This window comes from Gigantopelta aegis, chromosome 4 (genome assembly GCF_016097555.1).
Source record: "Gigantopelta aegis isolate Gae_Host chromosome 4, Gae_host_genome, whole genome shotgun sequence".
Classification (NCBI taxonomy): Eukaryota; Metazoa; Mollusca; class Gastropoda; order Neomphalida; family Peltospiridae; genus Gigantopelta; species Gigantopelta aegis.
Window position 1 is genome coordinate 30551254 of NC_054702.1, and position 122531 is coordinate 30673784.

At 36.7% G+C, this 122531-nt stretch overlaps 3 protein-coding genes across 4 annotated transcripts in view; 1 reads left to right on the top strand and 2 right to left on the bottom strand.

The window, feature by feature from the left end:
* LOC121370359 (protein enabled-like) overlaps positions 1 to 2263 on the top strand; it is a 57944-nt gene extending 55681 nt beyond the window's left edge. For both annotated transcript variants that reach the window (XM_041495523.1, XM_041495524.1), the window contains one exon: positions 1 to 2263. This exon is cut by the window's left edge and continues 9373 nt beyond it. The gene's annotated coding sequence lies outside the window, so the exon portion shown is untranslated.
* Positions 2264 to 4344: 2081 nt separating this feature from the next.
* LOC121370360 (cdc42 homolog) lies at positions 4345 to 15334 on the bottom strand. Its single transcript, XM_041495525.1, has 3 exons — positions 15068 to 15334; positions 8064 to 8122; positions 4345 to 5770 (listed from the first exon to the last, which is right to left on the bottom strand). Exons 1-3 carry the CDS (start codon positions 15222 to 15224, stop codon positions 5375 to 5377), a joined length of 612 nt encoding a protein of 203 aa, XP_041351459.1. The 5' UTR covers positions 15225 to 15334; the 3' UTR covers positions 4345 to 5374.
* Positions 15335 to 32543: 17209 nt separating this feature from the next.
* Positions 32544 to 104842, bottom strand: LOC121370362. Its single transcript, XM_041495526.1, has 21 exons — positions 104707 to 104842; positions 99074 to 99303; positions 96969 to 96995; positions 54642 to 54799; positions 53558 to 53690; positions 52294 to 52449; positions 51331 to 51515; positions 48941 to 49032; positions 45602 to 47983; positions 42762 to 42828; positions 41430 to 41532; positions 40335 to 40424; positions 39680 to 39795; positions 39112 to 39187; positions 38405 to 38536; positions 37534 to 37588; positions 36372 to 36571; positions 34921 to 35048; positions 34650 to 34720; positions 33677 to 33811; positions 32544 to 32663 (listed from the first exon to the last, which is right to left on the bottom strand). The coding sequence occupies exons 2-21, from the start codon at positions 99152 to 99154 to the stop codon at positions 32656 to 32658; spliced, it is 4395 nt and encodes a 1464-aa protein (XP_041351460.1). The 5' UTR covers positions 99155 to 99303; positions 104707 to 104842; the 3' UTR covers positions 32544 to 32655.
* Between the last annotated feature and the right edge of the window lie 17689 nt (positions 104843 to 122531).

Sequence of the window (122531 nt, forward strand, 5' to 3'; positions counted from 1 at the left end):
GAAACTTACTAAACCACCAATACACATGTATTACGTACTTCATTGAAATGGAATTTTATTTTAATGACATAATACCACACTGTTTAATTAACAGATTTTAAATGTTAGTCATGTGACAACTGCAGTGTTGTTGTTATTTTTGGTTTTTTATTTCTTTCACAAGACAACATTTAAGTCTTCAAGGTGTCAGCTTGAGAAAAATGGTGTTTCCGTTCAATTTGAGAGTTTAATAATTTTGTAAAACCCTTCAAGTGTGATCTCAAGTAAAATAGAAAAAACTAATACATCCGTCAAGTATGGTTATATTTAAATTCCTGCATACAGGACAGTACATACCATGGCCTTTGATACACTAGTACCACTTGTATATAACGTTCTTTCAACAGGTCTGTAGAAATTTGGGTGGATGCAACAGCATGCTTCATAACCAACTTGATTTAGTGGGGGGGTGCGTGCGTGCGTGCATGTGTGTTAATCTTTAAAACAGCCAAAAAAATGTTGCCTAAAACATTACTATTTTGTTCTGCAGCTTCTTGGAAATTACCTTTGAGACAATCTAAAAATAAAAGTTTTGGGGGTTTTGTTTTGCAGTTTTACATATTAACATTCCATTTCTTTGTGGAAGTAACATTTTTTTATAGCTATATCTGGATATGTAAGTTGTTCAAACTTCAAACATTGTCAGTGATGTGCTATTGAAGATCAATAGAAGAGATTTAGAGATTTTTATAGAACCAACTTTGTAAAAAGAATTCTAGATATCATTGTATTGGGTGTGGGTAGGAGGTCGTAACCTTACAGCATCAAGTCAAATTGTGTGCAGCCATGCACACCCAGTATGCCGTAATTACTAGTTGGCTGGATTTTGTGTGTAGTATCAAAGGGTGTGGTATGTGCAGCCATGCACACCCAGTATGCCGTAATTACTAGTTGGCTGGATTTCGTGTGTAGTATCAAAGGGTGTGGTATGTGCAGCCATGCACACCCAGTATGCCGTAATTACTAGTTGGCTGGATTTCGTGTGTAGTATCAAAGGGTGTGGTATGTTTTTCTGTCGGTGGAAAAGTGAATATAAAAGATCCTTTGCTGCTAATAGAAAACATTTGGCGGGTTTTCTCTTAAGAGTCTATCATAATTCTAAAAATGTTTGACATCCAATAGCCAATGATTAATTAATCAATATACTTTAATGGTGTCATTAAACAACATTAATTTATTACTTCTATGCTTGAGAGAATCAAAACAACCACGTTATAACAGTAATCTGCATTGAGCCAAATGAGCATGGTGTACATTGCCCTCAGTCTAGCCAATCAGGTGATTGTTCAGTTTTGACAATTACTTGACCAAACATAATGGTGTGTGTGTTATTATTATGTAGTTATTTTTACCATCTCAGATGTACATAAATCCGCACTGGATTAGTGATCTATCTCCACCACAACCACCTCATTCCTCTACAACAAAATATTCTATTACCAGAGCTTGCATAAAATACAACTGGTTCACCTGTCCACTTCCTCTATTCATTCAGGTGAGAATTACATACACATCAAACATACACAACACGGGCGTAGGAAGGTGCCAAAAAGTGTATAAATATATGTATAAACTATCGCTGCTGCCACAAAGTGGGCGGCATGTACCCCCTTGCCCTCCCCCTTCCTACGCCAGTGCATGCACACATTATTTCCTTTCTGTGTTCCTCTCATACCCATGTAATAATTAATGTCTGCAATAGCCCTGGACATTGATATAGTTCTTTGATACATACACCTTAATTTTGAAGCTTTGTTTTAGTGATCAAACAGATGATGAACATCCTAGAAATTGTTTCAAATAAACAACTTTGTGATTAATTTTTTAATATTTGTTGTTGGGGTGGGGCGTATGATTATGGTGATGTAAACATGTCGTACTCTTAGTTGTGTATGTACATATAGAAATGGATTGTGCAAATTACTTCACAAACGACTTGGTCATATGCATTACAATTAGTGCAGTTGGTTGTCTATGTTTTCAAGTAACTGGAAGATATGATTATCTCTGAACAGTGTATTGGTACATTGTGCAAAGAAAAAGACAGTTGACTATAATAGAATTTTTGTTTAGATTTTAACCCGATTGTGTTTACAATAACAGCTGATAATACTACTGAATATGGTGCCAGCACACCATTATAAAGTTTACGTTTTTCCACATGTACTAGGTGGTATTGTACACCGAGAAGCGTCATAAATATGAAATAAAATGTAGCCTTATTTTTCTTTGTCTTGTTTTCTTTTGTAAAACAATAAAACAATGATAGATATAAACTTTAATAATTGTATTGTTTAATTTAAGGTGCAGAATTTAGCCCAGTCGGTCGAGTGCTCGCTTAAGGTACTTGCATCGCAGGATCGAACCACATCAGTGGATCAATTCAACTGATTGGGTTTTGCTTTTTCCAACTAGTGCACCACAACTGGTCAAAGGCCATGGTATGTGCTTTTCTGTCAGTGGGAAAGTGCGTATAAAAGATTCCTTGCTGCATTAGGAAAAATGTAGTGGGTTTCCTCTGATGACTACGAGTCAGAATTACCAATGTTTGACATCCAATAGCCGATGATTAATTAATCGGTGTGCTTCAGTGGTGTCGTTAAACAAAACAAACTTCTGGGTTTGGGTGGGGTTTTTTAAATTATTGGTCTGTATTTGGATGTTAACGTTCCCAGTACCACCCCTGTGCCTTTAAAATGACTGAAACTAACGAGAGACAGAGAGAGAGAGAGAGTGTGATAGAGAAAAAGAGTGAGTTTGAGAGTGTGTGAGACAGACGGATAGACACACAGATAGAGAAATGTGTGTTTGTTTTTTAAACACCATTTCATATCGCATTCTTTTCCGATTCGTCTTTTGCCTGTACGTGAGTGTCAAAAATGTCTCGTTTTGGATGCCAAGATACCATTCTGTATTGTACATACTGCATTGTGAAATGCAATATACTGTACGGAATGGTACCGTGGCTTGCCAGGATTGGATACGGTATGAGCCAGTACTGTACGCATCATATGTTTCATGACACAAAAACACCAGTAATCGGTGATGCCTGAAAAAAAATGAGGGGGGGGGGGGGGGGGGGGTAAAGTAATTGGCCACCATAAAATAAATATTCTCTTTAGTTCCGTTTGATATGCGCCAAAAATATATTTCATACGATTACTTAAATGTGGGGGAGGGAAATCAGTTTCAATTAAAAGTTATAGACTGACGCCGTGGCGCCGCAGCCACATCAAAGAGTAGTCGCCATTATTTTCACGACCTGACACAGTTAATCTACACCGCCGAATCCGCCACTGGTAAATTAAAAAAAAGAAGCTAAGAACTCTCATACCCATATGAAGGTCATGTACATTACCCTCTCATTTGTAAAGGGTGTATTTTCAAGAGTAACTCTTCAGATCCCCATCCGCACTCATCTAACACCAGCCAAAACAATTGCGCTCGTTTGTGTAGTTTGAGAGAAAATATGTGAAAATAAACCTGCTTACATCTCGATAGTCAACATGTACTAGTAAACTAATATCTCACCACAATCGGAGACACTATTCAACGCACCCCTCCCACATAGTCTGCCGAGGTCCGTCCGTGGATTTGTAAAAAAAAAAAAAAATAGTCCGACGATGTGAACTGAGGCAAAGAAACATTTCAAATTTACTTCCCTGAATGTAGGAAAATGCATCTCCTGCATTCTAGATTTTAAAAATTGTCGGGGGTGCATGCCCCCGGACCCCCCTAGCAACCCTTTGGGCCGTCGATTACGCACACACACACCCCTCCCCCATGTAAATTTCTGCGTACGAGCCTGTCCTCGCATGCCACTGATGCAAAGTAAAAAGTAGTTTGTTTTATTTAACGACGCCACTAGAGCACATTGATTTTTTATCTTATCATCGGCTACTGGACGTCAAACATATGGTCATTCTGACACTGTTTTTTAAAGGAAACCCGCTGTCGCCACATAGGCTACTCTTTTACGACAGGCAGCAAGGGATCTTTTATTTGCGCTTCCCACAGGCAGGATAGCACAAACCATGGCCTTTGTTAAACCAGTTGTGGATCACTGGTCGGTGCAAGTGGTTTACACCTACCCATTAAGCCTTCGGAGCACTCACTCAGGGTTTGGAGTCGGTATCTGGATTAAAAATCCCATGCTTCGACTGGGATCCGAACCCAGTACCTACCAGCCTGTAGACCGATGTCATAACCACGACGCCACCATGGCCGGTGCCACTGATGCGACATCGATGTCAATTGAATCATTTTTGTAAACATTTTGATAGCAATTCAATAACAACAATAACCTTTTAGTTTTCATTAGTATTTATTTCTATGAAATTGTGGTGAAAAAAAGTATGAACATAATTGTACAAAAATAAATTAAACAAAAATATATATATAACACCACCAGCCATTCAACACTAGTTGATGATCGTGACTGAACTGGAGCATCCATACGTCATTCCTGGCTACGTAAGGCACATGAGTTGGATATCTTAACCACACCGGATGCGGTGATAACTGTCGCACTCCATACACAAACATCACGTCAATCGTTTTTGCCTACAGTACTTATTTCAAGAGGTGACGTGGTTTAATACTGACAGTACAAAATATTATCACAGATATCACATCCTGTTAAAGATGTGGCATAAGTTATCTATCACAGTATACACGTGGTTTTTAATCAACAAAAACAGATCATTTCCAGTGACTAGAAATCAAGGGTTTTTTTTTAAATATACATAAAAAAAAAAAAAAAAAAAAACATTTAAAAAAAAAAAAAAATTCTTTCGTGACAAAACCACGGCAAGCTGATGTATAAACTTTACCTCACACATGAACGTGGGTATATTAATTAAATTGTACACTTCCCTCTTCAAACATCTTTGTACATACATGTTACAAAACCGACTCTGACAAAACTATGCCGGCGCTATCATAGTGTTTATGTGGAATGATTAAAATTGGTTTAAAATTTGTGCTTCAAAGGAGTTGCCCTCCTTACACACGCAATAAACGCTAAGCACCATAGTAAACGTACTTTTGTTACTGTCAGTGTCATTCATTCATTCATCAATCAAACATGTCAGATCTGTCATCAGATATGTGTTTGATCTCGACAAAAACCGGAGGATAAAATGGACGTCTGAAAGTTCGAATGATCGTCATCAAACCATGAAGAATCCAACACTCTCGGTAGTGAACTTGAATATACCTTTCAGAATTTGCTCCAAGGCAAATCTACTTCGGTAATTAAAAACGTTTAAGCCTTTTCTTCTCAAGACGATTCTTGAACAAAATACTGTCTTCTCTCTCTCTCTCTCTCTCTCTCTCAGACGATGGCACACGATCCGCAACAAGACTGGTCTGTTGGTTTGTGTGAGTTCAGACCTGCATGCACTGCTGCTTCCTTGAGTCGACTGATGCCAGCTTCAGTGAGCGAAGAACACTCTACATAGTCAGCTCCGATCTTCGTCGCTAGATTGAGCCCTTCCTTGGTGGACACGAAGTCGTGCCTCACGACGCTGGATGACGTCGACTCGTCCTCGTCCCGACGATCTATCTGCGTGCCGACGAGGATGATTTCAGAATCCGGGGAGTATTGGGTCACTTCTGGGATCCACGTGGACAAAACGTTTTGCGCGGACTCGGGTCTGGCGACGGAGAAGCAGACGAAAAACACATCACATTTCAAGTAGGCCATTGCTCTAAGACGATCAAATTCTTCCTGAAATAATAATATAAAAAAATAATAAGATGATGAAGACGAAGAAACGATCAGCTTTATGTATATCATCTCTCTGGAATTTTCCTGGCATAATAAAAATGCAAACAATCAATTTCTGAAAGTTCAAGGTAAAGCGCACATAAATTATAAAACAGCATTATTAGTGTCATTCAAATCCGTTTAATGACGCATGGCACAAAAATATCACAATCGCAATCAATTTTGTTTTTTAATATGTGTCGGTGCCTTTGGAAGATTATAAAAGTTGCAAGTCTGTAACAACGAACAGCTAATAAGATAACAAGAAGGCTCAATATAGTGTGGACTGTGTATGTGTGTGTGTGTGTGTTCGTGTGTGCAGACGTGTATGTACGTTTGTTACGAGTATATCTGTAAAGTTTGATCACGCCCATACAGACGATTTTTATGCGAAGAGCTAATTTGTGTGCAGTCATACTGCCTTTCGAAATATTGTTTGGTGGTTTTTTTTGCAGGTTTGGGTGGGTGTTAATGGCTTCAAACACGATTTCTTGTAACATCTGGAGAACAAATTAGCAATGCTTTGCAGGTTATTTTTGTGCATATATGTAGGGCAAAAAGGTTAAAATCAAGTTTGTGTGTGTTTGTGTGTGTGTGTGTGTGTATGGGGGTGGAGTTGGGTACAAGTCCAATTACTGTGGGCCTGTTGATATTTGCCGAGTGCAACAGATAGCTTTACTACGATTGCACGAGACGAAACTAGATTATACACGCTCCTGTAGAAGATACACGTGTCGCATACTCATAGATGTTTTAGTATGCATGCTGGAGTAATTTAAAACATCTTCTTTATCTACCTAAACATTTCCACAGAACTCTAGTACCCGTACAAGGTGGAATATAGTGATCAACTATAATATAATGGACACTGTAGGACGGTAATTTCAGCAGTAAATAATCAACAATATCAGTTACACAATAATTATATGATCGTGCGCTAGTTTCTCTTTTAAATTGGCCGTTTATCCGTCAACACTGAACATATCAGCCGGTTTCTAAATGCAATACAATGGCACTGTTTGGCATCCATGTCCAGCGCTGGAATTAAGATGCATAATTCTATTTCACTTTATTCCTTAATCTCAGCATCATCTACCTGTGTAAGTGTCGGGTACTCGGGTCCGGGTCGAGTTTGTCCCTCGAGTGCTCGTGGAGACCCTACCCCCCCCCCCCCCCCCACACACACACACACACAAGTTCCGTCAGTCCCGGGAATAAAAAAAGAAAGTCCCCCAATTATATAGATTTCAGACCTACACTTGTCACATTCAATTTATTGCACAACAGCAAACAATCTGGTGTCAGCAAACAAAGATATGAATTATATAACATCAATGACAACAAGAAATAATAATAATACTAATATCAATATGAGTGTACAGGCTAGACGGAGACAGAATTTGTATTTCTGTTTATTGCAAAGGGTCTGTTTTCAGGAAATCGCAACTGTTTGCCCTTCCCCTACAACCTAGCGGCAGCCACGAAGACTGTGGGAAAAAATCGACGTACACGGACCCCGTATAGCTCTCGGATGCTACTGGAAAACAAAGTAGTCATAATGTCGGCGCTTGAACTTAAGAACTTCCCGAATGAGGCACTGTTTGACTGGGTATAACCGGTCTTGACAACACACTCGAGGAAGTAGGTTCTGCGGTATCTACGGTTTCATCTTTATTTATTACGCCGGCGTAACGCCGTCAGGAAACATCATGAGCCGTCTGGTTAAGCGTTGCAGCAGTCGGGCTGCGCAGACGGCAAAATAAGAAAAAGAGAGAAAAAAAAAGAGCCAAGGGTTGGAGTTATTGGAGTATTAAATGTTAAAAAGACGTGTGAACGAGAGTCTCATGTTTAGGAGATGGAGCTCGAGATTACAGGGGAAGTTGAGAGATATCTGCTTTGTACGGGATTTGGCACAATTCATCGAGTGTACAATTGTCAGTGTGTGTATGAATCATTCCCGACACAATTTCTACCCATCAATAGGCAACGGTTACAGGAAGCGGGTTCTCATTTTTTGGCGTTCGAGTTTATTTCGATTTTTCTGGAGCAGATTGCCCAGTTTGAAAAAAAAGAAAATTGCAATAGTTTCTTTACAAATTATTCAAATGATTATGTGACTCATTTATTTTTTAAAGTGTATTGTCGAATATTTTTTTTTTTTGTGGAATTAATATTTGTCTCTGTACATCACATTTTAAATATTTAAAAAAAAAAAAAAAAAAAAAAAAAAATACTTAAGACTTTATATACTTACTTGGCCAGACGTGTCGAAAATGCTCAGAATGTACGGTTTTCCATCCACAGTTGTAGTTGCTAAAAAAATAAAATTAAAAACAAATAAATACAAATAAAAACAACGACACACACTCACACATGCACGCACGCGCAACGCATACACATATTATTTATTCATGCCCCACAGAACGAGCTGTTTTAGGGGTTGTTGTTGAGGGTTTTTGTGTATTTGTTTGGGGTTTTGTTGTTGTTGTTGAGGGGTTTTGTGTATTTGTTTGGGTTTTGTTGTTGTTGTTGAGGGTTTTTGTGTATTTGTTTGGGGTTTTGTTGTTGTTGTTGAGGGTTTTTGTGTATTTGTCTGTTGTTGTTGTTTTTCTTTTAGCGGGGCGGGATTTAGCTCAGCCGGTTGAGCACTTGCCTAAGATGGTTGCGTCGCAGGATCGAACCACCTCGGTACATCATTCAACTGATTGTTTTGTTTCTCTCGTTCCAACCAGTGCACCACAACTGATCAAAGGCCGTGATATGCGTTTTCTAGTCTGAGAGTGCATATAAAACACCCCAAGCTGCATTAGAAAAAAAAATGAAGCGGGTTTCCTAGAGCTGATGACTACGAGTCAGAATTACCAAATGTTTGGCATCCATTCGCCGTTGATTAATTAATCAATGTGCTCTAGTGGTGTCGTTAAACCAAACAAACTTTAAACTCTGTTGTTGTTTTAATTGTTCTCTTTGCACTTTTTTTCTATAAACTATGATATCTAAACATTATAATAGTTATTATTGATTGAATGACGTTCACAGTTTCAAGCTGTTGGTAGTGCAAACAAACATTCTATATTTGGTATTTTATATCAATAAAAGCTATTAAGTTCTATAAAGACGATACAATATTTTTCAATCACACACTCTACAAAATTAACTATAGGCTAAAATACCAGTTAGTTAAAGCTATAACTGGTATATATTTATAATAATTATTCAAATGGAATTACTAAACATAAAAGAGCCAGTGTCGCAACGGTCAGCATCAGCTGGAACTGTGAATGTGTCTAAACGCATTTAATCAACAACCATAAAGAGCGCAAAACAGCGTGCAAAACAGCATGCAACACAACATGCATATAACGATTACGAGAAAAAACAAAGGCACGCACACACGGAAGCCAATTACTAGAATCATCGCTTGGCGTGTAGTTGTCGAATAATGGTCGCTTTGTGATTCAACGAGGGGAAAAAATCAACTCAAAAGAGATTTTGTGTTAGGATCAGGATATGGGTTTAACGTGCTTTATTTTCAATCTGGGTTCAAACACGCCCAGTCGTGTCAGTGCGGCCAGGGTTATACGGCGAGATTAGCACTGATTACCGGAGTTACAGCTGCCGAGAAAAAGAAAAAAACCCCCACTAATGCCAATCGCCGTTCACTCGGTAAAGTGAGGTCCACCATACAACCAAAGGATTTGTGTGGCATTTAGGAACAAACTAATCTGTTCTGGTAGAGTAGTTCCAGTAATATTTCACTAAGTCTGCTTGGTGTATTTTTTTGTTAATGAAGCAGAAACAGGGTGCTAAAGTGTGCACCCTTCCCTCCAAATTCAAAGTACTCCCAAAACTCGACAGACATGCTTTAAACCTTGGTGGTATATGAGCATGTTAAAAATACTCACTCACTCATTCTCTCACTCAAAACGCCAGTGTTTAACATATAAATATAATAAACTTCTTTTTTCTGTAGTAGAGATGATGTAACAACCGAAATTCGGGTATAAAGGATATAAATATTCGAGCAAATTGTGCTAACTTAAGTCCTTTTCACCATGTATTTCCATCATTCTACCATCAAACTTTGTTGTAATCCATGTAAAAATGCGTAGTTGATAGCTCTTTGGTAATAATGCTAATATGAATAAATGTTGTTATCCAGATTCGGGCATTTTCGTTTAATTCTTGCAAAAGCCAGCTTGCCTCCCTACAAAAACAGGAGTCCGTACGCCTATGGTCCTAAGGAGACGCACGGATTAAAAAGGCAGTTATCTTTTGGTTCTTTTATGTGGAATTAGCAAGTTCTTTTGAAATACATGTCCAGAGAATTTGGCGTTAATTTCAAGAGAATGGTTCACAAATTAATCTTCACACCAACGTAACGATATTAGCACTGCAATAATTATCAGTGCTTTGTTATTGACAATTTAACACCTGTGATTAGGCTATTCAGGTTATAAGCAGACTACGCAGTGATGTTGCGACTGTGCACGATAAAAAACACACAAAAAAACAACACAAAAAAACTAGCAACTGACAGACAATGCTGTAATATTTTTTAAAATAAGTTTGTTTTGTTTAATGACACCACTAGACCACATTGATTTATTAATCATAGGCTATTGGATGTCAAACATTTGGTAATTTTGACAGTCTTAGAGAAGAAACCCGCTACCTTTTTTCCATTAGTAGCTAGGGATCTTTTATATGCACCATCGCACATACAGGAGAGCACATACTACGACCTTTGATATACCAGTTGTGGAGCACTGGCTGGAATGAGAAATAGCCCAATGGGCCCACCGACGGGGATCGATCCCAGACCGACCGCACATCAAGACAAACGCTTTACTACTGGGCTATAAGCAGCCCTGTTGTATTATAAGATTAAAATAATATCATCGTGGACAAAATTAGGGATCCCCAGAGGAACAATTCGAGGAAACGATATAAATTGTTTTTCGATAGATTTTTATGATGATTTCTTTGGTTTGTTTTGAGCATATCATGATATTATACTAACAGAAATAGCGGCCTATGTTTGTTTTATTTGGCAAATAGTAAATGCCAGCCAGTTAGCACGCTGGTGGGGAAATCAAGACGTATCAGGGATATAAACACGTTTGTGTATGTCTCGGTCTGTCCGAAAGGGTACGTGAGCGTCTGTCTGAGTGTATGTCTGTGTTTGACAGTGCACAAGAACCAGTGGGGAGACCAAAATGGTCCCGGGGTCCACCTTCATCTTTTCTGAACCAAAAAATATCGCTTCTATTCTTGTGAAAAATACTTGACGTGAAAAATTTGCCATGTCTTTCAAACAATTAATATACCTTATGTAAAACCTGAACAAAAATTATGACGAGTCCAAAACTTCTTTGTCAGTTGTCACCGGTAAACACTAGGATGGACATAACCCTCCATCCCTTTTAAGACCATCGTAACATTTTTTTAAATTATTATTTTAGCCGAATCTTGTATAGACTTTTTTAATACCCCCCCCCCTCCAAAAAAAAAAAGAAAAAAAAAAAAAAAAAGAATAAAAAAAAAAGAAGTTAACTTGCTTAGATAGTAAACTGCTATTATAAAGCACACTCGACTTTTAACACACCTAGCTATCAGCTCGAGTGGGAAAAAGGGGTGTGGGGGTAAGACATGATTTACGCAGTGTTGTAGCAAAGCACAAACGTTGAAAGAATACTGAGATGGCCACTCCGAGATCCGGAAATACGACGGGTGGGAACAGTTCACACTAATTGAAAATATATCTCACATTTTTTTCATCATAATTTGATTCAGTGGATTGTGACGAAGAATGGGTTGGGTAACTGTGTGTGTGTGGTGTGTGTGTGTGGTGTTTATATACTGGATGGATAGAACCATCCCTGCGTTCAACTGCTCCCTAGAAATGTACGAACAAAATGCCCTTTTAGTATGGCTATTAACCGTTGAATTATCTCGTTCGGTTGTGTAACACCTTAATTAACATCTTAAGCGGGGATCATAAACTGAATCTCAATACATCATTAAAATGTCAACACTAATCGTGTTTCCGTGCCCGACTTGATTCCAGCCAGTTCAGTTACTAGCAAACCACAGTTCCAGGTGCCTATTTAAATATTAATCATTACTTTTAACACAAACCACAGTCTGATTTAAGTGGCCGTAAACCCAGTGGTAAACGTGGAATCCGATTACTGCTGTAGAAACGATGAAGTCCAGCAAAGTACTTTAATATTCTATTACGCAAGCCGGCCGGCCAAGTAGCCGCTATGACGTCAAGCCCACTTGGACATGCATGAAACCGGACCAGGAAACGAGAGTCGTTAACATGCTTGACACCCAGACGCGCAAATTGGGGTCGCAAATAGCAGCTGGGTTAATCTGATGTTTCAAGTTGCTGAAGGAATGCCGAAGCAAACAAACGACAAAGGCATTTTTTTTTTTTTTTTTTTTGCGAGTGCAGACGATCGTTAGATTCCTTCACGCGCAGCGGAACGATGCTGTCACTGACACCGCGGTTGGTGTAGAATGGATGTCCCTGTAACGACTGATGGGCGTTCCCTTCTCGAGTTTGAAAATGAGAAAAGACACTCGAGTCTTGATGTTGTCAGCTAGACTAGTTCTGAAAACAAAGATAGATGTCTTCCGCTGGATGGCTACAGTTTTACGTATGTGTGTCTCCCCCTATTCCACCACCCACCAACTACCCCACGTCCAGCACCATCAGTGATCCAGACATTCTTTTTGAAGTGGTGAAAGTCATAGTTTAGTATCAGCACCCCACCCGCATCTCACGCTCTAAAAGAGCAGACGGATATTATAGACATAGGACCTATGACGAACATAACTGTGATACGTTTGCCGTCAAATTTATATCAAATTAGTCAGCTTGCTTGATGACAAACGCATCGGACTATGACATACACATCTAAAGACATAAGCGTACGAGGCAGGGCGGGCACCTACCCCTTAGTGATGGAGCAAAATCTCAAATTCGGGCAAAAATCATAGAAGTATTCGGGAAACGAGCTAACCTGAGACCTTTTTACCATGTATTTCCATCATTTTATCCGCGAATTAGTTGTACCTAATCCATGTAAAAATGCGTAGTGAATTGTTTGCAACCATATATGGATGTTTAGTAGTAATGCTAATATCAATAAATGTTGTTATGCAGATTCGCGTATTTTCTTTTAATTCGGGCAAAAAAAAATAGGAGCCCGTACGCCTATTCCTAATCTAATTAAAATTAGCTCCACTATTACATGTAATAGTGGAGATAATTTTAATTAGATTGGCCTATTTCTAAAGTTAGTGAAAAATCATTTTCAGAACAATTTTCCCGTTTTCCGCACAATTGGAAAATCATCGGGAATCCCGTGTTATGTATTTCCGTATCTTCTAAAACATAATGGGGATTTTGTGATCGCGTAACATCAATAATTTTTAAACAAATTAAACAAGTATAGTAATAGCTAAACGGCGTGTACACCAATGGTAACAGTTAACCAATGATTACGTCTATAGTCTGTTAAAATTATGTGAAACGCGTTTCACTTTTACAACATATCTGTAACGCAAAATTTTGGCCTACTTCCTTCTTTTGAATAAGAATACATTATCAAAACATTACCACGATTTATTACACGGAAGCTATTTCGATCTGTGTAAAAACCCAATGTCGTGTTTAATCACGCGCCAGTTATTAAAATTAGAACGCATATAAATATTATTTTTATACAATACATCTAAGCAAGCCTATTGATAAACTCCTGTATATCAGGCCCGTAGCCAGGATTTTGAGAGGGGGGAGGGGGGTGTCATTTAGGCTTATGGTGAGGGGGGTCTGGGCGCATATTGAAAAAACAAAGCCACCGGTAAAAGGAATGTTGTTAATTAGTCTCACGCAGATTAAAAAGATGTATTCATCATGGATGTAAACTGATATTAATTAGTGGTGTCCCGATACACTGATATATCACGATACTACTGCCGACGATATGATACACGACACATTTGTTTGTCTATCAAGTTATAGTTTGACCGTGTATCGATTTTAATTTCGTACCGATTTACCAACACTAATTTGGACTAAGATGTACTTACTGATAGGTTACTTCCTTCCAAGAAAAGACAGTGAAGCGGACAGAGAATATGTGCCTGCTTATGTCAATATTTCTATAATATGGAGTTTTCACATTAAAACTGTTTAATCAGTGTTTCACTTTGATCGTGTTTAGTTCTTATTTTAAAACGACTTCCCCCAAGCTTTGAACAACTTCTTGTTTTACTGAGAAAACTCAGTGAATCGGGTATCGTGATACGTATCGTATCGCGAGTTATATATCGTGATGCTTATCGTATTGTGAGGTAGGTGTATCGTGACACCCATACTATTAATTATAATATACTTACAGTATTCTATTTATATTATACTGTGTAACATGTATATATTATATTGTGTAACATGTATAATAATAATTATTAGTGTAAAACTGTGTATTGTATCACCTTTTTTCTTCAATTTATTACGCAACACTAAAACATAATATATAACATTAATACTACTTAGTATTACATTTATTAGCGATGGCAACTTGCTTATTACTATATATTTATAAGCAGAAATATCAGAGTACAAAGAACATTGTTTGACCCTAAGGATCAGAGGAGAAGAAAATAGTATTACACACTATAAAGAACACTGTTAAACAACAGAAATACATGTGTATTTATATTTCAAAGACACCGAAATGATACATCTTAATTCAGATTGTCGGTAGATGTATCAGCTAGACTAATATTAAAAGATTCTTATTAAATTTAACATAACGCTTGATAATATACGAGAGTGAGAGAAAAAACAACAACACACACAGACAGAGAGAGAGAGAGAGAGAGAGAGAGAGAGAGAGAGAGGGGGGGGGAGAGAGAGAGAGCGCTAGAGTTAATTCCGTTTGACGGCTGATTATTAGACTAATAATAATTGTTAGACCAGTACTAAATTGAATATGATAGTACTATACCAGAGAGAGAGAGAGAGAGAGAGAGAGAGAGAGAGAGAGAGAGAGAGAGAGAGAGAGATTGACTTGTTTACGTGTCTGACATTCTATGGATATTATTAGAATTCTGCCTGGTAGCAGGCTACAGAAAAAAATAATGCTAGCAAAACAGCAGAAGGCATCGATGTGCCAGCTGTTATGTGAAAACGATTATCAAAATAACAGAAGCATCCCAGCGCGTGTCTGTTAAACTCACCAGCATAGTTGTCGAACATCGTCGGCGTATATTCCTCCGTGAATCCGTGTGTAGCTAACCTGTGAGCCAGACAAGACTTTCCTACGGTAGCATCCCCAACCAACACGCATTTGATGTTACTTTTGTCGAAAGATCGGTAAACCTTACTTTTTCCCATTGTGTGTGTGTGATACGAAGATAACTCGACAATGCGTACGACAGACTTGAATGAAATGAGTGACTGGTCTCGAATCGCGTGGCTAATCAACACGATGGGACACACCTCCTGTCTGACGTCAGAGCACGTGACTTGTTTCTAGCCAATTAAAGCGCGCGAAAGTGGGACAGTCACTTCATGAAAGGAATTTTAACGTGAAAAAAGAATGCGGATGTCATTTTTTCATTTTCACAATGACATTGTTTTGAATTATACTCCTACGTCCGTTGACTTTACGCAATACATTTACATATTTGAAGTTCTTCGTTTCATTCTTTCTTAACAATCCTTAAAGCTTCATGTATGATTAACGAGAGGGGGGAAAACAAAAACAAAAAGTTCATAAAGTTTATGCTGTGTAAAAGCCAAGGAAATGTTCGGGTCAGTGGGACGGATGCTAAATGGGAAATACAATATCTTATCTCCATTTACCACGCGCCTGTTAATCCAGCCCGGAAATAAACTTACAGTCACTGATTTGAAAAACATGTCATGATGCAGCGCTGGAATAAATAAAATTGTAAACTATTTTCCAGGGCGGTTACCGGCGGGGTGGGTGTGGGGGTGGGGTGGGGATGTTTCTATTTTGTTTCCAGGTCGCCCTGACTGTCACAAATATGAAAGAAAATTATCAAATATAGTTCCTTATAAATGGCTAGAATTATTCTTTAATTTTTGTTTTAACATTTTAAGATGTTACTATGGCTATAAAACATAACTTGAAACCAAATTATCATCATTCCATTTAGCCCTACTCACAGGCATAGCCAGGATTTTTTTATTTTTTTTTGTGGGGGGGTGGGGGGGAATAACCTACACTATGTATATATGTATGTGTGTGTGTGTGTGTATGTATATGTGTGTGTATGTATGTGTGTGTGTATATATGTATGTATGTAAAATTTGATTGGGGGGCATGCCCCCTCTCCCTACGCCACTGGTCCTACCAGAATGCTATACCATATTATTTTATTGTGAAATCTTTAGAGGGTGGCCATCACAGATATTGCGTATCGGATAGATATTTTCCACTCTTGATTCTTTGAAGGAAAAAGTTGTTGTTTTGATAGCTAGCCTGTTCTGATTACTTTCTGGTTTGTTTGTTTGTTGTTGGGTGTGTGGGGGGCAGGGTTTTGGGTTTTTTTTCCTTTTTCTTGTTTTGTAAACTCAGAATTCTCGAGTCAGCACATTCTGGGGTTAATTATTCAAAGATTAAGGATAGACAAATTCAGTGTAGTTATTTCTCAAATAAATATAGAAATGAGGAAATGTTGCTCTGGCAACTCTATCATTGCACCTTTAATACGTTATATTACAAAAATAACCCAAAACAAAATAAGAAACAAACCACAAAGAAACAGAAACAAAATAAAACAAAAAAACAACTTGAGAACGAAAATGTTCGGGTTTTTGTTGTTGTTGTTGTTTTTTCTTTGTCCTACTAGCTCTATATAGAGATATTAAACATCTGGCTTGTGCCTCTCCCCATCTACTACAGATAGCTTTTATAAACCATTCAACTCTAAGAAAGCTCGTGTCCTTAGAACACTTTATATAGTTCTAATTATGAATACTTTCAAATCCTCTGGCTGATATTCGGTGTATTTAGTTTTGTATTTATTTATTGTACATTTATGTACATCCACCATCTTGTTACAATTATATTGACTGCTGTATATATATATATATATATATATATATATATATATATATATATATATATATATATATATATATATATATGAAAGGAAAGATATCTGATGTGTGACAATAACTCTAGAAGGGGGAGGGTAGGGGGTGGCACTACTGAACTGAACTGAACTTTATTTACACTCAGGTCGTATTCTACGGCATATGAGGTTATATATATATATATATATATATATACCCTCCCCCTTCTAGAGATATTGCCACACTTCAGATATCTTTCCTTTGGGCAGTCAGTACTCCATGTAAACACTGTCAACAAGATTATCGGACACACGTCTCTAAAACGGAAGGTTGTTTCAAGCAGTCACGCGTGTACGGTAGGGTCCGTGGATTATACTGTAACAAAACGTGGTGTGACTGTGAGCTGTACGGGCGAATTGAGAATGATTAAGACATGATTGTCACCCGGATCACGCCACCTGGCTTACCTGTAAGCCTAATTTAAAACGTAAATCATCGTCATGGTGTATGAATAGAAGTTTAACGTCACCTCAGCACGAACAATAGGCCTATATATATCAATTATATAGAGTGTCAAACAAAAGGTAAATATATACAAAACCCCTAATGTTAATTAAAACTGGTTTAAATACCCGCGAAGAGTGATATCTGTGGAAGGTGACGCATACTTATGTACACCTGGAAGTTAATTAAGCACCACCTAATTTTGATCAGATGACAAATAAATGTGACCATTTGGTGAATACAAAATACTGCAATTAATATCACTGGCGTAGGAAGCGGGGGGGGGGGGGGGGGGGGGACAAGGGGCGTTTGCCCCCTCTCCCACTCTAGCAGCAGCTATGGTATAATATATAGTCCTGGATATACAGTGGATATTGAAAAAGATTGACAGCAAGTGACACTGTCGTTATACTCCCGTTATATCAATATTTAATATATTCTAGAGAAAAAGACAGACTCCGTAAATAGCCAATAAAATGTATTGTAATTACCTATGGAGCTGGAATCACACCGATGTGCTTCTCATAAGTAATTAATTCATGCCATCTCTGTAAATACCCAGTAGATACAGAATGTGTAAAAACTCTCAATATCCACAATATCAGGTTCAATCTTCGTCGGCACGGTGTCAACTTCTAGGCGCGTTTTTTGGCTGCAATACAATTCAGATGGTGTTTAATTAATTTTCAGATGTACATAAAACGAAACGTTATGGTCCGAGAAACAAAACAGTGTAGTGAGCTGTGGTATACAAAACAAATGATTAAACTCAGGGTCGTACCCTGATCAAAATCCTAGGGGAGGGGCACTACTTTTTATAAACAAATGACACACTATACAAATTAAACCCTGAGATGTGTATGCTATTTTCTGGAGTAAAAAAAAGAAGACAAAAGTGAGATTCTCGGGGGGGGGGGGGGGGGGGGCAACTACCCCCGGAGGGTACGGCCCTGAAACTACTACACAATAAAACAGCATAGCACTGAATTATCATCACAATTTAGTATAAACAAAATATTTATGAAAAAACCCACGAAAAATATATGAAATTTAAAAGTAATATATCATATTATAGGACTGTTACAAATATGTGTAGGTGTAACCAGTAGAATTAAATTGATGCTTAATATTTTTGGCGTGGACATTGACATCATCCTTTCGTTATTGCTACTGAATACTTCTGGGGGTGGTTATTCATATTGAAGGTGTTTTGGGTGCGCACCATCCTCTGATTATTAATGCTGAATGTTTTGGGTGCGCACCATCCTCTGATTATTGATGTTGAATGTTTTGGGTGTATACCATCCTCTGATTATTGATGTTGAATGTTTTGGGTGTATACCATCCTCTGATTATTGATGTTGAATGTTTTGGGTGTATACCATCCTCTGATTATTGATGTTGAATGTTTTGGGTGCGCACCATCCTCTGATTATTGATGTTGAATGTTTTGGGTGTATACCATCCTCTGATTATTGATGTTGAATGTTTTGGGTGTATACCATCCTCTGATTATTGATGTTGAATGTTTTGGGTGTATACCATCCTCTGATTATTGATGTTGAATGTTTTGGGTGTATACCATCCTCTGATTATTGATGTTGAATGTTTTGGGTGTATACCATCCTCTGATTATTGATGTTGAATGTTTTGGGTGCGCACCATCCTCTGATTATTGATGTTGAATGTTTTGGGTGTATACCATCCTCTGATTATTGATGTTGAATGTTTTGGGTGTATACCATCCTCTGATTATTGATGTTGAATGTTTTGGGTGTATACCATCCTCTGATTATTGATGTTGAATGTTTTGGGTGTATACCATTCTCTGATTATTGATGTTGAATGTTTTGGGTGTATACCATCCTCTGATTATTGATGTTGAATGTTTTGGGTGTATACCATCCTCTGATTATTGATGTTGAATGTTTTGGGTGCGCACCATTCTCTGATTATTGATGTTGAATGTTTTGGGTGTATACCATCCTCTGATTATTGATGTTGAATGTTTTGGGTGTATACCATCCTCTGATTATTGATGTTGAATGTTTTGGGTGTATACCATCCTCCGATTATTGATGTTGAATGTTTTGGGTGTATACCATCCTCCGATTATTGATGTTGAATGTTTTGGGTGCGCACCATCCTCTGATTATTGATGTTGAATGTTTTGGGTGTATACCCTCCTCTGATTATTGATGTTGAATGTTTTGGGTGTATACCATCCTCCGATTATTGATGTTGAATGTTTTGGGTGTATACCCTCCTCTGATTATTGATGTTGAATGTTTTGGGTGCGCACCATCCTCTGATTATTGATGTTGAATGTTTTGGGTGCGCACCATCCTCTGATTATTGATGTTGAATGTTTTGGGTGCGCACCATCCTCTGATTATTGATGTTGAATGTTTTGGGTGTATACCATCCTCCGATTATTGATGTTGAATGTTTTGGGTGTATACCATCCTCCGATTATTGATGTTGAATGTTTTGGGTGCGCACCATCCTCTGATTATTGATGTTGAATGTTTTGGGTGTATACCATCCTCTGATTATTAATGTTGAATGTTTTGGGTGTATACCCTCCTCTGATTATTAATGTTGAATGTTTTGGGTGTATACCCTCCTCTGATTATTAATGTTGAATGTTTTGGGTGTATACCATCCTCTGATTATTGATGTTGAATGTTTTGGGTGTATACCATCCTCCGATTATTGATGTTGAATGTTTTGGGTGTATACCATCCTCCGATTATTGATGTTGAATGTTTTGGGTGTATACCCTCCTCTGATTATTGATGTTGAATAGATGAAGGTGGTCTTTTTAGAGGATCCACTGTACACGATTTACCGTGATGGTGATTCTATTCAACAACTAATTTTTAGTGTAATATCTATTTGATACCACAGATTCAGACCACTAAGTTGGTGTTAATAGTCGAACTTTTTAGGTAAGGTTAGATTGGGGATTGATCCTGCGATCCTGTTCAACAAAGGAGACTATTTTTGATCTATGGGTATCCATCCAGAAGGACAAACAAACAAAACAAAAAACAAAACAAAACAAAACAAACATAAAAAAAGAAGAAGAGGAAAATTACTAAAAGACGTCAATGTTTGTCATGGTGACATTTGCGGCAATTAGCGATGCGACATTTGTGGTTGAAACTTTTGTGACATTTGTCGTCGATCGTGTGACATTTGTCGATGATTAAGGCATGTGGCAGTGAAATTGCGACATTTGTCTTGAAAATGACATTTTGTCGATTTTGCGACATCTGTGGGCACTACACGCGCCATCCGTTAATTTTGTTTATGTTGAATGCCATTGGTCTTTTGATTATCGATACTGAATATTTCTGTGTGCGTACCCTACATTGAGTATTAATGATGAAATGTTTTGGGTGCGCACCATTATTTTATTATTAATGATTAACTGTTTTTGGGAGCACACCATCCTTTGATTATTGATGTTAAATGGTTTTTGGGTGCTCGTCATTCTTTGATTTTTAATAATGAAATATTTTTGGTGCACCCCATCCTTTGATTAGTGATGTTCAGTGTTTTGGGGTGCGCTCCATTCATTGATATTTGATAATAAATAGTTTTTGGCGCACACCATCCGTTGATTTCATCAAAACGTTTTCTTGTTTCTTAAACACATAAAATATTTTGAACCGTAATTTGAATGAAAATAAAGAAAGAAAGAGTTTTTAGTTGTATGTATTAAATAATAAAAAAACAACAACAACAACAACATTAAGAACGATAATGACTAATACTGACAAACTAACCCTATTGCGTCTTTTTTCTGTTTCTTTTATTTTTTTTCTTGTCTCTTTTTTAATAATATTTATTTTTGTTCATATTTAAATTACAAAAATATAATACTGTCGTAACATGTATGTGTTATGGAGAAGGCTTAATAAGTTGTATAACTTGTGCCTAATCCATTTGTTCTTTAAAAATCAATAAAATATGTTTCAATCAATTAACTAACCCTCACAATGCGCTAATGGGCATACGACATGTGGGACTACTCCAGTTTGTAGCCATTTTAAAACGTTTTTGGCAAATAAAATATCTTTACATTATTAAGTTACAATTTACTTACATTTTGTTGCTTAAAATATAAATATATATGTATATAACCAAAATATCTCTGGTAATCGTAATGTTTTGTTGTATCAAGTTCGATTTTTGTTCAAAAATAATTTCGTTCATGTAAATTACAATTTACTTACATTGTGTTGCTTAGAATCTATCAATCTATCTATCTATCTATCTATCTATCTATCTATCTATCTATATATGTATCTCTGGTTATCGTAATGTTTTGTAGGATCCTAATATCGATTTTTGTCCAAAAATAATTTCGTACGTATGAAGTCTTTCAAACGAAAATTAAAATAATTCGGCAAAAAAGTCATTCTAAATTTATTTATCTGTAACAATATTTAAGGTAAGGTACGATAGTGTTAAACAATAAAATACACGAAAAAGGCGAATGTGTGTATAATTTTGTTGGGGAGAAGGGGTTGGGGACACCCAGGATAGTACCTATAGATAAGCATTTATAACAGACCTGTATAATATATTAAATTATATAAGTATTAAGCAAGTATATAAACTGTTTATATTTACAGCATGCAAGTTCTGCTTAAATAACTAAAACTATATTAGTATAATTATGTGGAATGCATCTCTCAAATCTATGCGTGACATTTTGAAACATGGGTGATTATTTCTGAGTTTCACCAACCCTCATTTTGTCACTTGTCCTGTTTACACATAATATCAAAATACCAACACCGATTATTGTCCAAGTAGACAAATAATATGTGACAACAGACATGTTTGTTCAGAAAAACCGAACTCAGAATCCAGTCTGTATGTTATCGTTACGGACAGTTACTTAGAGGCAGGGCAATTATCAACGCAAATACGAGACATTTGTCAACGTTGAACACTAATTAGCTTAAAATATTTGCTAAGCTAGAGGGTTATACACGAAATAGGGCTAAAATATTTGCTCTGTTTTAAGGATATTTACACGTTTTACGATACAATTAAAGCATGCACGGAAGAAGGAAGTAAATCGTAGGAAAAGAGATTCCTTTGTAAACGTTACATGGTTGTTATTTTTTTGTTTTGTTTAACGATGCCACGAAACAGAGACATTGGTGGTGTGTTTTGCGTTAAGTTTTCTCGAGGGTCCTTCAGCTGTATTCTGTTCATACTTGAGAATACGACCAGATACCAATTAATGTTAAAAACTGTCAATTTTGAAATGTCCGACATCCAAAGTAGGCCCTCTCGTTCAGGGCCGTATCTAGCGGGTAGGGTGGGGGGCAGTTGTAGAAACTTAAAGAAAATTGTTTTCTTAACTGTTTAAGGAGTTTTAAACTATTAACTACTCAGTGCCACCCCCCCCCCCCCCGCACCACCACCACCACCACCACCAACAACAACAAAGAATTCTAGCTACGACCCTGTTATTACGTATCAGCACGTCTGAGTTTATACAGAGAAGGGTGTGTGGACTGTGGGGAGAGGAGTGTATAGGTGGAATTCAGGTCATGCTCCTTTGGAGAATATATTTTATTTTAATTTAAATGCGTATACTATGTCTAAAATACAGTTTCTAATGCTACAAACCTTTAGTTTGATTGTTTTGGAGTCTAGTTATAACATTAAACTTACATGTTTTTGACTACTATAGATACTGTGAGAAAAAACCCCGACACCCCTATTCGAAACACAACGGGCCGGTTTCGGATAGGGCTGTCGGGTTTCTTCTCATAGCATTTGTGCTAATCACTAACATATTAGTTTAATATTATGACTGAGTAACTCGAAAGGGATGAAACTAAACGTCTGTACCGTCCGAATTAGGACTATATATATTATTTTAGATACAGTAAGTACATGTACTAGCTTACCGTTTGGTTATCGAACATTGACAATCTGTTACACAGAGTACACTCTAGCCGTATTCTCGCATATAAACAGAATACAGTTAGAAGTCACCCGAAATCACAAACAGCAGGGTTAAAGTTTATTTTGTTTAACACCACCACTAGGGCATATTGATGAATTAATCATAGGCTATTGGATGTCAGATATTTGTTATTTCTGAGACACAGTCTTCTAAGAAAGGCACTGCATTATTCCATTAGGCATAAGCGTACGAGACAGGGATGGAGCAAATCCTCAAATTCGGGCAAAAAAGATAGAGATACTAGTATTCGGGCAAATGAGCTTGCCATGTATTTCCATTAATCTGCCCACAAGATTAATTAGATGAAACCTATAAAATAAAAAAATAATAAAAATGCATAAAATTATTTGTTTGTTACCAGATATAGCCGTTTGGAAGTAATATTAATAGGAATAAATGTTGTGATCCAGATTCGGGCATTTTTGTTTAATTCGCGCAAAAATCAGACTGACCACCCCCCCTCCCCCCCCCCCCCTTAAAAATAGGAGCGCATACGCCTATGTCATATTAGAACAATATATCTTTCTCGTGTACTTTCCCACAGACATGACGGCATATACCACTAGAGAACTGGTTGGGATGGGGGGGGGGGGCGGGGGGGGGGGGGGGGGGGGTCCGATAATGCTTCCACCAATGAGGTTTGACCTATTTTTGTATCCAATTTAGAAAAGAATCGGCTCAGAGATAAATAACTTGTAGTAAATTCCACAGCATGAAAAAAAGGAATTCCGTGTGGGACGGGCTACAATTACCCGAGGCGACCGCTATACCGACTGAGCTAAATTCCGCCTAGCACAGGGGCCAATTTCACAAAACATCGTAAGTTTACGTCTGCGATTAGCAGTTATACCGGGCATGTATTTACAAGTGTTCGGCAGCTATTTCACGTAGAAAATTACATCATTACGGAAGATGGAGCATTTTAAAGACGAAATGAAATGAAATATGTGTACTTCTAACTATATATACCTGTTGTACTATAACAATGAATGAATGAAAGAAGAAAGAAAGAAAGAAAGAAATGTTTTATTTAACGACGCACTCAACACATTTTATTTTCAGTTATATGGCGTCAGACATATGGTTAAGGACCACATAGATATATAGAGGATACCCGCTGTCGCCACTACATGGGCTACTTTTTCCGATTAGCAGCAAGGGATCTTTTATTTGCGCTTCCCACAGGCAGGATAGCACAAACCATGGCCTTTGTTGAACCAGTTATGGATCACTGGTCGGTGCAAGTGTTTTACACCTACCCATTAAGCCTTGCGGAGCACTCACTCAGGGTTTGGAGTCGGTATCGGGATTAAAAATCCCATGCCTCGACTGGGATCCGAACCCAGTACCTACCAGCCTGTAGACCGATGGCCTAACCACGACGCCACAGAGGCCGGTATGAATGAATGAATGAATGTTTAACGACACCCCAGCACGAAAAATACATCGGCTATTGGGTGTCAAACTATGGTAATGCAAACAAATAAAGTGATGATCAACATAGATATAAACACTCAAGATTTAAACAAAAACACAATGTAAAGAGCTGTGCAAAAATACAAATATCAGATAGATACTGACTTTTATTATGCGTTTTAGTCGTAGATTTACGTTTACGTGCAAAACTAGGCTTACGATGTTTAGTGAAATTGGGCCCAGGACTGGAATCATAAAAGGCAGGGTCGTTCCTTGGTTACAATTATTAGGAGAGGCAGTACAAATAACTTAGAGCAAATAGAATGTTTTCTCCAGATCAGCAAAAACGGCACTTTAAAATAGTTTTCGAGGAAGGACAACGACCCCGAAAAGATGGATGGTATGAATAGAAATTGTTTCCAACATCGGTGAAAAGCAAGAAAATAAAATTTAATTCTAATAATTATCAACTCAAAATAATACTAGATGTATTTAAATTATTTGTTTTGACAGACATTTTTGTTGCTGCTGTTGTACTCTCTGCGTGTCTGCGTGCGTGCTTGCAAGTGGTGTGTATATATATATATATATATTATATATAATATACAATAATGTCTTCGTGTTTGTGAGCTTATTCTTGTTTGTGACACATCTTTACAACGGTAAAATGATATCAGCCGAATAGCCAACTTCTGTATCATGTTTTAAGGGTAATGCTTGTACATGAACATAATATATAGACTATGGGTTTAATTTACGAAACCTATTTTTCTTAAACGCAGTATATGTACATGTCTTTTACTTGTGTATAAAGGTCACCTGTTCCTAACGGAATTGCAATGCGTGACATCCATCAACATATGATACATACACTTGCATGGGTTTATAAAAAGATAATTATCTATATTTGTTTAAATAATACAATAATATGTGCAAACTATCCGTAGTGTTTGTTCACGCGTTTAAGTTAACCACAGTTAAATCTGACAATAGCAATATACAAACACCAGATAGAACGCGCCTAAGTTGCCTTTAGATATAATATATCATCCAAGGAAAATAATAGAAAGTTATTCCGAGTTGGCGCTTCTAATACTCGGGTATAAGTATTTCTGGTCGTAGACTCATTTTAGACCGTCTACCTTATGTTGAGGTGACAGTATAATAGCATTCTCGGGGGCATGGGAATTGTTTTTCTGGCAGTCTGCAACATTTGTAGCACATGTGTGACAGCCAAAATAAGCCGCACACCTACAGTGCCAGACATTTTTGCGCCGATACAACCACCACGGTAAATATCACCACAAAGAAAATAACCTAAAGAAAACGTCCTTTATTAAGCGCCTGTGCAGAGAGGGCTTTAGGGGTTGACCCCCCTCCCCCCATACACACACACACCCCCACACACACACACACACACTACTGCTCAGAGCGATTTTGTTTTTCAATGTTTGTTTTTTGTGGGGTTTTTTTTTGGGGGGGGGGGGGGGAGCATGACATGTACTCCCTGGAAATGTTGTTCGCCAGTCAAGAACCCCCTTCGCATAATTCCTTGCACAAGTGCCTTTCTTTGTAGTAAACACAGAATTACCTTAATTCTAATAGCATTGATTATAACTGCCCCTTATCACAGTGCTTGAGCAAATCCTGGAATTGGGGCAAAACCGACAGAGATATTCGGTCACAATGAGCTGGCCTAAAAACTATTCACCATGTATTTCCATCATTCTACCCACAATATTAGCTGTAATTCATGTAAAAAATGTGTGCAACCTTTTATAGCTGCTTGGTAATAATGCTAGTATGAAAGTAGGAAAGGAAATGTTTTATTTAACGACACACTCAACACATTTTATTTACGGTTATATGGCGTCAGACACATGGTTAAGGACCACACAGATATTGAGAGAGAAAACCCGCAGTCGCCACTTCATGGGCTACTCTTTTCGATTAGCAGCAAGAGATCTTTTATATGCACCATCCCACAGAAAGGATAGTACATGCCACGGCCTTTGTTACACCAGTTGTGGAGCACTGGCTGGAACATAGTATGAATCAATGTTGTTATTCAGATTCGGGCATTTTCGTGTAATTCAGTTAAAAATTAGCATGCCCCCTGCAAAAAGTAGAAGGCCATAGCCTATGATGAAGCACATTGGTTATAGTCCTCACTTGGATGTATTTATAATCGCATAGATCCATTAGGTCATTTCCTATAAGTGTCACATTCATTGTTCCATGGCGGGTATAAAAGTTTGTTTTGTTTAACGACACCACTAAAGCACATTGATTAATTAATCAACGGCTATTGGATGTCAAACATATGCTTATTTTGACAGTCAGAGAGAAAACTCGCTACATTAGTAGAAAGGGATTTTTGATATGCACCATCCCACAGACATGATAGCCTTTGATATACCAGTCGTGGTGCACTAGCTGTGACGAGAAATAGCCCAATGGGCCCCAATGACGGAGATCGATCCCAGACCGACAGCGCATCAAGCGAGCGCTTTACCACTGGACTACGTCCCGCCCCAATGGCGGGTATAACCTCACTGAATATGAAATTATATAAAAACATGTATGGGGTTTGTAACTTTGATATTTCAATTACTATCGGGATATTTGCCACCTTCAGTAAACAATTTAGGCCATAGGTCAAATATTGCTAAAATAGCAACAGATTCAAAATTTTAAGTAAAACAAATGCAACGTATATTGCACTTGCTGCCTTCCAGTCTGGCGTCACATTTTTTTTAACTTGTCGATGTTCAACAGTATTTGTATTATGTAAATAGTGATTATTGTCCATATGGTTTGAACAAAGTTCACTTAGGACTAGAATGACGTACCATTTTACTACTTAATAAATCGAGAGTAGAACAACCTCAAATATTTCCAATGCAATACATTCTTAAGACTTTAAGATATAGACACGTATAAATAGATCCATGACAAGATAAACAAATTATGCAGGCCCATCGGAGTGTTCTTTAAGTGAGGGTATAATATACGAGGCATGTAATATATATCACACACCCGCATAATCTAAAATGGCGATCGCCGATGTCCATAACAGGGTAAAGAGGCCCCTCCCCGTAAGTGTACGAGACGTGGGAAGGGGGTTAACTGACTCCTCAATCATGGAGACAATAATCAAATTCGGGCAAAAATGATGGAGAAATTTTGGGCAAAATGAGTTGGCCTAAAATCTGTTGACCATGTATTTCCATCATTCTCCTTACACTATTAATTGTATCCATGAGGAAAATGCATAGTTTTTCATTTAGAATTTTGGTTTAATTCGGGCTAAAATCAGCCTGACCTCCCACCCTTATAAAAATGGGAGCCGGTATGCCTATGTCCCTTTCTCAGAAAAGGTTGACCCCTATGCCACAATTCTGGTGCATTTTTCTACTGCCAATGAAGGTTTTACAATCTAATTAAAATTAGCTCCACTATGCTAATTTTAATCAGATTGGAGTTTTTATACAAATAACCTTTATTTTGATATGAACAAGTTTACAAAACATATCAAAATTATGTTGCAGAATAACTTATATAGATCAAAAGAGCTGAAGAATCTCAGTTTGTTTTTGTTTAACGACACTACTAGAGCATATTGATTTATTAATCATCGGCTATTGGATGTCAAACATTTGGTCATTCTGACTCGTAGTCATCAGAGAAAACCTGCAATATTGTTCCTAATGCAGCAAGGAATCTTTTATATTCACTTTCCCACAGACAAGAAAGCACATACCATAGCCTTTGACCAGTTGTGGTGCACTGGTTGGAATGAGAAAAAAACCCAATCAGTTGAATGAATCCACTGGGCTGGTTCGATCCTGCGATGCAAGCACCTCAAGTGAGCACTCAACCAACTGAGCTAAATCCTGTCACTAGAATCTCATGAATGCAACTGGTTGAAAAATTAAGTTGTTATAGTAGAACAGTACTTTTTATACATATACCATAAGGGAGACGACTGTGCAAGGGAGGTTATAGAAAAGGTATAAAAAAAAAAAAAAAGGATGGGAAGAGATAGAACGCAGGTCTTGTAGAATTTTTATAACATCCACTAGCCATGGGATCAGTGATTTAACAAATTTATTAGCAAAATCACTAGCCCTACTTTATGTTAAGTTAATACAATTTTACTAAATAATAGTAATAATAGTAATTGGATAGGTCACCTAAAGAGGGAGATAGAGCTTAAAAACACTAACATTACGGGGTGGCGCAGGATAGTCATATTTAAATAAACAAAATTAACTGCAATATTTGACAGTCGGGCATGGCAATAGTAGTTATTTACTAGCCAAACATTGAATATCACTAGCCATTGGAGTGGGGCTACCATAATCTAGAAGCCCTGGAACGGTTAACTTTTGGAAACAGTTCTACTTGCACTGCAGCCAAGATGACCACAATTTGTATACGGATACATGTCACAATACATGTACGATGTACTTACCAGCAAATGTGTATGTGTAGTTAGGAACTGCAATCTCTCTAATATAAAAACTTCAACACAAAAAGTCATATCATTTTATATTCACCATTGCAGTTAACAAACAAAAGAGAACAAATATAATGCCTTGATTAACAAAAAAATGATATTATGATAGACAAAACAAGCTTGAAATGTCAGTAATCAAAAAATAATAATTTTTACTTCCCCTTTAATACAATCATTATACCACACACAGTATCACAATATTGTTACATTCAGCACTTTCAGCATGTACATGTACATTTATATATATTGTACAGATATCACAAGTCTATCACAAGTAAAGTTTAATACATGTTATTTATAACAAAGGGATCTTTATTGTTAATTTGATGTCTATCACAGGTAAAATTTAAATCATGTTGTTTATAGTAATCTAAATTAAGAGATCTTTAAATCATGTTGTTTATAGTAATCTAAATTAAGGGATCTTTAATACATGTTGTTTATAGTAAAGGGATCATTTTTAATTTGATGCCTTATCACAAGTAAAGTTTAAATCATCTTGTTTATAGTAAAATAATTAAATTTTCGTTACATTAATTACAATATAACGTCATCACATTGGTCCAGATGTTGCAATGGGAGTTCGTTCATTTCACAATTATGTCGTCAGGAAACGTCATATCTGATGATGTCATATTATATGGGAAAGTTGTCTCATTGAGCGTTATTGTTCATGGACCAAAAATAATTCAAAATAAAGTATGAAGTTTTAGTGTTATTATTAGATAGTATGATTCAAATTTAATAAAAAGTATTGTCCGTTATTTCTTTTACGTTCATCGGGGTATGAAAAAAAAAAAATCATCCGCAAATTTATGTGAGAACGGCTTTGCTGATTCACAGTTTGCAGATGATTATTTTTGTTCACACCCTTTTGAACGTAAAAGAAATAACAGATAATCCTTAAATAATCTTTTTTAAATTTGATGTTCATGACTAGTAAAATTTAAATCATCTTGTTTATTGTAAAGATATCTTTTTTTACTTTGATGTTTATCACAAGTAAAGTTTAATAAATGTTATTTATAGTAAAGGGATCTTTTTTTAAATTTGATATAACACATTTCTTGTTTACAGAGGATTCAGTCTGAATGAAATCATCTCAAATGATCTAAACCAGTAGTTATATATAGACATTGATTTCAATCAGATTGCAGTGGACTTTCTTAGTTTTGGTTTTGTTATTTTGATTTTTGATGTTATCAACACCATAATATAAACTTGGTCAAAATATATGTACATGTAATTGCATATGGTATGATAAAAAGAAAGAGATAATCTTAATAATAATGTATAAAAATATTACCACTAACATTTTGTAATGGCAAAACAAGTTCCTTCAGATTTATATAATGCTGAAGTCCCTGGTGTTTAATGAATATTCAGTATGGTATTTTAAGGGTTTTCAATGTAAACGCTTTTTTAAAAATAACACTTTACGTTATAACAAAGATTTGACTACAGCATTGTAGAGGTGGGACGTGACCCATTGGTAAGCAACTGCCTGATGCGTGGTCGGTCTAGGATCGATCCCTATCAGAGGCCCATTGGGCTATTTTTTGTTCCAGCCAGTGCACCACAACTGGTATATCAAAGGCCGTGTCTGTGATGTCTGTGGGATGGAACATATAAAAAGATCCCTTGCTACTAATGGAAAAATGTAGCAGGTTTTGTTTTCAAGACTATATGTAAAAATTACCAAATGTTTGACATCCATTTGCTGATGATTAATAAAATCAATGTGCTCTAGTGGTGTCATTTAACAAAACAAACTTTAATATTTGATTAAGTTAGCTTTAAAGTAATTTTGACATCATTAATTTTCTTACACAACAGCTGAAGAGTACACTATATGATATTTTTGATATCATATATATGGAATAACAATTTAAAGACAGTGGTTGCTCCAGTGATAGCCTGGACACAAAGCCACAATACAAAGGCCAATGAAATTAACATTACCAAAAGTGACAGCTCAAGCAACAGCACCGTAAATAATTTTTAGTTTCAAGTTTCTTTTAAAGCTGATTTTTGAGGTATAACAAATTACAAATACAATATTACAGTTGTATCCGTTAGGTACCATTTATCTTGTTGTATAAAAATGTAATCAACTCGCTTTCACTCATTAAATATGTTTTCAAACAACTCTAGAGATAAATGGGACCTAATCCTATTTGTGCAGCATTCTCTATTTATAAACTCATTTTAAGTATTTCAAATCCAAGAACATGGAAACACTTATAAATAAATGCACATTGCATTTGTTTGCTTTCAAATGTCAAAAATATCAATTTGATTTCTTTTTCAATACAGGCTGGACACAAACTGTATTCTATGTTAGGATGGCAGTACATGTTAGATTGTCTAAATTCAAGACAGAAAAAAAAGCAGAGGTAGATACTCGACAGTGTATTAGAAAAAAATATTATGCTTGTGTAACTCTAATTTATTTTGTGGCAATATCAAATTCAACAATAAAAGAAGCTAAATAATTCATATCAATTACAACTGTGTATCTGCTGTACACCTACTCAAACATCTGTCACTGTTAGAGTCTCTCTGGTATGAAGTAAACTCTTCTAGACTTGATCAAATCAACATCCTCATGTACTGTACTCAAACCACTTTCATAAGCTTAAAAAGAATATTTCTCTAAAACGAAATATCACTGATATGTCACATATGTGTATGTCTAAACTACAATATATGTAAAAACTTGTGGAACATTTGCACAAAATTTCTTCCATGGCTTTGGAGATGAAAAACAAAACAAAATATAACAAGTGATGGTTGTCTTCAACTGTTTGGTATCACATTACATGTAAAAATATTCCAAAAGTAAACGCACATACATGCAATGGGATAAATCCATACTGTTTCTGCACCTATAAATTACACTGGCTGTACTGACATCAGTCTAATTAAAACAATCCTCCTTGAACCAGACTGATTTCAGTCCAGTAATAAAGCGTACCTAAAAACACTACTAAAAATAGAAAAAACTTAGGGCCGAATATCTGAAGCCTGTTTTTGTTAAAAGCAGGTGTTTAGACATTGTAGATGCACAGAGTTAGATGCGTGTAAGACAGGCTTTGTAAATTCGGCCCTTTTTGTTAGCACTTTAGCCAAAAGTAGAATAATTTGTCAGTATCACATGGGTTTGTCAACAGAGTCCACTTTATATCATAATGGTCAGTTTATTTACACTTTGCTGATATGATGTAGAAAGACGTTTGTTTGCAGAAGGTCTTCACACAAATTTCTTTTCCATGCTGCTACCTGTCTGAAAGAGAAAAACAATGAAATAAATAACCACTCAGGATAGACAATTATTTGACACAATCCGTGACTACAGTAACACAAAACTACTTGGGTAAGAGTTACCTATTAATTCATTGTATTGTGTGACATATACTGTTGAACAAGAATAATTCTTAAAACTACTTTTTGCACTTCACAATAAATGATGGCTAGACTTTTAATTGATCATTTGTAAATATTTTTTAAAACTACCTTAATTTATGAAACTGATGCATTCCATGATTTATTTTTATAAAACAGACAACCCTAGATTCTACACCAGCAGAGATTCCTACAGCAGTTATTCAGTTAAAAATCTGCTTACTGATATCAAATTTTGCCAATCCGAACTGCTGTATTTGATTTGAAGAAATAAATATTGTTTAAACCTTGTGTAATACAAGAATACCAAAGTGAAGAATACTCGGCAAAGCTGCATTCCTAACTTGAAATGCAGGGATGTCATTACATAAATATTCCTTTCCTTTTAAACTAACAAATTAAGGCAATAAAATATCTGAATATTAAGTCATGAAGAATTATCTCCCTTTAACAAAATACAATTTAATATGACTACTTTTCATAATGACAATTTCTACCATGTTATTACTCATTTACGCTCTGATTCATAATGACAATCCCAAATAAAGCAAACTAGATCCACCCTTGTTAGCACACCCTTGTTAGCACACCCAGTAAGCAAAACCTAATGTCACAAGCCTTTGTTGAAAATAAAGAAAGACATGTTTTATTTAACGACGCACTGAACACATTTTATTTATGGTTATATGGTGTCAGACATATGGCTAAGGACCACACAGATATTGAGAGAGGAAACCCGCTGTCGCCACTTTGTGGGCTACTCTTTCCGATTAGCAGCAAGGGATCTTTTATATGCACCATCCCACAGACAGGGTAGTACATACCACGGCCTTTGATATACCAGTCGTGGTGCACTGGCTGGAACGATTGTTGAGAATAAATACATGACTATACCAGAAGACTGTGACATGTTTGTTGGCCATGCAATGTTGGCAGCCATTCTCTTGTAGGCAAAAACGACATCAGCACCAGATGCGATGTATTCCCCTTTGATCATCTGTGGACATAAACCATCAGCTAGCTGGGTCTCTGAAACAACACCAGTATTATCAGTTAAAAGAAATATTTACTTACTAGTTGAATGGGTAATGAAGGATTCATAAAGTAAATGTAATCACTTTTTTATTTATTCTATTCTGATAATTTTTCAGTAGAATCAGTATAGAAATCAAATGGTATTAATTATAAAACTAGCTTGTCATATTAATGCATTTTTCATTTTCAAAAATATTTAAGGATTGTCTTTTATTTCTTTTATGTTCATCAGGGTATGAACGAAAAAAATTCATCCACATACTATGTCAATCGGTAAAGCCGCTCTGACATAAGTTTGCGGATTATTTCTTCTGTTAAATGTAAAAGAAATGACAGACAATACTTATAATTAAATCTGATCCATACTTGCTAATAATAACGCTAAACTTCATACTTTATTTTGAATTACTTTTGGTCCATAAACAATAATGCTCAACAAGATAACTTGCCCATATAAAATGACGTCATCAGATATGACGTTCCCTGACGACGTACTTTTTACGTTCATCAAGAATTGAACAAACTCCCATTGCTAGTACTGGACCAATGGGATGACGTTATGTTGTGATGAATGTATAATATCAGTAAAACTAAACAAGTCAAGTTCATTATTTTTTTCTGTTATAATAGTGATGGAGATAAATTGTAACAAAAGCAACAATCACACTCTTTTCAGTTATATATGATTAAAACCCAAAAGCTTAACTTTAGAACTTTAACAACATTTATCAGCTTATACTGATATTCATCCAAACTGAGGTCATGTGTATACTAGACAAAAAAGAAAAGAAAGAAAAAAAAAAGAAAAAAAAAGAAAACAAAAGACAAATACCTTCACCATTTACAAGGAGGAACAAACTATAGTCTTGTGAAGTTGTGATCTTGAACTTGTGAGCAATAATTTAAATATTCCATAACATTTCTTTTTGTAATAAAATGTTTTCCATGGGTGCAACAAAGACATTTGTAATACCTGTTCCATTAAAAAAAAGTTTTAAAGAAAGTATTCATATACATTTAAATGTAGTTTTTTCTTCTAAAAATATTTTAAAAATAAATAATAAAATGCACTTAAGCATTTTAAGAGTTTTTTAAAAAGTCTCTTACAGACATCTTTTGTTGTCATGTTTGGACGAACAGGAAGTGTTTTCCAAATGATACTGTCTCGCACTTCATCGGGGATGGCGATTTTCAAGAAACCTTGCATGTCACTCACTGAAGGAAGACGACCCTGAAGAAAGAAAACATTAAACAAATATTAAAACAAATGAATTTAGGATCTTAAATGAACTGATGGCTTTTATTTGGTGAATTGTAGTAGTAAAGCCCAAACACTCAAGCATAATGAATTTTAGACTTTATAAAATGAATTGTTTTGTTTGATAGTTTCGGTAATAATCATGGACTTCTTCATCAACCTTGGTTTGCTTTTTTTTTAACATAAATACCATTAATAATTATATCTATTGTTTCAAGCATTTTCAGTGTAGCATATTATTGATATTTTAAAAAAACCCAGTAATAATAAAAATAAAACTTTTCGATCTATTAAAATATTTGGCTTTAACATAACCTTTTTCTGGGATTAATGACTCTATTGCTATTTTACAGGATATTTATTGCTCTAATAATTAATAATAATTCAAACAGTCTGGGATAATCATGACAACATAGGGATATACAGCATGATGTCAATGCGACATTTACTGCTCGCTCTCATATATCAAAGGAACAGCACCTCAGCACATTTTCAATCTGGTGTCTAACAAATGGGTACAACAAATTACAACAATCATATACAAGTGAAATAAGTTTTATCTTGCAAGATTTTACTAATAAAAATAAAAATTTATGTAATCAGCAACAACTTATTTTCTATTCTTTATTAAAACTAGAGTAAAACATCACTGGTGATGTATGAAGCATTATTATTAATTTTAGACCAGCCCACCTAAATTTGCACCGAAATTATATTATATTAATATTAATATTATATTAATAATTAATATAGATTAGGAGTGTTAATTTTTCTCTTTAAGAGTGCAGTCAAAATTTATTAACCCCAATTTTCCCCTCTTTTATACTTTTGGTGTTAATATTCAAAATTTCAAAATTGACCATATTTGATAGGTTATCCCTATCCCGAGTCAGACCCCCAATTCTATCAGAGGCCGGACTCGGGATAGGCGTGTTCGAAACCCTAGTGGTATACGGACACGTTAAACCAGTTATTAAGCTAAGCTGAAGCACATCCACACAACCGGCCTCGGTGGCGCAGTGGTTAAGCCATCGGACTACAGGCTGGTAGGTACAGGGTTCGCAGCCCGGTACCGGCTCCATCCCAGAGCAAGTTCCTAAGGGCTCAGTGGGTAGGTGTAAGGCCACTACACCCTCTTCTCTCTCACTAACCACTAACAAACTAACAACTAACCCATTGTCCTGGACAGGCAGCCCAGATAGCTGAGGTGTGTGACCAGGACAGCGTGCTTGAACCTTAATTGGATATAAGCATGAAAATAAGTTGAAATCAATCAATCAATCAATCCACACAAACCTTGTGCTGGGAGAGCTTGGTTTGTTGTGTCTCCTGAAAGTGTTTCAACACAAGCACGGCACTGCTGAGTGTGGTCAGGTAGTAGCCTCCCTCTCCAGTCAGCAGTGTTGGGTGGAGCAGACCCCACATGTAATCAGCTTCAATCTCGGCTGACACAATGCCACAGTGCACCAACACATAGATTAACATCGGCAGAAAATCTAGTAAAAATAAAAAGACATAAATTAAAGTAAATATTAATAATGTTAGATCTGGTACTGAAGTAAATATTAATAATGTTAGATCTGGTACTGAAGTAAATATTAATAATGTTAGATCTGGTACTGAAGTAAATATTAATAATGTTAGATCTGGTACTGAAGTAAATATTAATAATGTTAGATCTGGTACTGAAGTAAATATTAATAATGTTAGATCTGGTACTGAAGTAAATATTAATAATGTTAGATCTGGTACTGAAGTAAATATTAATAATGTTAGATCTGGTACTGATTAGAAGAACAAAATTATGTTTATTGGTAGTTAATAAAATAAATATATCTGTAATACTATTTAGTCAAATATAGTCTCAAAAATGTTTTTAATATTTTATTTATGGTCTCCACTTAAGTAGTGATAGAAGGCAATTAGAAAATACCCAACCATTCCCTAATAATTTAATTACATTTCGAATGTTCTATCAAGTAATAATTTTAATATAATTTCACAACTGTTACTGAAATAATTCAGCTTATGGTAGTTCTTTCTATGTCCAACAAGAATACAAAAAATGATGACACAAAAATTAAATCCATCCCAAAGAAAGTTGTTTAGTGGAATGGACAGCAAGTGAGTTTTATAAACCTGTAATCCATCCCAAAGAAAGTTGTTTAGTGGAATGGACAGCAGGTGAGTTTTATAAACCTGTAATCCATCCCAAAGAAAGTTGTTTAGTGGAATGGACAGCAGGTGAGTTTTATAAACCTGTAATCCATCCCAAAGAAAGTTGTTTAGTGGAATGGACAGCAGGTGAGTTTTATAAACCTGTAATCCATCCCAAAGAAAGTTGTTTAGTGGAATGGACAGCAGGTGAGTTTTATAAACCTGTAATCCATCCCAAAGAAAGTTGTTTAGTGGAATGGACAGCAAGTGAGTTTTATAAACCTGTATTAAAAAATCATACCATCAGCTCCTAATGATGCTGGACCTCTGTTGAGACCTTGGTGTTTATTCTGTCCCTGTAATAGCAACACAATGGAACATTTCAAACTGATTGTACTGCTACTATACAGATTTGAAAATAGCATTCAGCATGTAAACAAATGTAATGTTAAATTCTAAAATAAATACAATGGAGGGACTAAACCTATTGAATATTAAAAAAAAAGGTAATAATAATAGTAATAAAAAACATATTAAGTACAATGGAAGGACTAAGACTTTTAAATATTAAGTGAGATAAAGTAGGATGGAGAGTTCATTATTCAAGGTGATGAATTACAAGGGAGACATTTAAAAACAAAAACAACCCATAACCCAGACTGACTGCAACAACTGAATACCAATGAGATGAACCAGGAAGAAGCGTTCACTCCCTGAGGTGACAAATTCCTTTTGAGTCAGTCTGACATTGTTATAGTCATATTTGAAAACTGCTTAAACAATGTTGCACCTAATGTATACCAAGTTACACTTAATTAATTCAGTGACTGGTTATATTTATAATTCAAAATAATTAAAATAAGCATTCTGAGAGTACTGGGAAAGCAATACATGTCCCCTACTGGGCCCAACAAATGTTTGCCTCTCCTATGTTCAAGGCCCATAACTCTGTGAAAAACTGGACAATCGCCATGATCTGTAACATGACATATAATAAAGCTATCTGGAGCATTGTAAAAAAACACATCTGGAAAACTATATGTGAGACAGATGGATGGACAGACAGACAGACAGACAGATTGAAGGACAGATATGAAAACAATAATGCACTCTGGTTGGACCGGTGTAGGGGACTAATAATGCTATACAGATTTATATGAATGTTTACTGACACATCGATAAATAATTGCTGTTGCTGCCAGAAGGTTTTCCAGTTTCTTAAGGGGAGAGTATGCCCTCTGCATTTTATCCAGACAGTGCTTGATCAACTCCAGGTCAGACCCATGTGGAGGTACCACATCCTCCTGAAAAATAGAAGTTGGTTAAAACTATAATCACAATAAATGCCTTTTATTTTAGAAATAATAAACAATGATATCTACAAAATTCACCATGTGTAGATTAATAAAAATTGAAGCACCAGAGATGTGTATAGCTGAGCAAAACGAGCACTTTCAGCTCACAATTCATTATTATTTTCTTTGGCATATTTGGTAGCTAAAATCACCACCATTTTCCCCCGCGATCACCACCATTTTTCCCCCCATGTTTGAAACGCAAGTTCCATATTCAAATGACTAAGCCAATTCTAGTTGACAGGGCCGTACATAGTAGAACACAGAATGTGCCCTCTTTAGTTTAAAAGTACCTTTTTTTGTTCTCCAGTTCCGTCCACCATTTTAAACTTGGTAAAGCCTTAGCTGATTGGTTTCAAACTGCTCTTTAGGCAAGACAGTGCCCATTTTACTTAAAACAGTCAATTGGAATTAAAAGTAAGAAATTATGACTGTCATACTGTTGCAATAAATATTGCATAAATTAGTCAGTAAACTTCAGGGTTTCCTTATTCTAGCTTATAGCAAAACTACATCATTCTCACCTTTATTCCAATGTCTTGAGGAGTTTTTGATCGTGCATACTTTATGTTTCTCACCATTAATTGCAAGTTGCCATTTCTGTAAAACATGCATAATAATATAACCAACAGTAGTGGTAATTCATATTTATAGAATGCTATTCATAGTATCTGCTTGTACAACAGTAAACTGAAGGCATATAAATAGACTGTTAATCAACCAAAAAAACCAACAGATGATCTGGACAAGCAGCAGTTATTTAATCATTCTGCCAACATCCAAAAACAATAATCATGCTAATTATGTCAATATTAAAAATTCACTTGATGTGACTGAATCACTCATAGATTACTTAACATTCAGGGTTGAAAATTGGCAGTCACCCAATCAAAACATGACAATTTTTACTGATTAAGGGTTACTAAGAAGTTTACAAACTTTAAGGTAGTCTGTTAAGTGGCTATCAATTCTGAAATCACTTCTGGATGAGAGTTCATAAATCATGGCCCACTATAGTTCCTAACTGTGACATATTATTCACTTCTAGCAAATGTATAATCTATATAAATATAATTAAACTGCTGAACTTACTTGTTGTGATCTTCAACAAAAAGCCGGTAGATGTGATGTTTGACTGGGCGAATGACACACACATGTAGAGCTCCTTCTATGAGTGCATCGATGTTCAGGATCTCGCTAGCACCAAGCTGGAAACATACATTTTATGCTAGACATCCAATCCAATGTAAAAGTTCTGCAGTATTCTATTCACTATATGGGCGTGCTTGAAACCTTTGTGGTACATGAGCACGTAAATACAGTTCAAGCTCAAGCTCTAATATAGCTTCACCAAGCCACCAATTTCAAGGCTGGTCCAGTCATACATGTGCACATGTTAATCATATACCTGTATATATCTGGAGATAAGATACGATGGATTGAATGACTTGATACAAATTATATTCCCTTCTCAAATCAAGACAATGTAGCCATTCACAGACTTTATTCTTCCTACCCCAATACTTGTCAAATACAAATATAGTGATAGCATTTACATTCAAATGTTTGTTATGTAAATCATGATGGATTGTAGAAAACTGTTATAAACAGAACCTTGTATAACAACCACCTGTCTGAAAAGGACTTCAGAAACACTGATGTATGGCAAAGGTCACCGGTCCTTTTAATGGCTAAGTCTACAGATTTGTTAGTGTACAAAAACAGCAGCTGTATCCAAAATACGTACATTTTTTCTTTCTCTTTCAATTAAGTCCTCCAACTGTCCTTCTCCATGCTTCACTAGGTAGTTCTTAATTCCAGTCATGAACTGCCGTACCTGGAACGAAACAATGTTTTTTTGTAAAATTGTACCGATGACAGTTATCATAGTGAACCTGTTATTCTTTCAGTGTATGAAGTTTATTATTTTTAAGAAAGATGTTAGGGGATGTTCAGAAGTAAATTGAGGGAGTGGGTTAATGGCAGTGTATGCTTCTTAAATTAACAATTAAACACATTTTTAATTACATTTATGACAAGGGTTAAACATATGTCATGGCCTAGTGGCTCAGTCTTTGTTCTACTGGAATTGCTCTGGATAGGACCAGTACCAGGCTGCGAACCCAGTACCTACCAGCCTTATGTCTGATGGCTTAACCATAACACCATCAAGGCTGGTTGGAATTGCTAATGGATGGACCTAAAGTTCACTGATTGGTGGAACTGTAACTATAGTTTATGAAGAGTTGCTGATTGGGCAGTGGACTGAAAAGTGTCAGTTTTGTCAAGAAACTCTGTGACTAAGGTATGACAGCTTTGTTGGGCTTTAATTAATATTCCTTACAAACTTAATGTTTCACTATTAGATCCATTTTTGTAACTGGAATCAGACATTACTTGCATATTGTTGTTTAGATTATCCATTTCCATACATCTGAAGTGTTTCTAGTCATCCTGGTGTTTGTAAAACTGCAAAATGCATTTTCCATAATTCTAAAAACACACTGTACCTCTTATAAATGTAACCGTTATAGAGATGAGCATTAGTCCATTTTTAACACCACAGACTCTCGTTTCACTTTATTGTAACTTTATACAGATGTGTCACAGGTTTATAGATTAATATTTTTTACAGGCTGAATCTAGGGTCTGCACCTTTAACACATTCGCTTTTAGAAGAGTGGAAGGTGTACATAGCCCCCCCCCCCCCCCCCCAACCCAGTATGGTAAACTTGTACCTTCAAGAAAATGTTAAAAACTGAACAGCCCATATCAATGAAAGACTTATGTAAATAAACTGAATCGTTTAAATTTGCTTGACAAGGCACACTGGGGTACTTACATTTCTCATAACAGTATGTGGGTTTGTTTCCTGACTGTCCAAGGTACACTGGATGAAGTTCTCAATTGTACTGCCAAATGTTGTGCTGCGGTCTTGTGACAACCTTTTAATTAAAGCGAAATTCTTAGCATAAAGAACACCACAAATCCTGTTACAATTCAAAATTATGTAAGAAAGCTACCAGGGCCCTGTTACACTAAGCGATCTTAGCCCTAAGATTACCGTAAGCGCATAGCTACCCTATGTACTTAAGTTGATCTTATGGCTCATATCGCTTCATGGAACGGGGCCTTGAGCAGTGTTTAGTAAATAGGTATGGTTGCATGCACCATCTGGTAATTTGACTGGTCGTCCTCACCCCACCCATGAGTGTTTCTCCAAGTCACAGAATGCTTGTGTCACCAAGGCTGTTTAAGTTTGTTTATTCTTATTTGTATTCCTTCTCCCGACAAGCTAAATTAAACCAGTAAAATAATAATCAACACTTATAAAAATATATATAATTCTCATTCTTTGCACAACTCTTGTACTGGATAGAGAAACTAAGGTTCCTTTGAAAAATTATTAACAAATACATTTTAGATTTTTCTTGAATTATATATCGAAGGCACAAAAATAAAATCATAAAATATATTTTAGCTATTGTTTTGTTTATGGATTTTCCTTGTCTTTTTTTTTTTTAAGCAAGAGAAAATTTATGGCATTTAAAGGCATACTGTCACATATTTAAGGACCTTATTTCTCTAAAATTGAATAATAAATCAAAATTACATTAATGTTTACAGACCAAATCTAGCTATTGCATCACTTTAACTACACCATTGTGGAGTGAAATCCATGCCAACCCTCTCAGTAATGTTAGTTTTTTAATTATAGACCATTGCCATAATTCAATTATTTTTACAAAATATCATTAATAAGTTGAGTATGGTGGTTACGTAGATGGTTGAATAAAGTACATTTAGGGACAAATCAAATATATATATTTTTAAGTGATACTTTGTTGTCTATGTAATAGGTCAGTGGTCTGTGACAATATGCCTTTGAAGCTTTATAATGAAGAATTTCTATACATCAGTACATGTGTAATCGGCACACAATATTTCACTCTACCATTTTGTTTGTGTATTTGTTACAAAGATGCAAATTTTAGATGATAACTAATTTCAATGCAAATTTTTTAGATAATTAATTGGATCAAGCAAATATAATTTGACAACACTAACTCAACAATCTTTTATCTAGGTAAACATCACGTAAACCAACTTTGGTTACCTACAGTTTTAAAATATTATCCCATGTAATTACCAGGTATAGCCTTTTTAGTTTTACCTGCAAATATAGTCCTTAATTTTGGCGCCAGGACTGTTACTGGAGTGGGGCAGTGTTGACGAGTGAGCTGAAATGGAAAACAATTATTAAAAAAAACATATTTTGATATATGAACAAATAACAATAATTTTGTAAGTATTCTTGAAATAGTTAAATAACTACAGGACATTGTGATGCTGTTTCCTACAGAACATATATTTGTAAGCATTTGTTTCTTTGGGGGGGGGGGGGGGGGGGCAGGACTTAGCTCAGTCGATTGAGTGCTCACTTAAGGTGCTTGCATCGCACGATCGAACCACCTCAGTGGATCCATTCAACTGATTGTTGTTTTTTCTCATTCCAGCCAGTGCACCATGACTGGTCAAAAACCATGGTATGTGTGCTTTCCTGTTTGTGGGAAAGTGCAAATAAAAGATTCCTTGCTGCATTAGAGTTTCCTTTAATGACTACGAGCCAGAATTACCAAATGTTTTACATCCAATAGCCGATGAATAATTAATTAATGTGCTCTAGTAGTGTCGTTAAACAAAATAAACTTTTTTTGTTTCCTAAGATTTTTCTCATTCGAGCTAAGCATGTCTTATGCACTTATGAGAACTATGAGGTCTTTTCTAAAAAAAGAAGTTTGTTTTGTTTAACAACACCACTAGAGCACATTGATTTATTAATAACTGACTACTGGATGTCAAACATTTGGTAATTCTGACATATTGTCTCAGAGAGGAAACCCACTACATTTGTCCATTAATAGCTAGTGATCTTTTATATGCACCATCCCACAGACAATATAGCACATACCACAGCCTTTAATATATCAGTCATGGTGCACTGCTGGGATGACAAATAGTCCAATGGGCTCACTGACAAGGATCGATCCTACACCGACCATGCATCAGGCTACTACTGGGCTAAGTCCCACCCCTAAAGAGTTCTTTTCTAAGTACAATAATATGGATAACACTTGTGCTTATAGAGAGCTGACTAGGCCCTTATTAGTTAAGTGTATTTATATTTAGAAATGCATCTGAAGTCTGCTTAAGCTATTTAGAGTTTAATATTTCATTTATTTTACTGTTAATTGGTTTAGTTAATTTTTTGTGACCTAAACCATGTATTTTAAGCATGCTTATTTTGGTGATGATGATAACTAGTTTAACGTGCCCATATACCACTAGGGTTTCGAACACGCCCATCCCGAGTCCGACCTCCGATAAGATCGGTGGCCTGACTCGGGATGGAAGGGGGGAAGGGGTGGGGGAGGGGTTGAAAATCGGCAGAAGTTTGAAAATAGCAATTAGTTAAAAAGTTAATAGAATAAATAAAAAAAATAAAAAGGTTACAAACCAAAAATAAAAAGAATATTTATATAATTTGGAGCATTTTAGAAGGACAGTCCAAAATTAAATAAGAGAAAGAAGAGAGGATCGGACAATTTAATAATATTTTTAAAAAAAGAAGTAATTTCGATATAAAATTTTGAACGCAGATCTAAAAGTTTAAAGTCCGATTGATATGTCCACACGAGTGGCCTCGTTAAGGCCGTTTGGGTGCACAGCTTAAAGGGACGAGATGGGTTGCATCCCGTCAAGAAAACCCCTAGATTGACAGTCGATAGACGTTGAAGGTGTAGTGCTGTGCTGAAATACAGATCTTGAGAAGCCGGATCCGTCTGAACGAGAGAGAGAGTATCAGACTAGGGTATAGTCCAGTCGTCATGGTTTGGTATAGTGGTGCGGACGGGCCCGACTTCGGAGGATACGAGATGGTATCACTATAAAGCAAGGTAAAGTCTAGAAAAAGAGTAGTAGGGGCCGACCCCGCTTCCTATTTCTTCTTAGAGTGGGGCGGTCAATCTTCCAGTGCTGCTATGACAGGCTCGGACATGTAGAGACTAAACGTGAACAACCGTGACGTTCTGCAGAATTGCCGTCATACGAGTCACGAAAAAAAACAAGTCGACAGTCAGACGGAGAAATGACGTGGAGGCAAGGAATCTCGCTAAAAAAGAATCCAACCTGGTGGTGCAGGCTGTCGAAACGAGAAGCGCTCCAGCGTTCAATCAGTTCCAATGGCCGCATACATCCCAGTACAAAACTTCATTTCGCTGACAAAAACAACGAAATGAAGTCGAGCACACGAAAGCACGTGCAGTGTGCACACGCGAAACAAATACGTCTTACCGCGTGGAGCTCCAGACTGGGAATCCTTATTTTGGATATAGAATTTATTGCTATGATTTTGATTCAATCTAAAGACATGGCATTGTAGCTAACAAATTATGTTTTTTGATGGTTTTCATCCAATTCATTAAAAGTCTAAATGAAGGCTACAAATCCAATGTCAATGTATTACAGATTTTCAAACAAATGAGGGCAAAGCAATTTTTAACAGCACCCCATCACATTATTCAACCAACCAACCATCTGTCACATGCCTACATCTACGGAAGGTTCAACCATATCTGTCCTGGACACCTAGGTTTTTTAGGAAATGTGTCCAAAACAGGGTATTGTGAAGCACTGAGACAAACCATCCTCAGATTTACTGCATCTCAGGTGAGCGAGTGCAATATATTTTTACATGCTCTTATACCACTGAGGTTTCGAGCATGTCTGTCCCAGATCCCGTCTCTGAATAGCCAGAGGCACAATCTGGGACCTCAGGTAAGCAAATTATCACTGAGCTACATCCTGCTCTGTAAACAATGGGATGCTATTAAAATACAAATAGACTTCAACAGGAAAATATCTGTTGTATTTGCAGTATCTGGTCGTTTAATATAATATATTTTTTTAGCAAATAAATTTTTTGTTATTATAAATATTTTAAGTAATACTCACAAACAATAGGTCTCATTCGATCCTTCAGTTCAGCATTCAGAATCAAACTATTGTCATCACTAAACACTGCTTCTTCATCCAAGAACTGATGATTTTGTGTATCATCATTTAATCTATCATCTAAGCAATTGAAACCCGTGGTGGAATCACTGCTTCGTACGTTATAAAACCGAGATCCACCAACAGAACGAAAACTGTCTGTCTGCTCAGCAGACTTGTGATTTAATTGACAAGACTGAGTATTATCTCTGGAATGATGTTCTGAAAGATCATGAGCTGATTCTACGTTATGATTGGTAATATTATGAAAAACAGGAGCACCATCAGATTCATCAATAATGGAAGATGTTCGTACTGCTTCTACATCAGTGTCTGAAGCAGCTAAAGACTGTCCGTCGTGAGGGTCTGTATTTGCTGTCTGCCACAACTTTACCCTGTCGTTAGCACTCATATCTTTTTGTAGCTCTGTATCGCCTGCAGGCAGCAGTTTTGCCCACGGTTGGTTATCCCATGGCTTGCAGAACACAGTCCCTACACTACTAGCGGCAGAAGGTGGGGCATAAAGGTTTAACAAATTGTCATACTCCGACACCCGCTTCACGTTAGCCAATGTTTGAGGGATCATAGGTCTGATGGTCAGGTCTGGTAAAGCACATGAAATCATATCCTGCACTGTGGACGACTCGGAAAAGCATGATGCTCTATTTCCTGTGTCTGTTGGAAGTTTCTTTTTATAAACAGGAAATTTACTCAGTGTTGGACTCTGAATATCATCACCGTTTTTTTCCAGATCCTCAAGAGAAAACAATGCATCGTCTAGTTTACAAAGTTCTTGGGCATTTAGATCTTCAATAGTCTTAAGGCGATTACCATCACCACCCACAGCATTCTGAGCACCATCTAACTTAAGTTTTGAAAACCTTTCACGCCAACTTTTTTGTCGAGAAAGTTTGGTTTTTCTCTCAACTGCCACTTTCAGACTCTGACTTCTCTGCACAACTTTCCTATGAGCAAACGTCTCAGCTAAAGGGGGACGATTTCGAAGTCTTCCTTCAAACGAGAACACTGTATCACCATGCTGGCTTACTTCAACATGCTCCTGCAGCATTCGTGGTGAGAAAATGGTGTCCAGTCTGGTCTTCTTGGCTATCTGACACTCTGACGGCTTTGACTTCTGACAGTCCATCTGCTTCCACTGTTCTTGGAGTTTAACAGGGGCAGATGGTGCTGAGCACCTCCTGATCCTCACACTAATGGCCTGACCCTTTGATCCTTTAAAATCAACTGCATCAGCCGGTTCAGCGTAAACCGGAGATGCTGTTGTCGATAATGATGATGTTGAGGATGATTTTATCCTCGACAACCTTGGCAATGGTGGCGGTTTGGTTTTTGGAGCAGAGTTTAAGTTCTGTGAAAGAGGAATGGAAGTGGAAGCTGTTTGTGGATTTATTTGCATTGTTGAAGTGTATTCCTGGCTTTGAAGGACTCTGTGCTCACTTGTTGCTGTCACCGAGGCCGAGCTTTGATCATGATGTGCTCTCACTGTCTCTACAGCCAGTGCATACTTTTCACTCTGCTTTGTTCTGAAATTCTCTTCAGACAGAGCATGTTTTTGATCGTTTTGTGTAGTAACTGTTCCCATGGCTATTGCTTTGTGAATATTGCATTTTGGAAGGTGTTCTTCTTCCAGAGGAGATAGAACAGAGTGTCGTATATCATTATGCACTGTTGGAATAAATGGCCCAGGACTGTTCGTCGTCTGGGTTGATATATTGCACGTGACATTATTTTTATTATTGCTTTCTGTTTCGCTCAAATTATTTTTCCAAATATCCTCATAATCACTCATCTTGTCCGACAGATCACTTCGAAAATAACTCTGTTCCGGGATGTGTAACAAATCCAAAGATGTTGTATAATGAAGAGAAGATTTGCCTCTTTCCGACACTCTCGGGTGAGTCTGAGACCTTAAATCCACTTGTTCTTTGTATCCCTTCAATGTGTGTCGAGACACGACTTCCCCCGGCTCTGGAACTTGCTGATCTCCATTGACAAGACCCATAGCATGTCTCCTGTGATCCGATTCATCAAATTTATGTGAAACTACTTTAGCATTGTCACTCTGCACAAGTTTAATCTGAGTGTGAGTCCTAGGAGGTAGCTCGGGGCCCTCCAGTGATCGCTGTGTGGTGATACGCTTTTTCATGAATTTCGAGAAATCATTGAGAGACTGAGAAGTGACGGAGTTGACCCTGTCAAGCGGTGGTTGTTTGTCAAGTGATGGAACGGTGATGTTTATTGGCTCGCTGGATGACTTCTGAAGACGAGCTCCACAAGACACGTCTGACATTTTACAGTGAGATACTTTTGACAACCAGAAATCTGGAATAATATAAAAAATAAAAATAAAAATAAATATGCTGTAATGACAGTGTTAAAGTTTTTACGGAAAAAACTTAATATTTCCATAACACATCTTAATTATCTAAATAGGTTAATGATAATTAAATCAAATATTAAATTAATGCTAGTGTGCATGTTGGAGACTACATATAGATACAAATAGATGACCACATATAAACAGGAAAAAGAAGAAGTTTGTTTTATTTAATGACGCCACTAGAGCACATTGATTTTTTATCTTATCATCGGCTATTGGACGTCAAACATATGGTCATTCTGACACTGTTTTTTAGAGGAAACCCACTGTCACCAAATAGGCTACTCTTTTACGACAGGCAGCAAGGGATCTTTTATTTGCACTTCCAACAGGCAGGATAGCACAAACCATGGCCTTTGTTGAACCAGTTATGGATCACTAGTCAGTGCAAGTGGTTTACACCTACCCATTGAGCCTTGCAGAGCACTCACTCAGGGTTTGGAGTCGGTATCTGGATTAAAAATCCCATGCCTCAACTGGGATCCAAACCCAGTACCACGACGCCACCAAGGCCGGTCATATAAACAGGAAGCCAAGAACTAAATGACTGGAACAAAGCCTGTCACAGAGGAAGTAAACTGGTACATGTAATAAAAGTAAGTCAATGAAAATTGTCACTTTTAACAGATGGAATGAAAGACTGACAAACAGGACTAAAAAAATTAACACTGAACAGCTCAGGAATATTAGTGACTATTTTTGTGGTTTAAAGTAATGTTTCATGTATAACTTTAGTTAGTTATTAATGAAGTTATGTTTGTATTTTCAATTCTTTTCAATAATTTCTAATTCCAATCCATTCCAAAATTTTAAACAGATTTACACAATGAATAAAGTGCAAACAGAGTACATGTGTTTAAATTTTCCATTAAAACAGATTCATTAACAGGTTAATTTACCTTGTCCTAGCATAGAAAGGGCAGACAACTCTTGTGAAGTCTTTGCATTCAATATGGCAACTGGCAGCATCAACAAGCTAGGCAGCTCATCTCTAAAACAACAACATCATGGTTTAATATTACTCCTCACACCTGTTATTCACATTATCTCCAACTGCATACACACAACTAAGAGTTGAAAAAAACTGGAAAATAATGATTTTATTCAAACTTTAAACTACCAGTATTTTACTAGCTATATAATGCAATTTATTCATTTATTTTTATATATATATAGACCATTCAAAAACTCATACATAGAATGACATATGAAAATTACTTGCCAGCACTCAGGGGAGGCAGTTATATTTTCTGCATGTCTTAATTGCAGGGTTGTTAATTTGAATGAGGGATATATACTCTTCAAAAAAAGAAACGCAAAAGGGTTCAAATGGGTTATAACTCCGATTTTATGTTTCCTACCGGTTCATGCTTTGTGAATATAAGGTCATTGCATGTCCCAAACACATTCCCACGGTTACATTCGATAAAACGCAGCTACTGTACAATAAAGTTCCAAAATGTAAATATTCGCAAAAACGAAGCCACGTGCAAACCATGTCACCACTGCACGTGCGTTGTCTGCACGTGCAACATGAACACCGACAATATAAAAGTGCAGGGTGTTCGCTTGCCTGGCCTCTGTATCTGGCCGACAGTTGACAATCCAGGACATGCCACGTCTCAGTGAACCGCAGAGAAACAATGCCATCGGCCGACTAGACGCAGGCGAATCCAGAACGGCCGTTGCCAGGGCATTCCATGTGTCCCCAAGCACCATCTCCAGACTGTGGGACCGTTACCAGCAACATGGATCAACACGTGACCTCCCTAGATCCGGTCGACCACGGGTCACTACCCCCGGGCAGGACCGCTACATCCGGGTACGCCACCTTCGGGAACGATTGACTACTGCCACCTCCACAGCCGCAGCAATACCAGGTTTGCGCAGGATATCCGACCAGACCGTACGGAACTGCCTACGTGAGGTAGGAATTCGTGCCAGTCGTCCAGTTCGAGGTGTCATCTTAACACCACAACACCGTCGACTCCGACTGCAGTGGTGCCAGATTCATCGACAATGGCCTCAACTGCGATGGAGACAGGTGTGGTTCAGTGACGAGTCCCGATTTCTGCTCCGACGTCATGATGGAAGATGTCGCGTGTATAGGCGTCGTGGTGAACGTTATGCGGCAAACTGCGTGCAGGAAGTGAACAGATTCGGCGGGGGTAGTGTCATGGTGTGGGCAGCCATCTCACACACTGGCAGAACTGACCTGGTCCACGTGCAGGGCAACCTGAATGCACAGGGCTACATTGACCAGATCCTCCGGCCACACATCGTTCCAGTTATGGCCAACGCCAACGCAGTGTTCCAACATGACAACGCCAGGCCTCACACAGCACGTCTCACAACGGCTTTCCTACAGAACAACAACATTAATGTCCTTCCTTGGCCATCGATATCACCGGATTTGAACCCAATTGAGCATCTATGGGACGAGTTGGACCGACGCCTCCGACAGCGACAACCACAGCCCCAGACCCTGCCCGAGCTGGCAGCAGCCTTGCAGGCCGAGTGGGCCACCATCCCCCGGGACGTCATCCGTACTCTGGTTGCTTCAATGGGCAGGCGGTGCCAGGCAGTTGTCAACACACGCGGAGGCCACACCCGGTATTGACTCCAGATGACCTTGACCTTGGTGGTGTGTCCTATCACTTACTCACAATGGACTAGAGTGAATTGTGAACAATCCTGCAACATTTGGTAATTATTGGACTCACCATTCAATAATTAAATCAATTCTCCAAATGTTACGACAATGTGGTTTTGCGTTTCTTCTTTTGAAGAGTATATATATATGTGTGTGTGTGTGTGTGTGTTTGTGTATATGTGTATGCATGCACGTGCATGTGTGAATGCACAATCTTTAAACTTTGGGGTACCAATGCCCTCCTAGCCCCAACCCTGTTTTACTAATACCTATATGTTTTACATAATTCTGTCAATGTCCACAATACTCAGTATTTAATTGCAATGAAGGAAGGAAATGTTTTATTTTATGGTTAAGGACTACACAGATATTGAGAGAGGAAACCCGCTGTTGCCACTTCATGGGCTACTTTTTTCAATTAGCAGCAAGGGATCTTTTGTATGCACCATCCCATAGACAGGATAAAACATACTACGGCCTTTGATGTACCAGTCGTGGTGCACTGGCTGGAATGAGAAATAGCCCAATGGGCCCAATGACAGGGATTCATCCCAAACCGACTGTGCATCAAGGCGAGCGCTTTACCACTGGGCTAAATCTCGCCCCTTAATTGCAATGAATATAAACTGAACTCACTGGTGTAGAACGTAGTATACAATAAGATGTGGGATGGACTTGAAGACGTGGTTGGAACCCTGTAAGGTCATGCCATATTCCGAGTTCTCGATGAGATAGTGGTCCACCGTAGACTTATCTGCATGGCGATGTTGAACAGACAATGCCAGAGAATGTTTTTGGCTTGATTTACGTACGATAAATGTCTGAAAAATATTAGACAGGGTTTAAGCTGTAGGTTGCTAAATTCAAATTAAAGTTGAATCTGGTGAATATATTTCATTGTTAATTCACCAAAATACAAATTTGAAAATCACATACATGTACCTTTTGTATATCTAACGTCGTTTTGGCCGTTTGGCTAATTGAAACTTGAATTTGGCTGCAGATTTTATGACTAAATTCTCCAAATTGCTAATAATATTTTGAATCAGCTTAAACTCAGTTTAGGGTTTTTCAAATTTAATTTTCTACAATTTCATAGTTCTGAAATATTAAGCTGCAATAAATCAAATATGATTTTAATCCACCCCATTATTTATTATAACATTTTTTTTTTCATTTGTCACTCTAAAATTATTATAAATTGGTTGACTGAAGATTAATTTTTTTATTAAAACCCTAATGCCACGTATGTATGTTTCTATATTTATTACCATACATATTTTAGTATTAGTATTTGGTTTCAAGACAACATAGTAACACTTAGTGATAATCAATCATCAACTAACCAGGGCCCATATTTTCGAGTTATCTTAGCGCTTCGAAAACATAGAACCATTTTAAGCTATGAGTTCACTGTGGCATGTTGCTACAGTGACATCATTTCGTAGCGCTAAAATAACTTTGAAAATCCCTAGCCATGATTCCTATTACTCCATGATGAGAGTCATGTATAAGAATGTGTAACTGATGTTTGTATCGAGCAGTGTAGTAACATTTAATGAGTATGTAATGAAATAAATTAGTGTATTATTATCATACCCCAGTATCTCTGTCTTTCAGAAGATGAACAGCACCAGTCCGACCAATTTCGGGCAACAGCCATATTGAATGAGTCTTGGAGATTCTTTCTAACAAAGTGATTGGACGGAGGCTGGGGTCAGTACTTTCAGATGTAGCACTGGTTGTTTGGTGACACTGACAAAAGTACAATATATACATAAAAATGAAATGAGAAGTTATCAACATTTTCATGAACAAAGTAATGTTATTTTGCTACCCCCACCCCCAACACACAAACACACACACACACACACACACACACACACACACACACACACACACACACACACACACACACACACACACACACACACACACACACACACACACTTCCCCTAATAAAATAGGTCTACTATTAAACTTAGATATTAAATATATTTTCTCGTTTAGAATATCAGTGTCTATATATTCAATGTGTTTCTGGTCATTTTAATATTTGTAAGAAGTCCAAACTGGATTTTGTCTTCAAATAATTTTGTACGTACAAAAATGTTTTTTAAAAAAATAAAATGAAATTTAACCTAGTACAAATATTAGAATGATCAGAAACACGATCAGAAACACATTTAATATACATCAGTAATATTTTATGCAGAAATTAAAATATATTTGATATGTAATTACAATTGTTAAAAAGTCTCTGTTAGTCGATAACATCTTAAAAATTGCAGCAACCTCTGAAATGTCCCTTTAAGATACACAGGGTTCAGATCTAGAGAGAGATTAAGAATAAAGGCCACTAACTCCAATGATCCTGATGCTCATCCTGGCATGGTACTTAATTGTAGAACTTCACAACCATTACAGGGAAACCGGGAGAGGGATAACACATGGTTAAGATAAGATGAACAGAAGAATGGGAGAGACAAAGAAAGTGCTGCTTGAATATAGGAAGGAAGGAAAGGAAATGTTTTATTTAACAACACACTCACCACATTTTTATTTACAGTTATATGGCGTCAGACATATGGTTAAGGACCACACAGATATTGAGAGAGGAAACCTGCTGTCGCCACTTCATGGGCTACTCTTTTCGATTAGCAGCAAGAGATCTTTTATATGCACCATCCCATAGACAGGATAGCACATACCACGGCCTTTGATATACCAGTCATGGTGAACTGGTTAGAGCGAGAAATAGCCCAATGGGTCCACCGACAGGGATCAATCCTAGACTGACTGCGCATCAAGCGAACACTTTACCACTGGGCTACGTCCCGCCTTCTGCTGGAATATAGAGTACCTGGGTAATATCTTCAATATGGTACAGGGTTGTCTCTGGTGAGAAACTGTCATGTGTCTTTTCGTCATGGCCGCTGTCCGATGTCAAAGTCTGGTCACTGCTGCTTTCACTTCCAATACTGGACTTGCTATTTCTAGAACATCAAACAAAAATGTTCTGCCTAAAACTAACTTTAAAAATCTTCATAATTAATATGACACTGGCTATAAAACTAAATGAATGTGAATGAGGGTAAGAAAGAATTATGAAATCTTCTCCATCCATCAATGGCATTCAGTTCTAATTCCTGTCTCCCAATGCATACATCCTTTGAACCTATTTGACCATATTACTACATACATGTAGTTTCATATATCATTGTTCACTTCAGATCCATATTTTTAATATTTTCTAACAAGGCACCAAATACAAATACTTAATTAACTACAACATTTAAACCTTCAATACTGACAATATAAATCATTTGTAGAAAAGTACACATATACAATATGGAAACATTAAAACATTTGTTTTTACATATAACTATGATTATACATGTAGTTACTGTGTCATAATGTAATGTAAAGTTAAAGATTGTTTTTGCAAAATTTGTGAAGTTCAAAATACTGTGCAAGGTTATTATTCCATGCCCATAGTATCTATCATGTCTGTGCCATCCCTCCACTGAAGGAATTAAATATATTGTTGTTTTTGTCCTACTCTTATATAAATAAAGATAAAAATGTGGCTTATGCCCCCACACTAGAGAATGTGTCCCACCCCACTCCTGATGTCGTTCGTATTGGCCTGTATTCCAAAATGGATTAAATCCCTTTAAATATATGGCTGATATCAATTAAAAACCGGCCACGGTGGTGTCGTGGTTAAGCCATCGGACATAATGCTGGTAGGTACAGGGTTCACAGCCCGGTACTGGCTCCCACCCAGAGCGAGTTTTAACGACTGAATGGGTAGGTGTAAGACCACAAGTAAATAAGTTGAAATGAATGAAAATTAAATACATGTATATATTTTTTAAAACTGACTTCTTGTGGACTTTGTAAAAATGCTCTTCATCGTAATTTAAGTAATTTATCTACTTTACCCTAAAGTATTTTTCTCTCTGGTGTTATTTGTCAGGTTGTCTGTGTCTTGAGGGGGCTGAAAGCTGGACTTCATGGGTGAGTTGGCCCCTGGGAAGGGGTACAGCTGGCACAGGTCAGTCAGGAGCAGATCTAGGTCATTGGCGATGTTGCTCAGCATCTAAAGAAGATAAAGTATACATATGTAAAACAATGTTTGAAAATAGTCCAGAAACACTTGTGAAACTTGGCATGTGTCCATTACTATCTCAATTATCAAATTAGCTTTTCAAATAAATAATAATAATAATAATAATAATATTCCAGAAACACTTGTGAAACTTGGTGTGTGTCCATTACCGGCTGAATGATCAAATTAGGTTTTAAAATAAATAAATAATAAAGTGGTGGTTCCAAAACAAAGATGGGTTAATATCACTGCAGGCACATGTGCAGGGATATTAGCAGGGATATTAGCAGGGATATTAGCAGGCAGGGGTTTAGACTTTGGGGAACAAAGTTTATAGGGGTGTTGAGTCATGTTACCCTGGAAAATATATTGAAAAAAAAGAGGAGAAAATTTGCATGAGCGGAAGGAGGGTTTTTCTGACCCATGAAACCCACCCATACACTGTATAATTCACATTATATCTGTAATGTGAATTTAACAGGATTCCCCAAATCCTAGAATTTGGGTCGGAAGCATAAGATTATGAAAATGGAATGCCAAAATATCTGTATTAATCATTTTTACAATTCCAGTAGAATCCTAAAACCAGGGGTATTATGTTTTAGGCTAAAACATAATACCCAAATTCAGTACCCGATACCTAATACTTGTATACTGGAAAACATTTACACCCAAACTTCGTGTAAGCCATGACTCTCTAAAGCTATATTGCATCTGCATGGTTTCCAAGTTGGTCACAGATTTCTGAGTCAGAGTGAACTCATCAGGTCAGTGTCTCTGAATGTCCACTGATTCATACATAAGAATAATTAATAGCAAAATGTCTCATCACCCCCCAAAAAAACAAAACAACAACAACAAAACAACCCAACAAACAAAATAAACAAAAAACCCAACAAAAAAATCCCCAAAAAAACAACCACAGCAAAAACTCAGCAGCAAAACAAAGACAATGAAAATCCAAACCAAAACAAAATTCAAAACATATAGTCCAAACTGATATTATCACTGAAGATAAAGATCGTTTGTCAAAATGTGGTAATAATAATAAAGACAATGTTAATACGATACCGATAACAATAAACAATAATAAATGGAGACATGTACTGCATCATGAAAAATGAGAAGACTGATGGATCGTTCATAAACAGTAATTTTTAAAATAAATAATTTTCATTGCTGTCAACACCAATATAGTTACATAATACTAACATCTGACAGATATATCATTATAAATGTGCATCATGTTGGGTGGGGAGGGTGATACATTTATTACAAGTACATTTAGTTCACAACTGAAACTGGCAACAAAGCAAATATAATAATATAGAAATAAAAACATGGTTCACATGAAGTACAGTTGAATGATTTGTTCAACTTTGTGTCATAGGTTGTAAATGTCCTAATTAATCAGCATACATTGTGAATTGTAAGCAAAAATGTGAAAAATATATAGCAGCCTACAAGTTATATTCACTGAACACTACAGAACCGAGTTTAGTTCACTGAACAATATACCACTGCAAACAGACCATCCTGTTTGCTTTCCCCGACTTAGAGCACACCTAATATGTAGTTGAAATAGAAAGATGCTAGTTAACAATGGGGGAGATGGGAATACCACCTGTCAAGCCCACTTTGTGCAGAACAACTCCTGAATACATCATAGCTGCAGCTGCTGTCTGCATGCGTGCATGAGCATGCATCTTGAACATATCTCAAACATGACAGGTTTCCACCAAACTCTTACAACACACCAATATCACTTTTCCACCAATGTGTACAACCAACAGTTTTCATTGGTCGTCAGGGCTCACCCTGTCCATTGCCAAATTAGCCATTTGCTAATACATTTTTGTAAAATTAGCCACTTTTGAATAATTTTCAAGCAAATAATCTATACATCTGAAAATTGGTTAAAAGCAAATAATCTAAACATCTGAAAATTGGCTGAAACAAAAAAAATTCCAATGTGGGTCCTGGTAGTTTTGTGTTTAACAAGGAAACAAAAAAAGAGAAAAAAGGTACACACAAAAGATAAAATACTAAAATATATGTTTGATTAATTCCAATTGCAATATTTATTTACTTGCTTATATACCACTAGGGTTTGATTAAATCAATGACTACATGTATAAGGTGTTTTTGCTTCATTTTTAAATAACAGTTGATATAATTCTGTCGTATAGTTTAATACTGGTATGTACCCAATTTGTGTTCCAGTATAACTTCCAACACAGACATTGGCGGAATGAGTATATTCCAGTGCAAACCTCCAACCCAAAATGAAAGGAAGGAAGGAAATGTTTTATTTAACGACGCACTCAACACATTTTATTTACGGTTATATGGCATCAGACATATGGTTAAGGACCACACAGATATTGAGAGAGAAAACCCGCTGTCACCACTTCATGGGCTACTCTTTTTGATTAGCAGCAAGTGATCTTTTATATTCACCATCCCACAGACAGGATAATACATACCATGGTCTTTGTTATACCAGTTGTGGAATACAGGCTGGAACGAGAAATAGCCTAATGGGCCAACCCAAAATGAGTGCAATACCACTATCACATCCAACCCAAAATCAGTTTAATTCCAGTACAACCTCCCTCCCAAAATCAGTATTATTCCAGTATCACCTCCAACCCAGAATGAATATACAGCTAGGCTGAGAGAAGGTGAAGAAGAAGTTTGTTTTGTTTAACGACACCACTAGAGCACATTGATTTATTAATCATCGGCTACTGGATGTCAGACATGTGGTAATTTTGACATAGTCTGAGAGAGAAAACCCACTAAATTTTTCCATTAGTAGCAAAGGATCATTTATACGTACCATCCCACAGACAGGATAGCACATACTACAGCCTTTATAATACCAGTTGTGGTGCACTGGCTGGAATGGGAAATAGCCCAAAGTGCACACATGAGATCCTTTACTGCTTAAGACTTTTCCAGAATGGATCATGCTGGGATGCAGGAGGCAATTTTAGTTTATATGCCCATCATCCACAGGGTTTTGGTTTTTGTTTTTGTAAAATCATGCATGGATAGTGGAAAAGATGTGGCAGATTCCTCAGACATAAAATAAAGATGATGCCTCTCCCCCACCCCACCCCCCCACCCCACCCCACTCCTGGAACAGACTAATTGGTAGGAATAAACATTTGTGGCACAGATTTCTTCCTCCACACCAACCTATCTGTTACGAGCCCAGAATAGCATACTTGAACCTTAATTGAATTTAAGCACATAATGAATTATATCATCACCACTGACAGATTCGAGGTTTACACTGCATACAGTATTACACTGCCAAGTAACACAGTTATAATGAGTACTGTAAAACCAATAAACAGCACACAAGTACCCCAACAAACATTACACCTTGGTGCAAACAATGGTGTGATAATGTGTTTACGGAGCTCTGGTCTAATTACAAATGCATATAAACAGGATGAACGGTATGTGAAAACAAACACCCAAGTCATGATGCCATTACACAGAAATAAAAAAACCCAACAAACAAGTACCATATACATGTAGTTGTTCATAGATATAGTGGATGAGGAACAAAACATAGCCACACAAATATATTCCAGTATATTCCAGTAACTTCCAGTAACTATACATGTAATGCAATGTGAAGAAGTTTTATTAATGTAATATTTGAATAACTACTGTCCCCTGCCCCGCGTTTTGTTCAACCCATACACCATCGGTGTTTTTTTGGGGTGGAGGTATTTCAATTCCACACTATCAACAAACAGCACACTTAATAAAAAAAAGAGTTAAAGATTAGAGATTGAAACTGAATTATAAGCAGTTATACCATAATGCATAATTGGTTTACAAAAATAATACTTCCAAGTTGTCTATCAATTGTATAATTATTACAAGTAAGGCGTAAACCAAAAAAATATGTGTGTTTCAGGTTTCATCCTTGAATAAAATAGGGTAGGTAGGTAGGATTTTTGTTTAAAAATTGAATCAAACTGAGAAATCGTAATTGGCTGAGGTGTTCCAAATATAGATTGACAATTGCAAAAAATCAGGGATCATGTAAAAAAATAAACAAAAAACATTAAAAAAATTATTTGTTTTTGCTTCAAAACATTTCAGGGTCACTACATAAAATTAGAGTAGGTCGGGAAACAGAAAACACACATATTTTTAGGCTTAAATATTATTGTCATAATCATCAAGAATGACTTACCAAGTTTCTTTTTAATAATAACAAAAACGGATATATCTTAAAATTGTCTTTACCTTTGTTAATTTGACACACAATTAGCCAATTTTGGGTTTTGTGCTGAGGTGTTCTTACACATTCATTCATTCATTACATACATTACATACATTACATACAATACATACATACATACATACATACATTACATACATTACATACAATACATACATACATACATACATACATACAATACATACATACATACATACATACATACATACATACATTCATTCATTCATCCATCCATTCATTCATTGACCCTTCAACCTTACCAACAGTCAGGTAAGTCTGGGCACTTTGACATTCATTTGCTCATTGTCTAAATAGCACCTCGTACTCCTGGGAGGTGCAGTCTGTGTCAGTTCATTTTTACAAGGGGTATCCTGTTAACAACTGACAGATCTGATAATCCAAGATGACGCTCCAGTCCCTGTGTAAACACAGAGGCCAATTCAGAGGCCAATTCGCCAGGGACATAAAAACATGTGCAACAAAAGGTGGGGGTAAGGGCTGAAGTAGGGAAGGTGGAAGGAAATGTTCATGTACTAAAGAATAGGTTATTAAATCAACTCACGTTCCATTAACTAAGAGGAGTGCTTTAGTAAAATTAAGTAAATATAACCTATTGTTAATTCAGTGCAGACAAAGAAAACAAGACAATATTAGCCACACAGTATTGATCTCTGAATAGCAAATTGCTTTCAATAGCTATGGGGAGTGTTTCAAATAAATTTAGTCAATATCACCTATGGTTAACTTAATGGGATGTAAAGAAAACAGAAATACAAGTTGATTCTTGACCGTCAGCATTATTTATATGCAAATGTAAGCAATGTTCTTTTACCCATGGGGAATATACTAGTATTATGAAGCTTGGCAAGGATTGCCAATCCTTTGATTAATCAAGTTGCTGCAGCTCAAAACATTAACCTCCAATTTAAACCAATTGAGAAACAGTAGTATTTTTCACTTGTGCGTTTCTGCTCATGAACTATCATTTGGTACTGTGAATAAAAACAATCACAGTTACCATCAGAAACATAATTATTATCTATGCAATATCAAATTTTCAGTATTTTTTTAAAACTAATAACAAATATTAAAGATACATTCATAAACTGTCTTTTAAATGCTGTAAACAAAAAGTTTGTTTTATTTAACAACGCCACTAGAGCACATTGATTTTTTTATCTTATCATTGGCTATTGGTGCTGTAACAAGACAAATTATGATACAAAATTATTTAATTCTGCTTACAAATTTTTGTTTGTTTTTGCTAATGTTTTTTTTTGTTGTTTTTTTGATGACATGTGATTGCCTAAGAACAAAAATGGCATATTAAAAGTACAAAATCTTTATTGACAGAATCATCACTAAAAAGTATTTTTAACTAAATATTTAATCAATATTAAAAATCTGAATATTTACCTTTTGCGCCATTTAAAAAAAAAAAATCCTCCTTTTTATCCTACTACATCCAAAGGGAACGCTATAGCTGTAAATGTTTGTGCCATTTATTTTGTAATGAAGTCCAGCCAACTGAGGGACAGGAAATATGTAATGAAGTGGGCGGCAGAATGACCACACATATTGACAGTTAGTGACCAGCAGTCAACTGAGTCCCTGAGATCATGTCAAAAGTGGTTTGGAATTTTCCAGCAATTATCACAGCACAACACCACACCGGATAGTATAGCTATTTATGTTTTGTCATGTTGGCTAAAAGTCAGTTTCTTACTACACTGTAGTAGTTGGCATGTTTGTGTAAAGCTGACCTCATCTCTAAAAAAAGGGATACCTGTTCCTCTATATATATATATATAGTTAGAAGACGGTATGAATGAACTAAATGAAATGAAATGAATCAATAAATGAATGAATGAAGAAATGAATGAAATGGATGGATGGATGGATGGATGAATGGATGGATGAGTGGATGAATGGATGGGTGGGTGGGTGGATGGATGGATGGATGGATGGATGGATGGATGGATGGATGGATGGATGGATGGATGGATGGATGGGTGGATGGATGGATGAATGGATGGATGGATGAATGGATGGATGAGTGGATGAATGGATGGGTAGGTGGATGGATGGATGGATGGATGGATGGATGGACGAATAAATAAAAAAGATATCTTTCAGATAAATATACAGAAATGAACTAATGAACCAACTAGAACTGTAAATAAAAGGTAGAAAGGAAAGGAATGCTTGTATAGCAACACATCGGCAATTTTCAAATTTATGACCATTAGACGTCTAACATGTTGTACCTGCAAACCTTTGGACTAGTATATTAGAGAAACCTTCTGAAACACCATCGGGGAAAATTAATTGGAAGGTGGCAGCTACATATACCACCCCTACTCACTGACTGAAAAACTGCTCACTATAGAAGCAAGGGATTTTTTATATTAATTTTTTCAAACAGGCTGCCCATATAACAACCTTTGACATACCAACAATGAAGCATGGGTTGTCATGGGAAAGCCACTTATGGTACTGATCCCAAGACCCACTGTAGCTGAGGAAGGCTCTATTCTATCAGCACTGAACCATAGAGTAACAAGGAATAGAGGAAGATATGTTTTATTTCATGACACACTCAAGTACTCTACACAGTTTAATTATGGTTGTATAGCATGGGACATTATGGACCACATAGATAATGAGAGGAAACATGCTGCCTCCAAACCATGAGCTACTCTTTGTTATTAGCAGTAAGGGATCTTTTATATGTGCCATTGCACAGAGAGGATAGTACATGCCACAGCATTTATTATACCATTTGTAGAACACTGGCTGGAACGAGAAATAGAATAATGGGCCCACCGACAGGGATTGATCCTAGACTGACTGCACATCAGGTGAGCACTTTACCTCATGCCCCACAATAATGCAACAAAACATAATGTGAAATAAACCCTAGCAGAAATGTTTATCACAAGGGGGTGGGAGGCACCATACATTTTAATTATTTTATGCCTGGAGGATGTGCCACATTTTAAAGACTTGATTAAAGACAACCAGATCACACCAGGGACCTAATATTTATCTTATTTAGACAGGAGGGTTGTGATTTAGAATTTAGAAAATTCAGGACCATGAAACTTGGCCGGTTTTGACAGGATTTGACAAGTTTGTTCAGGGTCCGGTTTAGAAAGGTTTCACTGTATATATATATACAAAAAATGCCTTCCCAAAGTAATCAATTTATCAAAATCTACAAATATTTTATCATTTAGAAGTTTAAAATTTAAAATGAAAATGCTAATATGCATGTACATACTAGTACAACATGTGAAAATTCTGTTTTCTTCTGTCAGAATACAAATAATCTGCCAGAACCAAGAATTAAAAACATATAAACACAGCAGATACTGACACAGCAGATTTGCAGCAGATACTATCAAACAAAGCCACTATAAATATGTATGTTCAGCTGTCAAGCCAAAACAAACATCGACCTATACCCGGCAGTGTAAACAAAATGCAGGTCAGTAAAAGATCACCATAGGCATGCAGAGAACATGCTGTGAGGGTTGAATTAAAATAATAATAATAATAAAAATTAAAAAAAAAATATATATATTTTTTTTTTTATTCAGATATAAAAATGTGCACATCAGCCAGATTTTAATGACTGATATTTCATTAAATTCCACCCCCCAAAACAAATATCATGTGTTGAGTAACATATTATGTACTGTAGTAAATGTAAAGATCATATGCAAAGTTTGTCTGTGGAGGATTCAGAGTATAACATCATTAATAATCATTACTGGTGTGGGGTGAGACGTAGCCCACTGGTAAAGCGCTCGCTTGATGCACGGTCGGTTTGGGATCAATCCCCGTCAGTGGGCCCATTGGGCTATTTCTCGCTCCAGCCAGTGCACCACGACTGGTACATCAAAGGCCGTGTTATGTTCTTCTCGGTCTGTGGAATGGTGCATATAAAAGATCCCTTGCTGCTAAAAGAGTAGCCTATGAAGTGGCGACAGCGGGTTTCCTTCCTCAATATCTGTGTGGTCCTTAACCATATGTCTGATGCCATATAACAATAAATAAAATGTGTTGAGTAAGCGCGTCGTTAAATATAACATTTCCTTTCCTTTCATTACCGGTGTTAACACTTTAAGGTTGCACACCATCATTAAATTTTAGGTTTTTGTACCAGAAAGTGAAACATATGTTCCATATGTCATTGTAGAATGTTTATATGCAATAAAGTTTTAATTTTTATCTTTTTTATTCTAAAAATATTACAGTAAATTTAAATTTCATTGGATCAATAAGGTTCCACCCCCCCCCCCCCCCCCAAGATTCAGTGCCCCATAATATGTGCTATATGTGTTCATATGAAAGATCACAGGGGTGTCATTAATAGGTGGCTGCTGGTGATTTTTAGCTACTTATTTAATAAATGTTCACCAGGCATAGAATTATAAAGAATACATGCTTCCCGACCACATATTGGTACTTTTTTTTTTTTTTTTTACTTAATTTGTGCATGTTGGTAACTTTGTGATACACTATTGAATATTTGTCCCTGATTGGTTAATATCAGCTGATAGTTAATGTATGGTTCGAATATTTAAAATAAACCAATGAAATTGCAGCATTCTTGGGTTTCGGTATAAACTTGTTTAGGTCACATGACATTCATAGCAAACACTAATAGCCACCTATAATTACCATTTTCACATATAATTTCTATTCTTAATGACATCATTGGATCTTATCATCATGCTGATATTTTATAGAATTAGCTAATTTGGCAGCAATAAGTTTGTCTCAATTCTGTAAAGTGTTTGAATAACCACATAATCGATGCCAAATACTGGTAGCCATAGTTTAAAATGTGCTGAGGTGTTTAAACAAATATTCCTTTCCTTTCCTATTGGTTTGTTTATTGTTTTGTGTTTAACAACACCACTAGAGCACATTGATGTATTAATCATCAGCTATTGGATGTCAAACATTTGGTAACTTTGACATATAGCCTTAGAAAGGAAACCCGCTATATTTTTCCATTAGTAGCAAGGGATCTTTTATATGCACTATCCCATAGACAGGATAGCACATACCACAGCCTTTGATATACCAGTCATGGTGCTTTCCTATTGGAGACATGACAGAATAGTGAGAGCAATAACCCGACTGATAACGTCACTGACACATTGTCGGCCTGAGACCCGTTATCTCCATAACACTGTCTGTCCCATTGGTGTTATCTCCCTTTTTATCTGAGGTTATTGTTTAACATGGTATCAAGCACAGACAAAGAATAAATCAGTCTGCGGAGGTATGACATATATGAAAGGAATGATAAATGCAATGTGTTTGTGTATGGTAGAAATAATTGGTGGTTTACATATCTCGGTATCTTGTACTTTGAGTAAGTTATTATTAAGACTTTTCAAAGGTGTATCTTTATCAGTAATGTATATAGCCACGACTGTATTATTTTATCTGTACATGACACAAGTCATTATCACATAAACAGGACAAGAAATATTGCTGATGTTAAAATAGTGTGATATATCTGACGTCAAAGTGAATTTGAAAAATTCTGTTTCACGACAAATGTATGGGACTAATGTTAATGTTATTCTTTTCTTTCACCCCTGCACATGCAAGATAGCTCATGTGTATCCCACATGGTTATGCTTGACAACAAGGGCAGCTAACTCTACTGTTATGCTTATAAACTCATTCAGAATTCGGCTAGAACAGGATAAAACTAATTTTTTTGTTATAACCACCCCCCCCCCCAAAAAGAAAAAAAGAAAAAAAAAGAATCCAATTTACTATTTTCATCCTGCAATCTAACAAGAAAGGAAGTAAGGAAATGTTTTATTTAACGACACACTCAACACATTTTAATTATGGTTATATGGCGTCGGAACATATGGTTAACGACCACACAGATATATAGAGACGAAACCCGCTGTCGCCACTTAATGGGCTACTCTTTTCGATTAGCAGCAAGGGATCTTTTATATGCACCATCCCACAGACAGGATAACACATACCATGACCTTTGATATACCAGTCATGGTGCACTGGCTTGAGTGAGAAATAGCCCAATGGGCCCACTGACGGGGATTGATCCCAAACCGACTGTGCATCAAGCGAACGCTTTACCACTGGGCTACATCCCGCCCCTTAAACAAGAAGAATGGGGGGAAATAAAATGTATTCCTGTATTTTGATACTAATCATATTTGGTAAGAACAAACTAAAGAACAAGACTGCTGCAGTATATCATCATTGGAGATTTTTATCAGATAGATATTTTGTGATTAAAACCTGCATTATAAAAGAAAGAAAGAATGAAAGAAAAATAATTAATAATATACAGTGGTGGAAATTTCAACCTTAGGACTCGGCAAGGTAGAAATTTCCACACCTTACATATACTTTTCTATCCAATATGGCCACATACGATAGATTCTTATATTCTATACCATCCCAACCTAAAGTTATTTATAATAAAAGCCCTTCCCATTTATGACTAAGTATAAGTAGTTATGACATCTCTTTGTTAAACTAATAAACATCATGCTTGTCTACATCTGAAATATCCATTTTACCAACAGCAACTGTTATTGATTGAAAAACAAACCAACAGCTCCCCCCCCAAAAAAAAACTCCACCTCCAGCTACAACAACAACAAAAAACTCCAACCCCACACCACCCAAAACAAAAACCCAAACCTTGTTTGAACATAAATCATAGTATTTGCTGTTTGCAAAGCATGGGAGAATAATGGCCCCCCTTTCTTGTCCATATCCACAACCTAAATTTACAATACCAGAATGTGTGAACCTCAATATATAGGGATTAACGATGAGTCGTGAATATCCCTTAAAATCTTTTCACATTAATTCATTGGCTACACCTTAAGTGTTACACACAAACAGAAAGTGCATATGTAGTGCTAATTCAAGTTAATAAATAAATCTTTCTTTGTGCATTTGATACTTTAATCTAAACTAATGACACGCTTCATTGTTATATAATGAAGAATGTCCCAAGAAAGTAACGCCAAGCAAATGACAATAAAATGAACAGAAATAATGCAATTCATTCCAGACATATTTACGTCTGAGCAACATATTCACAAGGAAAATTATGAATGACCTACTTTTTTTTTTTTCGTTTGTTGACTCATGTAAGCAGTAAATGTAAAGATCATTTGCTCCACTAAACTGCAAAGCCTATTTAACGTCCACGTCATTGTGAGAGATTCAAAGATTATATTGCAATAAAAACATTGTTACCTGCATGAACAGTTCAACAATGATCCACCTGATGGAAAGTCAAACACATACAATGACAGCGTTCTGCCAAAAGCTGGTTCTATTTGCTTGGTAATGTTAAAGAAGTCAATAAACATTATTCAAATATAGTGACAATGAAGATTTTAAACTATCTTGTAGGCTGTCATATCAAAGAAGAGTCATAAGTGAAAATGTTTATAATTAATGCATTTGCCATTCAATCATAGCATTATGAAAAAAGGAAGAAAGAAGAAGAAAAAAGAAAGAAAGAAGTGTTTTATTTAATGACACACTAGACATATTGGCCAGTATGAGAAATAGCCCAGTGGGTCCACCAGCTGGGATTGATCCTAAACTGATGATGCAAAGACATTTATGTTTTATATAACGAAGCACTTAACTCTTTTATTTGTGGTTATATGGTATTAGACATATGATTAAGAGATGAAACCCTCTGCCACCATGCCATAGTCTATTCTTTTTTTATTAGCATCAAGAGATCTTTTATATGCACAATACCAGGCATAATACTTTTGCTTATGTTACACCAGTTGTGAAGCAATGGCTGGAACAAAAAATAGCCCAATAGGCCACCAACAAGGATCAATCTCAGATTGATCACACATCAGGCTACATCTCACCCCTGGCATTTTGAAAAATGAAGATTTCCCACTGAACATGTGAATGTACTTTTTCTCTCAAAAATTTAGGGGGGGGGGAGGGGGGAGGGGGAGATGTAACCCAGCGATAAAGTATGCTAGAGCTGTGATGCATCACAGGATTGGTTACCTATCATAGAACTCATGTTTATTTGGTGTTGTCTAAACCAGTGACTGATACACCAAATGTCATGGTATCACTATATTATGCAACATGCTGCCTTGGGAAAGTGCATACATAAAAGATCTCTTGCCACTTTTTTTGTCAGTAGAGATAGCCTATGTAGCAACAGTGGGGTTCATCTCTCCCAATCCAGTGTAGAAATAACCATAGAATGGTGTCTTTGAGAGGGTGAGATCTCATGGACAATTTGACTGGCTTCCAGTTTATCCCATCCTATCACATTTATTTATAGGGACTATCCTGAGTTTACTGTCATTGTTAAGATAGATACTTTTTAATTGCTATAATTAAATATTAAAAATATTTTTCTGCATAATATATCAATATTAAATGTGTTTTTGATTTTCCTAGTGTTTATACTAAGACGTACTTACATGTACTTTTATTTCCTAACATAGGGCTTAAAATGAAATTGCAGTGGGTGAAATGGCCCATCAACGGTAATTTAGAGCCGTAATTATTAATGACTGAAAGGTTATTTTACTGTGTGTAGACATATGTACAAATGTTAAATACTGTTGAGAAGCTTTACTGACATCACAAAAGTGTCATCCGTGACGTTCCCAACCCACAGCAATTTATATCTCAACATTGCAATCCTGCCACCATTAAGTTTGAGCCATTTTCTCTCATAAGTACAGTTATTGGCAGTCGAAATCCAGTTTGAAATCCATTGTGTGTCTTATCGCCTGTTTGCCGATCCACTTCATTTATTTGAATAAATATTGTTTAAAAAAAAGAAAAAAGTTTGAACTACTTACAAACAGTAGGACGATCAGAAACACAATAAACATACAGATATTCTAAGCAAGAATTTTATTTAAAATATAATGTTAGTTGTTACAGAATTTTATTATTTAGAAACATCTTTCAATGGCAGCAGACTCAGGACAGTCCCTTTAATGTGAGGCGCAAAAGCCAGTAACAAATAGCTGGAGTTTACAATGTGCTGATGTAACGTTGAACAAATACATATCTTTCCTTTTTAAATTTGGTTGAGAGATTGATCACAATCTACGAGAATACCAATTACAATACATGCTGAATGAAATCAAATCTATTGAAGGTTCATGCATGTCCATTGTAGACATACACCCCACATTTGCCAGTCTAGTCCAATGTCTGTGTAAGAGATACCTGTGAGAAGTATCACAATAGTAAATCAGTCTATCTAAAGAATATTGCTACTCATCAAACAGACTTCAGTGTATTTCAGTGTTCATGAGTGGTTTTCAATTTCCAATAATGGAGTTGTGAATATTATTAATCAGTGTTTGAAATAAGCACTTGTTCCAACAAGTAAAGATTTACCTCAGTGGTTGTCCTGTGGACAAGTAAACACTTGTAATGCTGTTTAATTTTGAGCAGTAAAAAAACAGTATCCTTGCACTGGAATAAAACAACAACTTATATGGACAAGTAAAAAATTCTGCTTATTTCTATCACAGGGTGGGATTTAGCTCAGTTGGTTGAGTGCTCGCCTGAGGTGCCTGTGTAGCAGGATCGAACCACCTCAGTGGATCCATTCAACTGATTTGTTTCTCTCATTCCAACCAGTGCACTACAAATGGTCAAAGGCTGTGGTATGTGCTTTTCTATCTGTGGTAAAGTGCACATAAAAGATCACTTGTTGCATTAGGAAAAATGTAGTGGGTTTCCTCTGATAACGAGTCAGAATTACCAAATATTTGACATCCAATAGCCGATGATTAATTAAACAATGTGATCCAGTGGTGTCATTAAACGGTTAAACAAAACCATTTTTTTTCTTTTTTCTATCAGTTATATACTACAACACATTTATGACCCAGGTTCATAATGTTTCCACAGTGCTACATTGCATTGGTTTGTAGAATTTCTAAACAGTATTAAAAAAATGAACTGCATATACCAACCTTTTAATTATATTACTGTCACATCATGCAAAAATACTGAAGGAAGAAGGAAGTAAATGTTTTATTTAACGACGCATCCAAAATATTTTATTTACGTTTATATGGCGTCAGACATATGGTTAAGGACCACACAGATATTGAGTGGAAACCCGCTGTTGCTACTTCATGGGCTACTCTTTTTGATTAGCAGTAAGAGATCTTTATATGCACCATCCCACAAACAGGATAGCACATACCACAGCCTTTGATATACCAGTCATGGTGCACTGGCTGGAACAAGAAATAGCCCACCAACGGGGATCAATCCTAGACCGACTGCACCTCATGCGAGCGCTTTACCACTGGGCTACATCTCGCCCTGCAAAAAAATACTTAATACCCAAGATGGAAAATAATTATATATGGTACAGGTATTTACCTTCATTGATAAAATTATCATATTATCATGACCTTTCTTTGTTATTTCAAAATGGATTTCTGTTAAGCTTTATGAAACAAAAAGGTATATAAATAGATAGGACAGACCAATGTGTTAACAATTAATTTCAATCAATTTAAGAACACTGGAAAATGACATGTTTAAATTTACAATCCTTATTCCCACAGGGGGGCCGGGATATAGCCCAGTGGTAAAGTGCTCGCTTGATGCGTGGTTGGTCTGGGATCGATCCCCGTCGGTGGGCCCATTGGGCTATTTCTCGTTCCAGTCAGTGCACCACGACTAGTATATCACCGGCCATGGTATGTACTACCCTGCCTGTGGGATAGTGCATATAAAAGAACCCTTGCTGCTAATCGAAAAGAGTAGCCCATGAAGTGGCAACAGTGAGTTTCCTCTCTCAATATCTGTGTGGTCCTTAACCATGTTTCTGATGCCATATAACCGTAAATAAAATGTGTTGAGTGCATCGTTAAATAAAACATTTCTTTCTTTCAAATAAAAGGGTCAGATTTGCTCCTGCATTGTGTGTCTTGTGCCTTTTTTTAACATTTACCTTCATGTAGATAACACCCGACAAGGTGTCAACTGGGAAGCAGTTATTTTCTGTCAGGTCATGGAAAACACACAGGTAGAAATGGTCCCGTACTGAATAGTTATAACACCTGCATATCACACATGCAACATGCAGTTGTAATTTGCTAATACTGCATGGCTCAACATTTAAACATCAATTCTAATCACTTCCATTCTGAAAATACGTAAGTTAATGTGAAAAGTTTTAGATTTTAATTTTAAAAAAGAAAATCCTAAAGGTCATGTGTGTTTTTATCACTGTGTCAAGGCCACTGAAAATTATCAGAACAACTGCATGTTGTTATTGTCTCCAATTACTGCATTAACTGTTCCAAATTCTCTCATATAACCAGCACATTCACCCTCAGACACTATAAATTATAATGCCTTTGTAACAATGGCAATAACTAATGCCATTGTGACACTGGTAATGTATAACCCCACTGAGAAATCTGGACTTTTACCCTATCAGAACAAAATCTATATTTTACTGTCCACCTGCCAGTACAATACTTTAGTGTACCCTACCTGTAATGTGACATCAACAGGTGTTTTCTACCTGCAGCATGACAATCTGTGAAGGCCATGTAAACACATGTACTCGATCGCAAGCAAAACACGTTATTTAACATTAAATATACATATGTATTATAAATACTTACAAACACTCGGTAGACTAGTACAGTGGACACAATGAAGTGACTAGAAGTATATTTTCAAATCCACTGAAACTATGGAAACATGCCTTCCTGTTTGCGGACATGTTAAGCTGTCGCTGTACAGCACAGCAGATAATTGAAGAGTCTCTCCAGCAATAGACGGCTGGCAATCTGCCAGGTACTTCCTTGGCCATTCAAAGTCACAGCAGCTCAGCAAATGTTAATGTAGGTGGGTTTTTTACTCACTGAACAAGTGGGATGACTGAAGAATCTATATAGCCTATGACATATAAAGTCAGGGGCCGCAGACTGGGGGGGGCAGGGCCGGATTTAGACTTGGGGGGGGGGCAGCGGAGCAGGGGCCCAGGGTACTTCAGGTTCGGAGGGCCCTCAACATAAAAATTAAATTACATGACAAATAAAAAAAAAAGGAACTAATTTTATAATTATTAATTTTTTTTTATAAAGAAGTCCTTAATCTGGGAGGCCCCTTCTGGCAGGGGGGGGGCCCCGGCAATTACCCCTTTTGCCCCATTATAAATCCGGCAAAGGGCGGGGGGAGGGGGGGGGGAGAGACCTGTTGTTATACTCATAAGGCTGGAAGTGTCATATTTTAACATCTAAAATTCTGCATGTATTTTCATCCCCACAGTCCATCACACCGACAGTGACCCGTCCCCCTGCCCCACTTTCAAATACACTTTGCAGGCCCTAAGAATAATTTCTTTGTACGATCAATACAAAAATTTTATTTAAAAAATTCAGAATTACCAGGCAAAAAGTTTGTTTTGTTTAACAACACTACTCTTATGAACACATTGATTAATAATCATTGGCTATTGGATGTCAAGCATTTAGTAATTTTGACAAATAGTCTAAGAGAGGAAACCTGCTACATTTTTCCATTAGTAGCAGATTTACAAGTGAAAGAATGTCCGTTTTAATAATACCTTAGCACATTGCTAAGTGTCTAACACTGACACTTGGTCTAAAGTTAGAATAGAAACCTGCAGCTGCTGATATATACATGTACACTACTCATTTTGATTAGCAAAATATCTTTTATATTCACTTTCTGAAATACTTGAGCAATGGTAGCAGAGTAATTGAATCATTGGCCTTAAAAGTGTTATCTCAAAGTTGCATAATGGAAGGAAGGAAGGAAATATTTTATTTAATGATGCACTCAACACATTTTGTTAACAGTTATATGGTGTCAAACATATGGCGAAGGACCACACAAATATTGAGAGAGGAAACCCAGTCGCCACTTCATGGACTACTCTTTTCAATTAACAGCAAGGGATCTTTTATATGCACTATCCCATAGACAGGGTAGCACATACCACGGTTGTTGATATATCAGTCTTGTTGCACTGGCTGGAACGAGAAAGAGCCAAATGGGCCCTCCGACAGGTATCGATCCCAAATGAATGTGCATCAAGCGAGCGCTTTACCACTGGGCTATGTCCCGTCCCTAGTTGAGATGAACTGTTCATCATGACATTATTCCAGGTGGATTCTGCCATCAAGTTAGGTGTCTTTGTACAAATCATCTGTCTCTGACGTCATTATCTAGTTGCGAACAGTCAACTTGCCAGATCTAGTCGATTTTCCTGCATGTATTTCACAAGATTTGATAAGACAGGAACCTAGTTGCACTGAATGTGACTGTTTACACAGCGTGCAAGAACATTACAATTTTTTAGCTATATATCCAAAGATTATGTGTAATATAGGATCGATTAATGTGTTGTTATTTATTAGAAATAAATGTAAAAATAGCGAAATATCACACTGTAAGTTTGAGATAGCACCTTCCAGGCTGGTAGGCGCTAGATTTATATCTCAGCACCGGCTGCCACCCAGACAGTGTTAATGATTCAGTAAAGAGGTGTAAAACCAGTACATTCATTCATTCATTTATTTATTCACATGCTTCCATACCACAAAGGTTTCAAGCATGTCTGTCCCGGGGTCGAGTTCTGGATAGCCAGAGGTCTACTCCGGGACAGAAAATTTAACGGGATAATTTTGAATTTTACTCAAAAATTAAAAATATATATAGGGGGACAAATTTAACTATATTTAAAAAAAAAAAAAATTGAAGGTGTAGTCCAAAAATTTATTTAAAAACTATTATTATATCCAAAATTTTCCTAGACTAATACATTTTTCACCATTTTAAATGGGCGTTCTAAATTAAACCAGTACATTGACCACTCTCACTAACAACTAACCATTAACCTCACTCACTCACTAACCATTAACCTCACTCACTCACTAACTAATCATTAACCTCACTAACCATTAACCTCACTCACTAACTAACCATTAACCTTACTCACTAACTAACCATTAACCTCACTCACTAACTAACCATTAACCTCACTAATTAACTAAACATTAACCACTATACAAGACAGACAATACAAATATCGAAGATGAGTGCACAGGACAGCATGCTTGAACCTTATGTTGATATAAACACAAACTTAAAGTAAAATGACAAATTCTATTTAAAATAACTTTGAAAGTTCGACAGTATGTGTAATGATTATGAAATATTTTAACATGAATACTTTATAGTGAGACACACAAATAATGCAAGTGCTACACACTGTATGCTGTACACTAGGGGTACTATTCTAATTTCTAATTATAAAATATATACAATGGCTTATCAGGGTTTCTGCCAGAGGGAAAAATAGGTAACCATACCCAGATTTTTTTAGCAGATTTTATTATTTGTCAGGTGACCTTTTGACAAATTTAATGACTCATATCATCACTGTATGATTTTATTAACCCTAACCATAAACCTAACCCATTTTCTTTCTGGGGTAACCAGATGGTTGCATTCAATTCCATAGCGCCTTACCCTAAATTTTCTTTCTGGCAGAAACGTCTGGTCCAATTAATTTCTCTATCCATGGATTTAAAACATTTAAAAGTCAATTACACATATAAAGGGAATATTTGTCTACTGCAAACAATATGTTGACCAGAAATACAAGGAATAAAATTATTGTTCTAAGCCAGGGTTTGACAAATCCATTAGTTTTTGTTCCCGGCTAGTGAATGTTTGGTCTGGGCTAGTGTATTACTATAATACATAGGCACTAGCTAAAGCTTCTATGAACGGTAGTGACTTTCTAAAATATTTGTCGAACACTGTCTAAGCAAGGAAAATGTAAGTACAAGTGTGATCATGGTCATTTTAATATAGTGGTAATAATCAAAAACGGGCTATATAAGTTGACAACATGGTACAATGGCTACAATCAAACTCAAACAGGCTAGTCACTTTATTTTAACAGCTGGACTAGCAAGCATTTTAAATTTGCTTGAAGAAAAAACCCCACCCCACTCATGTGCATTGAAAAGACTGTAAGAGGATAATGGAGCCATCAGTTACAACGTACGTCTATCACTTATTAATTGGTGTCCCGTGGTGCATGCTGATAGGGTCAATTGCTGTGCACAGCTTCATCACCACCATTTCCTTCCTAACGACAGCAGGTGGCCCTACCAGTACACACAAAATTAGACTTTCAAACCCAACAAACATTACAAACAAAAGGAACAAGAGAAGCCACACAAACAAAATTAGACTTCCAAAATGTACAAATGAAATCAAACTTTCTAATTTTAAAAAGAAATGAACTTAAATAATGTAAACAAGAATGTAAACAATAGGCTAAATAGTTCTAAAGAATTTGCTACATGCTTGACATAAAAACAAAAACAAAATAATCAGCTTCATCTAAATAATAATGTCTAGTTTATATTTTGGTGTTTATATTTTGGTGTGTGTGCATTTTGAGTTTGTTTGTGTGTGTGTGTATGTCTGTGTGTTTACATCTGAGTGTGCATGCATGCATACATGTGTGAGCGTGTGCATGTGCTTGCCGGTACATGTGCATAATTGCCTCAGTTCTTTTCTGTTCAATGGCGATACCAGCAATAGTAATTTTTAAATACAGTTCAGTGACAAGTTAAAAAATATGGAAAGAGAGTGGGCTGAATTTATGAAGCCTGTTTTCGACTTATACACATATAACTACATACATAAATTTACAATGCTTAAACACCTGCGTTATCACCCCCCCCCCCAAAAAAAAAAAAAAAAAAAAAAAAAAAAAAAACAACAACAAAAAACCCCACCAAGACCCAAAATAAAAAAATGTAAATTTTTATGCTCTATATATAAAAGGGGGAAAAAACAACACCTTTTTTGCATTCAAGAAAGCTTGAATGTGTTTTAATGGTTATCAACTGATAATGAATACAAATTATAACCAAATGCATGCCATTTATAATATCCATTAAACTGACATAAAATGAGCCAGAAGAATGAATAGTCAAGATTTATAATGCCATGCATCGATCATCACCGAGTATACTGTATAGAACAGACATCATTATGGGCAGGAAGAGTCATTTAAAACCCACCACGATGAATTCAACAGCTTAAAGGGACTATCCTGAGTTTTCTGCCATTGTAAGATATTTCTGTCTAATAAATTGTGTAAGGCCTAAAATTACATACCAAATACAGTTGTGTTTAAAATATCAGTATCTGTGTATATTCAATGTGTTTCTGATCATCCTACTGTTTGTAAGTAGGCCAAACCTGGTTTTGAATCCAAACTATTTTGTAGGTAAAAAAAACAAAAAAACAAATCTATATTAGGAAATAAAATGAAGTTTGAGGTCATTTCCATTAAAAAAAACTCCCACTGCATCACATATTCTTACGTCATTTGAATATTGAGTAATGGCTGACTGGAATTAACATTGTGTATACAGTTTACAAAAAACACATTGCATTAAGCTTGAAATTACACAATAAAGAGATTATTACCCTTGTGTGTATCGGTATCATCAATATCATATATTAGGAATAAAAATAATGTGTTATGCTCTTCTATATATTTATGACATACCAAACACAAATGTTACATTTAATATCAAAACAAACTGTTACGAACATATAAATACCTGCAGTTCCTCGACATATTGTGAATCACAAACATCACACAGAACAGACATTTTGTTTTTTACCCTGGTTGAGAAAACATACACACAATTAGACTGGACGGAATTTAACATAAATTTGTAATAAAACACAAGTAAAATAGTCGCGTCGTGGTCCCAGCATTGTGCTCTCATAAATCAAGCTCAGGTGTGAGTATATACACGTGGTGCAGTGTCGTTTGTGTCCGCTTTCCACTTCACTAAACATCATCAAATTTCTCCACCCTGTGGGGCGTATCTCTTAATTGATATGTGCTGGTCTGGTTGAGTAAACAACTCATTATGACGGTTTTAGGAAAAACATGTTATTTATTATCTTTAATGCTTCCTTAGGCTGTTTTGTTTGTTTTTCTGTATGTCTTACATGCAAAAGTGATTAAACTAGTTTTATAATTAAAATATATTAATAGTCCAATGTCTAGCCTGTCCATAAATGTGTTTATCAGTTTAGTGAACTGTGTACAGCTTTCAACCGATAACTGCCGAGTGCTGTTCAATAACAAACTCATGAAAACAGAAGAAGCATATGTAGTCAACTTACACCTCAAAAGCTATTTTTAAATAATACTATATATAAAAGCTTACATTCCTTTTGTCGACCTTCAGACAATGAAGTTGTCCAGCGAGAACGTGGTGATTTCTCTACCCCCCACCCTGGGGGCTGTGTTGCGTGTACTTGGCCCACTAGTCAAGTACCGCATTGAACACAACGGAGACAGTGCTGTTGTAACCTTGAGTTACGGAGCTACCAACTCATCAGTATCGAAGAGGAGGAACCGGAGGCGGCGACCTAAGACTTCGCAGGGGGGACCAAACCTGGCGGCTCAACCGCCAGGAGCGGTCCCACCTGCCCCGAAGAGGAAGACCAGACCAACGGGAGCGAGACAGGGTGATCCAAACCCGGTGGCTAAACCACCGGGGGCAGTTCACTCTGCGCAGCCACTCCCAGTTTCTGACCGGAAGCACTCGCCAGGAGCGGAACAGGGGGGACCAAAGCTGTCAGCTCCACTGACAGTGGCGATCCCTCCTGACGACCCACCTGCTGAGATGGAAACTGGACACGTCATCGTGACGGACCCCCCAGCGAGCCCACAAGCGCCTTCCATTGCTGTTGTTGCTGACCCTGCAGCCGGACGGGAGTCCAAGAGGAGGAAGATGTCAACGGTGTCCGAACCGGGGAGACTCGACCAATCCGAATGGACTATCGTCTGTGACAACATCCCATCCAAATGGCAGGGAGCTATCCATGGCGATTTCACTGACACCAACCAACTGAAGGGACTTTGGAACGAAAACAATTGGCGAAATCTACCCAACGGAACTGGAAAATACCAACTTCACCCAACAGGATCTGGCAACCAGATCCACGTGACTGCACAACAGGACGGACTGTTCAGGCAAGGACTCTTGATACCGGATATGTCCAACTCTACGATCCATCGTATCCTCAAGATAGTGTTGAGAGATATATATCCGGCAGCCATCTACAGGAATATCAAGGTCTTGATTGAAGGACTCCCCAACTTCAGGCCTGGGCAGTCCATCACCTCGCCATGAGTCCTGTTATACCAACCTCCTACCAACCTCCTTTGCCTCCGTGAGTAACCTCTTTTTTGGGGGGCTAGTTAGACTTTAAACGTTTTCGAAGCAGTTCAAAATTCCTATGTTTATTATTTTTTTATAAGTAGTCAAACGCACTTTATTTCGGCGCCCGTTCAATTGCTCAAAATCACCTTAAAAACTTTTTGGCCGAGCAGTCTTAACTATTTTTGGTTAAATTTTAGAGTCCGGACATGTTTTGGATGCAGTTACTCTTTGTAGACTTAGGTAAAATACAGGCTTCACCGAGGAATCGAAATTCAGCCAATCAGAGCACGGCTCCCACTTGGTGTACTTCAAGTTTACGAAGTGTCTGCTATTTGGTCCGCGCTCGCGTCGACCTTACTAAATGGCTTTATTCCAAATTCCGCCCACCTCAAACTTACCCCCCCCCCCTCCTGCTCCGGAGTTAGTCACTGGCGAAGTCAGAGGCTAAATCCGTGGTGGGCGTGCCTGAACCTCTGTGGATAGGGGCACGTAAAAAGAGTTTCCCAGTTCCCCAGATGTAGTAAAGTCGAATTTGCTCAAGTAACCACCTCGATTAATTTGGCAGCCAGCTGTCTTAAAATACCACCTTTAATCTGCTCAAGCAATCACCTCTATTAGGCAGCCACCTGTCTTAAAAAGCCACCTATTACAGGGAATAATATTTTAAATGTTGTTTTGTTCATATGAAAGTTACGCGGTTTAACATAATGCAAACCACCAATTAGAGATGCAATGATCCGCTATGTTTTAAAATTGATAACTGCCAACTATTCCAAAAAACACATTTTCTAAACTGATTTTTGACACTTGAAAATTGATGTAGGTTCCATCATTTGCAAAATCAACTTGTTTAAAGATACATTTGGAATATCAGTGTAGTACAGCACAATAGTACATGGGTGTATCAGTGTAGTACAGCACAATAGTACATGGGTGTATCAGTGTAGTACAGCACAATAGTACATGGGTGTATCAGTGTAGTACAGCACAATAGTACATGGGTGTATCAGTGTAGTACAGCACAATAGTACATGGGTGTATCAGTGTAGTACAGCACAATAGTACATGGGTGTATCAGTGTAGTACAGCACAATAGTACATGGGTGTTAAGATTAGAACAATTAGTTACCTATGTAAAAATAATGTGAACCAACTTCCACGGTTACTCAAAGTTTTGAAATATTTCCCCCTGCTTTTATTCTCTCAAGTCATCCAAGTATAAACCAACCTGTATAAAACAACCACCTGCATTAAGACAATATTTTGATACTTCCTTTGGTGGCTGCTTAACACAGCATTAATTGTATGATAAATATATATTACATTTTGTAAAGAAGAAAGGAATGTTTAATGGCACCTCAGCACATTAATTAATCAATGACTATTAGGTATGAAACATATACCGGTACTATGATATAGTAATGATCATTGTGTTGTGGGAAAGAACCAAAATGCTAATCCTGTTTATACACCCATATTTGATGGGTCATATATTATGGTATGGCATTGTCCGTCTATCCTTCCATCCATTAACTTGTCCAGACCATATCTTGGATACAAAGTTAAAGTTTGTTTTGTTTAATGGCACCTCTAGAACACATTGATTTATTAATCATCGGCCATTGGATGTCAAACATTTGATAATTTTTACATATTGTTTCTGAGAGGAAACCTGCTTCATTTTGCCATTAATAGCAATGGATCTTTTATATGCACCATCCCACAGACAGAATAGCACATACCATGACCTTTGATATACCAGTTGTGGTGTACTGGCTGGAATGAGAAAGAGCCAAAAGGGCCCACCAACGGGGATCGATCCTAGACCGACCGCGCATCAAATGAAAGCTTTGTCACTGGGCTACGTCATGCCCCAACAAACCTCAGATGCAGGAACTTGGGATGGTTACTGTGGCCTACTTTTCATGGTTTACTGATCATTTAAATGAATTCTTATCCAGGGCATATCTTCCTTGTCAGTTCATATAGGATCATCAACCCTTTTGCATGCAAGAACAACTTGGTTTGACAGTGTGTCACATACCATTACTAGGTCACTGTGACATACTTTTCAGGGATAATTGCACATTAAAGAAAATCCTTATTCGGGGCATTTCTTCCTTACTAATGTATGGTTTAAACAATATTTATTTCACAAAAGGAATGGATTGGCAAACAGGCCATTTTGGCCTGTATTAATGCCTCTCATTACTAATGTATGCAGGACCATCAAATTTTGCACGTCTTCCTTACATGCAGGACCATCAAACTTCACGGACAGAAAATACTTGGGATGGGGTATGTCACATACCATCATGTGACCTACATGTACTTTTCACCGTTTACTGCACACTGAAGTGAATCCATGTCTAGGACACATTTTCCTTGTCAATTCAAACAGGATCTTCAAACCTTGCCCACATGTACAACTTGGGATGGCAGTGAGTTGGATACCATTACTAAGTCACCACAATCTGCTTCTCATGGTTCTTGATAACAGACCTATTACTAGGCTATGCATGTACTTTTCATTGTTCTAGATAACTAACCTTCTATTATAAATGTATCTGGATTCTGAACATCAAAGAAAAGATCTGTTCAGCCTTTGAAGATGCCAAGATGTTTAATTTTCCCAAAACTTAACATTACACACTTAAACTGTTTCTCTGCCAATATAAATGTTTCATCATGATACCCATGCTGCCAAAACTATTCCCTTTCTAATAAACAGTAACTTCATTAATCAGACAGCACCATCTAATACATGCACTATCATCATCAGTTTTTCAAACCAAAGTGTTAAGTTGATCCAATAACACAAATTTCACGATTACAATCCAGTCATATACATAACACATACCTTAATGTTTGTGCTTGTCCATCAAACTCCTGTCATGTTTATCATGTACCTCACTTGATTACCGGTACTTTTGTTCAATGTACCAAAACATTTCATGTACCAATCATGCACCTTTTAGAATACAACATTAAGTATCAAGAATTTCCATAAATTCTGCATTTTAATTTAATTTAATTTAATATGGGTGCTTCATTATGTGCCTCCAGCAAAACACCATCTATTGATATTTTACCTCATTACAGCCAACTTTTTTTTTTTTAATCAGTAACAAAGACAACAACAACACAAACCATCAGCTACTTAAAGATGTCTGTTATGTCATGCTCTGAACAGCTGTTACATTAAATCAAAGTGCATGGATTGATAGATCTGGTGTGCATTCCATATGGCATTTTTCATCCTCTGTTGATGCCAGCCAGCCAGCCAGCCAAAAATACTAATGTTTATACTGGATAGCATGTCAAAGTGACATTATTTATAATCAATGAGATCAGTCATATACCAAAGTATAAGCTCTCATATTGCTAATTCAGTACAATCAGCTTTAAAGTACATAAGTAAGCAATATTGTGATAAACACAGGTTTTCGCTTTTTGATGTTTTGCAGAAGTTTTTAATGAAAATAAGAGAATGTATAATTTACGTATTTATATATAGCATTCTATATATCTGTTTAGACAGCAAACAAAAACAAGTCAGTCAAGTAATGCGATTATATATATATAGAATCACATCGAAAATGGCAAAGTTTATATTCAAACACAATTTCCAGATTCAGTGTTTGACAATATGGTCCACATCTGTGAATACATCCATGACAGTCTAATGTAGCTAATGGGTCACTGACCTTTTAATAATTTTACATGTCAAAGTGACAAGGCCATTGTAGTTGCATACCACCATTAACTTTTGCAGGCATTTCAAAGCAATACCTACCAGTATGTTAAAATATAGTCTGTGAAAAAAATAACACAACATTGAGAGGGCTATGTGATTACTATTTTTAGGAAAAACTAATATATATAGCTATCTTGTGTACTTAAAGGGACAGTCAACTCAAACAAGAGCCTTATGTGTTGGAAAGATGCATACCCGGACCACCAACACATGCTGACACTTTAACAAATGAAAAACGCATAATTTTAGAGTTAATAAAAAACATGATTATTCCTGCTAACTGGGGGCAGCCATTTTTTTTTTTTTTTGTGACGTCCGGTGGTATAGCTTGGGGTGAAGTGACGTCAGCTCCGTCCAACTCCTCTATGCACATTGTAAACAAACGCTCTAATTTATGACAAGGCACTTCGTTTTATCAACCTGACTTGTAAAACAACATAAATGACTTGATAGTATAATAAACTATTTAACTAAATATATTTCAATTTGCATCAATAGAACGAAATGGAGTTGTAGTATTTTTCTCTTTTAAAAAATCCAAAGAAAAAAATGCATATTATTAGGCCTATTGGTAGGGTACGTTCGAGCAAAAACGACCACTCATGATACCCAAGTGATAATTTTCTTTTCTTTGGGACTACGTAATTGATCAGTTTTGTGATTTTCGATGGGAAAGTCTACTTAATCAAGAGTTTTACAGAATTACGTACAGTAATAAAGCAGGACGGCTGATAATGTTCATTATGATTTGAGGGGTGTCCGAGCGGTTATCACACAATACCCTGTGATCTTAATAATAGAGGCACGTCTTTTTAGTGTGTCTAAACACAGTGTCTGAGGACTGTCTAAATATACATCTGCCAATCAGGAACCACAGGTACAGGCCACAGAAAGAAAACACCAATTAACCAAGAAAACACTCCGATTGTTATTTCAGTACATGGGTTAATTTAAGTACAAAACATAATACAGTTATTTCAACACTTTATCAGTGGTGGTTTATTTTGTATTGAAAAATAATATATACATGTTGCTGGCTCACCGGGATGGATATTATTACAGAACAATGTGATGCATCCGCAAAAATCAGGTATGTTTTGTTTCTTCAGTTCGAAGACTAATTCCTGACGTGACATATTAGGTATTACGTCAGAGGGCGTATTCACTGGGATGGTACAAAATAGCTGCGCCCGTTATATATAATAGCTGTCACATTTAGCCGTTTTATTAATTAACTATATGATTATACTTGTTGATACTAAGCAATAATGTGCATTATATATCGTTGACTATGCATACCAGGCCAAATGCCTTAATCGTCCCTTCTTTTAAGGTGATCGTAGCACTAAGATCGATTCATAAAATGGGTTTCGGGCTTTAGATCTCACCAATTTCATAAAAGATTTGTAAAAATACCTCATAGGTGCTGCTTAATTACCAGAGGTTTGACTGTATACAAGTATAGTTACCTCCATATCAGGAATGAGTCCGTAATCCAAAAGAGTGTCCGGAGAAACACACCTATGTGTTCTGTCCCTAAGATCAATGTTGTTATTTACTTTTATTGTTTTGCAATAAAAATCGTCTTCCATTTCATCAGATGAAAGACTAAACTGATAAAACATCGTAAATCATATCAGTGGATGAAGGCATATACAATATAATGACACCTCAGCACAAACGTCTCTTACTGATTGCTAAACAAAAGTATATTACTATTTATAACCAATTCTGCTGCTTTATAATATAAAAAGAAAGCCAATCAATTTGTAATTAACACACATGCAAGCTTCAAAAGCGAAAAATACAACAGTACTCAGTGAAATGTATGTGGCAAATGAAGTGCTGATAAATAATGATAGACCAAATCAGTTCTACCCAGACTGGTGTTGTTTGTGATTATCACAATGTACTTTGACCAGTTATCTAGATATCATCAGTATTTATTTTTAGAATAAGCTTATATTAATCCTGATGGTAGTATGATAAAAGCATGTCAAACCCATATGTGTTTTCACTATTAACAGATCGGCCTCGGTGGTATCGTGGTTAGGCCATCAAACATAAGGCTGGTAGGTACAGGGTTCGCAGCCTGGTACCAGCTCCCACCTAGAGTGAGTTTTAACGACTCAGTGGGTAGGTGTAAGACCACTACACCTTCTTCTCTCACTAACCACTGTCCTGGACAGACAGCCCAGATAGCTGAGGTGTGTGCCCATGACAGCATGCTTGAACCTTAATTGGCCAAACTTCGCTCTGACCAGCCTGACTTCGCTCTGATCAGCCTAACTTCACCTGACCAGCCTGACTTCGCCGTGCCCGCCAGTCACAGTAAGGCGAAATCTATGTTGCCTTGTTAAAAATAGTCATTGCAATGTACACATCACGGATGAATGGTGAAGAACTTGAGGAACACCTATTCATAATTAAGTGTGAAGTGTCTGAAAGTTTGAAGAGAGACTGGCACCAAAAAATCATGTGACAGGCTCACAGATACCGGTAGACTGTCTAGCTCAGACAACACCCGTGCCTGACACTGATAAATGACCTAAATGTCCTACTGACTGCTGGAGCGTATTGTCAGGCAAATATGCTGGAAATTGTACAAGGGTGAGGATCTAGACTATGGTGAATGATTTTTTTTTAGGGAGTTTGGGTCATGCTCCACCGGAAAATACACTGAAAAAAATATTCGTTTGGAGCAGCAGACATTGACGTGAAAAAAAAATGCGGGGAGTAATGAATTAATTAAGTAATTAGCTTTACGTAGACTTTGCCATAATGAATAAATTCAACATACAAAACAGATGTCAACATTATAAAATAATACAAGCAAACCTGTCCTAGTGGATTTTTAATGTATATGCACATGTAATAAAAGGTAACCTGTCCTACGCACCCAGCAGCCACCTAAACTGGATTCCCAAGTCTCTAAAGTGCCCGTGTTAAGCACCACTGTAAATTCTATAAACATTTTTTTTTAATATTAAACAACAGTGACAAAAGGTGCAGCAGATAAGCAATTTTCACACCTCCACAGTGTATCAATTAAGAAACTGTGACTGTGGAACCCATTTAATTGCCTCTGGGTCATCACTCTACTTGGAGTAGTTATTAAATGAAATGAGAAGACAAACTCTAAATGGTTAAATTAGAGCTGTTAATAACATTTCATTATTTCAAAAGAAGGCGACATGTGGAAAGGTGATTTAAAAAAAACCTATGGAGCACACATCCATCAATTAAAAGTACAGACGGTAAACAAAATTAAAATAAAATACAGATTGTAAAAGTTGCACCTGTATTTTAGTTAATTTCTTTTTTCGTATATTTTTTTTAAAATTAAACATTCAAGTCTCCCTTTTGTTAAAAACTTCGCCCTCTCTAAACTTTGAGAGAGAAGTGACTTCGCTCTATGATTTTGACCTCGTGTGAAGCCTGTATAAGCATGAAAATAAGTTGAAATGAAACTATTAACAGATATAGGTGTAAAACCACTAACCCTCTTCTCTCTCACTAACCACTAACCAGACAGACAGCCCAGACAGCTGAGGCGTGTGCCCAGGACAGTGTGCTTGAAGCTTAATTGGATATAAGCATGAAAATAAGTTGAAATGAAACTATTAACAGATATAGGTTATTGTCAACTGCCGCAATGCACCTTACACATTTCAACACTCAAGTCTTATTTCTGATCTGTAAATACATTTATCATATAAAAGGCAATCCAGTAGAATAACATTATGTGATAGTTCTCAAATCACATATTTTAAAAATTTGTTGACATAGCAAATTAATCAGGTCTTGGGACAACATTTACTGACATGTACAAAAGTGCACCACAGCAATGTTCTAGAATTGACTGATGCATTCAGAGTCATCAATGAAGAAAAAAACATTTCGATAGCACTTTAACATTGAAAGTTATCCAATGTTCTAAAAACATTATACACTAGTTTATCATCAGGCCATCAAGCCAAAGGCTTGCATAATACAATTTTTATTCACATAAAAGGACAATACTACTTAAAAGGAACAACTTATGATTTGTCCTTCTCAGCTTACTAAATTCCAAAACTATACATAGCTCCCCTCTCTACTATTTCGGCAGACTGTTCAAAAACTGCACCTAATTTGCTTCTCACAAATGTGCACCATTTCTCTTTGGTTTCATCCTTCGGGACTCAAAATTCCATAGCACCAAACCACCCTCCACCTGTTACTGATCCTGGTCGAAGTGCCGGTACTCCCCCTTCATTCCACCCCACCCCTTTCCTGTCCTGGATGGAGGAGCCGGCTGAGGCCGACACCTGCATCCAGGACAGGCATACACTACAACAGCTTTTTCTGAATGTGCACGCTAAATTCTCTGACCTGACCTAACCTGACCTGATTTGTCCTTCTTTTTGGATGCTTGGAAGAATAAATTCCCAGCCATGTCCTTATCCTAGAGCACTATGCAATCACATAAACCCTTCTTCTATGAAGATAAGTGCAATGAATGTGCTACTTAGAGACTATGCAATCACATAAACCCTTCTTCTATGAAGATAAGTGCAATGAATGTGCTACTTAGAGACTATGCAATCACATAAACCCTTCTTCTATGAATACAAGTGCAATGAATCTGCTACTTAGAGACTATGCAATCACATAAACCCTTCTTCTATGAATACAAGTGGAATGAATCTGCTACTTAGAGACTATGCAATCACATAAACCCTTCTTCTATGAATACAAGTGGAATGACTGTGCTACTTAGAGACTATGCAATCACATAAACCCTTCTTCTATGAATACAAGTGCAATGACTGTGCTACTTAGAGACTATGCAATCACATAAACCCTTCTTCTATGAATACAAGTGCAATGACTGTGCTACTTAGAGACTATGCAATCACATAAACCCTTCTTCTATGAATATAAGCGCAAAAGCACAATGACTATGCTACTTAGAGACTATGCAATCACATAAAGCCTTCTTCTATGAATACATGTGCAATGAATGTGCTACTTAAAGAGTATGCAAATCACATAAACCCTTCTTCTATAAATACAAGTACAATGACTATGCTACTTTGAGACTATGCAGTCACATAAACCCTTCTTCTATAAACACAAGTGCAATGACTACAGCAAATGTCATTGGACAACAGTGATTGAGAACATCTTGGAACAAACCCTGGAGCTAGTTCTATTAGATCTGGCAACCAAAATATACTGTATTAGCTTACAAATTACCTCTTTACACTTACACTTGGAATCAGCCTTGAGGATATTCCTGTAAAGCAAGCACCTACTTCAGACACTCAGTGTACTATGATAGCAGACAAGTAGTTTCTATCTTGGCTTTATGTTTGAACACTTCTACATACAAACTCTACTCTGTGGTAGGACGGCCTAAACTTGACTCAGTCTATGTAGTCGTTTTCTCCACGGTGCAGTCAGCTCACCCCAATCCTACTTTACTGTTCATTTATTTAAACCTATTTTCATGCTTATATCCAATTAAGGTTCAAGCACGCTGTCCTGGGCACACACCTCAGCTATCTGGGCTGACTGTCCAGGACAGTGGGTTAGTTGTTAGTTGATTTGTGGTTAGTGAGAGAGAAGAGGGTGTTAGTGGTCTTACCACCTACCCATTGAGCCCTTAAGAACTTGCTCTGGGTTGAAGCTGGTACCGGGCTGCGAACCCTGTACCTACCAACTTTATGTCCAATGGCTTAACCACGACGCCACCAAGGCCAGTTTTTACTGTTCAGTTACAGTGTTCTTGCTGGGTAAAAATTAAAGGAGGGCGGCCGGTCGGCACCACACCCTTCAAAAAACCCACCAATAAACGAAAAGCAAAAAAAAAAAAAAGGGGGGGGGGTAGTTTGGTTATCATATTGTTGTGTGTTGGTAGACTTTGAGAAAAGGCATACTCCTTATTTTGCCTACAAAAAAGTGCAAAGGGGTTTATAAAAAAAACCTCATCGTTTAATTGAACCGAAGATGATATCAGTCTGACATTCACGGACAGTTTCGGTTTTGCTGGACCAATCAAAGTTTTAATATTATTATTTTTAATAAAGATTTCAAGATATACGAAAAACAATAAAGATGTTTGTAAAGTGATCTCCTAATGTCAGATACATTTTTGTTATTTCCATCTTCATCGAATGAATCGATCGCTGTGATAAAATATTATCGCCAGCTGATAAAAAGTTTCATTTTTGTAAAGGCGGTGTATATATTATTTGGCACTCAAGATAAATGATTTTAATGATAAACACTACCACTTCCGCTGTTTTTATAAGCGTTCATATCCCCTCAAAATGAAAAGTTTACAATATTTTATAAAGAACTGCTGAATAAACAGAATAACAGAAAGTAAAAATCATCAGTTTCAACCAATTATATCTGCAACTGAGGACAAAATATCAAACGATAGTTAGTGGAAACAAAAGACAGAATGCCCGTTCTGATCACGTGACAAAGTTGGCGCCAAATAAGAGGGGGGTTTTTCAATCGGAGATTGCCGAATCCGTAAAAAATAAAATATTTTCATTGCTTACATAAAATATAACTTTTATTGTGTCTATCAAACATACAAACAGATACAGATATTGGACAAAATAGAGGCTGTTAAAAATACTGTTAAATTATGTTACGGTAACTGTCATAAATGTTTCGTCAATTGCTTTTTCGTACACAACGCGGCTTGTTTCCTTTGATGTCCAGTGTGCAGACTGATCGTTGCTTTTTGTGTGGAAAAAAGTGCATTTGGAAATAGCGGAGATAGGTGCTGGAACATAAAGAGGGGCACTCAAAAATAAAGGAGGGCGCTCAAAAATAAAGGAGGGCGGGGAACGTGAAAGGAGGGCGGAAAAATGGAATAGCGGGGCGGGGCGCTCCGCTTAAATAGAGCAGCGAGAACACTTGAGTTAAAAATTTGTTTTATTTAACGACACTTAGAAAATTGAGTTATTAATTATTGGCTATTGGATGTCAAACATTTGATAAATTCTGATATACTAGTATAGTCTTAGAGAGGAAACCCACTACATTTTTCCATTAGTTGCAAGGGATTTTTTATATGTACCATCCCACAGACAGGATAGCACATACCACTGCCTTTAACTGAAGATATTATTATTAAGAATTTTCTTTAAATTTTCCTAATTATTTGAATAATCTATTTGTAAAGATTTTTGTTTTGGCTTTTTTGTATTTAAATGTTTTTATCTTAATAGAACCTCCACCCCCATCCCCAACTGGAATTTTACAATAATTTAATTAAATATCTGGACAATTTAATAACTAATTTAATGACACAGTTACAGCACCTGTTCAGTAATAAATTTCAGGTATTTTTCTCTTATAACATAATGTCACATTGTCCTTGTTAATAATGTATGTCAAAGCATCATTTGAAATCTTATTCTTTGGATTAAGCAAGTGATGGAACAAATGCCCAAAAGATGGGACCAGATTGTTGATTTTGGAATATGCAGACAAGCTGACTACATAATGAGAATAATTACATTGTTTTCAGTTGGCTTGGACTGAGTGAGTTTAGGCACAGAAGTGCATCCAGGATTTGATAAAGGGTGGTCAAAAAATTCTAAGGACAAGTTTGAGTGCCGAAGGCCAATGAGTTGAGTGGCCATAGGAAGTGAGATCTGAGGGCGGGGTATGCTCCTCTGAAAAAAAAATCATTAAAAAGGGGATTTCAAATGGATGGAGGATCACAATAAATAAAGTTTGTTTTGTTTAACAACACCACTACAGCACATTCATTAATTAATAATCGGCTATTAGATGTCAAACATGTGGTAATTCTGACAGTCATGGAAATTAAACCCGCTACATTTTTTCTAAGGGATCTTTTATATGCACTTTCCTGCAGACAGGAAAGCACATACCACAGCCTTTGACCAGGTGTCTCGCACTGGTTGGAAGGAGAAAAAAACAATCAGTTAAATGGATCCACTGAGGTGGTTCGATCCTGCGATGGGGGGTGGGGGGGATATCACGAGACCCATATGATCCCCTCTGGATCTGGGTGGGACATAGCCTAGTGGTACAGCGTTCGCTCGATGCGTGGTCAGTGTGGGATCAATCACCATTGGTGGGCTCACTGGGCTATTTCTCGTTCCAGCCAGTGCACCATGACTGGTATATCAAAGGCCATGGTATGTACTACCCTGTCTGTGGGATGGTGCATATAAAAGATCCCTTGCTGCTAATCAGAAAAAGTAGCCCATGAAGTGGCGACAGCATGTTTCCTCTCTCAATATCTGTGTGGTCCTTAACCATATGTCTGACGCCTTATAACCGTAAATAAAATGTGTTGAGTGCATCATTAAAAAAAAATGTCTTTCTTTCTTTCCCTCTGGATCTGCCAATGAGGCATAATTATTGACTCACAAAATGTCTGCTCCACAAGGAACATTCATGTTGTGGAAATAGAGAACAAAGCTACCATTGATATTTAACAGCCAGGGCTATGAAAGGTGATGATCATACTACCAAGTCTGCACAAACTAATGGGGTTAATGAGATAATATTTCTAATAGTTCTGTCAGCAGCAGGTGTGTGTACTGTAAGTGTGAGTGGGAATTGGGTCATTATTGCCTAAAAAAAGGTTTATTTATTTTTTTAAACAAATAGTGTAGAATTTTTAACAGGAATTTTAAGTTCAAGCTAAAAGCTAGGTTCTTTTTCTTGTTTCTGCTATTCAGCACTTTATAGGCAACCTACATACATATATAATGTCTTTTAACAACAATTCACACCACTTTACACCCTTCCCGTAACATATAGGGCTCACCCTGCCCATTGTTAAATTAGCCAAATGTTACATTTTTTATACAAACTGGCTACAACATTTAGTATTTGGCTAATAAAACTTTGCTTAAACCAGCCACTTTTTAATAATTCTCAAGAAAATACTCTACACATATCCGATAATTGGCTAGAACAAAATCTTCCCCAGTGTGGGCTCTGAACATATTTTTTACCAATGACAGCATCTTGCAGATGATGATATTTACAGGTAATTGTAGTTCTGTAAATACAATTACTACAAAAAATAAACAACTGATTCCACTGCAACCCCCCCACCCCCCCCTCAAAAAAAAAAAAAACCCCACAACAAAAAACCCTCATTAAGTCTTGAAGTACATAAAGTTATCCAGAAAACACGCATTCAATGGTTTTGCATCCTGATGGACCATGACAGAGGCAATTTATACATGAATTGTACTTGGTATGGACTGAAATAGACCTAGATGATCTTAACTGGCACAGATAGTCAAATTTGTTGGCAGCTAGTGGGGATTGACATCTGTTAGTTAAAACATTCATGTTTGTTGTCTCAGAAACATGGTGTTACTTTTTTCTAAGAATATGAATACATAAATTACTTTTTGCTACTAATCAAAGAGAGACAGTTATATATGGGTTCAACACACCATAGAATAAAGGGACAATCCAGAGCTACTAATCAAAGAGAGACAGCTATATATGGGTTTTAACACACCATTGATTAAAGGGACAATCCAGAGCTACTAATCAGAGAGAGACAGTTATATGTGGGTTCAACACACCGTTGATTAAAGGGACAATCCAGAGCTACTAATCAAAGAGAGACAGTTATATATGGGTTCAACACACCATAGATTAAAGGGACAATCCAGAGCTACTAATCAAAGAGACACAATTATATATGGGTTCAACACACCATAGATTAAAGGGACAATCCAGAGCTACTAATCAAAGAGACACAATTATATATGGGTTCAACACACCATAGATTAAAGGGACAATCCAGAGCTACTAATCAAAGAGAGACAGTTATATATGGGTTCAATACACCATAGATTAAAAGGACAATCCAGAGCTACTAATCAAAGAGAGACAGTTATATATGGGTTAGACACACCATAGATTAAAGGGACAATCCAGAGCTACTAATCAAAGAGAGACAGTTATATGTGGGTTAGACACACCATTGATTAAAGGGACAATCCAGAGCTACTAATCAAAGAGACACAGTTATATGTGGGTTAGACACACCACAGATTAAAGGGACAATTCAGAGCTACTAATCAAAGAGAGACAGTTATATATGGGTTTAACACACCATAGATTAAAGGGAAAGTCCAGAGCTACTAATCAAAGAGAGACAGTTATATGTGGGTTAGACACACCATAGATTAAAGACAGTCCAGAGCTACTAATCAAAGAGACACAGTTATATATGGGTTTAACACACCATAGATTAAAGGGAAAGTCCAGAGCTACTAATCAAAGAGAGACAGTTATATATGGGTTTAACACATCATTGATTAAAGAGACAATCCAGAGCTACTAATCAAAGAGAGACAGTTATATGTGGGTTTAACACACCATACATTAAAGGGACAATCCAGAGCTATTAATCAAAGAGAGACAGTTATATGTGGGTTCAATACACCATAGATTAAAGGGACAATCCAGAGCTACTAATCAAAGAGAGACAGTTATATGTGGGTTCAATACACCATAGATTAAAGGGACAATCCAGAGCTACTAATCAAAGAGAGACAGTTATATGTGGGTTCAACACACCACAGAATAAAGAGACAGTCCAGAGCTACTAATCAAAGAGAGACAGTTATATGTGGGTTCAACACACCATAGATTAAAGGGACAATCCAGAGCTACTAATCAAAGAGAGACAGTTATATGTGGGTTCAACACACCATAGATTAAAGGGACAATCCAGAGCTACTAATCAAAGAGAGACAGTTATATGTGGGTTCAACACACCATAGATTAAAGAGATAGTCCAGAGCTACTAATCAAAGAGAGACAGTTATATGTGGGTTCAATGCACCATTGATTAAAGGGACAATCCAGAGCTACTAATCAAAGAGAGACAGTTATAGATTAAAGAGACAGTCCAGAGCTACTAATCAAAGAGAGACAGTTATATGTGGGTTCAACGCACCACAGATTAAAAGGACAATCCAGAGCTACTAATCAAAGAGAGACAGTTATATGTGGGTTCAACGCACCACTCATTAAAGGGACACTCCAGAGCTACTAATCAAAGAGAGACAGTTATATGTGGGTTCAATGCACCATTGATTAAAGGGACAGTCCAGAGCTACTAATCAAAGAGAGACAGTTATATGTGGGTTCAATGCACCATTGATTAAAGGGACAGTCCAGAGCTACTAATCAAAGAGAGACAGTTATATGTGGGTTCAATGCACCATTGATTAAAGGGACAGTCCAGAGCTACTAATCAAAGAGAGACAGTTATATGTGGGTTCAACGCACCATAGATTAAAGGGACAGTCCAGAGCTACTAATCAAAGAGAGACAGTTATATGTGGGTTCAACGCACCATAGATTAAAGAGACAGTCCAGAGCTACTAATCAAAGAGAGACAGTTATATGTGGGTTCAACACACCATAGAATAAAGGGACAGTCCAGAGCTACTAATCAAAGAGAGACAGTTGTATGTGGGTTCAATGCACCGTTGATTAAATGGACAATCCAGAGCTACTAATCAAAGAGACACAGTTATATATGGGTTCAACACACCATAGATTAAAGGGAAAGTCCAGAGCTACTAATCAAAGAGACACAGTTATATATGGGTTCAATACACCATAGATTAAAGGGAAAGTCCAGAGCTACTAATCAGAGAGAGACAGTTATATGTGGGTTAGACACACCATAGATTAAAGGGAAAGTCCAGAGCTACTAATCAAAGAGAGACAGTTATATGTGGGTTCAACACACCATAGATTAAAGGGAAAGTCCAGAGCTACTAATCAGAGAGAGACAGTTATATGTGGGTTAGACACACCATAGATTAAAGGGAAAGTCCAGAGCTACTAATCAAAGAGAGACAGTTATATGTGGGTTCAACACACCATAGATTAAAGGGACAATCCAGAGCTACTAATCAAAGAGAGACAGTTATATGTGGGTTCAACACACCATAGATTAAAGAGATAGTCCAGAGCTACTAATCAAAGAGAGACAGTTATATGTGGGTTCAATGCACCATTGATTAAAGGGACAATCCAGAGCTACTAATCAAAGAGAGACAGTTATAGATTAAAGAGACAGTCCAGAGCTACTAATCAAAGAGAGACAGTTATATGTGGGTTCAACGCACCACAGATTAAAAGGACAATCCAGAGCTACTAATCAAAGAGAGACAGTTATATGTGGGTTCAACGCACCACTGATTAAAGGGACACTCCAGAGCTACTAATCAAAGAGAGACAGTTATATGTGGGTTCAACGCACCATTGATTAAAGGGACAGTCCAGAGCTACTAATCAAAGAGAGACAGTTATATGTGGGTTCAACGCACCATTGATTAAAGGGACAGTCCAGAGCTACTAATCAAAGAGAGACAGTTATATGTGGGTTCAACGCACCATAGATTAAAGGGACAGTCCAGAGCTACTAATCAAAGAGAGACAGTTATATGTGGGTTCAACGCACCATAGATTAAAGAGACAGTCCAGAGCTACTAATCAAAGAGAGACAGTTATATGTGGGTTCAACACACCATAGAATAAAGGGACAGTCCAGAGCTACTAATCAAAGAGAGACAGTTGTATGTGGGTTCAATGCACCGTTGATTAAATGGACAATCCAGAGCTACTAATCAAAGAGACACAGTTATATATGGGTTCAACACACCATAGATTAAAGGGAAAGTCCAGAGCTACTAATCAAAGAGACACAGTTATATATGGGTTCAATACACCATAGATTAAAGGGAAAGTCCAGAGCTACTAATCAGAGAGAGACAGTTATATGTGGGTTAGACACACCATAGATTAAAGGGAAAGTCCAGAGCTACTAATCAAAGAGACACAGTTATATATGGGTTCAACACACCATAGATTAAAGGGAAAGTCCAGAGCTACTAATCAGAGAGAGACAGTTATATGTGGGTTCAATGCACCATAGATTACAGGGACAATCAAGAGTTTGTTGCCATTGTTAAGATGTTGCCAACTAACAGAGATGTTTTAATGACTACAATTATGTATCAGATACAAAAAATTCCTGCATAAAATATGACTGGCTGTATACTAAATGTGTTTCTGGTCATCCAAATGTTTGTACTTTGAAACCCCTCTAAACTGGACACCTTTGGGACCAAGACAAATATCCGATTTTAAGAGGGATCTGGTTTAGAGAGGTTAAGTTCTGTCCTGGTTTTTAAAAAGGGACTCTGTAAAGAGTCCAGTTTTGAGAGAATTCTGTTTTACAGAGGGTCCGGTATTGAGAGGTTTCACTGTACTAAGGAAAATTTCATTTCATTTCCTAATATATATTTTTTTAGTATGTACACAATTATTGAGAGAACAAATCCTGTTTGGAGCCTTTACGCTGCTTACAAACATTAAAACAACCAGAATATATCTAAACAATCTTTTAAACAGGAAACTATATTTAATATGTAATTTTAGTTAAAAGATTTTATTAGTTGGAAACATCTTACAATGGAAGAAAACTGAGAAAGTCTCTTTAATCTTTTGAGGGCAGGATCTAACTCGGTCATTGAGTGCTCTCCTGAGGTGCCTGCATCATAGGATCAAACCATCTCAGTGGACCCATTCTCTAATTGGGATTTTTTCTCATCCTAACCAGTATATCAAAGGGCATGGTAGGTGATGTCTTATCTGTGGGGACGTATACATAAAAGATCCTTTGTTGCTAATAGAAAAATGTAGGTGTCTTCTAAGACTACAAATAAAAAGTTACCAAATGTTTGACATCCAGTAGACCATGATTAATAAATTAATGTGCTCTAGTGGTGTCATTAAACAAACCAAACTTTAAATTTAAGAACTCCCTTCTAACCAACTCACTCCAATATGCAATCTCCTCTCCAGACATTATGTCACAATTAGCACATTATCATGTCTGACACCTGAAAGCTGGTGATTAAACAAAGTGTTTGTGTATCATTGAACAAACATTCCTTTCTTTCCTGTGAATATCATTCTTCTCTTGACACAAAACATTATATCTAGGTCATCACATGGGGTTCTTCTTGAATATTAAAAGTCAGTCAGGCAAACTACTGTAGTCATATTTGTGACATTTCCTTGTAACATTAAATAATGTGAGGCTACACAAAAATGTCTGGTACCTTTAAATAAGTATACATATATACTGCAATAATAAAATATTAGCGATCTTAAAATTTAGCGAAATCTAAATAAATGACATGTTAATTCCATTACATTAACTCTCCCACAAGATGTTCATAATATATATCACAAGTAACACAGAGAGAGAGAGAGAGAGAGAGAGAGAGAGAGAGAGAGAGAGAGAGAGAGAGAGAGAGAGAGAGAGAGAGAGAGAGAGAGAGAGAGATATACATTGTGCTTTAAAAAACATAAGTCTCTATAGTAGCTTTACATTAGTTATAGCATTTTCATACAGCATATAAATAACTAGTCATTCTGTAAACCACGTCTTTTCTTTCCTACTAATCTATGTAAAAAACAACCCAACAACACTAAAACTAAGAAAAAACAAAACACACAAACAAAAAACAAAACAAAAAACCCATTTAAACAAAACAAAAACATCTCCACTAAATAAAAAAATAAAAACCCCAAGTTTTGTGGGTTTTTAACATAGATAATTCACTTTAAAAATTTTAAAAGAAGCAAACCAAAACCGACACGTATGGTAAATAAATGTAATGTGCTGCTAAGGGTTAGCAAACTTGTAAAAGGTGAGCCTAGCAAGTTGTTTATAAACACCACAACACAGGCTTGTCTGTCGGAAATCTCAGTGATCCTTTTGACAACTGATAAATTCTACTTTGTAGATCGCAGCCAGACTTTTTTTTCAGGGTCTGATTGTACATAAAATGATAAAGTATAAAAAAAATTACTTCTGGTTTTTTTCACCTGTATATTTTAAGACTAAATAACACATCTTATGAAGATAGCGTTATATAGTGCTTCCAAAAACTAAAAACCACATTTAAAGACACTTTGAAATTGTGTTGTCAAATTTAGAGTAAGTGGCTATGTTAGGACCCTTTCTAAACAAATTAATTAATCTGTAATGTAATATATCTGTAAAACATAACTAGTGCCAATGAAATTTACTGAAGCAACACTTCAAAGAAACAAGCTTTGGGCACAGAGATGACTTGATCCAGCAATCAGTATTTTTTTCAACACAAATGGAGTCTACATTTAAAGCATGGTCAACTAAATAGCTTGAATGCAGAAGGAAAAATATACCACTTGCCTGCTTATTTGGAGAAGCTTGTTTTTAAAGCCAATCATAAAATAAAACTGTTTGCAAAAACCATGATTAATACAAATTTAAAAAAGTAAAAAATATGGTAATATATTTTAAACCCCCCCCCCTCCCCACCCAGAATATGGTAATATATTAAAAAAGAAGTTAAAAACACCTGTCATCTAACCCATTGCTAAAACAGGCATAAAAAAAAAGACGCAAAAAGAATTATTTTTTTTGACAGAGTATATATATAATATGACATATATTGTGAAGAAGACAACCTCAAAATTGCAGATAGGCCTATATGTCTTTGAAACTTTATTATACTTTTTTTTTAAATAAAAAGAATAGTCAGTTTGTTTTTAACTTTCTTCTTTCTTAAACAACTAGAACACAGTGAAAGCAATTTGTAAAACATAAAAACCAAAGTGTGTGTAAAACTTGGTGTTTATCAATAGCAGGTTCTCCAGTGATGTCGTTAAACAAAACAAACTTTAACTGTAGTAGGTTGAAAAACCAAAAAAACTCACCTGTTGGAATTTCTTAGTCCTTGTTTGCTGCATGGTGAAGACAAAGATAGGGTGAATAATTCTCAGTTATATCGGATTAGTTCGGTAAATGTCGGACATTGTGAATGTTGTAATATCACGCGCATGACTGGAGGCATTCAAAACACAACACCCACTTCACATAAATATATCACCTCCAGCATAATAGCAGTGCTAATTTACAACATAGGTCTACTCGTAATTCCAACCTTTTGTAAACAGAAAACTCTTGATAACAAAATTAAGGCTTTTTAAAATACACAATATTTCTGACGGTGACTGACTATAGTGTGCATGTATCCGCTTTATATGCTGTACACACAAGTGATCATAACTTTGTCAAGACAAGATGCTAGGTACGTTAATTCTCTTGACAAAAGTAAAGTCACATTCTTTAGCATGTCAAGTGAGCCATTCCTCAAGGCACACCTGTGTTATTTTGTGTGCATGGCCCAGCCTTGATGCTTACCGATATAACCCACTGCAACTGTCTTTTTTATTCAACAAGCAATTTAACCTGATAATAGCTTATTTTACTCTTCTTTAAAAAGGGGCTTTATGTATATACATGTATTGATAAAAATGTGTAAGGATTATACAGTGTAGTGTGTAGGCTTAGGTGTACCCAGTATTACATTAGTTTTAGTATGTACAGTATCACTCATATTTAACACACACATTAATTAATGCATTTAGTACATTACAGTGGCAGCAATATATATATATATATATTTTTTTTTTTTTTTCTTTTCTTCACAAGAAAGTTTACATTTCTTGGTGTTTTTTTAAATAGTACTATAATAAAAAATCTGAAATCCATTACACTGTTTTTCAAACAAGTGTAATGAAGTATGCTATACATATAGTAAAAACAAAAACCACCCCAAACATTTAGTTTAAACTGTTTAGATACATTTACAGATTATCTGTTATTTCTTTTACATTCATTGGGTTATGAATAAAAACATTCATCTGCAAACTGTGTGAATCAGCGAAGATGAATGTAAAACAAATAATGGACAATAATTATAATTAAATTTGAAACATACTTACTAATAATAACATTAAAAATTCATCTTTTATTTTGAATAATTTTTTTGGTTAAAACAATAATGCTCAGTAAGACAAATTGCCAATATAAAATGACGTCATCAGGTATGACGTTGCCTGACAATGTAATTTTTACATTCATCGAGATATGAACAAACTCCCGTTGCTACATCTGGACCAATGGGATGATGTTATATATTGTAATAAATGTAACAGAAATTTAATTATATGTATTTGGATCTGAATTACATATTAGGTGTTTATTTACAAATTCAATTTGTCAGAAAAACAGTCACAAATTATGTATTTCCATCATCCTTCATTAGTATAGTGCCCTAACTTGGACCCAGTGAATTATTTTCCATTCAACTAATCCTCCACAAGTGGTATATTAAATTCATGGTATGTGCTCTCCTTTCTATAAAAAATGCATACCGGATATAAAATATCATTTGCTGCTACCTAATCATAAAAGTAACCTATGTGATGGCAGTATCACAATTACAAAAATGTACCTAAGCTCAACAACTAACCACCACTGTTTAAACAACAGGGGACAACATTTCAAAATCTCAGGAAACCAGAAGTCTGTTCAAGTGAGTTTTACTTAAGTAACTTAGGTAACCGACTATGTGAATATAGTTCTGGTAACCAATGAGTCAGGCCTACCTAATCCTAAAACACTTCAACTATGGTTCTGTACTACATAATTGGTGGTTCAAATGTATCAAATGTATTTTCATTACCGATATATGGTACTTTTAATTTTAGAATGTAATTGTTCACCACGTAACCGACTGACAAGAAGATTGCATTTAAAAACAAACTGATTTTCACTTTCATTACTGATATAATTGTACTTAAAGTCTTTTAATTTTAGAATGTAATTGTTCACCACGTAACCAATTAATGGTCACATGAAATATTGTGCCCTAAACAACATGATATTAATAAAAAAAGAGGACATTTCCTTTCACTTACAACATATATAAGTGGGTAATTACCTATTTATAACAACATTTAAAAACTACTCTTACCTTTACATAACTTGAATGTTCTTTTTCTGAACAAGGCGAACAAGCGCCAAGGGATCCAGAGCTTTGAATGGTTGGCAACATTTTTTTTTTCTTGAATTAATGTCCAATATAATTTCAGCGTTTGTAAATCTTTCACTGCCGATCTCTGCTACAGGTATATCCACACACTGACGTACATGTAACAGAGTTAACCAAGGTAGTCCCACCGTTCACTCTCCACAGGCTTCTCTCTGAAAGTATAGACATACAGCCCTGCTGTCAGACAAGACAGGCATCAGATTCCAAACAAACTCTGTCAGTACTTTAAGCCTGAGGGCAGGGAACAACCTGTTACATGGTTTGTGGAGGTCCATGAATTTGGCCAACTGGTGCATGATGCTGTGTTTGTGATTGATCTCATTTGTCATAATTTATCTGAGTGAAGGAAATAGGACATGTGGGTTTACACAAATACTGAGCCTTACCAACCCCATGTGTTGCTAATGAATCCAGTTACATAATACAAAGGAATTTAAACTGGATAATCAGAATGTACCCAGTAACTCACTCCACTTAAATGGGTTGCCTTTCAGCAGGTTAATTGGACCCCTCAGGGGCAAAGAGACTGATTATTTGGCTATCATAGATATAATCTTGTTGCAGATGTGTTCAGTAATGCTTTTAATTATTTTACTACAGGTATACTTGAAAGGGATATTTGTATATAGCACACTGAAACATTATTTCTTTATTAAAAAAAAAAATTAAAAAGAAGAAAAAAAAAGAAGAAAAAAAAAAAAAGAAGAAGAAAAAAAGCAAACCTATTTTGTGATGGAGGTTAATCCCAGGTTTTTCATAAAAGGTTGATCAATATAATAAAACCCCAAAACTTGTATATAAGGTTCAATTAGGCTGCTTTGGAAACAATAGGGAATAATTTGTTTTCAAATTTTTTATAAGCAAGTTAACAGCTGTTGATTGAAAATTGATTAGCAAAAGTGATCGTGAAAAACCTTCTACCTCCACAGTAGTATGGAATCTTTTACATGTTCTTTTTCAGGTTTTTACTCTTTACTGTATTAAATTTTATATAATCATACATACATGCATACATACATACATACATACATACATACATACATACATACATACATACATACATAAAATATAGAGATATTCATACATCAATACATACATACAGTGTAGATTACCCCCCACTATGAAATCTTGACTATATGTCAGTGCTTTTTCACACATTGGACAGCATATTCCACCTCATTTAAAACTACCAATCATGCTATAATGATACTGCCTACCCATCTGCCCTGCTAAAAAACCTTAATTTTTATATCAATAGAGAGATTTCGCAACCAACCACACTGTTATTGTTACGAATAGTGATTAATAACCATATTGAGTGTAGTTGGGTGACATAGCAATTTGCTTCCCACTCTTTACGATTAAAAAGCCTGCTATACATAATACATGTTTTTTACTAATATATAATTTAAGAAGAGTACGGATGAGGTACATGATACACTTGTCAAAAGTAGGTCACATTGAACTAGTCATGGTACGTGACATACCACCATCCCAAGTTGTACTTGCATGCAATGTTTGATAATCCTATATGAATTGATAAGAAAGATATGGACTGGACAAGAATTTCCTTTAATATGCAGTAATGTGTGAAAAGTAGGTTGCAGTGACCTAGTTATGTTACGTGACACATTGCCATCCCAAGTTGTATTTGCATGCAAGGTTTGCTGATCCTATATGAATTGATAAGAAAGTTATGCTCTGGAAACAAAACATTTATGGATGGACACCACCATACCATAATACCATAACCAGTGAGGGGGATCGGTTGATCCCCACCCCCACGGAAAAGAGAAATCCACACCAAGGGGAAAAATAATGCAGAATATTTATATAAAAGGTCTCTTGTAAAAAATGAAACTATACTGAACAGCAAAAGAAACATGAAAGAACACAAAATTGATATATATAATGCAAATAAATATATAAAATAGTAAAATATATATATTAATGAATTCAAATATTTGTTTCATTAACAGTAGTTATGCAACGTGTACATTTCACAAGGTTCGTGCAAAACCCGATCTGCATCGATACTTTTGGAGTGTCACATGCATTATAGGAAACATACCTGCATATTTTGCACAAAACTTTTTTTTACGTGGGGCACTCCTTACAATATGCCTATAAATGCTCAGCCCAGAAGTGGTAGACCGATAGTGACAACAGCCCATCAGGATATCCAAATTGTGCATTACCACTTAAGAAATCAAACACTACCTGCTAGTTTAACAGCACAGAATATGATTGGAACTATTGGAAGACATATCAGTGGTGATGCAGACAACCTGCCATAAGATGCCCACTGACACCAGTGCATCAACATCGGCTTCTCTGGACTCGACAACACATAAACTGGGAAATCAACAGTGGAGAACTGTACTTTTTTCCGATGAAAGTTGATTTTGTGTTGATGGAAGACTAAGAGTTTGGCGAAGACGCAACAAACGCTATACTGATGCCTGTATCGTAGAAAGGAACCGATGGGGTGGAGAAAACGTCATGATGTGTGGTGCCATTGCACTGAATAATCAAATTGGATCAGTCTCTTTCAAAATATTGGTCAGGGAAAGAGAAACGGTATCCATGCACGATACATCAACAAAATTCTTCAACTCCCTGTGTTGCCATATTTCCTTCGTCATCCAAATCATGTGTTTCAACAAGACATTCTGCCAGAGCAACACAACAATTCCTTCAGCAAAACAACATAACACTGATGCCGCATCTACCTTGTAGTCTGGATCTGAATCCTATAAAACATCAGTGGGATGAAATTCAGAGGTGACTAAATGACCTTCACCCCAGACGAACTACAGCTGCACAATTTCAAGCAAGTATCCAGTAGGTGTGGAATCAAATTCCTAGAAACTTTATAAACAGATTAATCAACTCTATGTACAGGAGATGTCGTGCTGTGATTGATAAAGTAGGTGGGCACACATCATACTGACATTTTACAAGAGATCATGCGTAATAATGAAGCAATTAATCTTGAAAATCATCATAGAATCATCACATTATTATTAACATTGTCATATCTGTTTGTGAAAATAGATTTGAAAAATTGTAATGAAAATTATTCTTGGAATTTTATATAAATAAAAAATATTTAATTCATATTTCACATTTCTTTTGCGGTTCAGTATATTAAGAGTAGCTAGCTGTATTCTGTTGTTACATCTAGTATGCCCAAATAACATTTATTGGGCAAATCCATTTCAAAACAGCAAATATTTAGGGTCACCAATGTACTTTAGTCTCCCAAATATCCACATGAATAAATCCGAAATTTGGGCTCTGTAATTCCATGTACTTGTTTGAGAAATGGTAATTTTGCTAACTGTGGTAGGTGTTAAAGTTATCTCGAAAATGGCAATAATAATTTCCGTGCTATATTTCAAGTCCCATTATCACAGAAACATGAAATTGTATATGACTACTAAGAAGATTATGAAGTTCTGATATAGAGCAGGCTGGTAGTTTTCAGTAGTTAAACTGAATACACATAGACAACTGAAGAATCCTTATTAGTTAACATGCCATTTTATCTTTACAAGCAGCCATTTTTGAGACACCAAAAACATTGTTTTACATTCAATATCAAACACATTTATTTAACTGTTTTTTGTTTCTTTGTCTAGTCCACTCGTGTAAAAATCATGCATAATTAAAAAATAAATTTGCTATGTTGATAATCAAATTTAGTACACATAAACATACCATTAGCTATAAAAGAGACAACTTTCTGGATTTTAACGGTCTACCCACATTAGTTTGGTGTTTTTTCATTGAAAAGACCCCCAAAGCATATTTTTTTCAATTTCAGAAGGGTGTTGTTCAATTATTTAATTCTCACATAGTTGTAATATTTAAGATTTATATAGAAAATGGGATGGATTTGACAGAGAAAAAAGTTAAATATGTGTACGCCTAATGTTATAAGACAGTGTTTTTGTAAGATAAAATGGAATTTTAAAGATTTTTCAGTTGTCTCTGGGCATTCACTATGACTACTGAAAACTACCAGTCTCCTATATATCTGTTATCAGACCTTTATAACCTTTATATGCACATGTAGTTCCTATATAAAATGTCAGATTTCTATGTACATTATTTGATGGGATAGTGGGTCCTGAAACATAGGATAAAAATTATGGCAGCAATTTTCTAGCTACATTTTACACAGGGCTACGATGGTTTGCAAAATGACAAATACTCAAAAACTACTTGGAATATAGTCCATATTTCAGATTTATCCATGGATCCAAATTTCAAGTGAATCTGAAACCGAAGTGCATGCATGAGGCATTAGTTGATTTGAAATGGACTAACCTTAAAACTTAAGGTTACAATGTCTGCAGTTTATTTCACGGGATGGCTAAAATGTTATTTATAAAACCAAAATGCATGATTTTATTTTTAAAATCGTTCGAAAGCAGCAGAAAACATGACAGGTTAGTGCTAAAGAAGAGTCAATATTCCAAAAATATCTGGGGAAGGACCCCATACCACCCGTCAGGCTACGCCCTCCACATGAGTTATATCCAATTCAAAATCAATCCCCATCATTTGACACGCTGGTTATGGGCCTGATACGATCCATCAAATAACACTTCTGAGAATGTGCAATCTTTAAGTCACTAACCGTGCTATCTGCAAAATAGCTAAACAATTAGTACTAGTACTGAATCATAATTGGGCTCAATTTACGATGTCTATTTTTCTTAAACACAGGTGTAAATGTATGTACATAAACATAAACAGCATTTGTAAATTCGACCCATTAAGATTAGCTACATGTTGTATCTGTATCTATAACAGTATCATTCAAGCCAGTACACCACGACTGGTATATCAACGGTTGTGGTATGTACTATCTTGTCTGTGGGATGGTGCATATAAAAAGATTCCTTGCTGCATTAGGAAAAATGTAGCGGGTTTCCTCTGATGAGAATTACCAAATGTTTGACATCCAATAGCCGATGATTAATTAATCAACGTGCTCTAGTGGTGTTGTTAAAAAACCCCAACTCTATGACAGTAATGATATGGTTGTGAAACATGTAGGGCCTACATCGTAATTTAATAACGTTGATCCTATCCGTACCAAAAGACCTATAACCACACCACCAAGTCCAATGGGTCATGAGAAAAGATGGCTGTCCGATATTAGACTGGATATTAATTAAATTCTACACAAGATAATTTTTTTTCTCTTATGTATTTTGTCAACATACATTTCAATTACAGTCAAATGAAAGGAAACTTATCACACAGAGAAATTAAATTTGCAACATAATTATTTCTAATCCAAATTGTAAATGTGAATGACATAGCATTTTTATCCAACTAAAAATTTGGGTCAGTTTGCACAGAATGTTTATCCTTTAAAAACTAAGTCAGATTGCTATAATTTCATTCTATATTTAGATCTACAATGAATGACCCAGAATGAGATATTAAACAAATAAAAAATCATCCAGGCAGAATTAATGTTTCTATAGAGCAAAACAAAATCTTATAACAAGCTGTTATATAAGAGATAGACTTACCTAGACCCAGAAGACTATATTATTATAATCTCCAGAAAGCGAACAATACACATTACATGCGTGGGCCACGCTGACCTCAGACACCTAAATACACAGGTACATGGATAAATGTGGGACCGCAACCTGCAAGGCTCTATCCTCCCATAAAACCAGGTGATTCAATGCCGTCACAAGATGACAAACAGGTATAATAAAATGAGTTTAAGACAGCACCAACTGCCTTGTTTAGCCTGTGCTTTTTATCTCTGGTTTCTTTGTGTGTTTTTTGTTTTTGTATTAATTTTTAAATGACAGGTTGACTGGCATGGCCAGGATTTTAGATTGTGGATTGGGGGGGGGGGGGGGGGGGGGGAGTGAGGGGAACCCATGCTATGTATGTATGATTTTATAAAATTTAATACAGTAAAAAAAAAAAAAAAAAAAAAAGGTTTGATGTTGGGGGGGGAGGGGGGGGGGGAGACATGACCCTTGTGCCCCCCTCGCTACACCACTGGACAAGTTTCAAATAACATTATTTAATCAATGACTTTAAATCACTAATGGTTAAGAATGCAAGATTTAAAAACATACTGGTATGAAATTTGAAACTTATAAATCTGAGCCTTGATGCCCGTGAGCTTAAACTATAATTATATCGCAAGATTCAGATTAATATTATACATTACAATTTTTAAAGTAATATTTAACATAAATGAATTAGCTTTATCCAAAGTACAACAGTTTTAAGGTTATTTTTCACCTATAAGTGCAATGAGGAAGAAAACAAAACCCTTACGGAAAGGAATGCCAAATACACACATGGTAACTAAATCTGAATACATATATATCCATGTTTATAATTCCGGTATCAAAATCACATATTTTCTCCAACCTAGAAGTCAACCTCGACAGTTCTTTTCATTCATTCAGCTTAACACCTAAATGTACATGCAGGTATTCATTTCATTTCTTAAATTACCCCAAAATAACGATGAATAGTAAAATATCTTTGTGGGTAATTTATTTAAAGTACATCATGAATAACAAAATTAGCTACTATTACTCGAGTCACATTAAAGGCATATTGTCACAAACCACTGACCTATTAAATGGCCTCACAAAGTATTACCTGATCAAAAATATATTTGATTTCCCCCTAAATGTACTTTATTTAAACATCTACATAACCACCATACTTCACTTATTGATGATATTTTGTGAAAATAATTGAATTATGGCAATGGTCCACAATTCAAAAACTAAAATTGCCAAGAGGACCGACATGGATTCAACTTCATCGTGGTTCAATTAAAGTGATGCAATAGCTAGATTTGCTTTTTAAAAATTAATGTAATTTTCATTTATTGTCAGTTTTTAGAGAAATAAGGTCTTTAAATCCGTGACAGTATGCCTTTAATTATAAGGTTAGTTTAACCACATATTGGATTACAAATAAAAAGTTTGTAAACTTGGCTATTTTACCTCCCAGGATGTTTTCTATGACAGTGGCAATCTTGATGATTTTACCCGTTTTGAAATATACAGTGTGTGTTCCTCTTCAGTTAAGGGGTCATCCAAAAAGTACCTACATCCATATAAGGTATGGAAGATCTGGGCATTAGGCACAAGAGAGGGAGATCCACAGACAGAATACATATGCCAGTATCTTATAGAATAATGTTTACTCAATTCTGTTGAAAAGTGTGAGAGTTACAAATCCCAATCAAATGTCAAAGTTAATTAATTTCTGTAATGTCTCAGAATTGTTTGTGTAAATACAGTGAAACTGTCTAAACCAGATCAGGCTGGCCACCTCATATATCTGATTTAAACAGAATCCGATGTTTAGAGGGCAACATTTTAGAATTTAGAAAATTTGGGACCATGAAACTTGATTAGTTTTTACAGGATTCCAGTTTGTTCAGGGTCCGGTTTGGACAGATTTCACTGTAGTATGCAATCCAAGCTCCCAATTGTATTGGATGTACATTTTAGTGTGAATAGCCAATTATTAATTAATCAATGTGCTCTAGTGGTGTTATTAATTTAAAAAATTTTTTTAGTGTGGAAGACTGATGTACATATATGCCTGTCCATGGGGAGGGGGAGAGGGTGGATAATGACCAAATGTTAAAAAGGCATACATGTGGGCAATAGGGGTAATAAAACAAGATTTTTCGTATGCATACACTTATTAATGGCCCTTAAAGGAAGGGACAATCAAGGCATTTGGCCTGGTATGCATATTCAACGATATATAATGCACATTATTGATTAATATCAACAAGTATAATCGTATAGTTAATTAATAAAACGGTTAATGTGACGGCTATTATATATAACGGGAGCAGCCATTTTGTACCATCCCAGTGAATACGCCCTCTGACGAGCTGGTGGTTACGTAATACCTAACATTGTCTTCGAACTGAAGAAACAAAACATACCTGATTTTTGCAGATGCATCGCAATATTCTGTAATAACAGTCATCTCAGTAAACCAGCAACAATTATATATTACTTTTAATACAAAATAAACCACCATTGTCAGTGTTGAAATAACTGTATTATGGTTTGTCCATAAATTAACCCATGTACTGAAATAATAATCGGAGTGTTTTCTTAGTTAATTGGTCTTTTCTTTCCGTGGCCTGTACCTGTGGTTCCCGATTGGCAGGTGTATATTTAGACGGTCCCCAGACACTGTGTCTAGACACACTAAAAAGACGTACCTCTTTTATTAAGTTCACAGGGTATTTTGTGTTAACCGCACGGACATCCCTCTAATCATAATCAATCAGCCATCTTGCTTTATTACTGTAAGTAATTCTGTAAAACCCTTGATTAAGTAGACTTTCCCATCTAAAATCACAAAACTGACCAATTACATAGTCCCAAAGAAAAGAAAATAATCACTCGTGAGTGGTCATTTTTGCTCGAACGTAGCATACCAATAGACTTAATAATATGCATTTTTTCCTTTGGATTTAAAAAAAAAGAAAAATACTATAACTCCATTTCGTTCTATTAATGTAAATTGAAATATATTTAGTTAAATAGTTTATTATACTATCGAGTCATTTATGTTGTTTTACAAGTCAGGTTGATGAAAGCGAAGCGCCTTGTCGTAAATTAGAGCGTTTGTTTACACTGTGCATAGAGCAGATGGACGGAGCTGACTTCACTTCGCCCCAAGCTATACCACCGGACATCACAAAAACAAAACGGCTGCCCCCAGTTAGCATGAATAATCATGGTTTTTTATTAACTCTAAAATTACGCATTTTTCATTTGTTAAAGTGTCAGTATGTGTTGGTGGTCCGGGTATGCATCTTTCCAACACATAAATCTCTTGTTTGAGTTTACTCTACCTTTAATGCTCGCTACCATAAGTTGTTTACAAAAATGTAGCTTCCAATGAACAAAAATATGTTCCCCCCCCCCCCCAGATTTGACAACACAGTCATTCAGCTATATATCCAAATATCAGTAACAAGTGGGATATGACCACTGTACAGCTGGTTGAATAAAGTATTTCTCAGAACAAGTTAAATGCACATACCGTACTTTAAAAAAAAAGTATTTGAGTTACTTTAGTTAATATCAAGCACCAGATCTCTATTTTAAAAAGCGATCTTAGCGCCAAGAACACCTAAGTGCATATGGTAGCTGTGATTTTATTACAAAGATCACTTTGTAAAAGGGGCCCCCCCGAGGCCTTTAGCAATTTAATGTAAGAGGGATACTTCTGCCACACAGGTTACTTTATTTCTACTGATTAGCAGCAAAGAATTATTTTATTATGCATGTCACAGTCAGGATAGGAATGTTCGACATATCATAACCTATGTATCTTTATATCTGTATCTTACACCCCCCTACCCCGTTGGTGGGTCTATTGGGCTATTTCTCGCTCTAGCCAGTGCACCATGACTGGTATATCAAAGGCTGTGGTATGTACTATCCTGTCTGTGGGATGGTGCAAATAAAAGATCCCTTGCTACTAATGGAAACATGTAGCAGGTTTCATATCTATGACTGTCAAAATAACCATATTCTTGACATCCAATAGCCATTGATTAATAAATCAATGTGCTCTAGTGGTGTCGTTAAACAAAACATACAAACTTACACCCCCCCCTAATAATCCCAGTGGTATATCCAATACCTACTACACTTGACCAAACCAAATGACATCCCTTGTTGCTTTATTGGAAGAAGTAACATATGTGATGGCAGCTGGTTTCTTCTCTTCTTTGACTACGTCAATTTAAAAAAAAAAATTTAAGTCACTAAATAACCAGTTTAAAATGCGGTCAGGTGCCATTACAAGTATTTCTTTTCTATTGTACCGTATGACATATGACCCTTTTAATGAGACTGGTTCCTCTCATAAAATATTGAACTAGAATATTATATACTCCGAACTCTTTTATGTCCACTCCACACATCAATTTGGTTACCTCTATACCTTAATTTCTTATTTACTAATATAGAACATTCATTCTGTCCATTTAGCTCGTCCCCTGAGGCTCTTACTCTCTCCATTTGATAATCCAATGAGATAAAACCGTTTATAGAATACTACTTTTATTAAGGCTTAGCATGGTCACCCTGGAGATTCCTCAGTGGCCACTTCTGGCATCAACTTGAAGCACTTGAAATGGCTTAAGTACTTCTGTCCAATTTTTATCTGGAGTAGTGGAACAGATTTACCATGAAGGATGTGAATGCTCCATGGATGCAGAACAATAGTTTGTATTCTCCTGGGCCTCGTTTTATGAAGCGATCTTAGCTACTATCGAACTTAGTGATTTAAGGTTGATGTTACGCTACCGACCTTAACATTTACAACCGTTCGACGAAGCAACCTTAGTGCAATTGTAAACCCAAACTTACTACAGTAGCAATCTTAACTAAGGTTAAAATATTATAATCCATCCCATCCTCCTACAAAAATGTTTGTTTGTAAATAATTTCAGTTTTGCTTGACGCAAGAAGAAAAGTAAAAGTGTTTTGGAATTTTAAATTTTTTTGTGCTATTTTTGTGTCCAATTTAGAAAACAGTCGGCTCAGAAATAAATAACTTGTAGTTCTTCGCACCCTTATTTCGGCTTCATACACAATAAATATAACATATCAAACGGTATTTTTTTATATCATATATTTGACAAAATGTACTTTTTATATATTTCATCATTTTAAAACTTAAGCTTAATATTTTGTTTAAAATTAAGAAAAATAAAAACATACCGAAAGTAAACTGCGTTGTCTGCCCTCGGAATTATTTTGACAGGGGTCAAGGTTTGTAGACTAGTTTTTATTTTAATGTGGTGTAGCATTGTAATAATATAGCTAATTTTGAATTTAAATGACGTCACTTTCCATCTTCTTATAATTTAACAATAAACTCGGTGTATGACGTTTCCTTTTTTATACACAATAAATAACACTGGGAAAATCCCAATGCAAAATTTCTATTGAAATTGTTTTGTTTGAACATTACTAATGCACGTGTTTTTTAGAAGAAAAAAAATCCTGGAATTAAAAAAATTGTACTATTTACGAAATGTGGATCTGAAGTGAAATTACGGTAAGATATGTTATATTTATTGTGTACGAAGCCAAAACAAGGGTGTGAAGAGTGACTGTCGTCGACCTTAATGTTAATGGCGAAAGAGGTCGTCCATTCCAAATCCACTCGAAACACTTAGCATACCGAGGTATCCGATACCTTAATATCAGTTCCTCGTTGTTGATTGTGTCGAACTTTATGCTTTTGTCGCAAAAAACACGTTCCATTCGTCTTTTTTCCTTCCTCAACGTTAATTTAAGATCGCAACCTTAGATCTTACAATAGGTGCAGACCTATTGTAAATATTAATAGTAACTTAAGGTGATTGTACGCTAAGGTCGTTTAGTAAAACGGACTGTCGATTGTAGGAAAAAGTTACGGTCGCTAAGGCGATAGTAGCGCTAAGATCACTGCGTAAAACGGGGCCCTGCTCTGTCAACTGAGAGGCAGTATAAAGCCCTCGGCTGATACACAGTCGGCCAAGGATCAATCCCCGCTGGTGGGCCCATTGGGCTATTTTTTGTTCCAGCCAGTGCACCACAACTGGTATATCAAAGACAGTGGTATACATGTATGCTATCCTGTCTGTGGGATGGTGCATATAAAAGATCCTTTTTTACTAATGGAAAAATGTAGCAGGTTTCCTCTGTAACATTACACATCAAAATGATCAAATATTTGACATCCAATAGTCGATCGATGATTAATAAATAAAATGTGCTCAAATGGTGTTAATAAATAAAACAACCTTTAACAACTGATTTACATTTAAACCTTATACCTCGACATATGTTATCTGGTCCCTGAACCTCTGTTTGACAGCAAAGTTTAACAAGGAAGCAAACTTTACAGGAATGCAAATTCTGTTCACTATATTCCAGAAAGTTCCTGTGAAGATTAAGTTAGTAAATAATTTACTCCCCACTGCACAAACTATTATAACAAATGCATACATTGAAGTTAATCGTTCCAACCAGTGCCCCATGACTGGACAAAGTCTGTGGTATGTGCTTTCCTGTCTGTGAGATAGTGCATATAAAACATATCTTGCTGCATTATAAAAAATGTAGCAGGTTTCCTCTCATAACTATGTGTTAGAATTACCAAATATTTGACATCTAATAACTGATAATTAATCAATGTGTTCTAGTAGTGTCGTTAAACAAAACAAACTTTAACATTGAAATTAATTTAATTTTCCTTCAATCTTCAATATGGTTGTATTTTCAGTTGTGGTGTACATATTTGTTAAACCTGAACTCCAGTTATATGTCATACACCGGTAGTTGACTCTTTGTTAACTGGTAAAGCAACTGCTGCCACATATAAACAAAACCATTAACAAACTATGTCGGAAGAATAAATCAGCCAGCAACCCGAAGTAGACAAGTTAATAGGCCACCATAATAGATAGATAAAACAAGCATCACCTTCTTGGATATCTTATACAGATAATTTAATCATCTCAGCGATAATAAGGAAGCCATAAACATCTTTAATCTATATTTGAAGGTAGTCTGACCAGTGAATAGGAAGTGGCGACATAAAAAAATATAAAAATGTCTGATGAATCATTAAGTACACCTCTTTACATGCATGTTCATTTTAAGTTACATCCAGTACTGTTAAGAAAGCATAATTATTCGGTTAAAATGTTTGTCCTTAACTATCCTTATTTCGTGTTTGTGGTTTCACATTTGTGCACGTTTCACAAAGATTAAGAATAAACCTAAATTGCAGTTTGTCATCTAAATGTGGGGATACCTGTACAACAGAGGTATGTTATCTATGTTATAAACAAACTCCATTATCTGATTTGCAGTGTTCTACTGGTAAAAATAACAGGTTAATAAATTCTTTGACATACAGATGAAAACAAAAGTTTTTTGACTTGCCAACAATATTTATAGTCAATGTAGAATAATTTGTAAGGGCTGGCTACATAGCAATGAAATATGCTAACACCTTTATTTATGTTGTGGTCATAGCTGTTATTGACTATACCAAAACACATAAAACTATTTAGAAAGGTACCCAGTTCTGTATGGCATGTTTACTATTAAAATGAAACCTTGATAGACAACCGATATAAAACAAAATTGCATTATTTAAAGTCAGTGCTTATGCTTTGACAATCATTGGCAAGCAATAAACTGCTCTTCTAAAGTTATGTAGGTGACCAATTACTCTCAATGGTTATATTCAAAGTAATTTTAAGTAAAATAAATGAGATATCCATGTATAATGAGGCAAGCAGTCTTTTGCCCAGTCAGAAATTGTTTTGCGTGAGCACAAGCAATAAGGACTAAATATTAAATCTCTCTATCTCGGATATACATGTACATATTCACCTACCCAAAACCCTATCTCCCCTAGTTTCTCACCCATTTTAAAACACAAAATCTGTAGCAAACTATTCTTCCCTCCTTCGTTCTCTCACCCACTCACAAACACACAATCTACATCTAACACCAGGAATCCTAGTCCTACCTGTCTGACAAAAACCAAAATACAGCTCTTTCTGTCTGAACCAAAATTACAATGGCAAACAGAGAGAATATCCCAGGGTCTTGAAAACAGAAAACTTCAAACCGTATTGATCAAGTCAAGTTGCACAAAACCCTTGCTAATCCTTGTCAGGACCGAGCATGGTTACTGTGTTCGACTCTTGGGGCGTTATTAATGCTATAAAAGGCAACACGCATGTGGCTAGAGGCATACATAATTACTCCGATTCTCTTATCATAACAGCTGTAATAATAATGACAATAGTACAATTCACCCCAATCCAAGGGTCTATAATGCTATTATCTTCAAGTCTACATTTGTATTTTGATTAGATGTATTAACTTCAGTAAACCTTCAACCTGAATGGAAAATATTGTAACCAATTTGATAAATTTCGTTTAAAACTTATAGTATTTCAAATAAGATAGAGATTGTGATGAAAGTACAGCTGTGTTCTATGAAGAAGCAAGTCACCAAAAATACAGAGCTAAAATAATGAAATAAAAGTTTTAATCATTAATTACTATGTCATGATTAAATGCATAGAAATTTTAAAGTTAATATTTCAGGAGAAAGCTAGACAGTAGAACAGTTTTAAAGTCTTAAGCAAAATACAGGACTATAAAGTACATTTTAAACTTTTATTCTTATAAATTTTTAATTTTTTTTATGACATACCAAAAAGTAATTCTAGATGAGAGAGTAGGAAAATAAATCACTGTTAACAAAGATTTAGTTACAATCAACCTATTTGTTGGTCTACTGATCTCAATATTTTAAGTGCTAAAATTTCAACAAGCACAGTATTTCAATATCAGATGAACTCTAAAACAAAATTGATATCCTCCTCCCAGAAAACTTGAGGTGTTTTCTCTTTTATAGATACATCACCTGTCCTCATAACTAGTGCATATTCCCTACGATTAGTAGACTGGTCCGAACATCCCAACAGCCAATGGGATGGCTTAAATTCTTCCACTGTATACCCTTCCTGTTCCGGTCACGTGATTACAACTTCCTTCTTTTCCCTGAGCGAATCGCACGGAGAACTGGAAGAGGGGAGGAAGGGTGGGAAATGATTCCATGAGGACAGGTGATGTATCTATAACAGAGAAAACACCTCAAGTTTTCTCCATTTCTTTTCAACATCACCTGTCCTCATAACTAGTGCAGCATTCAACAGATGGTGGCGGGTTCCATACTCCGAAGATGCACAAGTCTTCACCCCATGGACCGGTAAGAACTGACAGTGGAAGAAAATAAGCCAACCAAAATTAGCCCATCTTCCAACAATGCATGCCAACCAATATCCATGCTGTTAGTATTGGTAGTGGGAAGGAAGCATCCGTCAGTAGTGTGGATGAACGAAGTCGTGAGTTACGAAAAGAGTCACAAATTCGTTCTCCAACACGGAAGTTCTGAAAGGTGGGTAAGCGTCACCACCGCGGATGCAGGTGTTAGGTAACCAACCAACCAACAATTGTATACCAACGGAAACAAATATGGTGGAAGCATCCATCAGAACATTAAACCAACAAAACCCCGATTTTTTCTTACTAGTAAAACGGTGGAGAAGTTAGTTCAAATAATAGGAAACAGGTCGTTAGTGTGCAGTTCATTAACTAACTAGTGTTATCCATACAAAAAGTCCCGACACCAACCAGTGCAAAACTTCAGCAAGGTGTGCAAAACAACGAGAGTGCTGTAACATCATGGGTACGAGGACATTGATCAGGCAGTTGATTTTTAGCAACAAAGTTCATCAAAAGTCCCAATGACACTGAAGAGTAATTGCGATTAAAACGCACCATGTCCACATCTAAGGCATGTATTTCCGATACTCTTGCTGCCGTAGCGAACCCGAGCAGGAATACCGTCTTCCGTGTCCAAACCTCTAAGGAGGCTTCCGCAACAGGCTCATAAGGTGCTTGAGATAAGTCTCTCAGAACTAAATTAAGGTCCCATTTCGAAGGACGAAACCTCTGAATTTGATCCTCGTGCTTAAATCCTTTAATCATGGAATGAATTTCAGGAACAGCAGCTAATTTAGTACCGGTGGCCAAGTCACGAACCGTTGCAATAACTAAAACATATCCCGCAATCGTAGAATCCTTTCAGTTTCAATTGTGACCTGAGATATAGCAGGAAATCAGCAAGTCTTTCCACACGAATAGTCTGAGGTCCTAGTTTTTTTCCAAGGCACCATCGATGAAAGCATAACCAGCGCACATTATATGCAGCAGCTGTAGAATCTCTGTGTGCTTTCAATATCGCCGATGTGGTTTGTGAAGTGAATCCCTTCTTCTGTAAACCCTCGGAGATAATGTCCACGCATGTAGTTGGTACCAAGAGACGATCCCAATCTAGTAGCGGTAATGGATCTGGTTCCGCCAGACGTACAAGATCTGCATACTAAATTCAGCTTGGCCAATTTGGAGCGATGAGAAGTAATTGGCAATGGAACTCCTGAAATCGCTGGAGAACTCGTGGTAGTAATATTGGAGGTGGAAAAGCATACGCGTCCAGATTGTTCCAACTGATGGCCAAGGCGTTGAGCTCCAGTGCATTTGGATCCGGTACCGGCGACACGTACAATCTTAGTTGATGATTCAATCGAGTCGCGAACAGATCGACATTCGGGGTCCAGAGTTTTTAACAAACCCACCTGAACGCTTCTGGATTGAGCATCCACTCAGTGCTTTGAGGAGTGGACAGTCTGGACAATGTGTTGGCCAGAACATTTGACACTCCTGAGATGTGTCGTGCTCTGAGATATAGCGGAATGGCATCCGTCATCTTGAACAAAGGATTGATGTAAGCCGCCGCTGGCACATTGTCGGTTGCTACCATTAGTGTTGCATTTATCAAGATTTATGATGTATCGCATTGAACACTCCCAGAAGCTCTAGCACATTGATGTGAAAACTTGATTCCTCGGCAGACCACAGCCCTGACGCTGTCTGCCTGTTGAGATGTGCTCCCCAACCTTCTCTTGAAGCGTCCACAAACAGATGGTGAGTCACTTGGAATGGCATCAAAGAGACTCCTCCTAAGACGTTCGACGGAGTCAACCACCATTGTAGACTGTGTCGAAGATTGACGGGTAGAGTGATCAACAGACTGGGGTTGTTCAATACTATGTACGGAGTCCGGAAGACTTGTAAACTTCGTAACTGTAGGCGACCCCATAAGGTCAAGTCTTGGGCTGAAGTTAACAGGCCCAGAAGGCTTTGCCACATATGGAATGTCACAGGTTCGACTAGAACTTTGGATACCGCCAACTGAATCTGGCTCCATCGGTCTGCAGGAACCTGAAGGAGTCCCAGATCGGTACGTATCTGAATCCCAATGAATTGGAGATTCTGTGTTGGTAGCAGTAGAGACCTTCTCTGGTCGACAATCCATCCGAGACGGTTCAAGAACTGACGTACATAGCTGACTTGGCCCACTAACTTCGTCTTGTTCTGGCACTTCAAAAGACAGTCGTCCAGGCATGGGTAAAATGATATACCCTGCTGATGAAAACCCGCGCCATTGAGGCTGTTATTCTTGTGAACAGCCAAAGAAGTACCGAAATGCCAACGGCAAAACCATCCACTCGTAGTACACTCCCTGCAATACGAACCTGAGATCCAACTCTGACAACAGAGGGCGACTGAATAACTTCCGGAGCCAGAGGAAGTAGCGACTGACTGGCAACACCACCGGATGTAGCGATCGATCTACCGAATGTATCGGTAAAGTCATCGAACAACCACCGGACCGACGCATTCTGTCATCAACACCAACCCGGTACACATGTAACGTTGAATCGATGCCATAGCACAACTGACTGTGTGGCCCAACAGCAACAGCTACCAAACCGACAATCGACAGGAAACTGGAAAACAGTATGTCATCAGGCGGACTGTCTGTATCAACCTCGGAGCGAGACATATCGTCGAAGGTTCCATGTGACTAATATTTCATAACAGCAGCAAGTGAAACACGCATAGTCATATGAAGTAAGAATACTGTATCCTCAACCACAGATGAAACTGGATCATCATGTGGAAATTCATCATAAGGCACGCATAAGCAGACCAACGGACAGAAAGGCAGTCACTGGAGACCATGAAAAGGCGCGTCGGAATCCCCCAGGAACCTGGAAGCAAACATCAGACGAAGATCGGCGACAACGGTCCATGAGACCCGTGATAGGCCATAAAGACCGACTGCGTGTACGGCTCCGGTGAGACGACTCAGACTGGTGACGAGAAGAGTATGAAGAACGCTAACCCGGTGAAACCGCTGAAGTCCCTTCCACAATAGCCGCAGGCGACGTAAACAGCAAAGTAAAGCCGCAGGATGGAACGCATCCGGAACATCAAGACAGGCGAAGTCTAGATGGGGCCGGTAACAGATGTCGCTGGAAATGTCACTGAACCCGCCTTCTTTTTTTTAAAATGCAGAAACCGTGGCAGTCATGAACAACGTCTTCTGCAACATCGTCGGTAGCACCGACCTGCAGAGTACCGGCTGTCAATGAACATCCGAGGCAATCATCGGTGTCGAGCCCATCTTGGAATGCGTCGGCGGATGTAGACGTGACGGAACATGTCGTAAACCGCAGCCAGACAACCCCTCATCGTCATGTAGTCCGCAAATCCGTATCTATAACGGAAGCAGTCGAAGACGCATCCGCTCTCATAATGTGCACACTGGCAAGGTGATCGTCAATAGTGGAAGCCGCAGCTGAACCGAACCGAACCAAACCGTAAATGGTCCCGTCTGGAACCCTCAGAAACTCTGGAAGCCGCTTCAGCCAAAAAATGGTGACGATAATCCATGGAGCCCGTGAAGATTTAATCACAACATCCTCTGGGGCTGCGTCGGTAGCAATCATGGTAACCGGTCCCTTCCGGGTAGGCGCCGGTGGCCGAGGTAGCGATGGTAGAAGCTCGTAACAACGGATAAACAGACCTTCATAGTCATCTTATCTGCGGTATCTGTATCATCCACGGCGGAACAGTGTGGTTCATTCTCAGGTAAGTCCCGCAAAAGTCGAGCACAAGCATGCCGATCTGCAGTACTTGAAGGTCGTGGAAACCGTGAACGGCCGTAACAGGAACTGGAGGGTGACCGTGAGACATGATTCTGTATACTTCGCGACCGAAGACGACTGGAATAAGCCGTAGATCGTGGAAAACGGCTCCGTTCACGGCTGCGATGCTCAAAAACAGATGAAGTAGATCGGCGATGATCCGCAGTGGAATCCCTAGGCGGTCGAGACACTGTAGCATCCGTCGGTGCGGTAGGTGTGGTCACCGTAGCGCACACCGTAGTAGACACTGGAGTAGTAACCGGTACCATCATGGTAGCTGTAGGTCTAGTATTGGCTTGTAGCGAAGCGATAGTTTCTTGAACCATACTTGGGAATAGTGACTTGAGCAGTTCAGCCACAAACTCCAAAGTCGGCGTAGCTGGAGGGGAAGCCGCCGAAACAGAATCCGATTCCTTAGACCACTGAGTCAAGACCTTCAAATAGTTGTCAATTCAGCCGGTCCGAGAGGAAGGCAGAGTAAACAATGAGATTCGACGTCGCAAGGTGACCGACACCCGGGGCAGACGTCGTGCAGGTCTCCTCCCACCATAATTCTCCTGCATTTGTTGCAGGAACGCATAACTCTAGACGAGCTAGTATCCGACATTCTCAATTATCTGTAATGAGAAAGCAAACACATAAAATTGCACAATTCCGGTAAACAAGAAGACGCCATTTTAAAATGGCGACCTACAGGTAACCGGCACACATGGCAAATATGCACTAGTTATGAGGACAGGTGATGTTGAAAAGAAAAAAGTTTTTTCTTTACCCCAGACACAATTTCTTCAAGATTTTTCTATGATTTTTTCCTAACAATTTTAAACAAGTGCTGTGAACATACCCAATTAGGACATAACTGTGAGTGCCCCAAAGCCTTTATAAGACAGAACAAATAGCTACAACTAGAACTGATGTGAACCATATTTTGTCACTGATCACTGAACACCAAGGGCCAAATTTACAAAGCCTGTTTTCCATAAATACACACAAAAACAGGCTTTGTAAATTTTGGACTAACTAACAGAAGTGAAAATGAATGCACAGTGGTTGCGCATGTCAACAGTATAAATGTTTCTACTAGTTAAAGATGCATGTGAGGATTGGAAAATGTATAGCAGACAACAAGGAAATCACAAGTAAAACCAAACATGATCACATGTAAAATAAACAATATTTATATTTTAAAGAAAAATATTTATATTTATTTAATGAATTTCACAAGTCTATACATAAAACAGGATTATAACATTTTAAGTCAAAAAACCCAACCCTGTCTGTTAATACATGATACAAATATTTTACCATCATCAAATAATTCAAACTTTTTACCAATCACGTCTGTTAATATATATTATGCAAATATTTCACCATCATCAAATAATTCAAACTGTTTGGTTTCAACAGGAATCGCTTTAGATTTTTGACACAATGCTTGTAAAGAACTACTACTAGCATGGCTGATGTTTGGTAACTTTTTCAATCTGGATTTCAGTAGTAATTGCCTCTTGGAAGATCTACAAGCTCTGTTGCGCTGGATTCTGGGCTTCTGGTGACTTGCATCCTCTTCCATGCCTGGTACCACTTGCTCCATTAAGCAATTAACTGAAATTAAACAGTTAAACAATAAGTGCACAATGGTTCATGTGATGGAGCATATATATAATTAGTACTAACTTAAAGGTACAGGATGAACTGATGCACAGTCTCAAAACATTTCCATGCATCTCTCTTGTATTTATGATTAGCAACATTATTTTACTGTGTGTGTGAAGTTGAAAACAGTCAGATATGTGGTGCCATCAGACAACATAACATTAGAACCTGAACTTAAGAATTTTTAAAATGCTTACTTGGGCAATTTTAATAAAAACCAAAAACTTATCCCTTCAATGGACAGCAATAACATGTATCCAGTGGCAAAAATATGTCCTCAGTAAAGCCCCTGATGTATGCCAATTCATAACACAATTGCCATCAGTGCTATTCTTAAGTTCGAGCCCTAGCTGTAATAAATTTATTTAATCTATCCCCAAACATATTTTACTCATTTAGCCACAAAGTCATTATATCATCTTTGTTAATCATAGTTTTGAATGAACAAGTAATGGAATTATGGCTACCCATGAACAGAGAAAAGAGATGGGTAACTTTCATTTTCTTTCAAAATATTTTGTCCCTAGGCATGTACATAATAATATAAAAGTAAAAGTACTAACATGGTGAAAGATGTGTAGAAGAAACTGCTGAGCCTTGTGGTGAAGCATGGCCCAAGACATACTGCAACTCGGTGGCAACGTCTGGAGATTTCATGATTTCGCTTCTTTCTTGTGCAGATTTTAAATAATGTCTCGATAAACTACTTGCCAGTTCTAACTGGGGTGTTCTAGGCACTCCATAATCCGAGGCTGCATATAAAACAAAATTTTCCAACTTTGTTTGCTATGTTTAAATTACTAGTATTCCAATTTTATGGGTAAAATGTCTCAATAATTAATCTTGTCAACACACAACAAAAACAAATATGTTATTAGATACATAAATATAACTGTTACTTACTAAATGTTGTTTATACCAAAACTTTAACTTTTTACAAAATTTTCTAGGTATAAAGAACAGAGATTGATCTTTAACGTCTGTTCAAAGAATAACCACAGAAAATATAAAATTACAAAGCTACCATAAACAATTACCAAATATCCAGACCACTGAGTGCGGGTAGAGTTGCGAATGATAACAAAGGAAAAAAAGAAGAAAAAAGAGAAAAATACAAAAACAAAACCTAGATATAATTAATTAAATTAAAGTTAAATCCAGGCCTCACGCGAGGTCAAAATCATAGAGAGAAGTCACTTCTCTCTCAAACTTTAGAGAGGGCAAAGTTTTTAACAGCAGGGAGACTTGAATTTTAATCCAAAAAATTAAATACGCAAAAAGAAGTTATCTTAATACAGGTGCAACTTTTACAATCTGTATTTTATTTTTTTATAAAAAAAAATGTTTACCGTCTATACCACTAATTGATGGATATGTGCTCTATAGGTTTTTTTTAAATCACCTTTCCACATGTCGCCTTCTTTAAAAATAATTGAACAGCACTAATTTAATCGTTTAGAATTCATTCTCTCACAAGTTTGTCTTCTCATTTTGTTTAATAACTACTCCACGCAGAGTACTGTCCTAGTAGATTAATCTACCACAGATTACCCAGAGGCAATTGAATGCTTTCACAGTCAAAGTTTCTTAATTGATACACTGTGGAGTTGTCAGACTGAATGGGCGAAGGTGTGAAAATTGCTTGTGTGCTGCACCTTGTCACTGTTGTTAAACATAAAAAAAAAAACTGTTTATAGAATTTACAGTTGTCGCTTAACACGGGCAATTTAGCGACTTGGAGATCCAGTTTAGGTGATCACTGGGTGCGTAGGACAGGTTACCTTTTATTATGAGTGCATATACATTAAAAATCACCTAGGACAGGTTTGCTTTATTATTTTATAATTTCGACATCTGTTTTGTATGTTGAATTTATTCATCATGACAAAGTCTATGTAAAACTAGTTAATTATTTTTTCCCCCCCCCACTGAGGTCTGCTTCTCCAATTTTTTTTTTTTTTCAATGTATTTTCCGGTGGAGTATGACTCAAGCTCCCTGACAATACACTTCAACAGTCAGTAGCATGTTTAGGCCAACTATTCGTGCCAGACATGGTGTTGTCTAAGCTAGACAGTCTACCGGTTTCTGTGAGCATGTCACATGATTTTGTGCCAGTCTCTCCTCAAACTCCACTAGGTGTGTGTGTGTGTGTGTGTGACTAATTACCAGGCATGCACTACAGGTTCGATGTACCCCGGGCTCAGGTGATATTGAGATAGCTCAACTGACAGCAAGCTTGCACAACCCTGTCCAGTAGTCCCATACCAAAATGGAAATACTGCGGTTTCACCATTTGTCTCATCAAAATCCATGTTTGTAATGTCCAAAAACAAAAAATGTCTTTGTCTCGGTGTTAAAGGTGTTTGTTGTTGGGTTTTTTAAAGGAAGAAAATAAATTTGCCCAGCAGATTGATTAAACAATTTTTCGACTCAGAACCACCCATTGTCGCCTACTGTCCCATATGCATCGCCTCAAAATTTCTTCATCCATGGAATGTCCCTGTGGCACAGGAACACAAGATCCAGAGCACATACGTACTACAAGAGTGTCCTACACGTAGCACTATACCAATTAATTTCCGGCTGGGTCGAAGTTCGAGGTGCACCGAACTTTTGATAGAGAAGTTAACACCACAAGTCCTGTGATTGGTTATAAATGTGAGTGTGTTGGTTGTAAAAAAAATTAGTTTCATCTGGGCTAAAAATGTATACAATTTTAATTCATCTAGTATCACTATGTCAAGTAGCCTTGTGCTTGGAACATGTATGGGGTACATGTAAAAAAAAGTACAAAAATTTTGTGCGAAACTAGGGGTGTTGTAAAAACATCTGGTTATACCGAAAATGAGCCATGAAAGGTACCATTTTCTGCAGTTAATACTTTGAGGTAGGGGTTGTAGTACTGATATTTATGGGTCATAGTTTGGTTGATATATTGCATATAGTGTTTTTAAACACAAACGTTAACATGGTCGCCTATGGGATTTGAATTGGTATAGTCCAACCTACATACACCACCGAGGGAA

Coding starts and splice junctions, on each gene's coding strand:
- LOC121370362 (XM_041495526.1), bottom strand. CDS start 99,154: ATGTTGCCAACCATTCAAAGCTCTGGATCCCTTGGCGCTTGTTCGCCT. Junction 53,691..54,641: donor AGAGAGAAAAATACTTTAGG/GTAAAGTAGATA, acceptor TTGATGTTCTAG/AAATAGCAAGTCCAGTATTG. Junction 40,425..41,429: donor CACATACTGTTATGAGAAAT/GTAAGTACCCCA, acceptor GTTTCGTTCCAG/GTACGGCAGTTCATGACTGG.
- LOC121370360 (XM_041495525.1), bottom strand. CDS start 15,224: ATGGGAAAAAGTAAGGTTTACCGATCTTTCGACAAAAGTAACATCAAA. Junction 8,123..15,067: donor GATGTTCGACAACTATGCTG/GTGAGTTTAACA, acceptor TTATTTTTTTAG/CAACTACAACTGTGGATGGA. Junction 5,771..8,063: donor TTTTCGACACGTCTGGCCAA/GTAAGTATATAA, acceptor TTATTATTTCAG/GAAGAATTTGATCGTCTTAG.